The 103405-nt window shown below is 34.7% G+C and overlaps 10 protein-coding genes, 3 long non-coding RNA genes and 1 pseudogene across 20 annotated transcripts; 5 read left to right on the forward strand and 9 right to left on the reverse strand.

The window, feature by feature from the left end:
• The first annotated feature begins 21791 nt into the window (after positions 1-21791).
• Positions 21792-23952, forward strand: LOC147787510 (uncharacterized). The gene is made up of 4 exons (XR_015413511.1): positions 21792-22004; positions 22084-22165; positions 22685-22762; positions 23756-23952. It is a non-coding gene; the product is annotated as an uncharacterized LOC147787510 (long non-coding RNA).
• A 1324-nt stretch (positions 23953-25276) lies between these two features.
• LOC147787511 (uncharacterized) lies at positions 25277-26178 on the reverse strand. The gene is made up of 2 exons (XR_015413549.1): positions 26126-26178; positions 25277-25745 (listed from the first exon to the last, which is right to left on the reverse strand). It is a non-coding gene; the product is annotated as an uncharacterized LOC147787511 (long non-coding RNA).
• Positions 26179-26272: 94 nt separating this feature from the next.
• Positions 26273-28484, reverse strand: LOC147787512 (protein phosphatase 2C 56-like). Its single transcript, XM_087119022.1, has 2 exons — positions 28181-28484; positions 26273-26614 (listed from the first exon to the last, which is right to left on the reverse strand). Exons 1-2 carry the CDS (start codon positions 28391-28393, stop codon positions 26273-26275), a joined length of 555 nt encoding a protein of 184 aa, XP_086975148.1. The 5' UTR covers positions 28394-28484.
• Positions 28485-29813: 1329 nt separating this feature from the next.
• On the reverse strand, positions 29814-31377 carry LOC147787513 (transcription factor KUA1-like; annotated as a pseudogene). Its single transcript, XR_015413346.1, has 3 exons — positions 31182-31377; positions 30873-31081; positions 29814-30616 (listed from the first exon to the last, which is right to left on the reverse strand). The product of XR_015413346.1 is annotated as a transcription factor KUA1-like (transcript).
• An 8860-nt stretch (positions 31378-40237) lies between these two features.
• Positions 40238-40600, reverse strand: LOC147787514 (transcription factor KUA1-like). The gene has a single exon (XM_087119223.1). The coding sequence runs from the start codon at positions 40598-40600 to the stop codon at positions 40238-40240; it is 363 nt and encodes a 120-aa protein (XP_086975349.1).
• Positions 40601-50931: 10331 nt separating this feature from the next.
• LOC111783190 (uncharacterized) lies at positions 50932-53250 on the forward strand. The gene is made up of 4 exons (XR_015413348.1): positions 50932-51266; positions 51346-51427; positions 51985-52062; positions 53056-53250. It is a non-coding gene; the product is annotated as an uncharacterized LOC111783190 (long non-coding RNA).
• Positions 53251-54974: 1724 nt separating this feature from the next.
• Positions 54975-58027, reverse strand: LOC111778923 (putative protein phosphatase 2C 6). The gene is made up of 4 exons (XM_087119105.1): positions 57724-58027; positions 55974-56258; positions 55770-55875; positions 54975-55443 (listed from the first exon to the last, which is right to left on the reverse strand). Exons 1-4 carry the CDS (start codon positions 57934-57936, stop codon positions 55127-55129), a joined length of 921 nt encoding a protein of 306 aa, XP_086975231.1. The 5' UTR covers positions 57937-58027; the 3' UTR covers positions 54975-55126.
• Positions 58028-59277: 1250 nt separating this feature from the next.
• LOC111778920 (transcription factor MYBS3-like) lies at positions 59278-62473 on the reverse strand. Of its 2 annotated transcripts, XM_087119104.1 has the most exons (4): positions 62358-62473; positions 61849-62156; positions 60337-60558; positions 59278-60080 (listed from the first exon to the last, which is right to left on the reverse strand). In XM_087119104.1, exons 2-4 carry the CDS (start codon positions 62038-62040, stop codon positions 59550-59552), a joined length of 945 nt encoding a protein of 314 aa, XP_086975230.1. In that variant the 5' UTR covers positions 62041-62156; positions 62358-62473; the 3' UTR covers positions 59278-59549. The 2 variants fall into 2 exon arrangements, with proteins under 2 accessions (XP_086975230.1, XP_086975229.1); XM_087119103.1 differs by lacking the exon at positions 62358-62473 and having other exon boundaries at positions 60337-60545; positions 61849-62325.
• Positions 62474-66240: 3767 nt separating this feature from the next.
• Positions 66241-70174, forward strand: LOC111778532 (protein SAWADEE HOMEODOMAIN HOMOLOG 1). Of its 2 annotated transcripts, XM_023658429.2 has the most exons (9): positions 66241-66415; positions 66709-66794; positions 66881-66926; positions 67004-67232; positions 68024-68084; positions 69048-69099; positions 69277-69420; positions 69635-69754; positions 69870-70174. In XM_023658429.2, exons 1-9 carry the CDS (start codon positions 66353-66355, stop codon positions 69930-69932), a joined length of 864 nt encoding a protein of 287 aa, XP_023514197.2. In that variant the 5' UTR covers positions 66241-66352; the 3' UTR covers positions 69933-70174. The 2 variants fall into 2 exon arrangements, 1 of the variants encoding a protein (XP_023514197.2); XR_015413331.1 differs by lacking the exon at positions 69870-70174 and having other exon boundaries at positions 69277-69516; positions 69635-69755.
• Positions 70175-70501: 327 nt separating this feature from the next.
• LOC111778531 (casein kinase 1-like protein HD16) lies at positions 70502-76930 on the reverse strand. 4 transcript variants are annotated; one of them, XM_087119078.1, is made up of 17 exons: positions 76791-76930; positions 76103-76642; positions 74599-74730; positions 74435-74508; positions 74280-74349; positions 74109-74164; positions 73962-74033; positions 73725-73819; positions 73581-73644; positions 73341-73470; positions 72999-73217; positions 72041-72171; positions 71693-71867; positions 71423-71513; positions 71184-71341; positions 70853-71041; positions 70502-70770 (listed from the first exon to the last, which is right to left on the reverse strand). In XM_087119078.1, exons 2-17 carry the CDS (start codon positions 76517-76519, stop codon positions 70711-70713), a joined length of 2133 nt encoding a protein of 710 aa, XP_086975204.1. In that variant the 5' UTR covers positions 76520-76642; positions 76791-76930; the 3' UTR covers positions 70502-70710. The 4 variants fall into 4 exon arrangements, 3 of the variants coding, with proteins under 3 accessions (XP_086975204.1, XP_086975203.1, XP_023514192.2); XM_087119077.1 differs by having other exon boundaries at positions 72041-72183; XR_015413330.1 differs by lacking the exon at positions 70502-70770 and having other exon boundaries at positions 70941-71041; positions 71100-71341; positions 72041-72183.
• Positions 76931-85188: 8258 nt separating this feature from the next.
• On the reverse strand, positions 85189-86093 carry LOC111778773 (uncharacterized). Its single transcript, XM_023658748.2, has one exon. The coding sequence runs from the start codon at positions 85977-85979 to the stop codon at positions 85335-85337; it is 645 nt and encodes a 214-aa protein (XP_023514516.2). The 5' UTR covers positions 85980-86093; the 3' UTR covers positions 85189-85334.
• A 5064-nt stretch (positions 86094-91157) lies between these two features.
• Positions 91158-92142, forward strand: LOC111778812 (uncharacterized). The gene has a single exon (XM_023658787.2). It carries the CDS (start codon positions 91223-91225, stop codon positions 91802-91804), a length of 582 nt encoding a protein of 193 aa, XP_023514555.2. The 5' UTR covers positions 91158-91222; the 3' UTR covers positions 91805-92142.
• Positions 92143-92167: 25 nt separating this feature from the next.
• LOC111778809 (homeobox-leucine zipper protein ATHB-15) lies at positions 92168-98079 on the reverse strand. 2 transcript variants are annotated; one of them, XM_023658784.2, is made up of 18 exons: positions 96931-98079; positions 96644-96803; positions 96360-96463; positions 96163-96253; positions 95708-95803; positions 95511-95624; positions 95334-95417; positions 95075-95230; positions 94887-94961; positions 94682-94788; positions 94406-94598; positions 94016-94201; positions 93831-93911; positions 93616-93750; positions 93098-93420; positions 92835-92943; positions 92565-92723; positions 92168-92475 (listed from the first exon to the last, which is right to left on the reverse strand). In XM_023658784.2, exons 1-18 carry the CDS (start codon positions 97137-97139, stop codon positions 92329-92331), a joined length of 2529 nt encoding a protein of 842 aa, XP_023514552.2. In that variant the 5' UTR covers positions 97140-98079; the 3' UTR covers positions 92168-92328. The 2 variants fall into 2 exon arrangements, with proteins under 2 accessions (XP_023514552.2, XP_023514554.2); XM_023658786.2 differs by having other exon boundaries at positions 92565-92714; positions 96931-98078.
• Positions 98080-101476: 3397 nt separating this feature from the next.
• On the forward strand, positions 101477-103204 carry LOC111779255 (protein transport protein SEC13 homolog B). Its single transcript, XM_023659370.2, has 2 exons — positions 101477-101632; positions 101967-103204. Exon 2 carries the CDS (start codon positions 102114-102116, stop codon positions 103017-103019), a length of 906 nt encoding a protein of 301 aa, XP_023515138.1. The 5' UTR covers positions 101477-101632; positions 101967-102113; the 3' UTR covers positions 103020-103204.
• The last annotated feature ends 201 nt before the right edge of the window (positions 103205-103405 follow it).

Genomic DNA, 103405 nt, shown 5'->3' on the forward strand with positions numbered 1-103405 from the left:
TTTATTTCCAGCACATTGAGCTGGATAAATTACATTACCAATTCCACCAAGTGCCAACTTCTTGCGTTGCCTTTTCAGTACGCTGCAAGCCATCTTCATCACATCATCGTTGGATAAGACATCCCATACTCCATCACTTGCCAGAATCAAACACTCATCTTCCTCAATCCTCGATGTGAACGTAACCTCCGGATCAAATATAATCCACGGTTTCAAGTAATGATCACCTGATCATAAATATATTTGAAAATCGCAACAATAAAAGATAAATAGATGCAAAATTTGACAATGTAAACTTAGAAGCTTGCAAAATTAGTGGATGACTAGTTATTGTTGGAGGATGAAAGTCTCACGTCCGATTTAGGGAATGATCATGGGTTTATAAAAAAAGAATACTCTCTCCATTTGTATGAGGACTTTTGGGGAAGCCGAAAGCAAAGCCATGAGAGCTTGTGCTCAAAGTGGACAATATTATACCATTGTGGAGAGTCGTATTCGTCTAACAGTTATGAGTCGTTGGGAAAATATGAAGCTATGGGTTAGAAGAAACCTATTGCTTTGGTCATTGCCAACACTCCTTCAACCCTAGGACAACCTACAAACAGAATTTTTGCTCCTCCCTTAATAAGTCTATCATATTAACTAAAAACATTGAAGAATTTGTGCACCCAAACAGAACCCAAACAGGACAGAGAGAATTGTAATTGAACCGTGTGGTCAACTGTCAAGGGAATGGCTTGATTCCCACGACAAAGCAATGCTCTAGAGTCACCACAGTTGGCAACAATTATTTGGCAAGCTGACAGAAGAACAACCAAAGCGGTAGATCCAACTGAATATGGGGCTAGAGTCTTGTCCTTGAAGGCATCATCAACCCTCTCATAAGACCTCGTCAATGCCATTTCCCATCGCTCTTGCTGACCGTTTTCAGAAACTCCTCTGCTCCACTCTTCTTCTAATATTTCATGGAACTTCTTTGAACAATAAGTACTCACCTGATATCATCGTTAAAACATTGATAAAATAATACCATATCGTATACTCATTTAGTCATGAACCTGTGTACGCCTTATTGACTCTAAGTTCATTGTCTTCAGCAAATTAATTTCCTTCTAAAATCTAAAATTGTACCGAATCATAATGCTAGCATTATCTCAAATGTGGTTGTGAAGCAAACGAGAGGTCATTAGTGAAGCTTCCACGAAACATTTTTATAGTTCTTCCTCAACTAAATCCTCGTACATGCAAATAACCTCTTAACAACCGAAAACAAACACAAGAACATGCACACAATAAATATTTCTCTTCATTGATCAGTTTAGCGAAAACACTAAGTATATAGCCTCAGTTCAGTGTTCAAAGGTAGCACTAGACCAAGAAAATGAAATTGACCAAAACAAATAGAAATATCTCAATCCATCCACATTTCTAATTCGAAGATGAGACACTACGAACAATTAAAATGATAACAAAACCATTATACGGTGAAACTCGTAGAGCGGGCAATATTTTGAACCATGGACTCTAGCTTCCCAGTAGGTTGGATGAGATCTAGTCCAGACCAGGCCCAGGCCCATTTTAAAAACAACCAAATCTGATTTATGGGCCGAATCATCAAGGTTTGGGCCTAAGTATGAACCATTAATATTATTTTTTCCAAAATGCCCCTGGGCCGGCCTAATCATCAAGGTTTGGCAACCATTTATGGGCCGAATCATCAAGGTTTGGGCCTATGAGCCATTAATATTATTTTTTCAAAAATGCCCCTGGGCCCAATTATCAAGGTTTGGGCCTAGGTATGAGTCATTAATATTATTTTTCCAAAAATGCCCCTCGCCCCTCCTTACAAAATAAAAAATTTATTTTTAGCTTCATTTTAAATCATGTTTTAATTTTTGACATGTTATAATTTTAGTTTTAGTAATTAATCCATTTTATAAAAAATAAAATTATTTGATGAGTTAGACTTAAGGAATATAAATGAAAGAAATAATTAACTTTTTCAAAGGAACCATACTCACACTCAATCAATTATCATCCGTTCATCAATCAATTATCATCAGTTCATCAATCAATTATCATCAGTTCATCAATTAATTATCATCAGTTCATCACTACTTAATGAGTAAGGAAGAGTGTCTCAAAGCACGGGACAAAAGATCAAACACTTTGATTTTACTTCCGACACCACCACAGGTCGGGTTCGGGTAGGTTGGATATGAGAGCGGGAGTGATGGAAAAATTATAAGTAGATACTTTATTAAGAAATTTGGAGAGACCACACTCGAATCCGCACCTAAACCATCCATTTTTTATTTATTTATTGGTAGCATACCATCACTTTCTATTTACCAGAGATATCACATACAAAAAAATCTTATGGGAGATTTTAAAATAAATAAATAGTATATATATATATATATATATATATATATATATACACATACATACATACACCTGATTTTGTTCTTAATTATAGGTGGTGTTTGTGTATACTTGTAAAGTGAGCTGCATGATCGAGATTTAAATTGCTCCGTGGTCTATCTACATCAGGTTTAATCTTCAAAATTGTATGCAAATAAGTGCATTCAACTCATTAGAGATAATAAAAAAAATACCTGAGGGCCTCCATGACCATCAAACAAGCCAAAATAATGAACTAAAGGTTTCTCTTTCTCGGACCCGTCATCTTTCCATCTAGCTGGAGATAGAAACTCCGGAACAATGGCAATGGCATCCTCCATTGAAGTTCTACATCCCTTGTCCAATCCAAAACCCCACGAAATCTCACAACTACAGCGTCCGTTGCCTATTGCACTCATCAAGCTCATCGAGCTACCGTCACTCCCACGAGTATCCTTCCGGCAGCGGTAGCGACAACAACTTCTATCAATGATTCACCGGAGTCGTTGATCATAAGCGCTGAAGCGTTTCGTTGATCATAAGCGCTGAAGCGTTTCGTTGATCATAAGCGCTGAAGCGTCACAAGTTATAAAGACAAGTTAAGGTAAGAAGAATATATAACTATGGAGAAGGGGTTTTTGCTCCAATGCGTGGAAGAAGGGATGAACATACATGTCAATATGGAGGAAGGAATGAACATACATGGCAATATGGAAGAAGGGATGAACGTACATGGCAAGCTCCTCGAAGTTGCATGGCCTGGAGTTGAAAACAAAAATGGGAATCAGTCTGAAGCTGTCAATAAAATCCAATCTCATTATGACATATGGTAATCTCTTCACAGATTTAGATTTATGCACTTTACTCTGAATTCACTTTGCTATGAATAAAGAACTAATTACATGTGGCATGGCCTCAAGTCATTTGGTAAAACCTTACATGTGGCGTGGCTTCATGTCGTTTGGTAAAACTTGGCTAAATATAGGAGACAGAGAACAATTACACTTATTCTCTAAATTAGCACTTTGCTCTAAATTAAGATTCATTTACATGTTGGACTTCCGGTCATTTGTAAAACTTGGCTAAATATAGGAAGACAAATATCTGAGATGAGTTACACCTGATGAAAAGGTGATAAAAGAATTAAATATTCAAAAGAAAACAAAAATATATTATCTGAATCGTAATAGTTAATTGAAAGCATAAATTTGTCAGAGAAAAATGGAACAGGTGTACAACAAAAAAACATAAATTTGTCATAAAAAAATGGAACCCGTGTACAACAAAGGAACTTGGCTTTTGAAGGGCTTCCACCTTTATTTAAGGAGGTACGAGCAGAGACTACAAGTGTATTTGTGTGAAAATCGCTTTAGAGTATAATTTCTAAGGTTGGTCACTAAGTATATAGCCTTCGTTTGGTGTTCAAAGTAGCACTAGACTAAGAAAACGAAACCGATCAAAACAAATAAAAATACCTCAATCCATCCACATTTCTAATTCGAAGATGAGACACTACGAAGAATTAAAATGATAACAAAACCATCATACATTGAAACTCGTAGAGCGGGCAATATTTTGAACCATGGACTCTAGCTTCCCGGTAGGGGTGTACATAGTCCGGGTTGGGTTGGGTTGAGCATTTTTTTTGACCCAACCCAAACGTTCGGGTTGGTTGGATTGGTAACCCAACCCAACCCGAAACTTTTCACAACCCGACCCAACCCAACCTTCTATTTTCGGCCAACCTTCTATTTTCGGTTTGGGTTGTTAATTTTTTTTTTTAAAGTTTTATTTATCCACAATTTATAATTATTTGGATACAATCTTATATAAAATATATTAAAAATTTGCATACAAACACAAATCAATCCATAATTGCTACAAAAAAAAAAAAAAAAAAAAAAAAAAAAAAAAATTCAATAAAAAACAACGAGCGAAAATTGTAACCTAGTAACATAGTTCGAGTGAAAATTGTGACATATTAACATAGTTCAACATGTTATAATACTAAAGAATGTTGGAAATTTTTTGAAAATGGATTAAAATAGAGAAAATATAAGGATATATCATGAAATTAAATAAACAATAAAAATGATTAGTTTAAAGATATTGTATATAACAAAAAAAACATATAAAAATATTTTAGTTGAAATATGTTTATGATTTGATAAAGATAGATAGCCTAAATTATTAGAAAAAATAATATATATATATATATATATATATATATATATATATATATATAAATATAAAATAAAAAATAAATAAATTAGAATTTAGAAGGACGGTTTATCTTTAAATATTTTAATCCTTTTATATATATATATATATATATTTAGAAAAAATACATGTATTGTCTGGATTCGAACTCAAGCATGATTCTTCTTCGACCGGCCAAAATACCACTCTGGCAAACCTATTGTAAATTAGATTACTTAATATATCTAATATATTTAAATTTATATCAGGTCAACTCCCACGAACCCGAAACCGAACCGATTCAATTCGGGTTCAGAAAATTGAACCCAACCCTACCCGAAATGCTAATCCAACCCAACCCAACCCTTGTACTTCGGGTTGGGTTGGTCCGAGTTGTCGGGTTATCGGGTTGAATGTACACCCCCTACTTCCCGGTAGCTTGGATGAGATCAGACCAGGCCGAGGCCCATTTTAAAAACAACCAAATCTGATTTTATGGGCCGAATCAGGTTTGGGTCTAAATATGAGGCACTAATATTATTTTTTTTCAAAAATGCCCCTGGGCCCAATCATCAAGGTTTGGGCCTAAGTATGAGCCATTAATATTATTTTATCAAAAATGCCCCTCGTCCCCTCCTTACAAAATAAAAAATTCATTTTTGGCTCCATTTTAAATCATGTTTTAATTTTGACCTGCTATAATTTTACTTTGGTGGTTGAATGCTATAATTTTACTTTTCATAATTAATCCATTTTATAAAAAATAAAATTACTTGTAAGAGTAAAAATGAATATAAATGAAAGAAATAATTAACTTTTTCAAAGGAACTATATTTGACACTCGATCAATTATCATCAGTTCATCACTACTTAATCGGTAAGGAAGAGTGTCTCAAAGCATGGGACAAAGGATCAAACACTTTGATTTTACTTCTGACACCACCACAGGTCGGGTTCGAGTAGGTTGGATATGAGAGCGGGAGTAATGGAAAAATTATAGATAGATACCTTATTAAGAAACTTGGAGAGACCACACTCGAATCCGCACCTAAACTATCAATTTTTAGATTTTTTTTTTTCTGGGTAGCATACCATCACTTTCTATTTACCACAGATATGACGTACCAAAACTCCTATTGGGGATTTTAAAATAAATAAATAGTATGTATATATATATGTATATATATATAGATATAGATATATATATATACCTGATTTTGTTCTTAATTAAAGGTGGTGTTTGTGTATACTTGTAAAGTGAGCTGCATGACGGAGATTTAAATTGCTCCGTGGTCTATCTACATCAGGTTTAATCTTCAAAATTGTATGCAAATAAGTGCATTCAACTCATTAGAGATATAAAAAAAAATACCTGAGGGCCTCCATGACCATCAAACAAGCCAAAATAATGAAGTAAAGGTTTCTCTTTCTCGGACCCGTCATCTTTCCATCTAGCTGGAGATAGAAACTCCGGAACAATGGCAATGGCATCCTCCATTGAAGTTCTACGTCCCTTGTCCAATCCAAAACTCCACGAAATCTCACAACTAACGCGTCCATTGTCTATTGCACTCATCGAGCTACCGTCACTCCTACGAGTGTCCTTCCGGCAGCGGTAGCGACAACAACTTCTATCAATGATTCACCGAAGTCGTTGATCATAAGCGCTGAAACGTCACAAGTTATAAAGACAAGTTAAGGTAAGAAGAATATATAACTATGGAGAAGGGGTTTTTGCTCCAACGCGTGGAGGAAGGGATGAACATACATGGCAATAAGGAAGAAGGAATGAACATACATGGCAAACTCCTCCAAGTTGCATGACCTGGAGTTGAAAACAAAAATGGGAATAAGTCTGAAGCTGTTAATAAAATCCAATCTCATTATGACATATGGTAATCTCTTCACAGATTTAGATTTATGCACTTTACTCTAAATGCACTTTGCTATGAATAAAGAACTAATTACATGTGGCATGGCCTCAAGTCATTTGGTAAAACCTTACCTATGGCGTGGCTTCACGTCGTTTAGTAAAACTTGGCTAAATATAGGAGACAGAGAACAATTACACTTATTCTCTAAATTAGCACTTTGCTCTTAATTAAGATCCATTTACATGTGGTTGGACTTCAGGTCATTTGTAAAACTTGGCTAAATATAGGGAGACAAATATCTCAGATGAGTTACACTTGATGAAAAGCTGATAAAAGAAGTAAATATTCAAAAGAAAACAAAATATATTATTTAATAGTTAATTGAAAGCATAAAATTTGTTATAGAAAAATGGAACCCATGTACAACAAAGGAACTTGGCTTTTGAAGGGATTCCACCTTTATTTAAGGAGGTACGAGCACATACTACAAGTGTATTTGTGTGAAAATCACTTTAGAGTCTAATTTCTAAGGTTGGTCATGACAAACCTAGTGGCATTAGAAAGGAAAAAAGTAATAAATTTTCATGAAACGACTTACGGTCAATAATCCTCACAAGAAAGATAAATAAATAGTTCTTCATCATGCTTAAATAATCTACAAATTAGAATCAAAATCGAAATAAAAAAGGGTAGTTAGTGTAATACTGCCATAAAGAGTCTTAGCTTGAGAATTTGAACAAGAACAACAAGCACTCTCACACTCATGTATGTCTATTCTTAGCTTGAGAATTTGAACAAGAACAAGGAGCCCTACACCTATTTATTCACTGTAAACTAAGAAAATGAAAGATCAGCTCAATCACCTCTCCCTATTTATTCTTTCATTTCACTCTACTTACCTGACTCCTTCACCTAAACAAAAAGGAAATGAAATCCGGTCACACTCATGTAAGTTCCCTGTTGAAGCTCACTCCCAAAGTGTCAATTCCTTGATTAGAAGGCTATGAAGATGATCACGATAACATTAGAGAGATATGTATTAATTTAATGCCTAAAAAAGGTACAGAGATTATCCACAAAATCAATTTAGAATCTCCTTATTAATATATTTATTACAATATCTACCTGTTACTGTTACAAAGAATACATATACTATAAGAACTTTCTCTGGCCTACATTATCATTAAAACACCCACACTACCAAACTTTCTATGAAAAACAAAACTAATTACGGGTGTAATTTTTCAAGGAAATCTCACGATGCATGAAGACGCCCCCCTTCTTGTTTCAAAGAGCTTTAGTTGTGTCATTGTCGTCCTTGTTTAACTCCGAGCGGCTGACTCGAGCATTTGGATGAAATACTAACAGTCGTCTTGAGGGTTTGCTTATCAATTTTAAGGTCAGAGGTGAAGGCTCTTTATGCTCCCTTTCGTGCTCTCGTAGAGTGAGTTGAGACATGCCAACTAGTTCATCAACATTGACAGGTTCCTTTGGCACAACTGGAATTGGCTTTCGAGAGGTCATTAGTGAAGCTTCCACGAAACATTTTTATAGTTCTTCCTCAACTAAATCCTCGTACATGCAAATAACCTCTTAACAACCGAAAACAAACACAAGAACATGCACACAATAAATATTTCTCTTCATTGATCAGTTTAGCGAAAACATTAAGTATATAGCCTCAATTTAGTGTTCAAAGTAGCACTAGACCAAGAAAATGAAACTGACCAAAACAAATAGAAATATCTCAATCCATTCACATTTCTAATTCGAAGATGAGACACTACAAACAATTAAAATGATAACAAAACCATCATACGGTGAAACTCGTAGAGCGGGCAAGGTTGGATGAGATCTAGTCCAGACCAGGCCCAGGCCCATTTTAAAAACAACCAAATCTGATTTATGGGCCGAATCATTAAGGTTTGAGCCTAAATATGAGCCATTAATATTATTTTTTTTATGGGACGAATCATCAAGGTTTGGGCCTATGAGCCATTAATATTATTTTTTCAAAAATGCCCCTGGGCCCAATCATCAAGGTTTAGGCCTTAAGTACGAGTCATTAATATTATTTTTCCAAAAATGCCCCTCGCCCCTCTTCTCAAAATAAAAAATTCTTTGGCTCCATTTTAAATCATGTTTTAATTTTGGACATGCTATAATTTTAGTTTTCATAATTAATCAATTTTATAAAAAATAAAATTATTTGATGAGTTAGAGTTAAGGAATATAAATGAAAGAAATAATTAACTTTTTCAAAGGAACCATACTGACGCTCAATCAATTATATCTGTTCATCAATCAATTATCATCTGTTCATCACTACTTAATCAGCAAGGAAGAGTGTCTCAAAGCATGGGACAAAGGATCAAACAGTTTGATTTTACTTCCGACACCACCACAGGTCGGGTTCGGGTAGGTTGGATATGAGAGCGGGAGTAATGAAAAAATTATAGATAGATATCTTATTAAGAAACTTTGAGAGACCACACTCGAAACCATCCTTTTAGATTTTTTTTTCCTCGGTAGCATACCATCACTTTCTATTTACCACAGATAGCACGTACCAAAAATCCTATTGGGGATTTTAAAATAAATAAATAGTATGTATATATATATAGAACCAAAAATCCTATTGGGGATTTTAAAATAAATAAATAGTATATATATATATATATATATATATATATATATATATATATATATATATATATATATATATATATATATATATATATATATATACTTGGTTTTGTTCTTAATTAAAGGTGGTGTTTGTGTATACTTGTAAAGTGAGCTGCATGACTATCTACATCAGGTTTAATCTTCAAAATTGTATGCAAATAAGTGCATTTAACTCATTAGAGATATCAAAAAAAAAAAAAAAAAAAAAAATACCTGAGGGTCTCCATGACCATCAAACAAGCCAAAATAATGAATTAAAGGTTTCTCTTTCTAGGACCCGTCATCTTTCCATCTAGCTGGAGATAGAAACTTCGGAACAATGGCAATGGCATCCTCCATTGAAGTTCTACGTCCCTTGTCCAATCCAAAACCCCACGAAATCTCATAACTACCGCGTCCGTTGTCTATTGCACTCTTCAAGCTCATCGAGCTACCGTCACTCCCCAGCGGTAGCGACAACAACTTCTATCAATGATTCACCGGAGTCGTTGGTCATTAGCGCTGAAGCGATACAAGTTATAAAGATAAGTTAAGGTAAGAAAGAATATATAACTAAGGAGTGTTAAGGTAAGAAAGAATATATAACTAAGGAGTTTTTGCTCCAACCCGTGGAAGAAGGGATGAACATACATGGCAATATGGAAGAAGGAATGAACATACATGGCATAATCTCTTCACAGATTTAGATTTATGCACTTTACTCTAAATGCACTTTGCTATGAATAAAGAACTAATTACATGTGGCATGGCCTCAAGTCATTTGGTAAAACCTTACCTATGGCATGGCTTCATGTCGTTTGGTAAAACTTGGCTAAATATAAGAGACAGAGAACAATTACACTTATTCTCTAAATTAGCACTTTGCTCTGAATTAAGATCCATTTACATGTAGTTGGACTTCAGGTCATTTGTAAAACTTGGCTAAATATAGGAGACAAATATCTGAGATCAGTTACACATGATGAAAACTGATAAAAGAATTAAATATTCAAAAGAAAACAAAAATATATTATTAATAGTTAATTGAAAGCATAAATTTGTTAGAGAAAAATGGAACAGGGGTACAACAAAAAAACATAAATTTGTCATAAAAAAATGGAACCCGTGTACAACAAAGGAACTTGGCTTTTGAAGGGCTTCCACCTTTATTTAAGGAGGTACGAGCATAGACTACAAGTGTATTTGTGTGAAAATCACTTTAGAGTCTAATTTCTAAGGTTGGTCACTAAGTATATAGCCTTCGTTTGGTGTTCAAAATAGCACTAGACTAAGAAAACGAAACCGATCAAAACAAATAAAAATACCTCAATCCATCCAGATTTCTAATTCGAAGATGAGACACTACGAAGAATTAAAATGATAACAAAATCATCATACATCGAAACTCGTAGAGCGGGCAATATTTTGAACCATGGACTCTAGCTTCCCGGTAGGGGTGTACATAGTCTGGGTTGGGTTGGGTTGGGTTGAGCGATTTTTTTGACCCAACCCAAAAGTTCGAGTTGGTTGGATTGGTAACCCAACCCAACCCGAAACTTTTCACAACCCGACTCAACCCAACCTTCTATTTTTGGGTTGGGTTCGGGTTGGGTTGTTAATTTTTTTTTTTAAGTTTTATTTATCCACAATTTATAATTATTTCCATACAATCTTATATAAAATATATTAAAAATTTACAAACAAACACAAATCAATCCATAATTACTCAAAAAAAAAATTCAATAAAAAACAACGAGCGAAAATTGTAACCTATTAACATAGTTCGAGTGAAAATTGTGACATATTAACATAGTTCAACATGTTATAATATTAAAGAATACCGGATATTTTTTGAAAATGAATTAAAATAGAGAAAATATAATTATATATCATGAAATTAAATAAACAATAAAAATGATTAGTTTAAAGATTGTGTATATAAAAAAAAACATATAAAAATATTTTAGTTGAAATATGTTTATGATTTGATAAAGATAGATAGCCTTAAACTATTAGAAAAAATAATATATATATAAATATAAAATAGAAAATAAATACATTAGAATGACGGTTTATCTTTAAATATATTTAAACTAGAATTTAGAAATATAATAATGTTTGCAACAAATAGAAAATAAATATATTATAAAAAACTTTGTGAACATTCAACTAGTATAAAATTATTGGTAAAGAAATTTAGAATTACTTGTCTATAGAACATAATTTATGAACATTAAACTAGCGATGTATAAAATTCTTTAAATATATTTAAACTAAAAATTAGAATTACTTATCTATTTTAATCCTCATATATATAACTAGCGATGTATAGAATTCTTTAAATATATTTAAACTAAAATTAATCTATTTTAATCCTCTTATATATATATATAAAAGAAAAAAATACATGTATTTGTCCGGTATTTTAATCCTCTTATATATATATATAAAAGAAAAAGATGTATAGAATTCTTTAAATATATTTAAACTAAAATTAATCTATTTTAATCCTCTTATATATATATATATAAAAGAAAAAAATACATGTATTTGTCCGGTATTTTAATCCTCTTATATATATATATAAAAGAAAAAAATACATGTATTTGTCCGGTATTTTAATCCTCTTATATATATATATAAAAGAAAAAAATACATGTATTTATCCGGATACGAACTCAAGCATGATTCTTCTTCGACCGGCCAAAATACCACTCTGGCAAACTTATTGTAAATTGGATATCTTAATATATCTAATGTATTTAAATTTATATTGGGTTAACCCGAGGGTTTTACCCACGAACCCGAAACCGAACCGATTCAATTCGGGTTCAGAAAAATGAACCCAACCCTACCCGAAATGCTAATCCAACCCAACCCAACCCTTGTACTTCGGGTTGGGTTGGTCCGGATTGTCGGGTTGAATGTACACCCCTACTTCCCGGTAGGTTGGATGAGATCAGACCAGGCCGAGGCCCATTTTAAAAACAACCAAATCTGATTTTATGGGCCGAATCAGGTTTGGGTCTAAATATGACCACTAATATTATTTTTTTTTCAAAAATGCCCCTGGCCCAATCAAGGTTTGGGCCTAAGTATGAGCCATTAATATAATTTTTCCAAAAATGCCCCTCGTCCCCTCTTCACAAAATAAAAAATTCATTTTTGGCTCCATTATAAATCATGTTTTAATTTTGACATGCTATAATTTTATTTGGTGGTTGAATGTTATAATTTTACTTTTCATAATTAATCCATTTTATAAAAAATAAAATTACTTGTTAGAGTTAAAATGAATATAAATGAAATAAATAATTAACTTTTTCAAAGTAACCATATTGACACTCAATCAATTATGATCAGTTCATCACTACTTAATCGGTAAGGAAGAATGTCTCAAAGCATGGGACAAAGGATCAAACACTTTGATTTTACTTCTGACACCACCACAGGTCGGGTTCGGGTAGGTTGGATATGAGAGCGGGAGTAATGGAAAAATTATAGATAGATACCTTATTAAGAAACTTGGAGAGACCACACTCGAATCCGCACCTACTATCAATTTTTAGTTTTTTTTTTTTTTTTCTGGGTAGCATACCATCACTTTCTATTTACCACAGATATCACGTACCTTTAAAATAAATAAATAGTGTATATATATATATATATATATACCTGGTTTTGTTCTTAATTAAAGGTGTTGTTTGTGTTTGTGTATACTTGTAAAGTGAGCTGCATGACGGAGATTTAAATTGCTCCGTGATCTATCTACATCAGGTTTAATCTTCAAAATTGTATGCAAAAAAGTGCATGCAACTCATTAGAGAAAAATAAAAAAATAAAAAAATAAAACCTGAGGGCCTCCATGACCATCAAACAAGCCAAAATAATGAACTAAATGTTTCTCTTTCTTGGACCCGTCATCTTTCCATCTAGCTGGAGATAGAAACTCCGGAACAATGGCAATGGCATCCTCCATTGAAGTTCTACGTCCCTTGTCCAATCCAAAACCCCACGAAATCTCACAACTACCGCGTCCATTGTCTATTGCACTCATCGAGCTCATCGAGCTACCGTCACTCCCACGAGTGTCCTTCCAGCAGCGGTAGCGACAACAACTTCTATCAATGATTCACCGAAGTCGTTGATCATAAGCGCTGAAACGTCACAAGTTATAAAGACAAGTTAAGGTAAGAAGAATATATAACTATGGAGAAAGGGTTTTTGCTCCAACGCGTGGAGGAAGGGATGAACATACATGGCAATATGGAAGAAGGGATGAACATACATGGCAATATGGAAGAAGGAATGAACATACATGGCAAACTCCTCCAACTTGCATGACCTCGAGTTGAAAACAAAAATGGGAATAAGTCTGAAGCTGTTAATAAAATCCAATCTCATTATGACATATGGTAATCTCTTCACAGATTTAGATTTATGCACTTTACTCTAAATGCACTTTGCTATGAATAAAAAACTAATTACATGTGGCATGGCCTCAAGTCATTTGGTAAAACCTTACGTATGGCGTGGCTTCATGTTGTTTCGTAAAACTTGGCTAAATATAGGAGACTTAGAACAATTACACTTATTCTCTAAATTAGCACTTTGCTCTTAATTAAGATCCATTTACATGTGGTTGGACTTCAGGTCATTTGTAAAACTTGGCTAAATATAGGGAGACAAATATATGAGATCACTTACACCTGATGAAAAGCTGATAAAAGAAGTAAATATTCAAAAGAAAACAAAAATATATTATTTGAATAGTAATGGTTAATTGAAAGCATAAATTTGTCATAGAAAAATGGAACCCGTGTACAACAAAGGAACTTCGCTTTTGAACGGCCTCCACCTTTATTTAAGGAGGCAAGAGCACAGACTACAAGTGTACTTGTGTGAAAATGACTTTAGAGTCTAATTTCTAAGGTTGGTTATGACAAACCTAGTGGCATTAGAAAGGAAAAAAGTAATAAATTTTCATGAAACGACTTACGGTCAATAATCCTCACAAGAAAGATAAATAAATAGTTCTTCATCATGCTTAAATAACCTACAAATTAGAATCGAAATCGAAATAAAAAAGGGTAGTTAGTGTAATACTGCCATTAAGAGTCTTAGCTTGAGAATTTGAACAAGAACAAGAAGCACCTTTACACTCACGTATGTCTATTGTTAGCTTGAGAATTTGAACAAGAACAAGAAGCACTCTTACACTCATGTTGAACAAGAACAAGAAGCACTCTCACACTCATGTATGTCTATTCTTAGCTTGAGAATTTGAACAAGAACAAGAAGAACAAGAACAAGAAGAACAAGAAGCACTCTCGCACTCATGTAAGTTCCCCGTTGAAGCTCACTCCCAAAGTGTCAATTCCTTGATTAGAAAGCTATGGAGATGACCAGGATAACACTAGAGAGATATGTATTAATTTAATGCCTACAAAAGGTACAGAGATTATCCACAAAATCAAGTTAGGATCTCCTTATTAATATATTTATTACAATATCTAATCTACCTGTTACAGTTACAAGAATACATATACTATAAGAACTTTCTGTGGCCTACATTATCATTAAAACACCCACACTACCAAACTTTCTATGAAAAACAAAACTAATTACGGGTGTAATTTTTCAAGGAAATCTCACGATGCATGAAGACGCCTCCTTTCTTGTTTCAAAGAGCTTTGTTTGTGTCATTGTCGTCCTTGTTTAACTCCGAACGGCTGACTCGAGCATTTGGATGAAATGCTGACAGTCGTCTTGAGGGTTTGCTTATCAATTTTAAGGTCAGAGGTGAAGGCTCTTTATGCTCCCTTTCATGCTCTCGTAGAGTGAGTTGAGACATGCCAACTAGTTCATCAACGTTGACAGGTTCCTTTGGCACAACTAGAATTGGCTTTAGTACCTGATGACACATTTCTACACCCTTTTCTTCTTCCATTGGTATTGTACTTGGTGCCCAAATAGAAAAAGGAACAGGCACGTAAGCCGAGATGTATCCCAGTATCATAGGCGGGAAACCAGCAACTTCCATCTTGGGTGCATCAAGTTCTTTACCATTTTCTTCGACTGCAGTTTCCATGATATGGAACTCTGAGTTAAGTGAGAGATTTAGTGAAGGTTGTGAACCAGTGTTCTCTGTTTCTTTTGCCTGATAACTATGTAAAACTTCATCTTCTGGCGCACGGCAGATCAGTTTCCTGAAAGACATGAAATAAAAGAACAAAATCCTTATTAAGTATAAATGGTGTCATGCTAACAGATAGGCGCGCTGAGACCCAATAGCAGATGCATTATGAATTACTGGCACGAGGGTCACTGACCCAAAGAGTTCGTCGATTTTTCAATAAAGAGAATAAATTTATCCCTGAGATTCGGCCTTGGAAATCTGATGTAAGATTTGAAAACCATTTGAGCCAAATGATTATCATAGAGATTAGTGAAATTCTAACTTGTTCCTTTTTTTTTTTCTTTATTGTCATGCTAGGAATGCTTGGAGAGCTCTCAAGGGACTGGTTAAATTGCAAGCTATGGTTAGAGAATTTATCGTGAGAAAACGAGTTGCTGCAACTTTTCATAGTATGCAGTTCTTTTTTAAAGCTCAAACTATCGTTAGGACTAAAAGAGTTTGTAGGTTGTGGTTAGAGGGTTTCTCGTGAGAAAACGAGCTGTTGTAGCTTTTTGCAGTATGCAGAGCCATTTTAGAGCTCAAACTGCCGCTAGGACACAAAGAGCTCATCAATCTTTTGATAAAGATAATAAGTTTATTTCGAGATTCGGCCCTGGAAGTCTTTTGTAAGATTCGACATCGAAAACCAAAACCGCTTGATTTATTCAATTTTTGCCAAATGATTATCAAATAGATGAGTGAAACTCTATCTTGGTTCCTTTCTTTGTTTGCTTACTTGTTTCTTTATTGGCTGCTGCAACTTTTCACAATATGCAAACCCTTTTTAGAGCTCCAATTGACATTAGGATTTAAAGAGTTTGTATGTTGTAGTCAGAGGATTTGACGTGAGACAGGATTTAAAGAGTTTGTATGTTGTAGTCAGAGGATTTGACGTGAGACAACTAGCTACTACAACTTTTCACAGTATACACGCTCTTTTTAGAGCTCAAAATGCTATTAGGATGCAACAATCTTCCCACAAGCAAATCATTGAAGAAGCTAGAAAACTTCGCGTAACCATGGATTCGTTCGAATTTCATAATTTATTGCAATCATGGTTAACTTTTAAAATTTGCAATCATAGTTCTCTTTTTTTTTACTAGCTCGTTTGGCCAGAGTTACAAAATTCTTAATCACCGAATAAAAAAAATTATAAATAAGTTCATGAAATGTACAATATTTTAAAAATATTAGAAATAATAAATAAAACTCAATACTATAAATTATTTTGGTAAATAAGATCTCCTCCAAGGACACAAGTTATAAAGATAAGTTGTAAGAAAGAAGATATAACTGTGGAGAATGGGTTTTCGCGGCGTGGAAGAAGGATGAACAGACATGGCAATCTCCTCGATGTTGCATGGCCTGAAGTTGGAAACAAGAATTGAAATCTGAAGCTGTTTGGAGCTGTCAAAAAATCCAATCTCATTACGACATATGGTCCCCAATTTATGCACTTTGCTCTAGATCAAGATTAGTTACATGTGTAGTGGTTTAAGTTATTTGGTAAAAGGTTGCTAAATATTGGAAAACAGATATTTAGTAATGGTAGCACCCGATGAAAAGCTTAAAAAACTGTAAATATTCACTAGAAAACAAAAAACATATAAAAATAAATAAATAAATAAAAATAATTTATCCTTCTCTCCATTGTAAAACATTTTGGTAGGTAAAAAAAAAATATATTTTTTTTTTTTGAGAGAGAAAAAGAAAAATACTTTCACTATATACGGTAGATTTATGTGAGAATTGATACGAGGAGAAATTTGGAGTTTATTGTATATTAAATCTTTCTATCCTAATTTTATTTATTTTTAAATTTATTTGGGAGAGGAAAAGAAAAATGCCTTGATAAAGAGAGATTTGGAGTGAGTTTATTGTATATATTAAATCTTTCTATCCTAATTTGATTTATTTTTAAGATTTATTTGGAAGAGAAAAAAGGAAAATATTTTACTCTATTTATGTGATGGTTTATGTGATTGAGAGATTTGGAGTTTATTGTATATATTAAATTTTTTTTTGTTCTAATTTCATTTATTTTTATATTTATTTTAGGGAGAAAAAAAGAAAATGCTGCAGATTTATATGAGATTTCGAGTTTGTTGTACATATTAAATTTTTATGTCTAATTTCATTTATTTTTAGATTTATTTGGGAGAGAAAAAGGAAAATGTTTTCACAGATATTAAATATTTCTGTCATAATTCTATTTATTTTTAGATTTATTTGGAAGAGAAAAAGAAAACCTAGAAATATTTCGTGTGTTGTATATATTAAATTTTTTCTCCCATTTATTTTTAGATTTATTTGGGAGAAAAAAGGAAAATGTTTAGATTTATGTGAGCATATATTTCGAATTTGTTGTATATATTAAATTTTTCCGTCCTAATTTCATTTATTTGGGAGAGAAAAAAAAATATTTTTCCTACGCAGATTTATGTGAAGAAAGATTTCGAGTTTGTTGTATATATTACATCTTTCTGTCCTAATTTCATTTATTTTTAGATTTGAGAGAGAAAAAGGAAAATGTTTTCACGGCATACTCCAGATTTATGTGAACATATATTTCGAGTTTGTTGTATATATTAAATTTTTCAGTCCTACTCTCATTTATGTATATATTAAGTCTTCCTATCTAATCTCGATCACAACAGATTATGTCTTATATTTTTTTTTTTTTAAATTGTTCCAATTATTTAGTGTGATTTAGAAAATCTAACGGTCTTAACTAAGTTCAAAGAATCAATAATATTAAGAATTGATCTAGAATTAATCTGAGAATAGAATTAAAAAAAAAAAACAGAGATTTAATATATCAATAATATTTAAAAAAATACATAAATTATTCTTCCAACAAAATTAATAAAAAAAAATTACGCAACGACCATATTTGACAATTATAAGCCGAGTAAATACAAGAAAAAAAAATATAATTAAAAATTATAGGAAAAAAAATAGATATAGAAAAAGAAAAAAATTAAGATAAGTTAAAATAAATGGAGAAACAAAGAAAAAATAAAGAATTAGTAAAGAAGTTAATGATAAAACAAAATAAATACAAGAGGAAATAGTGTAAACCTAACTACAACAATTTTTTTATATAAAGGTAACTTCTATCAAACAGTAACATTTTTAATAAAAAAATAGAATTATATATATATTTTTTTTAATTATAAAATATTCTAAGACTTTTCTCGTACAAAACTTTAATATTAGCATGAAATCTAATCCATGGACTATTGTAAATTAAAATAATAATTGAACTTTAATTTATTGACAACAACTTAAGCTAATCAGTTAAATGATTTTAGTATCGACATTGTTATATTTGATGTTAACACGTGTCTTGTGGTTCTGCACGTGTTATAAATTTGATGTGTGTATTTATGAATCGATATGACTATGATATGTTATATATGTATTATGATATGTGAATGATATGATAACTCTTACGTTATGATGCGTTGAATGATATGTGTGAGAGATAGGATACGAAAAGGATGCGATAAACGTAATATAACAATATGACAAATATGTGACTGACATAGCGATATGATTAGGTTATGTATAGAAAAGGATATGATTATGATAGATTGATAGAACGATATGATTAGGTTATGAATAGAACAATTGTTATGATTTTATATGTAAGAAACAATAATATAATCGAAATAAATTCGTAGGACTTAACTCATTTGAATTTGACCTAAATGATTGTTGATCGAGTCAATATTGACATCTATCTCTACCAAAGGACGGAGGTGAGGTTTTGATACCAAAAAGTAGCCGAGGGCCTCCATGAGTATCAAACAAGCCAAAATAATGAACCAAAGGTTCCTCTTCCACCGACCCGTCATCTTTCCATCCAGTTGGAGATAGAAACTCTAGAACAATGGTGATGGCATCCTCCATTGCAGTTCTATATCCCTTATCCAATCTAAAACCTCCACGAAATCTTAAAACTACCACGTCCATTGTCCATTGCACTCATCAAGCCACCGTCACTCCCACGAGTGTCCTTTTGGCAACGGCAGGGACAGTAGCTTCTGTTAATGATTGACCGGAGCCGTTGATCATAAGCACTGAAACGACACAAGTTATAAAGATAAGTTAAGGTAAAAATAAGATATAACTCTGGAGAAGAGGTTTTTGCTACAACGCGTGGAGGAAGGAATGAACATACATCGCAATCTCCTTGATGTTGCATGGCCTGGAGTTAGAAACAAGAATCGGAATCTATTCAAGACTGTCAAAAAATCCAATCTCATTACGACATATGGTCAGCCGATTTATGCACTTTGCTGTGAATCAAGATCTAGTTGCATGTTACGTGGTTTCAGGTCATTCGGTAAAACCTAGCTAAATATTGTAAGACATTTGGGAACAATCAAATATTCAGAATAAAACAAAAACATATAAAAATAAATAAATAAATAATAACAATAATAATAAATTAATAAAAAATAACTCATCCCTCTCCCCACCAATTTCTCACAACTCATCCCCAAATATCTATAATCAACCCCATGCTCCAATGTAGCAGTGATCCCCTATTCTACTAGAGTGAAAAAAAAATAGAACATCAAAAGTCAGAGATACATAACATTTCAGATGTCGTTCAGAGAGAAAAAGGAAAATGACTCCAAATTTATGTGAGGGACATCTAGTGAGTTTGTTGTATATATTAAATCTTAATTTCATTTTTAATAGCAAAAAATTTCAATGAGTTGTGGTATATATTATCTTAATTTCATTTTTAAGAGACCACCAAATTATATTTTAGATTTTTCTTAAATTGTTTCAATTATTTAGTTTGAGTTAGAAATTAAATATTAATTATTAGTCAAAAATTCATTAAAAATCGACCCATAATTAATCCCCCAATATAATTAAAAGGAATACAAAGATAAAGAAAGACCAAAAATTTAGAAAAAAAAATTTAAAAATAATAGTTGTCAATAATATATGTAATCAATTTAAAGATGGAAGATTTAGTAAATATAATTAAAAACTAAATAGGAAGAGAAAAGTAAATAAATTAAAATTTAGTTAATAAAATTAAAAATTAAAATTAATACATAAACTAAAAATAATAATAAATAAATAGAGATCATAAAAAAAAAAATAAAAAAAAAAAAAATAAAAAATAAATAAATAGGGAAACAAAATTAAACAATAAGAGGAAAAAATAAGGGAAATACTAGAGAGTATAGAATAAAGTGACTTACAATAAACTTTCTTTATTTAAAAGATTTGGTGTATATTCTAAATTAGAGAAATAATTTTACAGAAATTTGAATAGATTAAGTGTATCATTAGAAATTTGAATAGATTAAGTGTATCATTCTAAATCAGAGTCTTCTTCTACTAAATTTTTTTACTGTTTTTCCTCAACTAAATCCTCCTAAATGCAAATGACCTCTTAACAACAGTAAATAAACAAAAAAATGATAAATATTTCTCTTCTTCAATCGGTTCAGCAAAAACACTAAGCATATAGCCTCCGTTCAATGTTCAGAGTAGTAATAGTCAAAGAATACGGAACCGATCAAAACAAAGAGAAATACATCAATCCATCCGCATTTTCAATTTGAAGATGAGATCCTACGAAGATTTTGAGTATTAAAATTATAACAAAACCATCATACGATGAGCGAATAGGAGCTGAAACTCGAACGTAGAACTTGAAAAACAAGTGTTTTTCTACGTCTTCTTCTACAACACCTTTTTAAAGTTCTTCCTCACAAAATCCTCCTACATGTAAACGATCTCTTAACAACACGAAACAAACACAAGAACTCGAAAACACTAAGCATATAGCCTTCGTTAATGTTCAAAATAGCCCTAGGTAAAGAAAAAGAAACCAACCAAAACAAAGAGAAATACATCAATTCATTTGCATTTTCAATTCGAAGATGAGATCCTACGAAGATTTTGAAGATTAAAATGATAACAAAATCATCATACAGTGAGCAAAAGGAGCTGAAATCGAAGTAGAACTCAGAAAACAAGTGCTTTTCTTCTTTTTCTTTTACGAAACCTTTTTATAGTTATTCCTCAACTAAATCCTTCTACATGCAAACGACCTCTTAACTAACAAAAATAAATACTAGAACTCGAACATGGTAAATATTTCTCCTCATTGGTCGGTTTAGCCAAAACACTAATAATATAGCTTCCGTTTAATGTTCAGAGGGCATCAGACACAGTAAACGAAACTGATCAAAACAAACAGAAATGTCTCAATCCATCAACATTTCCAATTTGAAGATGAGATCCTACAAAGATTTTGAGAATGAAAATGATAACTAAACCATAATGCATTGAGCGAATATGAGCTGAAACTCGAACGTAGATGTAATACCCGAAGAAAGAAGAAAAAGAAAAAAAAATATAGGAAAAGTTGAGAGGGGCAATCCAACCACCTAAGGGGTCCAAACCAAACCCCATCCATAATCCTACAAAAGAGAGATAGTGAGAGAAAGGGGTAGAGAGAACCTAGAGAGAGGAGAAAGGATGAACCGCGGGAAGACTCACCGAAAACTACCGTTGGAGTCTATTCCGGTGAAGATCATGATGCAAGGAGGTGAAGATCATGCAGAGAGACTTCCTTGGAAGAGAAAAGAGAATGTAGGTGGCCGGAGTCCCATTTTTCATCAAGAAGTCGGAAAACCCGCAAGGTAAGGATCTTGAACGTTTTCTCAGATCTACGGTTTTCCTTTGTGAATCAAGATCTGAAATCTTGATATATTCATCTAGGAACAACTCTACGCATGATCTGTGAAGAAGTTTGGCCGAGACCTCAACCCGAAGGCGGAGATCCGAGAGTCGTCCGAGAACGGTGAGCGAAATTACGACCTTCTTAACTCGTCCGGTAGTTAAGCGAAAATTACGAGAAAAAATACGAGGACGTAGCCCGTAACACGATCTAAAATTTTGACGAAGGAATCATGTCGATCCGATCTACGGATCGAAAGATACGAAAATCGGAAAAGAGGGTTGTGTTTCGGTTTTCAGAGGGCAGAGAAGAAAGAAGAAGAAAAAAAAAAAAAGAGTGCTGGCGAGTGGTGGACGGCGGCGGCGAGTGGCGGACGGCGGCGACAGGCGCCGGACACGCGTCGACCATCGGCTGGAGCAACGCAGCTCCAGCGAGGCGTCGACACGTGTCGCCCGCAAGCCGGGCCGAACCGCGACGCGAGCCGAGCCGACCGGACCGGCCGACCCGCGACTACGCGAAATTACGCCCTCCCAGCGTGCTGCTGGCGCGTTAGCGCGCGTGGAATGGCCAATTTGGCCCGGTTGCTTTCTGTTTGCCCGATTTTTGTCCCGGTCAGTTCTAATACTGTTCTTACGTGAATAGGGACCTAATTTAAAGAAATCAGTACTTTTGGACACCTCACGGGCAAAGAAACGCTAGCAAAAAGGGCACGTCAACCAGGTAAGTCACCACCCGGTATTTAGGAAGAAATACTTGTAGGGTTCGCTTGGATTGTATGTATGCGTGTTAGTAATTTTGCCTTAAATTAGCTCTCCATGAATGAGATTAATTAGATGGATTGTTATGATGTGTTGGGTGAATTATCTGAGTGTTGCTTGTATGCCTTAAGCTTCCGTTGTACGTATGCATGCGTTTAATTTATGTTAGAATTGTGTATGCCGGGTTTCGGGTGCTTGATGGACGAATTCGCCCCATTGAGCGCGAACTTCGTGCTCTGGGTGCTTGATGGAGGTCATCGCCCCGTTGAGCTGGTATGCCTAGTTTGCATGAATTACATACTATGATGTTAGAAGAAGATTGCATGCACCCTCTGTTAATTGCTAGGGCCCATTTCTATTATAAGATTAGGGAATTTCTGTTAGGAGCGATATGCCGCTCTAGAAAGACTTAATTTTTCCCTAGAAACTTAGCGGTTTACCACGGCAAGAAAGTACCTAGGAGGGTTCATAGATTGCTAGCGTGAGAACGGTATCTATAGCTTCGTGGGAGGACCAAGGGTCCCTGATCAGTCCTTACTTCTCTTAGCCATTTCGCATGGGAAATGTGTCCCCACGTCGTACAGCCCATTAGCTGCATGGGAATGGGTTGGGTCGCGCCCCCCATAGGAGGACTATATGGGCGTAGGGGTATTCAGCACACCCCTAGGCTAGATACCATGTAGTCCTAGATAGCCATGTAGAGGTAGCGCCTCATAGAGAGATACCGACCATATCAGCTTGGCATAAGGAACCTCTAGGTGACTAATGAAAGGACGATGAACCGGTGAAACCCAAGGGGCAAGCCCCAAGAGACTAAGGTTAGAACCTGATGTTCTAGAACCGAATTAGGAAACCATGGTAGTTCTGTTAAATTAAGATGCGAAGAGAGCCTACAAGTAGGTGGCTTACTGAGAATAGTTTTTATACTCATCCCATTCTCCTTTATTTTTCTCAGGTGTTCACTGGCTGCTGGTCGAGGTAGAGGAGCGTTTGAGAGCTGTACAGTCACAGAGGGGGTCGTTCCGGAGCGTCAGTCCCTTTACGGTCTTTTAGAGTCTTTTGTATTTCATTTTATATTTGCAATTTCTTTGGTAATAATTAACAAACAAAATTTCTCTCTTTTGTTTTAATACAAAGTACTTTTATCTTTTACTTTGGTTTTCTTTTCTTTTATTTTCCTTTTGATTGTTTTCGATTTCGTATTTTTAGTCACGATTCAGATTTTCGAAGCCTCGAAAATCGGGTCGTGACAGTAGAACTCTAAAAACAAGTGTTTTTCTTCTTCTACGAAACTTTTTTCCAATTTTTCCTCAACTAAATCCTCCTACAAACGAAAACAAAAATAAGAACTCGCACACCATAATTATTTCTCCACATGGGTCAGTTTAGCGAAAACACTAAGCATATAGCCTCCGTTCAATGTTCATTAGACAAGAAAACAAAACTGATCAAAACAAAGAGAAATACCTCAATCCATCCGCATTTCCAATTCGAAGATGAGATCCTATGAAGATTTTGAGAATGAAAATGATAACAAATCCATCATACAGTGAGCTCCTAGGAGCTGAAATCGAATTTAGAACTCGAAAAACAAATTTTGTTCTTCTTCTACGAAACCTTTTTATAGTTCTTCCTCAAATAAATCTTCTTACATGCAAACGACCTCTTAACAAAATCGGAAACAAACACAAGAACTCGCACACGATAAATATTTCCCCTCTTCGATAGGTTTAGCGAAAACACTAAACATATAGCCTTCGTTTAGTGTTTAGTGTTTAACATAGCACTAAAGAAAACGAAACCTATCAAAACAATGAGAAATACCTCAATCCATCACCTATTTCTATCTCCAAGATCAGATTCTATAATGGTTTTAAGAATTACAATGATAACAAAATCATCATACAAAACTTGGAAAATAAGTAGTTTTCTTCTTCTACGAAACGGTTTTACACTTCTTCCTCAACTAAATCCTCCTACATGCAAACGACCTCTAAACAACCAGAAACAAACACGAGTACTCGCACACGATAAATATTTCTCCACATCAGTCGATTTAGCAAAAACACTAAGCATGTAACCTCCGTTCAGTGTTCATAGTAACACTAGGCAAAGAAAACGAAACCGATCAAAACAAAGAGAAATGCCTCAATCCATGTGCATTTCCAAAAAGGATTTGTTGCTCAATGGACCTTGTCAAAGAGCAGATATTACGAAAAAGAGAATACCTTTGTACCTTTCAAAATCCAAATTTAAGCGTACTACAACCAATTTTGTTCTTTTCCTTGGAAATATGATATTATTGAATGCATCATTTTGTCCACTATGGATTGTTTTTACGAGTACTCGTAGCAACCTAAAAAAAAGAGAATCTAAAACTATGCATTCATCGAGCATCCAATAACAAGACGCTATGATGTTGCATCATATGCATATGTATATCGGTTCGCTACATTTTGAATAGCACGCATAGTCATTTAATAAAGAAACACACACCAAACCTTTATAACAAAGTAGAATACAAAAGGTAAAGAGTTGCGGTGGTTTATACAATGATTAAGTCTAGGTTTAGTTTCTATACAGATCACCATGCTTCTACCAAGCCAACGGTGATATTGTTTTCATCGCTCAGTTTAAAGATCCCTCATTTGGTGCTTTTAAGTCAACTACAATAACTGAGATGTTGTCGTCACTCAAATTACTAGCTTCCTTGCGTATTTTATTTGCAGCACATTGTGCTGGATAAATTACATTACCAGTTCCACCAAGCGCCAACTTCTTGCGTTGCCTTTTCAGTACGCTGCAAGCCATCTTCATCACATCATCGTTGGATAAGACATCCCATACTCCATCACTTGCCAGAATCAAACACTCATCTTCCTCAGTCCTCGATGTGAACGTAACCTCCGGATCAAATATAATCCACGGTTTCAAGTAATGATCACCTGATCAGAAATATATTTGAAAATCGCAACAATAAAATATAAATAGATGCAAAATTTGACAATGTAAACTTAGAAGCTTGCAAATTAGTGGATGACTAGTTATTGTTGGAGGATGAAAGTCCCACGTCCGCTAATTTCGGGAATGATCATGGGTTTATAAACAAAGAATACTCTCTCCATTTGTATGAGGACTTTTGGGGAAGCCGAAAGCAAAGCCATGAGAGCTTATGCTCAAAGTGGACAATATTATACCATTGTGGAGAGTCGTATTCGTCTAACAGTTATGAGTCGTTGGGAAAATATGAAGCTATGGGTTAGAAGAAACTCGTCTAACAGTTATGAGTCGTTGGGAAAATATGAAGCTATGGGTTAGAAGAAACCTATTGCTCTGGTCATTGCCAGCACTCCTTCAACCCTTGGACAACCTACAAACAAAATTTTTGCTCCTCCCTTAATAAGTCTATCATATTCATCTGGTCTGCTAATCTGCATCAGAAAAGGGGAAATTCTTTGAATCATAATATTAACTAAAAACATGGAAAAATTTGTGCACCCAAACAGGACAGAGAGAATTGTAATTGAACCTTGTGGTCAACTGTCAAGGGAATGGCTTGATTCCCACGACAAAGCAATGCTCTAGAGTCACCACAGTTGGCAACAATTATTTGGCAAGCTGACAGAAGAACAACCAAAGCGGTAGATCCAACTGAATATGGGGCCAGAGTCTTGTCCTTGAAGGCATCATCAACCCTCTCATAAGACCTCGTCAATGCCATTTCCCATCGCTCTTGCTGACCGTTTTCAAAAACCCCTCTGTTCCACTCTTCTGCTAATAGTTCATGGAACTTCTTTGAACAATAAGTACTCACCTGAAATCATCGTTAAACGTTGATACAAGAATACTATAATCTATATTTTGATGGTAACAAAGCAGAAATGGTCACAATAAAACAACTTGATTTGGCATGCCTCCTTGTCATTAGCGAAACTAATGAACGGACCTCCATCTTGAAGCATCTTATTTCATGGTCAACAAAATATAAGTCCCTCGAGTACTCATTATAGTCATGAGCTTGTGTCAATCGCTTGTTATTAAATGCACTCTAAGTTCATTGCCTTCAGCAAATTAATTTCCTTCTAGCTAGCATTATCTCAAATGTGGTTGCGAAGTAAACGAGAGGTCGTTAGTGAAGCTTCCACGAAACCTTTTTACCGTTCTTATTCAACTAAATTCTCGTACATGCAAATGACCTCTTAACAACCGGAAACAAACACAAGAACATGCACACGATAAATATTTCTCTTCATTGATCAGTTTAGCGAAAACACTAAGTATATAGCCTCAATCCAGTGTTCAAAGTAGCACTAGACCAAGAAAATGAAACTGACCAAAACAAATAAAAATATCTCAATCCATCCACCTTTCTAATTCGAAGATGAGACACTACGAACAATTAAAATGATAACAAAACCATCATACAGTAAAACTCATAGAGCGGGCAATATTTTGAACCATGGACTCTAGCTTCCCAATAGGTTGGATGAGATCTAGTCCAGACCAGGCCCAGGCCCATTTTAAAAACAACCAAATCTGATTTATGGGCCGAATCATCAAGGTTTGGGCCTAAGTATGAGCCATTAATATTATTTTTTCAAAAATGCCCTGGGCCCAATCATTATGGGCCTAAGTCATTAATATTATGTTTCCAAAAATGCCCCTCGTCCCTCAAAATAAAAAATTCATTTTTGGGCTCCATTTTGAATGATGTTTTAATTTTTGACATGTTTCTTTTTCAAAGCATACTGACACACAATCAATTATCATCCATTCATCACTACTTAATTAGTAAGGAAGAGTGTCTCAAAGCATGGGACAAACGATCAAAACACTTTGATTTTACTTCCGACACCACCACAGGCCGGATTCGGGTAGGTTGGATATGAAAGTGGGAGTAATGGAAAAATTATAGATAGATACCTTAAGACACCACAGGCCGGATTCGGGTAGGTTGGATATGAAAGTGGGAGTAATGGAAAAATTATAGATAGATACTTAAGAAACGTGGAGAGACCATACTTGAATCCGCACCTAAACCATCAATTTTTAGATTTTTTTTTTTTCCTGGGTAGCATACATCACTTTTTATTTATCACAGATATCACATACAAAACAATCTTATTGGGGATTTTAAAATAAATAAATAGTATAAATAGTATATATATATATATATATATATATATATATATATATATATACTGGTTTTGTTCTTAATTATAGGTGGTGTTTGTGTATACTTGTAAAGTGAGCTGCGGAGATTTAAATTGCTCCGTGGTCTATCTACATGAGGTTTAATCTTTAAAATTGTATGCAAATAAGTGCATTCAACTCATTAGAGATATATAAAAAATAAAAAATAAAAATAAAAAAAAAATACCTGAGGGCCTCCATGACCATCAAACAAGCCAAAATAATGAACTAAAGGTTTCTCTTTCACGGACCCGTCATCTTTCCATCTAGCTCGAGATAGAAACTCCGGAACAATGGCAATGGCATCCTCCATTGAAGTTCTACGTCCCTTGTCCAATCCAAAACCCCACGAAATCTCACAACTACCGCATCCATTGTCTATTGCACTCATCAAGCTCATCGAGCTACCGTCACTCCCACGAGTGTCCTTCCGGCAGCGGTAGCGACAACAACTTCTATCAACGATTCACCGGAGTCGTTGATCATAAACGCTGAAGCTATACAAGTTATAAAGATAAGTTAAGGTAAGAAGGAATATATAACTATGGAGAAGGGGTTTGGTAAGAAGGAATATATAACTATGGAGAAGGGGTTTTGCTCCAATGCGTGGAAGAAGAGATAACATACATGGCAATATGGAAGAAGGAATGAATATACATGGCAATATGGAAGAAGGGATGAACATACCTGGCAAGCTACTCCAAGTTGCATGCCTGGAGTTGAAAACAAGAATGGGAATCACTCTGAAGCTGTCAATAAAATCCAATCTCATTATGACATATGGTAATCTCTTCACAGATTTAGATTTATGCACTTTACTCTGAATGCACTTTGCTATGAATAAAGAACTAATTACATGTGGCATGGCCTCAAGTCATTTGGTAAAACCTTACATGTGGCCTGGCTTCATGTCGTTTGGTAAAACTTGGCTAAATATGGTAGGAGACTGAGAACAATTACACTTATTCTCTAAATTAGCACTTTGCTCTGAATTAAGATCCATTTACATGTGGTTGGACTTCAGGTCATTTGTAAAACTTGGCTAAATATAGGGAGACAAATATCTGAGATCAGTTACACCTGATGAAAAGCTGATAAAAGGAGTAAATATTCAAAAGAAAACAAAAATATATTATTTGAATGGTAATGGTTAATTGAAAGCATAAATTTGTCATAGAAAAATGGAACAGGTGTACAACAAAAAAAACATAAATTTGTCATAGAAAAATGGAAGCCGTGGACAACAAAGGAACTTGGCTTTTGAACGGCTTCCACCTTTATTTAAGGAGGCACGAGCACAGACTACAAGTGTACTTGTGTGAAAATCGCTTTAGAGTCTAATTTCTAAGGTTGGTCATGACAAACCTAGTGGCATTAGAAAGGAAAAAAGTAATAAATTTTCATGAAACGACTTGTAATTAATCCTCACAAGAAAGATAAATAAATAGTTCTTCATCATGCTTTGAATCGAAATCGAAATCAAAAAGGGTAGTTAGTGTAATACTGCCATAAAGAAAAGAGTCTTAGCTTGAGAATTTGAACAAGAACAAGAAGCACCTTCACACTCACTTATGTCTATTGTTAGCTTGAGAATTTGAACAAGAACAAGAAGCACTCTCACACTTATGTATGTCTATTCTTAGTATGTCTATTGTTATCTTGAGAATTTGAACCAGAACAAGAAGCACTCTCACACTTATGTATGTCTATTCTTAATTTAAGAATTTGAACAAGAACAAGAAGCACTCTCAAACTCAGGTAAGTTCCTCGTTGAAGCTCACTCCCAAAGTATCAATTCCTTGATTAGAAGGCTATGGAGATGATCACAATAACACTAGAGAGATATGTATTAATTTAATGCCTAAAAAAGGTACAGAGATTATCCACAAAGTCAAGTTAGGATCTCCTTATTAATATATTTATTACAATATCTAATCTACTTACAAAGAATACATATACTTTAAGAACTTTCTCTGGCCTACATTATCATTAAAACATTCACACTACCAAACTTCTATGAAAAACAAAACTAATTACGGGTGTAATTTTTCAAGGAAATCTCACGATGCATGAAGACGCCTCCCTTCTTGTTTCAAAGAGCTTTGTTTGTGTCATTGTCGTCCTTGTTTAACTCCGAACGGCTGACTCGAGCATTTGGATGAAATGCTGACAGTCGTCTTGAGGGTTCGCTTATCAATTTTAAGGTCAGAGGTGAAGGCTCTTTATTCTCCCTTTCGTGCTCTCATAGAGTGAGTTGAGACATGCCAACTAGTTCATCAACGTTGACAGGTTCCTTTGGCACAACTGGAATTGGCTTTAGTACCTCATGATGACACATTTCTACACCCTTTTCTTCTTCCATTGGGACTGTACTTGGTGCCCACATAGAAAAAGGAACAGGCACGTAAGCCGAGATGTATCCCGGTATCATAGGCGGGAAACCAGCAACTTCCATCTTGAGTGCATCAAGTTCTTTACCATTTTCTTCTACTGTAGTTTCCATGATATGGAACTCTGAGTTAAGTGAGAGATTTAGTGAAGGTTGTGAACCAGTGTTCTCTGTTTCTTTTGCCTGATAACCATGTAAAACTTCATCTTCTGGCGCACGCACCAGATCAGTTTCCTGAAAGACATGAAATAAAAGAACAAAATCCTTATCAAGTATAAATGGTGTCATGCTAACAGATAGGCGCGCAGAGACCCAATAGCAGATGCATTATGAATTACTGTTAGGCACGAGGGTCACTGATCTTTCGATTACAGTACAAGACGTGATCACAGAAACATGACAAGAAATTTCAACAGAAATTAAAATGCAAAGTCAACAGGTCTGCCAGGCACCAAATGTAAACTAGAAAATATAAGAGTTCAAAACAAACCGTCTCTGGAACCATGTCGAAAAGGCTTGACCTACGCTTTCTTCTTGTTGCGTTACTCAGCCGAATGAAATACTTCTGGGCATGGCTCGCCACCTGAGTTGGAGTCCTTGTAATAACAAAATTCCGAGAAATCCCACGCCAGTCTCCTTTCCCCAGTTTCTGAAGACCAAATAAGAATAATCGATGCTCCTCCTCTGTCCATGGAACACCTGAAAACGAATTCTAAGGTATCAAACATCAGTAGTATAATACCTGATCCAATTATTAGAACTTCAATCCATTAAGAGAATATGCAAACTGTTTGATCACTTTTGTCAAATTCCATTGGCCAACTTGAGAGATAAACCTCAATCTCTTTCGATCAAAAAATTGTAGACTCGACATGAAAACACATCGACTTTCTGGCCTTTGGGGAGTTCTACAAATGCTGATTCTTCAAAAAGAAAGTTGAAACAGAGACTTTTACCTACCAAAACTATAATAGACTACACCAATCAAACAAGAAGAATAAAACAAAGAGAATCTAAAACTATACATTCATCGAGCATCCAATAACAAGACGCTATGATATTGCATCATATGCATATGTATATCGGTTCGCTACATGTTGAATAGCACGCATATTCATTTAATAAAGAAACACACACCAGACCTTTATAACAAAGTAGAGTACAAAAGGTAAAGAGTTGCAGTGATTTATACAATGATTAAGTCCAAGTCTAGTTTCTATACATCACCATGCTTCTACCAAGCCAACGGTGATATTGTTTTCATTGCTCAGTTTAGAGATCCCTCATTTGGTGCTTTTAAGTCAACTACAATAACTGAGATGTTGTCGCCACTCAAATTACTAGCTTCCTTACGTATTTTATTTGCAGCACATTGAGCTAGATAAATTACATTACCAGTTCCACCAAGCGCCAACTTCTTGCGTTGCCTTTTCAGTACGCTGCAAGCCATCTTCATCACGTCATCGTTGGATAAGACATCCCATACTCCACTTGCCAGAATCAAACACTCATCTTCCTCAGTCCTCGATGTGAACGTAACCTCCGGATCAAATATAATCCACGGTTTCAAGTAATGATCACCTGATCAGAAATATATTTGAAAATCGCAACAATAAAAGATAAATAGATGCAAAATTTGACAATGTAAACTTAGAAGCTTGCAAAATTAGTGGATGACTAGTTATTGTTGGAGGATAAAAGTCTCACTTCCCCTAATTTAGGGAATGATCATGAGTTTATAAACAAAGAATACTCTCTCCATTTGTACTCCATTTGTACGAGGACTTTTGGGGAAGCCCAAAGCAAAGGCATGAGAGCTTATGCTTAAAGTGGACAATATTATACCATTGTGGAGAGTCGTATTCGTCTAACAGTTATGAATCGTTGGGAAAATATGAAGCTATGGGTTAGAAGAAACCTATTGCTCTGGTCATTGCCAGCACTCCTTCGACCATAGGACAGCCTACAAACAGAATTTTTGCTCCTCCCTTAATAAGTCTATCATATTCATGGGGCCTGCTAATCTGCATCAGAAAATGGGAAATTCTTTGAATCATAATATTAACTAAAAACATGGAAGAATTTGTGCACCCAAACCGGACAGAGAGAATTGTAATTGAACCTTGTGGTCAACTGTCAAGGGAATGACTTGATTCCCACGACACAGCAATGCTCTAGAGTCACCACAGTTGGCAACAATTATTTGGCAAGCTGATAGAAGAACAACCAAAGCAGTAGATCCAACTGAATATGGGGCCAGAGTCTTGTCCTTGAAGGCATCATCAACCCTCTCATAAGACCTCGTCAATGCCATTTCCCATCGCTCTTGCTGACCGTTTTCAAAAACTCCTCTGTTCCACTCTTCTGCTAATAGTTCATGGAACTTCTTTGAACAATAAGTACTCACCTGATATCATCGTTAAAACATTGATAAAATAATACCATATCGTATACTCATTTAGTCATGAACCTGTGTCAATCGCTTGTTATCAAACGCCTTATTGACTCTAAGTTCATTGTCTTCAGCAAATTAATTTCCTTCTAAAATCTAAAATTGTACCGAATCATAATGCTAGCATTATCTCAAATGTGGTTGTGAAGCAAACGAGAGGTCATTAGTGAAGCTTCCACGAAACATTTTTATAGTTCTTCCTCAACTAAATCCTCGTACATGCAAATAACCTCTTAACAACCGAAAACAAACACAAGAACATGCACACAATAAATATTTCTCTTCATTGATCAGTTTAGCGAAAACACTAAGTATATAGCCTCAGTTCGGTGTTCAAAGTAGCATTAGACCAAGAAAATGAAATTGACCAAAACAAATAGAAATATCTCAATCCATCCACATTTCTAATTCGAAGATGAGACACTACGAACAATTAAAATGATAACAAAACCATCATACTGTGAAACTAGTAGAGCGGGCAATATTTTGAACCATGGACTCTAGCTTCCCAGTAGATCTAGTCCAGACCAGGCCCAGGCCCATTTTAAAAATAACCAAATCTGATTTATGGGCCGAATCATCAAGATTTGGGCCTAAGTATGAACCATTAATATTATTTTTTCCAAAATGCCCCTGGGCCGGCCTAATCATCAAGGTTTGGCAACCAAATCTGATTTATGGGCCGAATCATCAAGGTTTGGGCCTATGAGCCATTAATATTATTTTTTCAAAAATGCCCCTGGGCCCAATCATCTTTTTCCAAAAATGCCCCTCGCCCCCTCCTTTCAAAATAAAAAATTCATTTTTAGCTCCATTTTAAATCATGTTTTAATTTTTGACATGCTATAATATAATTTTAGTTTTCGTAATTAATCCATTTTATAAAAAATAAAATTATTTGATGAGTTAGAGTTAAGGAATATAAATGAAAGAAATAATTAACTTTTTCAAAGGAACCATACTGACACTCAATCAATTATCATCTGTTCATCAATCAATTATCATCAGTTCATCAATCAATTATCATCAGTTCATCAATCAATTATCATCAGTTCATCACTACTTAATCAGTAAGGAAGAGTGTCTCAAAGCACGGGAAAAAAGATCAAACACTTTGATTTTACTTCCGACACCACCACAGGTCGGGTTCGGGTAGGTTAGATATGAGAGCGGGAGTGATGGAAAAATTATAAGTAGATACTTTATTAAGAAATTTGGAGAGACCACACTCGAATCCACACCTAAACCATCCCTTTTTTATTTATTTATTTATTTATGGGTAGCATACCATCACTTTCTATTTACCACACATATCACATACAAAAAAATCTTATGGGAGATTTTAAAATAAATAAATAGTATATATATATATATATATATACACATACATACATACACCTGGTTTTGTTCTTAATTATAGGTGGTGTTTGTGTCTACTTGTAAAGTGAGCTGCATGATCGAGATTTAAATCTACATCAGGTTTAATCTTCAAAATTGTATGCAAATAAGTGCATTCAACTCATTAGAGATATAAAAAAAAAACCTGAGGGCCTCCATGACCATCAAACAAGCCAAAATAATGAACTAAAGGTTTCTCTTTCTCGGACCCGTCATCTTTCCATCTAGCTGGAGATAGAAACTCCAGAACAATGGCAATGGCATTGTCCAATCCAAAACCCACGAAATCTCACAACTACCGCGTCCGTTGTCTATTGCACTCATCAAGCTCATCAAGCTACCTTCACTCCCACGAGTATCCTTCCGGCAGCGGTAGCGACAACAACTTCTATCAATGATTCACCTGAGTCGTTGATCATAAGCGCTGAAGCGTTTCGTTGATCATAAGCGCTGAAGCGTTTCGTTGATCATAAGCGCTGAAGCGTTTCGTTGATCATAAGCGCTGAAGCGTTTCGTTGATCATAAGCGCTGAAGTGTTTCGTTGATCATAAGCGCTGAAGCGTTTCGTTGATCATAAGCGCTGAAGCGTTTCGTTGATCATAAGCGCTGAAGCGTTTCGTTGATCATAAGCGCTGAAGCGTCACAAGTTATAAAGACAAGTTAAGGTAAGAAGAATATATAACTATGGAGAAGGGGTTTTTGCTCCAACGCGTGGAAGAAGGGATGAACATACATGGCAATATGGAAGAAGGAATGAACATACATGGCAATATGGAAGAAGGGATGAACATACATGGCAATATGGAAGAAGGGATGAACATACCTGGCAAGCTCCTCCAAGTTGCATGCCGGGAGTTGAAAACAAGAATGGGAATCAGTCTGAAGCTGTCAATAAAATCCAATTTCATTATGAGATATGGTAATCTCTTCACAGATTTGGATTTATGCACTTTACTCAATTCACTTTGCTACGAATAGAGAACTAATTACATGTGGCATGGCCTCAAGTCATTTGGTAAAACCTTACATGTGGCGTGGCTTCATGTCGTTTGGTAAAACTTGGCTAAATATAGGAGACAGAGAACAATTACACTTATTCTCTAAATTAGCACTTTGCTCTAAATTAAGATCCATTGACATGTTGTTGGACTTCCGGTCAGTTGTAAAACTTGGCTAAATATAGGGAGACAAATATCTGAGATGAGTTACACCTGATGAAAAGCTGATAAAAGAATTAAATATTCAAAAGAAAACAAAAATATATTATCTCAATCGTAATAGTTAATTGAAAGCATAAATTTGTTAGAGAAAAATGGAACAGGTGTACAACAAAAAAAACATAAATTTGTCATAAAAAAATGGAACCCGTGTACAACAAAGGAACTTGGCTTTTGAAGGGCTTCCACCTTTATTTAAGGAGGTACGAGCAGAGACTACAAGTGTATTTGTGTGAAAATCGCTTTAGAGTATAATTTCTAAGGTTGGTCACTAAGTATATAGCCTTCGTTTGGTGTTCAAAGTAGCACTAGACTAAGAAAACGAAACCGATCAAAACAAATAAAAATACCTCAATCCATCCACATTTCTAATTCGAAGATGAGACACTACGAAGAATTAAAATGATAACAAAACCATCATACATTGAAACTCGTAGAGCGGGCAATATTTTGAACCATGGACTCTAGCTTCCCGGTAGGGGTGTACATAGTCCGGGTTGGGTTGGGTTGAGCGATTTTTTTGACCCAACCCAAAAGTTCGGGTTGGTTGGATTGGTAACCCAACCCAACCCGAAACTTTTCACAACCCGACCCAACCCAACCTTCTATTTTCGAGTTGGGTTGTTAATTTTTTTTTTCAATATTTATCCACAATTTATAATTATTCGGATACAATCTTATATAAAATATATTAAAAACTTACAAACAAACACAAATCAATCCATAATTGCTATAAAAAAAAAAAAAAAAAAAAAAAAATCAATAAAAAACAACGAGCGAAAATTGTAACCTATTAACATAGTTCGAGTGAAAATTGTGACATATTAACATAGTTCGAGTGAAAATTGTGACATATTAACATAGTTCTTAACATAGTTCAACATGTTATAATACTAAAGAATGCCGGACATTTTTTGAAAATGGATTAAAATAGAGAAAATATAAGGATATATCATGAAATTAAATAAACAATAAAAATGATTAGTTTAAAGATATTATATAACAAAAAAAAACATACAAAAAAACATATAAAAATATTTTATAAAAATGATTAGTTTAAAGATATTATATAACAAAAAAAAACATACAAAAAAAACATATAAAAATATTTTATAAAAATGATTAGTTTAAAGATATTATATAACAAAAAAAACATACAAAAAAACATATAAAAATATTTTAGTTGAAATATGTTTATGATTTGATAGAGATAGATAGCCTAAATTATTAGAAAAATAATATATATATAAAATAGAAAATAAATAAAAAAAACATACAAAAACATACAAAAAAAAAAAAAACATATAAAAATATTTTATAAAAATGATTAGTTTAAAGATATTATATAAAGAATTTAGAATGACGGTTGGTTGGTAAGGTATTTTAAAAAATATATATAATATAAAAGAAAAAAATACATGTATTGTCCGGATTCGAACTCAAGCATGATTCTTCTTCGATCGGCCAAAATACCACTCTGGCAAACCTATTGTAAATTAAATTACTTAATATATCCAATCTATTTAAATTTATATCGGGTCAACCCCCACATTTAGATTACTTAATATATCCAATCTATTTAAATTTATATCGGGTCAACCCCCACGAACCCGAAACCGAACCGATTCAATTCGGGTTCAGAAAAATGAACCCAACCCTACCCAAAATGCTAATCCAACCCAACCCAACCCTTGTACTTCGGGTTGGGTTGGTCCGGGTTGTCGGGTTGAATGTACACCCCTACTTCCCGGTAGGTTGGATGAGATCAGACCAGGCCGAGGCCCATTTTAAAAACAACCAAATCTGATTTTATGGGCCGAATCAGGTTTGGGCCTAAATATGAGACACTAATATTATTTTTTTTCAAAAATGCCCCTGGGCCCAATCATCAAGGTTTGGGCTAAGTATGAGCCATTAATATTATTTTTCCAAAAATGCCCCTCGTCTCCCCTCCTTACAAAATAAAAAATTCATTTTTGGCTCCATTTTAAATCATGTTTTAATTTTGACCTGCTATAATTTTACTTTGGTGGTTGAATGTTATAATTTTACTTTTCATAATTAATCCATTTTATAAAAAATAAAATTACTTGTAAGAGTAAAAATGAATATAAATGAAAGAAATAATTAACTTTTTCAAAGGAACTATATTGACACTCGATCAATTATCATCAGTTCATCATTACTTAATCGGTAACGAAGAGTGTCTCAAAGCATGGGACAAAGGATCAAACACTTTGATTTTACTTCTGACACCACCAGAGGTCGGGTTCGGGTAGGTTGGATATGAGAGTGTCTCAAAGCATGGGACAAAGGATCAAACACTTTGGTTTTACTTCTGACACCACCACAGGTCGGGTTCGGGTAGGTTGGATATGAGAGTGTCTCAAAGCATGGGACAAAGGATCAAACACTTTGATTTTACTTCTGACACCACCACAGGTCGGGTTCGGGTAGGTTGGATATGAGAGTGTCTCAAAGCATGGGACAAAGGATCAAACACTTTGGTTTTACTTCTGACACCACCACAGGTCGGGTTCGGGTAGGTTGGATATGAGAGTGTCTCAAAGCATGGGACAAAGGATCAAACACTTTGATTTTACTTCTGACACCACCACAGGTCGGGTTCGGGTAGGTTGGATATGAGAGCGGGAGTAATGGAAAAATTATAGATAGATACCTTATTATAGATAGAATCCGCACCTAAACTATCAATTTTTAGATTTTTTTTTCTGGGTAGCATACCATCACTTTCTATTTACCACAGATATGACGTACCAAAAATCCTATTGGGGATTTTAAAATAAATAAATAGTATGTATATATATATATATATATATATATATATATATATATATATATATTTGTTCTTAATTAAAGGTGGTGTTTGTGTATACTTGTAAAGTGAGCTGCACGACGGAGATTTAAATTGCTCCGTGGTCTATCTACATCATGTTTTATCTTCAAAATTGTATGCAAATAAGTGCATTCAACTAATTAGAGATACCAAAAAGAATACCTGAGGGCCTCCATGACCATCAAACAAGCCAAAATAATGAACTAAAGGTTTCTCTTTCTCGGACCCGTCATCTTTCCATCTAGCTGGAGATAGAAACTTCGGAACAATGGCAATGACATCCTCCATTGAAGTTCTACGTCCCTTGTCCAATCCAAAACTCCACGAAATCTCACAACTACTGCGTCCATTGTCTATTGCACTCATCGAGCTCATCGAGCTACCGTCACTCCTACGAGTGTCCTTCCGGCAGCGGTAGCGACAACAACTTCTATCAATGATTCACCGGAGTCGTTGATCATAAGCGCTGAAGCGTCACAAGTTATAAAGACAAGTTAAGGTAAGAAGAATATAACTATGGAGAAGGGGTTTTTGCTCCAACGCGTGGAAGAAGGGATGAACATACATAGCAATATGGAAGAAGGAATGAACATACATGGCAATATGGAAGAAGGGATGAACATACCTGGCAAGCTCCTCCAAGTTGCATGCCTGGAGAAGAATGGGAATCAGTCTGAAGCTGTCAATCAAATCCAATCTCATTATGACATATGGTAATCTCTTCACAGATTTAGATTTATGCACTTTACTCTGAATGCACTTTGCTATGAATAAAGAACTAATTACATGTGGCATGGCCTCAAGTCATTTGGTAAAACCTTACATGTGGCGTGGCTTCATGTCGTTTGGTAAAACTTGGCTAAATATAGGAGACAGAGAACAGTTACACTTATTCTCTAAATTAGCACTTTGCTGTGAATTAAGATTCATTTACATGTGGTTGGACTTCAGGTCATTTGTAAAACTTGGCTAAATATAGGGAGACAAATATCTAAGATCAGTTACACCTGATGAAAAGCTGATAAAAGAAGTAAATATTCAAAAGAAAACAAAATATATTATCTAATAGTTAATTGAAAGCATAAATTTGTTATAGAAAAATGGAACCCATGTACAACAAAGGAACTTGGCTTTTAAAGGGATTCCACCTTTATTTAAGGAGGTACGAGCACATACTACAAGTGTATTTGTGTGAAAATCACTTTAGAGTCTAATTTCTAAGGTTGGTCATGACAAACCTAGTGGCATTAGAAAGGAAAAAAGTAATAAATTTTCATGAAACGACTTACCGTCAATAATCCTCACAAGAAAGATAAATAAATAGTTCTTCCTCATGCTTAAATAATCTACAAATTAGAATCGAAATAAAAAAGGGTAGTTAGTGTAATACTGCCATAAAGAGTCTTAGCTTGAGAATTTGAACAAGAACAAGAAGCACTCTCACACTCATGTATGTCTATTCTTAGCTTGAGAATTTGAACAAGAACAAGAAGCCCTTCACCTATTTATTCACTCTAAACTAAGAAAATGAAAGATCAGCTCAATCACCTCTCCCTATTTATTCTTTCATTTCTCTAAGTACCTGACTCCTTCACCTAAACAAAAAGGAAATGAAATCCGGTCACACTCATGTAAGTTCCCTGTTGAAGCTCACTCCCAAAGTGTCAATTCCTTGATTAGAAGGCTATGAACATGATCACGATAAAGAGATATGTATTAATTTAATGCCTAAAAAAGGTACATATTAATATATTTATTACAATATCTACCTGTTACTGTTACAAAGAATACATATACTATAAGAACTTTCTCTGGCCTACATTATCATTAAAACACCCACACTACCAAACTTTCTATGAAAAACAAAACTAATTACGGGTGTAATTTTTCAAGGAAATCTCACGATGCATGAAGACGCCTCCCTTCTTGTTTCAAAGAGCTTTAGTTGTGTCATTGTCGTCTTTGTTTAACTCCGAGCGGCTGACTTGAGCATTTGGATGAAATACTAACAGTCGTCTTGAGGGTTTGCTTATCAATTTTAAGGTCAGAGGTGAAGGCTCTTTATGCTCCCTTTCGTGCTCTCGTAGAGTGAGTTGAGACATGCCAACTAGTTCATCAACATTGACAGGTTCCTTTGGCACAACTGGAATTGGCTTTAGTACCTCATGATGACACATTTCTACACCCTTTTCTTCTTCCATTGGGACTGTACTTGGTGCCCAAATAGAAAAAGGAACAGGCACGTAAGCCGAGATGTATCCCGGTATCATTGGCGGGAAACCAGCAACTTCCATCTTGGGTGCATCAAGTTCTTTACCATTTTCTTCAACCGGTTAAGTGAGAGATTTAGTGAAGGTTGTAAACCAGTGTTCTCTGTTTCTTTTGCCTGATAACCATGTAAAACTTCATCTTCTGGCGCACGCAGCAGATCAGTTTCCTGAAAGACAGGAAATAAAAGACCAAAATCCTTATCAAGTATAAATGGTACCATGCTAACAGATAGGCGCGCTGAGACCCAATAGCAGATGCATTATGAATTACTGGCACGAGGGTCACTCACCCAAAGAGTTCGTCGATTTTTCGATATCCTGAGATTCGGCCTTGGAAATCTGATGTAAGATTCGATATCAAAAACCAAAACGACTTTATTTGAAAACCATTTGAGCCAAATGATTATCAAAGAGATTAGTGAAATTCTAACTTGTTCCTTTTTTTTGTTTCTTTATTGTCATGCTAGGAATGCTTGGAGAGCTCTCAAGGGACCGGTTAAATTGCAAGCTGTGGTTAGAGAATTTATCGTGAGAAAACGAGCTGCTGCAACTTTTCATAGTATGCAGTTCTTTTTTAAAGCTCAAACTATCGTTAGGACTCAAAGAGTTTGTAGGTTCTGGTTAGAGGGTTTCTCATGAGAAAACGAGCTGTTGTAGCTTTTCGCAGTATGCAGAGCCATTTTAGAGCTCAAACTGCCGCTAGGACACAAAGAGCTCATCAATCTTTTGATAAAGATAATAGGTTTATTTCGAGATTCGGCCCTGGAAGTATTCTTTAAGATTTGACATCGAAAACCAAAACCGCTTGATTTATTCAATTTTTGCCGAATGATTATCAAATAGATGAGTGAAACTCTATCTTGGTTCCTTTCTTTGTTTGCGTACTTTTTCTTTATTGGCTGCTGCAACTTTTCACAATATGCAAACCCTTTTTTGAGCTCAAATTGACATTAGGATTTAAAGAGTTTGTATGTTGTAGTCAGAGGATTTGATCGTGAAACAACTAGCTACTACAACTTTTCACAGTATACAGGCATTTTTTAGAGCTCAAAATGCTATTAGGATGCAACAATCTTCCCACAAGCAAATCATTGAAGAAGCTAGAAAACTTCGTGTAACCATGGATTCGTTCGAGTTTCATAATTTATTGCAATCATCGTTAACTTTTAAAATTTGCAATCATAGTTCTCTTTTTTCTTACTAGCTCGTTTGGAAAGAGTTACAAAATTCTTAATCACGGAATAAAAAAAAATTATAAATAAGTTCATGAAATGTACAGTATTTTAAAAATATTAGAAATAATAAATAAAACTCAATACTATAAATTATTTTGGTAAATAAGATCTCCTCCAACCACACAAGTTATAAAGATAAGTTGTAAGAAAGAAGATATAATTGTGGAGAATGGGTTTTCGCTGCTTGGAAGAAGGATGAACAGACATGGCAATCTCCTCGATGTTGCATGGCCTGAAGTTGGAAACAAAAATTGAAATCTGAAGCTGTTCGGAGCTGTTAAAATATCCAATCTCATCATGACATATGTCCCCAATTTATGCACTTTGCTCTAGATTAAGATTAGTTACATGTGTAGTGGTTTAAGTTATTTGGTAAAAGGTGGCTAAATATTGGAAAATAGAGTAACCATCACACCTGATGAAAATCTATAAAAAAATGTAAATATTCACTAGAAAACAAAAACATATAAAAATAAATAAATAAATAAAAATAACTTATCCTCTCTCTTCATTTTAAAACATAAAAATGGTAGGTAACAAAAAAAAAAAAATTATTTGAGAGAGAAAAAGAAAAATACTTTCACTAGATACGACATATTTATATGAGATAGATACGACATATTTATATGAGAATTGATTCTGAGTTTATTGTATATTAAATCTTTTTATCCTAATTTCATTTATTTTTAAATTTATTTGGGAGAGAAAAAGAAAAATGCTTTCGGTAAAGAGGGATTTCATTTGGAGTGAGTTTATTGTATATATTAAATCTTTCTATCCTAATTTCATTTATTTTTAAGATTTATTTGGAAGAGAAAAAAGGAAAATACTTTTACCTTATTTGTGTGATGATTGAGGTGATTGAGAGATTTGGAGTTTATATATATTAAATCTTTTTGTTCTAATTTCATTTATTTTTATATTTATTTTAGGGAGGAAAAAAGAAAATGTTGTAGATATATAAGAGAGATTTCGAGTTTGTTGTATATATTAAATTTTTCTGTCTAATTTCATTTATTTTTAGATTTATTTGGGAGAGAAAAAGGAAAATGTTTTACCTCCACATTGCAGATTTATGTGAGCATATATTTGAGTTTATTGTATATATTAAATTTTATCGTCCTAATTTCATTTATTTTTAGATTTATTTGGGAGATAAAAAAAAATGTTTTTTCTAGGGAGGAAAGATAAGATTTCTGTTGTACATATTAAATCTTTCTGTCCTAATTCCATTTATTTGTAGATTTATTTGGGAGAGAGAAAGTAAACTAGAAAGATTTAGTGTTTATATATTAAATTTTTCTGTACTAATTCCATTTATTTTTAGATTTATTTCGGAGAGAAAAAAGAAAATGTTTTCACTGCATACGGTAGATTTATGTGAGCATATATTTCCAGTTTGTTGTATATATTAAAATTTTCCGTCCTAATTTCATTTATTTTTAGATTTATTTGGGAGAGAAAAAAAATGTTTTTCCAGATTTATGTGAAGAAAGATTTCGAGATTGTTGTATATATTACATTTTTCTGTCCTAATTTCATTTATTTTTAGATTTGAGAGAGAAAAAGGAAAATGTTTTCACGGCATACTACAAATTTATGTGAGCATATATTTCGAGTTTGTTGTATATATTAAAATTTTCAGTCCTAATTTCATTTATGTATATATATTAAGTCTTCCTATCTAATCTCATGAAGGGATCACAATTAAAAATTGTTCTAATTATTGAATGTGATTTAAAAATTCTAATGGTTTTAACTGAGTTTAAAGAATAATAGTATTAAGAATTAATCTAGAATTAATCTGATAATAGAATTAAAAAAAAGACAGAGAATTAACGTCAATAATATTAAAAAAAGTACATAAATTATTCTACCAACAAAATTAATTAAAAAAAAATAGAAGATTGAAAGCAACAATATTTGACCATATTTGACCATTATAAGTCGAGTAAATACAAGAAAAATAAAATATATAATTAAAAATTATAAGGAAAAAAATAGATATAGAAAAGGAAAAAAATTAAGATAAATTATAAATGGAAAAACAAACACAAAATAAAAAATTGGGGAACGAAGTAAATGATAAAACAAAATAAATAATAGGAAGTAGTGTAAACCTAATTACACAATTTTTTTTTATATAAAGATCCCATGAAACAGTAGCATTTTTAATAAAAATAAAATTCTATATATATCTATATCTATATATATTAATGTAATATATACATGAGTATTAGTTAATTATAAAATATTCTAAAACTTTATCTACAAAACTTTAATATTAGCATGAAATCTAATTTATGACTATCGTAAATTAGAATAATAATTGAACTTTAATTTATTGACAATAGCTTAAGCTAATAAGTTAGATGACTTTAGTATCGCATTGTTATATTTGATGTTGACACGTGTCTTGTGGTGGTTCTGCACGTGTTATAAATTTGATGTGTGTGAATTGTTTATAAATCGATATGACTATGATATGTTATGTATGTATTATGATATGTGAATGATATGATACCTCTTACGTTATGTTGTGTTCAATGATATGTGTGAGATAAGATACGAGAAGGATGCAATAAATGTAATATAACGATATGAAAAATATATGACTGACATAGCTATATAATTAGGTTATGTATAGAAAAGAATATGACTGTGATAGATTGATAGAACGATATGATTAGATTATGGATAGAACAATTGTTATGATTTTATAGGTAAGAAACAATAATATATGATCGAGTCAATATTGACATCTATCACTACCAAAAGGAGAGAGGTAAGGTTTTGATACCAAAAAGTAGCTGAGGGACTCCATGACTATCAAACAAGCCAAAATAATGAACCAAAGGTTCCTCTTCCACCGACCCGTCATCTTTCTATCCAATTGGAGATAGAAACTCTAGAACAATGGTGATGGCATCCTCAATTGCAGTTCTATGTCCCTTATCCAATCTAAAACCCCAACGAAATCTTAAAACTACCACGTCCATTGTCCATTGCACTCATCAAGCCACCGTCACTCCCACGAGTGTCCTTTTGGCAGCGGCAGGGACAGTAGCTTCTGTCAATGATTGACCGGAGCCGTTGATCATAAGCACTGAAACGACACAAGTTATAAAGATAAGTTAAGGTAGAAAGAAGATATAACTGTGGAGAATGGGGTTTTTGCTACAAGGCGTGGAGGAAGGAATGAACATACACAGCAATCTCCTTGATGTTGCATGGTCCCATTACGACATATGGTCAGCCGATTTATGCACTTTGATGTGAATGAAGATCTAATTACATGTTGCTTGGTTTCAGGTCATTTGGTAAAACCCAGCTAAATATGGGAAGATAGATATCTAGGAACACTCAAATATTCAAAATAAAACAAAAAGTATATAAAAATAGATAAATAATAACAATAATAATAAATTAATAAAAAAAAATAACTCATTCCTCCATCCACCCATTTCTCACAATTCGTCCCCAAATATCTATCATCAACCCCATGCTCCAATGCATTAGCTATTATGCTAGAAAGAGAGAAAAAAATAGAACATCAAAATTGCAGATACATAACTTTTCAGATGTAGTTGGGAGGGAAAAAGGAAAATGGCTCCACAGGTCCAATAAATTTGTTGTATATATTAAATTTATCTTAATTTCATTTTTAAGAGATCACCCAATTATATCTTAGATTTTCTTTAAATTGTTTTAGTTTGGAATAGAAATTACATACTGTTAATGGAGATCAGTAAATTAGTAAAAAAAAAAATTCATTAAAATTAGACCCATAATTAATCAACCAATATAATTATAAAAAATAATAATAATAATAATAAATATATATATATATATATATATATATATATATATATATATATATATATATATATATATATATATATATATATATAAAGATAAAAAGACTGAAAATTTGAGAGCAACACCCGGTAAATAAAAAAATTAAAAAAAGATTTAGTGTATATAATTAAAAATTAAAACTAAATACAAAACAAAAGTGAGATGAAAAGAAAAAAGAATTAAGATTTAGGTAATAGAATTATAAACTAAAATTAATACATAAACCAACAAAAATAAATATTTACACTCATATATAAACAAAATAATAATAATAATAAAGATTTAGCTAACAAAGCCAGGTATAACATGTATTCCATTGTAGATTTGAGGAATAATTTTGTAGAAATTTGAATTTGAAACTGATGTCATGGACTCACCTAAGTTGACTTGGATTTCAAGGGACAAAATCAAGCTTTAATTTAGTGACAACAGCTTAACTAATCATGTCAGTTAAATGAATACGTATTCAATGTTCATGATATGTATACAGCAACGACCTTAAATTAAGTAAAAAAATTTGGGTCGTTGCAAAATACCTCAATCCGTCAGCATTTTTTATTCGAAGATGAGATCCTATGAAGATTTTGAGGATTAAAATGATAACAAAACTATCATATAGTGAGTGCATAGAAGCTAAAACTTGAAAAACAAGTGTTTTTCTTCTTCTACGAAATTTTTTTTACCGTTCTTCCTTAATTAAATCCTCCTAAATACAAACGACCTCTTAACAACCATAAATAAACAAAAGAACTTGCACACGATAAACATTTCTCCTCTTCGTTCGGTTTAGCAAAAACACTAAGCATATAGTCTCTGTTCAGAGTAGCAATAGTCAAAGAAAACGAAATCGATCAAAACAAAGAAAAATACATCAATCCATCCGCATTTTCCATTTGAAGATGAGATCCTACGAAGATTTTAAGTATTAAAATTATAATAAAATCATCATACAATGAGTGAATAGGAGCTGAAACTCGAACGTAGAACTCGAAAAACAAGTGCTTTTCTTCGTCTTCTTCATCTTCTTCTTCTACAAAAGCTTTTTAAAGTTCTTCCTAAAAAAATCCTCGTACATAAAAATGACCTCTTAACAACCGGAAACAAACACAAGAACTCAAACACTTTAAATATTTCTCCTCATCAATTAGCGAAAACACTAAGTATATAGCCTTAGTTAATGTTCAAAATAGCCCTACGTAAAGAAAAAGAAACCAACCAAAACAAAGAGAAATACATCAATCCAAAGCATTTCCAATTCAAAGATGAGATCCTACAAAGATTTTGAAGATTAAAATGATAACAAAACCATCATACAGTGAGCAAAACGAGCTGAAATCGAACGTAGAACTCGGAAAACAAATGTTTTTCTTCTTCTTTTACGAAACCTTTTTACGGTTATTCCTCAACTAAATCTTCCTACATGCAAACGACCTCTTAACAAATAAAAATAAATACTAAAACTCGAACACGACAAATAATTCTCCTCATTGGTCGGTTTAGCCAAAACACTAAGCATATAGCTTCCGTTCAATGTTCAGAGGGCACTAGGCAAAAAAAAAAATGAAACTGATCAAAACAAACAGAACTGTCTCAATCCATCCACATTTCCAATTTGAAGATGAGATCCTACAAAGATTTTGAGAATGAAAATGATAACTAAACCATCATACAGTGAGAATATGAGCTGAAACTCGAACCTAGGACTAAAAGAGTTTGTAGGTTGTGGTTAGAGGGTTTCTCGTGAGAAAACGAGCTGTTGTAGCTTTTTGCAGTATGCAGAGCCATTTTAGAGCTCAAACTGCCGCTAGGACACAAAGAGCTCATCAATCTTTTGATAAAGATAATAAGTTTATTTCGAGATTCGGCCCTGGAAGTCTTTTGTAAGATTCGACATCGAAAACCAAAACCGCTTGATTTATTCAATTTTTGCCAAATGATTATCAAATAGATGAGTGAAACTCTATCTTGGTTCCTTTTTTTGTTTGCTTACTTGTTTCTTTATTGGCTGCTGCAACTTTTCACAATATGCAAACCCTTTTTAGAGATTAAATTGACATTAGGATTTAAAGAGTTTGTATGTTGTAGTCAGAGGATTTGACGTGAGACAACTAGCTACTACAACTTTTCACAGTATATAGGCTTTTTTTAGAGCTCAAAATGCTATTAGGATGCAACAATCTTCCCACAAGCAAATCATTGAAGAAGCTAGAAAACTTCGCGTAACCATGGATTCGTTCGAATTTCATAATTTATTGCAATCATGGTTAACTTTTAAAATTTGCAATCATAGTTCTCTTTTTTTTTATTAGCTCGTTTGGCAAGAGTTACAAAATTCTTAATCACCGAATAAAAAAAATTATAAATAAGTTCATGAAATATACAATATTTTAAAAATATTAGAAATAATAAATAAAACTCAATACTATAAATTATTTTGGTAAATAAGATCTCCTCCAACGACAAGTTATAAAGATAAGTTGTAAGAAACAAGATATAACTGTGGAGAATGGGTTTTCGCTGCTTGGAAGAAGGATGAACAGACATGGCAATCTCCTCGATGTTGCATGGCCTGAAGTTGGAAACAAGAATTGAAATCTGAAGCTGTTTGAAGCTGTCAAAATATCCAATCTGAAGCTATAAAAAAGAAGATATAACTCTGGAGAAGAGGTTTTTGCTACAACGCGTGGAGGAAGGAATGAACATACATCGCAATCTCCTTGATGTTGCATGGCCTGGAGTTAGAAACAAGAATCGGAATCTATTCAAGACTGTCAAAAAATCCAATCTCATTACGACATATGGTCAGCCGATTTATGCACTTTGCTGTGAATCAAGATCTAGTTGCATGTTACGTGGTTTCAGGTCATTCGGTAAAACCTAGCTAAATACTGTAAGACATTTGGGAACAATCAAATATTTGGAATAAAACAAAAACATATAAAAATAAATAAATAAATAATAACAATAATAATAAATTAATAAAAAATAATTCATCCCTCTCCCCACCAATTTCTCACAACTCATCCCCAAATATCTATAATCAACCACATGCTCCAATGTAGCAGTGATCCGCTATTCTTCTAGAGTGAAAAAAAAAATAAAACATCAAAAGTCAGAGATACATAACATTTCAGATGTCGTTCAGAGAGAAAAAGGAAAATGACTCCAAATTTATGTGAGGGACACCTAGTGAGTTTGTTGTATATATTAAATCTTAATTTTATTTTTAATAGCAAAAAATTTCAGTGAGTTTTTATTTCTTAATTTCATTTTTATATATTAAATCTTAATTTCAATGAGTTGTGGTATATATTATCTTAATTTCATTTTTTTAAGAGATCACCAAATTATATTTTAGATTTTTCTTAAATTGTTTCAATTATTTAATTTGAGTTAGAAATTAAATATTGTTCGGTAAATTATTAGTCAAAAATTCATTAAAAATCGACCCATAATTAATCACCCAATACAATTAAAAGGAATACAAAGATAAGAAAGACCAAAAATTTAGAAAAAAAATTTAGAAATAATAGTTATCAATAATATATGTAATCAATTAAAAGATAGAAGATTTAGTAAATATAATTAAAAACTAAATAGGAAGAGAAAAGTAAATAAATTAAAATTTAGTTAATAAAATTAAAAATTAAAATTAATACATAAACCAAAAATAATAATAAATAAATAGAGATCATAAAAAAAAAAAAATTAAAAAAAAATAGGGAAACAAAATTAAACAATAAAAGAAGAAAAAATCAGGGAAATACTAGAGATTATAGAATTTCTTTATTTAAAACATTTGGTGTATATTCTAAATTAAAGAAATAATTTTAAAGAAATTTGAATAGATTAAGTGTATCATTAGAAATTTGAATAGATTAAGTGTATCTTTCTAAATCAGAGAAATAATTTTATAGAAATTTGAAATTGAAATTGATGTCTACTCACATAGGTTGACTTAGATTTTAAAAGACAGAATTAAACTTTAATTTAGTGACAACAGTAACTAAGTTGAATGAATATGTATTCAATGTTCATGATATGTATAATACGGCCATCCTAAATTAAGTAAAAAAATTTGGGTCGTTACAGGATACCTCAATCCTTTTACATTTTTAATTCGAAGATGAAATCTTAAGAAGATTTTGAGAATTAAAATGATTAAAAAAAACAAAAAAAAAAAAAAAAAAAAAAAAACTATCCTATAGTGAGCAAATAGGAGCTAAAACTCGAATGTAAAACTCTTAAAATAAGTGCTTTTCTTCTTCTTCTACTAAATTTTTTTACTGTTCTTCCTCAACTAAATCCTCCTAAACGCAAATGACCTCTTAACAACAGGAAATAAACAAAAAAATGATAAATATTTCTCTTATTCAATCGGTTCAGCAAAAACACTAAGCATATAGCCTCCGTTCAATGTTCAGAGTAGTAATAGTCAAAGAATACGGAACCGATCAAAACAAAGAGAAATACATCAATCCATCCGCATTTTCAATTTGAAGATGAGATCCTACGAAGATTTTGAGTATTAAAATTATAACAAAATCATCATACGATGAGCGAATAGGAGCTGAAACTCGAACGTACAACTTGAAAAACAAGTGTTTTTCTACGTATTCTTCTACAACACCTTTTTAAAGTTCTTCCTCACAAAATCCTCCTACATGTAAACGATCTCTTAACAACACGAAACAAACACAAGAACTCGAAAACACTAAGCATATAGCCTTCGTTAATGTTCAAAATAGCCCTAGGTAAAGAAAAAGAAACCAACCAAAACAAAGAGAAATACATCAATTCATTTGCATTTTCAATTCGAAGATGAGATCAAGATTTTGAAGTTTAAAATGATAACAAAATCATCATACAGTGAGCAAAAGGAGCTGAAATCGAAGTAGAACTCAGAAAACAAGTGCTTTTCTTCTTTTTCTTTTACGAAACCTTTTTATAGTTATTCCTCAACTAAATCCTTCTACATGCAAACGACCTCTTAACTAACAAAAATAAATACTAGAACTCGAACATGGTAAATATTTCTCCTCATTGGTCGGTTTAGCCAAAACACTAATAATATAGCTTCCGTTTAATGTTCAGAGGGCATCAGACACAGTAAACGAAACTGATCAAAACAAACAGAAATGTCTCAATCCATCAACATTTCCAATTTGAAGATGAGATCCTACAAAGATTTTGAGAATGAAAATGATAACTAAACCATAATGCATTGAGCGAATATGAGCTGAAACTCGAAAGTAGATGTAATACCCGAAGAAAGAAGAAAAAGAAAAAAAAATATAGGAAAAGTTGAGAGGGGCAAATAGGTAAATTTGCCCCTCCAACCACCTAAGGGGTCCAAACAAAACCCCATCCATAATCTTGAAAAAGAGAGATAGTGAGAGAAAGGGGTAGAGAGAACCTAGAGAGAGGAGAAAGGATGAACCGCCGGAAGACTCACCGAAAACTACCGTCGGAGTCTATTCCGGTGAAGATCATGATGCAAGGAGGTGAAGATCATGCAGAGAGACTTTCTTGGAAGGGAAAAGAGAATGTAGGTGGCCGGAGTCCCATTTTTCATCAAGAAGTCGGAAACCCGCAAGGTAAGGATCTTGAACGTTTTCTCAGATCTACGATTTTCCTTTGTGAATCAAGATCTGAAATCTTGATATATTCATCTAGGAACAACTCTACGCATGATCTGTGAAGAAGTTTGGCCGAGACCTCAACCCGAAGGCGGAGATCCGAGAGTCGTCCGAGAACGGTGAGCGAAATTACGACCTTCTTAACTCGTCCGGTAGTTAAGCGAAAATTACGAGAAAAAAATACGAGAACGTAGCCCGTAACACGATCTAAAATTTTGACGAAGGAATCATGTCGATCCGATCTACGGATCGAAAGATATGAAAATCGGAAAAGAGGGTTGTGTTTCGGTTTTCAAAGGACAGAGAAGAAAGAAGAAGAAAAAAAAAAGAGTCGGCCGGCGAGCGGCGGACGGCGGCGGCGAGCGGCGACAGGCGCCGGACACGCGTCGACCATCGGCTGGAGCAACGCAGCTCCAGCGAGGTGTCGACACGTGTCGCCCGCAAGCCGGGCTGAACTGCGACGCGAGCCAAGCCGACCGGACCAGCCGACCCGCGACTACGCGGAGGCGGGCGCTCGTGCAGCCTGCGACTGGCGCCTTCCCGCGCGCGTGGCCACGCCCTCCCAGCGTGCTGCTGGCGCGTTAGCGCACGTGGAACGGCCAATTTGGCCCGGTTGCTTTCTGTTTGCCCGATTTTTGTCCCGGTCCCACTTCTAATACTGTTCTTACGTGAATAGGGACCTAATTTAAAGAAATCAGTACTTTTGAACACCTCACGGGCAAAGAAACGCTAGCAAAAAGGGCACGTCAACCAGGTAAGTCACCACCCGGTATTTAGGAAGAAATACTTGTAGGGTTCGCTTGGATTGTATGTATGCATGTTAGTAATTTTGCCTTAAATTAGCTCTCCATGAATGAGATTAATTAGATGGATTGTTATGATGTGTTGGGTGAATTATCTGAGTGTTGCTTGTATGCCTTAAGCTTCCGTTGTACGTATGCATGCGTTTAATTTATGTTAGAATTGTGTATGCCGGGTTTCGGGTGCTTGATGGACGAATTCGCCCCATTGAGCGCGAACTTCGTGCTCTGGGTGCTTGATGGAGGTCATCGCCCCGTTGAGCCGGTATGCCTAGTTTGCATGAATTACATACTATGATGTTAGAAGAAGATTGCATGCACCCTCTGTTAATTGCTAGGGCCCATTTCTATGATAAGATTACGGAATTTCTGTTAGGAGCGATATGCCGCTCTAGACAAACTTAATTTTTCCCTAGAAACTTAGCGGTTTACCACGGCAAGAAAGTACCTAGGAGGATTCATAGATTGCTAGCGTGAGAACGGTATCTATAGCTTCGTGGGAGGACCAAGGGTCCCTGATCAGTCCTTACTGCTCTTAGCCATTTCGCATGGGAAATGTGTCCCCACGTCGTACAGCCCATTAGCTGCATGGGAATGGGTTGGGTCGCGCCCCCCATAGGAGGACTATATGGGCGTAGGGGTATTCAGCACACCCCTAGGCTAGATATCATGTAGTCCTAGATAGCCATGTAAAGGTAGCGCCTCATAGAGAGATACCGACCATATCAGCTTGGCATAAGGAACCTCTAGGTGACTAATGAAAGGACGATGAACCAGTGAAACCCAAGGGGCAAGCCCCAAGAGACTAAGGTTAGAACCTGATGTTCTAGAATCGAATTAGGAAACCATGGTAGTTCTGTTAAATTAAGATGCGAAGAGAGCCTACAAGTAGGTGGCTTACTGAGTATAGTTTTTATACTCATCCCGTTCTCCTTTATTTTTCTCAGGTGTTCACTGGCTGCTGGTCGAGGTAGAGGAGCGTTTGAGAGCTGTACAGTCACAGAGGGAGTCGTTCCGGAACGTCAGTCCCTTTTCGGTCTTTTAGAGTCTTTTGTATTTCATTTTATATTTGCAATTTATTTTGTAATAATTAACAAACAAAATTTCTCTCTTTTGTTTTAATACAAAGTATTTCTATCTTTTACTTTGGTTTTCTTTTCTTTTATTTTCCTTTTGTTTGTTTTCGATTTCGTCTTTTTAGTCACGATTCAGATTTTCGAAGCCTCGAAAATCGGGTCGTGACAGTAGAACTCTAAAAACAAGTGTTTTTCTTCTTCTACGAAACTTTTTTTCAATTTTTCCTCAACTAAATCCTCCTACAACCGAAAACTAAAATATAGCCTCCGTTCAATGTTCATTAGACAAGAAAACAAAACTGATCATAACAAAGAGAAATACCTCAATCCATCCGCATTTCCAATTCGAAGATGAGATCCTATGAAGATTTTGAGAATGAAAATGATAACAAATCCATCATACAGTGAGCTCCTAGGAGCTGAAATCGAATTTAGAACTCGAAAAACAAATTTTGTTCTTCTTCTACGAAACCTTTTTATAGTTCTTCCTCAAATAAATCTTCTTACATGCAAACGACCTCTTAACAAAATCGGAAACAAACACAAGAACTCGCACACGATAAATATTTCTCCTCTTCGATAGGTTTAGCGAAAACACTAAACATATAGCCTTCGTTTAGTGTTTAGTGTTCAACATAGCACTAAAGAAAACGAAACCTATCAAAACAATGAGAAATACCTCAATCCATCACCTATTTCTATCTCGAAGATGATATTCTATAATGGTTTTAAGAATTACAATGATAACAAAATCATCATACAATGAGCAAATAGGAGATGAAATGGAACGTAGAACTCGAAAAACAAGTGATTTTCTTCCTCTTCTACAACGAAAACTTTTTACCGTTCTTTCTCAACCAAATCCTCCTATATGCAAACAAACTCTTAACAATCGTAAATAAACACAAGCACTTGCACATGATAAATATTTCTTCCCATCGATCAGTTTAGCGAAAACACTAAGCATATAGCTTCCGTTCAGTGTTCAGAGTAGCACTAGGCAACGATCAGTTTAGGGAAAACAATAAGCATATAGCTTCCATTTAGTGTTCAGAGTAGTACTAGGCAAAAAAAATTAAACCGATCAAAACAAGGAGAAAAACTTCAATCCATCCACATTTCCAATTCGAAGATGAGATCGTACGAAGATTTTGAGGATTAAAATGATAATAAAGTCATCATATAGTGAGCAAATAGGAGTTAAAACTCAAACGTAAAACTTGGAAAATAAGTAGTTTTCTTTTCTTCTTCTACGAAACGGTTTTACACTTCTTCCTCAACTAAATCCTCCTACATGCAAACGACCTCTAAACAACCAGAAACAAACACGAGTACTCGCACACGATAAATATTTCTTCACATCAGTCCATTTAGCAAAAACACTAAGCATGTAACCTCCGTTCAGTGTTCATAGTAACACTAGGCAAAGAAAACGAAACCGACCAAAACAAAGAGAAATGCCTCAATCCATGTGCATTTCCAAAAAGGATTTGTTGCTCAATGGACCTTGTCAAAGAGCAGATATTACGAAAAAGAGAATACCTTTGTACCTTTACAAATCCAAACTTAAGCGTACTACAACCAATTTTGTTCTTTTCCTTGGAAATATGATATTATTGAATGCATCATTTTGTCCACTATGGATTGTTTTTACGAGTACTCGTAGCAACCTAAAAAAAAGAGAATCTAAAACTATGCATTCATCGAGCATCCAATAACAAGACGCTATGATGTTGCATCATATGCATATGTATATCGGTTCGCTACATGTTGAATAGCACGCATATTCATTTAATAAAGAAACACACACCAAACCTTTATAACAAAGTAGAATACAAAAGGTAAAGAGTTGCGGTGGTTTATACAATGATTAAGTCTAGGTTTAGTTTCTATACAGATCACCATGCTTCTACCAAGCCAACGGTGATATTGTTTTCATCGCTCAGTTTAAAGATCCCTCATTTGGTGCTTTTAAGTCAACTACAATAACTGAGATGTTGTCGTCACTCAAATTACTAGCTTCCTTGCGTATTTTATTTGCAGCACATTGTGCTGGATAAATTACATTACCAGTTCCACCAAGCGCCAACTTCTTGCGTTGCCTTTTCAGTACGCTGCAAGCCATCTTCATCACATCATCGTTGGATAAGACATCCCATACTCCATCACTTGCCAGAATCAAACACTCATCTTCCTCAGTCCTCGATGTGAATGTAACCTCCGGATCAAATATAATCCACGGTTTCAAGTAATGATCACCTGATCAGAAATATATTTGAAAATCGCAACAATAAAAGATAAATAGATGCAAAATTTGACAATGTAAACTTAGAAGCTTGCAAAATTAGTGGATGACTAGTTATTGTTGGAGGATGAAAGTCCCACGTCCGCTAATTTCGGGAATGATCATGGGTTTATAAACAAAGAATACTCTCTCCATTTGTATGAGGACTTTTGGGGAAGCCGAAAGACAAGCCATGAGAGCTTATGCTCAAAGTGGACAATATTATACCATTGTGGAGAGTCGTATTCGTCTAACAGTTATGAGTCGTTGGAAAAACATGAAGCTATGGGTTAGAAGAAACCTATTGCTCTGGTCATTGCCAGCACTCCTTCGACCCTAGGACAGTCTACAAACAGAATTTTTGCTCCTCCCTTAATAAGTCTATCATATTCATCTGGCCTGCTAATCTGCATCAGAAAAGGGAAAATTCTTTGAATCATAATATTAACTAAAAACATGGAAGAATTTGTGCACCCAAACAGGACAGAGAGAATTGTAATTGAACCTTGTGGTCAACTGTCAAGGGAATGGCTTGATTCCCACGACAAAGCAATGCTCTAGAGTCACCACAGTTGGCAACAATTATTTGGCAAGCTGACAGAAGAACAACCAAAGCAGTAGATCCAACTGAATATGGGGCCAGAGTCTTGTCCTTGAAGGCATCATCAACCCTCTCATAAGACCTCGTCAATGCCATTTCCCATCGCTCTTGCTGACCGTTTTCAAAAACCCCTCTGTTCCACTCTTCTGCTAATAGTTCATGGAACTTCTTTGAACAATAAGTACTCACCTGAAATCATCGTTAAACGTTGATACAAGAATACTATAATCTATATTTTGATGGTAACAAAGCAGAAATGGTCACAATAAAACAACTTGATTTGGCATGCCTCCTTGTCATTAGCGAAACTAATGAACGGACCTCCATCTTGAAGCATCTTATTTCATGGTCAACAAAATATAAGTCCCTCGTGTACTCATTATAGTCATGAGCTTGTGTCAATCGCTTGTTATTAAATGCACTCTAAGTTCATTGCCTTCAGCAAATTAATTTCCTTCTAGCTAGCATTATCTCAAATGTGGTTGCGAAGTAAACGAGAGGTCGTTAGTGAAGCTTCCACGAAACCTTTTTACCGTTCTTATTCAACTAAATTCTCGTACATGCAAATGACCTCTTAACAACCGGAAACAAACACAAGAACATGCACACGATAAATATTTCTCTTCATTGATCAGTTTAGCAAAAACACTAAGTATATAGCCTCAATTTAGTGTTCAAAGTAGCACTAGACCAAGAAAATGAAACTGACCAAAACAAATAGAAATATCTCAATCCATCCACCTTTCTAATGATGAGACACTACGAACAATTAAAATGATAACAAAACCATCATACAGTAAAACTCACAGAGCGGGCAATATGTATTTTGAACGATGGACTCTAGCTTCCCAATAGGTTGGATGAGATCTCGTCCAGACCAGGCCCAGGCCCATTTTAAAAACAACCAAATCTGATTTATGGGCCGAATCATCAAGGTTTGGGCCTAAGTATGAGCCATTAATATTATTTTTTCCAAAATGTCCCTGGGCCGAATCATGTTGGCAACCAAATCTGATTTATGGGCCGAATCATCAAGATTTGGGCTATGAGCCATTAATATTATTTTTTCAAAAATGCCCCTAGGCCCAATCATCAATGGGCCCAAGGATGAGTCATTAATATTATTTTTCCAAAAATGCCCCTCGTCTCCCGAAATAAAAAATTCATTTTTGGTTCCATTTTAAATCATTTTAATTTTTGACATGTTTAGTTTTCATAATTAATCCATTTTATAAAAAATAAAATTATTTAATAAGTTAGAGTTAAGGGAGTTAAGGGATATAAATGAAAGAAATAATTAACTTTTTCAAAGGAACCATACTGACACTCAATCAATTATCATCCATTCATCACTACTTGAATCCCACCTAAACCATCAATTTTTAGATTTTTTTTTTTCCTCGGTAGCATACCATCATTTTTTATTTATCACAGATATCATTTTTTTCCTGGTTTTGTTCTTAATTATAGGGGGTGTTTGTGTATACTTGTAAGGTGAGCTACATGACGGAGATTTAAATTGCTCGTGGTCTATCTACATGAGGTTTAATCTTCAAAATTGTATGCAAATAAGTGCATTCAACTTATTAGAGATATATATAAAAAAAAAAATTTTAAAAAAAAATAAAATAAAATAAAATAAAATAAAAAATACCTGAGGGCCTCCATGACCATCAAACAAGCCAAAATAATGAACTAAAGGTTTCTCTTTCACGGACCCGTCATCTTTCCATCTAGCTCGAGATAGAAACTCCGGAACAATGGCAATGGCATCCTCCATTGAAGTTCTACGTCCCTTGTCCAATCCAAAACCCCACGAAATCTCACAACTACCGCGTCCATTGTCTATTGCACTCATCAAGCTCATCGAGCTACCGTCACTCCCACGAGTGTCCTTCCGGCAGCGGTAGCGACAACAACTTCTATCAACGATTCACCGGAGTCGTTGATCATAAACGCTGAAGCGATACAAGTTATAAAGATAAGTTAAGGTAAGAAGGAATATATAACTATGGAGAAGGAGTTTTGCTCCAACGCGTGGAAGAAGAGATGAACATACATGGCAATATGGAAGAAGGAATGAATATACATGGCAATATGGAAGAAGGGATGAACATACCTGGCAAGCTCCTCCAAGTTGCATGCCTGGAGTTGAAAACAAGAATGGGAATCAGTCTGAAGCTGTCAATAAAATCCAATCTCATTATGACATATGGTAATCTCTTCACAGATTTAGATTTATGCACTTTACTCTAAATGCACTTTGCTATGAATAAAGAACTAATTACATGTGGCATGACCTCAAGTCATTTGGTAAAACCTTACATGTGGCGTGACTTCATGTCGTTTGGTAAAACTTGGCTAAATATAGGAGACAGAGAACAATTACACTTATTCTCTAAATTAGCAGTTTGCTCTGAATTAAGATCCATTTACATGTGGTTGGACTTCAGGTCATTTGTAAAACTTGGCTAAATATAGGGAGACAAATATCTGAGATCAGTTACACCCGATGAAAAGCTGATAAAAGAAGTAAATATTCAAAAGAAAACAAAAATATATTATTTGAATCGTAATGGTTAATTGAAAGCATAAATTTGTCATAGAAAAATGGAACAGGTGTACAACAAAAAAACATAAATTTGTCATAGAAAAATGGAACCCGTGGACAACAAAGGAACTTGGCTTTTGAACGGCTTCCACCTTTATTTAAGGAGGCACGAGCACAGACTACAAGTGTACTTGTGTGAAAATCGCTTTAGAGTCTAATTTCTAAGGTTGGTCATGACAAACCTAGTGGCATTAGAAAGGAAAAAAGTAATAAATTTTCATGAAACGACTTGTCAATAATCCTCACAAGAAAGATAAATAAATAGTTCTTCATCATGCTTTGAATTTAAATCCAAATCAAAAAGGGTAGTTAGTGTAATCCAAATCAAAAAGGGTAGTTAGTGTAATACTGCCATAAAGAGTCTTGAGAATTTGAACAAGAACAAGAAGCACTCTCTCACTTATGTATGTCTATTCTTAGTATGTCTATTGTTATCTTGAGAATTTGAACCAGAACAAGAAGCACTCTCACACTTATGTATGTCTATTCTTAATTTAAGAATTTGAACAAGAACAAGAAGCACTCTCAAACTCAGGTAAGTTCCTCGTTGAAGCTCACTCCCAAAGTATCAATTCCTTGATTAGAAGGCTATGGAGATGATCACAATAACACTAGAGAGATATGTATTAATTTAATGCCTAAAAAAGGTACAGAGATTATCCACAAAGTCAAGTTAGGATCTCCTTATTAATATATTTATTACAATATCTAATCTACTTACAAAGAATACATATACTTTAAGAACTTTCTCTGGCCTACATTATCATTAAAACATCCACACTACCAAACTTCTATGAAAAACAAAACTAATTACGGGTGTAATTTTTCAAGGAAATCTCACGATGCATGAAGACGCCTCCCTTCTTGTTTCAAAGAGCTTTGTTTGTGTCATTGTCGTCCTTGTTTAACTCCGAACGGCTGACTCGAGCATTTGGATGAAATGCTGACAGTCGTCTTGAGGGTTCGCTTATCAATTTTAAGGTCAGAGGTGAAGGCTCTTTATGCTCCCTTTCGTGCTCTCGTAGAGTGAGTTGAGACATGCCAACTAGTTCATCAACGTTGACAGGTTCCTTTGGCACAACTGGAATTGGCTTTAGTACCTCATGATGACACATTTCTACACCCTTTTCTTCTTCCATTGGGACTGTACTTGGTGCCCAAATAGAAAAAGGAACAGGCACGTAAGCCGAGATGTATCCCGGTATCATAGGCGGGAAACCAGCAACTTCCATCTTGAGTGCATCAAGTTCTTTACCATTTTCTTCAACTGTAGTTTCCATGATATGGAACTCTGAGTTAAGTGAGAGATTTAGTGAAGGTTGTGAACCAGTGTTCTCTGTTTCTTTTGCCTGATAACCATGTAAAACTTCATCTTCTGGCGCACGCACCAGATCAATTTCCTGAAAGACATGAAATAAAAGAACAAAATCCTTATCAAGTATAAATGGTGACATGCTAACAGATAGGCGCGCAGAGACCCAATAGCAGATGCATTATGAATTACTGTTAGGCACGAGGGTCACTGATCTTTCGATTACAGTACAAGACGTGATCACAGAAACATGACAAGAAATTTCAACAGAAATTAAAATGCAAAGTCAACAGGTCTGCCAGGCACCAAATGTAAACTAGAAAATATAAGAGTTCAAAACAAACCGTCTCTGGAACCATGTCGAAAAGGCTTGACCTACGCTTTCTTCTTGTTGCGTTACTCAGCCGAATGAAATACTTCTGGGCATGGCTCGCCACCTGAGTTGGAGTCCTTGTAATAACAAAATTCCGAGAAATCCCACGCCAGTCTCCTTTCCCCAGCTTCTGAAGACCAAATAAGAATAATCGATGCTCCTCCTCTGTCCATGGAACACCTGAAAACGAATTCTAAGGTATCAAACATCAGTAGTATAATACCTGATCCAATTATTAGAACTTCAATCCATTAAGAGAATATGCAAACTGTTTGATCACTTTTGTCAAATTCCATTGGCCAACTTGAGAGATAAACCTCAATCTCTTTCAATCAAAAAATTGTAGACTCGACATGAAAACAACTTTCTGGCCTTTGGGGAGTTCTACAAATGCTGATTCTTCAAAAAGAAAGTTGAAACAGAGACTTTTACCTACCAAAACTATAATAGACTACACCAATCAAACAAGAAGAATAATAACTTTCAAATCAATTGATAATTTACCATCTAATGTCAACTTTAGGCTCTTACAGCTAAGCTAATCAAACAATGTTAATGACATACAAACTCTTCAACCATCCAGCCATGTTCGCATACTAGATAGTAATTGCATGGCCCAGTCTCCACCCACTTCTTTCCTTACAAAGGTCTACAAGTTTCTGATTCACATATCCTGCTAAAATATTGCAAGCAGTTACGAAACTTATACATGTATCATGCAATGCAATATTTACCACATAATGTAACCTAAAGAAGTATCCGTCCCCTCAGACCTCCTCCTAGACCTGTCGACTTAAAATGAAATTATTATCAAATGTCAAGCCATTGAAGGCATTATTATTCCCCACTTCAACTTTCCACAGCTATCATTACAGTAACCATTGAGAGGAAAGACACCAAACCCATATGGAAAAGCCAGTAGGTCATTACCTCTCAACACATAATTAGGAAGAACTGATTCATAATTTTCTAGACATGATTAAGGGAAGTATTTGAAAATATCTACTTCATCCACACTATCCACCAAGAAACTTGAGATCAGAGACCTCATTCTTAACAGTTCAACCACGGAAGTTACAGAAAGCAGCATAAGCCATCGGAATGGGAGTATCAATGATAATACAACACTAAATTCAGGAGTAGAAATTCGCAAAAAAACCAGGAAAAAAAAAAAAGAAGGACGGAACAGATCAAAAGAAGAAGAAAGAAATAGTCAAAGAAAAATTCCGAAATGATACTAATAAAACTGATGGAGACAAGAAAAGCACCCGAAGGTGAAGCTGTGATGACAGACACAAAATCCTTCACAAACATACAGCAACAAACGATTCCGAAATATATCAACTAAAATCTAAACACGGAGATCACGAAATTAAACTGTCTTATTCAAATCGCACGGGAAATCAGGCACAAATTCCTCTCGGAAACAAATATTTCAAGACGAAGCTATAATGTTACAATTCTGAAACTGTTTATCCGTTACCTTTCTTCCTTTCAGCCCCTCGATTAGCAGAGCAGGATGCATGGGAAGGATCGTCGGAAAGAAAGCCATCGGTATCATGAACAGCGTCGGAGTTAGGGGAGTCAGGATTCGGCGAGGCGGCGGCGGAAGAAGAACTATGGTAATGTGCAGAGAGGTTACCCATGCTAGCGCTTTTCTTGATGAAAGACCCATCGGTGAGCCTAACCCCAAAGAGCTTCACACCACCGCCACAGCCGCCACTGGAAAGGGTACCACTGCCGACTCTACCGCCGCGGGAGGGGCAGGTGCGGGAGTTGTGGCCATTGTTGCTGCAGTGAGAGCAACGCCGAGTCATTGCGACCGGTGACCCGGCGAGTCAAGCCCCCGAGTTAGTGAAGAGAGCACAAATGAGAGAAGATGGTGGAATTGAAGATCGCGAGAAATGAAGAAGAATTGAAAGAGAGAGAGAGAGAGAGAGAGAGAGAGAGAGAGGATTTTTGTGGTAGTGTTTGGGGAAAAATCAAACTTACTCTGTTCGTTCAATCGGGAGAGATTGGCGAAACGCGGGTGTTCGTTGGTAAACACTTTTCCAATGTGACCATTTTACCCTTGTTTAGGATAACCTACTCTTTTACTCCTAGTGTCCCTCTCCCCCATCTTCTTTATCTTTTAAAAAAATTATTTTTTTATCTTATAATACTAATTAAATACCTATTTTGTTACATTTTAGCCTATTTTTTATTTTTTATTTTTTATTTTTTTTATTTATAAAACTCCAACCATCCTCAATAGGTCGTGGGTTGTTGGATTTGTCTGCTCATAGGTTAACTAAAATGGTTCGATTCATTTTTTAAACAAAATAGATAGAAATGGGAAGAGTAAATAAAAATTATAGTGTCAGCAACGACATGTGACAACAATAATGATGACGACGGGCAACGACCATTAACGTAAAGTAAAATTAGTTCGATCCAGTGATTATTGGTTATTAAGTACGTCTTAGCTTACGTATGACAAGATGTCATTTGGTGTACAAAATATGTTATGTTCTAACTCACCATAGGTAAGGCTAGAAGCCATTTCGACCTGTGTAGTCCATAATTCAGATGCTCGAGACAAGTACAAAGCTAAATAAAGTCACGCTAAGTATTCTTTGATGTAGGTAGAAATGTAGATCACAATTAAGCATGTAAGAATCTAACGCAACGTAGTCAAAATTACAATGGTTTCAGTTATATAATTATTAATTCAAATAAATGAATTAACATAAATAAATTTATTGTTATTCAAAGTTATTGAGAATAATTGTTATCCTATAAAATATTGTAGTGTGGATAATTTAAACTTTTTAATCACCTTTTTATCTTTTTTTTTTTTTATTGGTTCAACAAAGCTGTAAAGAGTGTAAGATTGGAGGGTAAAATGGAGAAAGATAATTTATTTTTTTTAACAGTACTTTTTCGATTTTCTTTTTTCAATATTGGTCTTGGTCGTGGTCAATGTTGTTAGCATAATAAAACAAGTCATAATATAGTAAAATGATTACACTAAGGATGAAATTATTAATTATTATTTTATTTTAAATATTAATAAAAATATTAACCATCTCAATAGACAAAATGCACGATTAACTTAAATTATATTCTAATTAAGATTAAAGACAAACTCAAGTACATTATCCCATGGTTACTTGAATTACATTCCTAATTTTGCTTTAAAATATCATAAACTCCCTTGTCCTATACTCTTTTCTCTCTCTATAATTGTCGGATTTATAAGATTTTTTAGTATTTTAAACACATCAAATTTAAAAATATGTCGACGGCTAGAACTCCAATAAAATTTGTTTAAAACTTATCTTATCTTATAATTTAATAATAATAATAATAATGTTTTGACTTGTATATTAATGTTATACTAGATATATATTCACTTTATGAAAAATAATATAATTATCTTTCCAATAATCAACCTATTCTATATTCATTTTTAGAAATAAAGTATTTTTTTTTTCTCATAAAAATATAACTCTACGTACGTTAAAAGTTTATTTAAATAAGGTTTGAAGTAGAAATATTCATTTGACTGGTAAAGTAGAAGTCTCACCCTTTCCTGCTTCAAACCAAATGAAAAATTAATGTTTAAATGATAATAATAGAGGGAGTAGGAGATTTCCCTACATTAGCTAAACTCGGTCAAATGAAGTAAAAAAAATATATTATTTAAACGGGTAATGAGAAAGGGAGTAGGGAGATGTCTTTCCGTTAGCTAAATTGAGTCAAACGAAGTGAAAAACTATAACGACTCAAACCCACCGCTAACAGATATTGTCCTCTTTGGATTTTTCCGTTCAGACTTACCCTTAAGGTTTTTAAAACGCGTTTGTTAGAGAGAGGTTTCCACACCCTTATAAAAAGGGTGTTTCGTTATCCTCCCCAACCGATGTGGAATCTCACAATCCACCCCTCTTCAGACCCCAACGTTCTCACTAGCACTTGTTCTTTTCTCCAATCGATGTGGAACACTCACCAAATCCACCTCTCTTCAGGGTCCAACGTCCATACTAGTATTATTCCGTTCGAAAAACAACCTCCTCACTTACACATTGTCCGGTGTCTAGCTCTGATACCATTTGTAATGGTTCAAGCGCACTGTTAGCAGACGCGTTTTAAAGATTTGAGGAGAACTTCAAAAGGAAAAGTTCAAAGATGACAATATCTACTAGTGGTGTGCTCGAACCATTACAAAAATTCTCATTCGAGAATACAAAGAATAAGAGAGTAAAGAACTTGAAAATTGAAATATATATATTAGTAACTCGAAGTTGATATTATCTAAAAGAAAAACTTAGGATAAGGAAAAATACGTGGAAATATCTGTAAGGAATATTATCGTGCGGGCCACGGGGAGAATAAAGTAAATTGATTAGTACGGACACGTGAAAAGCGGGGCATGAACTTACGAGTTTAATTTGGTTTGCCACGTGTCAAACGCATGGTTCTGGTTCTTGAAGTTATTTCGACGACTTCCTTTTTGCCGTATGATCCCGTGTGTTTTCCATTTTTATATTTTCCACAAACAAAGGGCAAAAAATAAAAAAAAAATAAAAAAATAATCTGGTGTTGGAACTTCCACGAAGCTAGGGTAGACATGCAGGATGCTACTAGTCAACCACGTGACCCTGGTTCCTTCTTTATTCCGGGAAACATTACGTAATATTTAAAGGATATTGGAATTCCATATTAGAGATATTCATGTAGCACCTCTAAGCTTAGGACAAATGGTCAAATTTAATTGAATCTTATAAATAAAGCATACACGAACCTCTATAAATTTAATGTTTTAATTAAAAAGATTAAAAGGGTAGAAACTAAATTTATAATTAATAAAAAGATAAGATAAATTAAAAGATTGTTTTAAAATGGTAAGATAAGGAGGAACGGAGAAAAATCAAAGGTAGGCGGAATATATTAATTAAATTAAAAAATGCAAATTGGAGAGTGGAAAAAGAGAGGGAAAGCGACAGTTATGACGCAACTTCCAAGGAATGAACGATGGAGGAAGGTCTACCCGCGTGTCTGCCCGCGCGTCTGCCCGCGCTTCTACTTCAGATTGTCCACTTAAATTGACCCCAACCATTAGAAATTTCCCTTTTTGTCCCCTGAATTAACTTGAATGGATTAGTATTATTGGAAGGGTATTTGAGTCTAATTATGAAGTAGGCCTTTGGGCTTGGCCCATCTTGTTGGGTAGTTCGTTTTTCTCCCATTTAAACCTTTTTCAACCTAACCTAAAGCTAATTACTTTTTACTTTATAGCTCAACTGTAACTAAATTTATGATCAAATACAAATCCATTTATGTGAGATCTCGTATTGGTTGAAGAGTAGAACGAAATATTATTTATAAAAGTGTGAGACTTCTTTAGCAGACACGTTTTAAGACCCTGAGGGGAAGCTCGAAAGGAAAAGTCTTAAGAAGATAATGTCTACTAGTGATAGACATGAAATGTTACAAATGGTATCAAAGCCAAACATTTACTAGTAGGCCTCCAATGAGGTGAATGGTGAGATCTCACATTATTTTGAATTATTTGGAGGGAATAACAAATCATGTAAACATCTTCTATACTCATGCATTTTAAAATCATGAGGGGAAGTTTAGAATGAAAATTTGGAAAAAAAAATATATATATATAATAACCTAAGTCCCACCAAAATTTCCAAGTTAGATACGTCATGAAATATGATCTAAAATATTGGGGGAGTGAAGACATTATTTCTAGAATATTGATTTTTTTTTTTTTAATAGTAAATGGACTTGAATACAAAACTGTAATTTTATTTTATTTAAAAACTAAATTGAAATTGAAGTTAAAGCACGGAGGTTCTTTTTTTTTTTTTTTTTTTTTTTTTTTTTGCCCTCAGCGGAGGAGGGAAGTCCAAGTTCAAGAAGCACAGTTCTCAGTTCGAACTTCTAATCGCTTCGGCTCTTTCCGCTCTGCATGATCTCTCCTGCTTTTGCCGATGGAGTTCAGAAATTCGTCAAGCGATTTAGATGATTCTGTATTCGAATTCACACTTGCTGAGGTAAGTTCTTATTATGTTAAGCTCGAATTCATGTCTTTCAATCAATGCTTCCGAGTTTAGCTTCACTGTTCGACTTATGCGCAGAAATTCCTTTCAGCATTTTCTGATTTGAGATTACCGGTTTCGATTTTGTATTCTTACTATGTTAAGCTCGAATTCATTTCTTTCAATCAATGCTTCCGAGTTTAGCTTCACTGTTCGAGTTATGCGCAGAAATTCGGCTCAGCATTTTCTGATTTGAGATTACCGATTTCGATTTTGCATTCTATTTCGTTGTGTCGTTAATTTTTCAGATTGTGGAGATGGACAGTATCTTAAGGGAATCTGGAGATCAAACACTTGGTCAACAGTTTTTCCAAGACGTCGCTCTTCATTTCAGGTAATAGAGCTGTGATTGCTTCTTCGAACCAGTATTTGTTCCATCGATCGTCGTGTCTTTCTTTTCATCCTGCTTCTTTCTTGCAGTTGCTCCCCATGGCGAGCTGAAAAATCTCCCGTCACTGCGGAACAGGTCTTTGATTTTTCTCTTATCCACTTTCTACTTTGTTCGTTGTTTTATTGATTTTTGGTAGTTCTTATGTGCCCTAGGTGCAAAGCTGGTTTGAGAATCGGAAAAAGGAATCGCGAAGTAGTAGTACTAGTAGTAGCAAAAAAGCTCGCCCTCCACCTCCACCTCCTCCTCCACCTCCACCTCCACCTCCACTGTCTTCTCCGCCTCCGACCCCGCCGCCGAAACTTTTGCTTTATCATTCGGATAGTGCTTTTTTAACTGACATACCTGCATCTGAACCACCTGATAGTTTTCCTGAATTCAAAGGTAATTTCCGCACCTCTGCCTTCCCGAATTTAGAAATGCTATCTGAAATTCTGATCTATAATGTCAATGTAGCAAGCAATTGCTGCGGTTATTGATGTATGCGTTGTTTTCTATCTTCTGTCTCTACAATGGTTTTCGTTACTTTTCTTGCACGACAGTAGACTGGGAAAGGGAAGGTCTGCACAGTAATTGATAACTCATTCGTGCACAGAATTATTCTAGTTGCTGCATGCACAATGATTGGTAATTTCTTTGTGCTTAGACTATCAAGCCTTTTATCAAGAGATTTTAAGAGGAAAAATCCGTAGGTTATGAAACTTAAAACTCACAAATCATCGTTCCGACTGCATGTTAGTCTACGCTTAGCAGACAAGCGGGGATCGCTGTAATTTTGGTTAGTGCTACTTGCATTACCGAGAATTTCTAGTATTTCTGCATTCTGCTGCTTATAGTATTGATGTAGAACAACAAACTTGGGATTTCTCGTCGACAAAGCCAACTCTGACAGTTTCAACTTTCATTTTGCCGTGTTGATGCCACAATCCTGTGATCGACCCTTTCTTAAATGATGGTATCGAGGTTGAATCTGAAAGTCCAAGTTCAAATCATAGCATGCACTTTGATCTGAAAACTGCAGTTTTTCCTTTGCATAATTTGAGCTTTGGCCAACTATAATTTGCAGTTCTGTAGTAATTTTCCCTTATATATGACTGTTGGTAAACTTGAAATCTGTCCAGTTCCATTTTGAACTATTAACTTTTTGTAACATCTTCACATGAAAATTTATGCAGGCAAGGCAACTGATCTTTCAGAATTGGCATTTGAAGCCTTTTCGTCAAGAGACAATGCATGGTGAGAAAAATTTAGAGCGGAATACAAAACTGTTACATGTGCATTATCTATGACGGAATCATATGCTCATATTCATACAAGCACGTTTTCATGGATTATAAGCTGTAATTAACACCTTGAATCCATTGGAATACATTAGGTAGATGATAACGCTTTCTAATCAGATGTAGTGTCTTGGGTTTGCTACCATAATCCTAGCATTATACAAGTGCCTTGAGTTTATTTTCATTTCACACTTGGGAAAAATAGTGGAAGACAAATCTCTAAACAAATGATGCTAACTTCCCAGCATCTATTACTTGCAGTCATTCAGCACTTTTCACACTCTTGAACTTGATAATGATGTGCCGAATATTGCCATTCATTTCAGATCCTGTAAGAACGCATTGCAAAAGTCAGTATGTAGATTACTGAGCCCCATGGAATTAGAACAACGTTCTTAGTAGTTGAAAGTTGACCGTACTGGTATTTACATGCCAACTTCAATACAAGTGTTAATAATAATATTTTAACTAGCATTATCTACAGATAGAGCTTTTATACTCGAATCTTTATCTTAATGCTAACGTAAACATATTTCATGGTCACTGTTAGGGGTTATATTGTCCATACCATAAAATCTCTAGCACTATTTCCTGCTTCTACTATCTCACAATGTTTATGTTCAGTTATCTTGCAATATGTTCAGTCAGTATCATTGTTGACATGTATTTACTATTGTTGATATATGGTATATAGCATGATTATGGGCTAATATGTCATTATCTTGTGGGAATATTTAATTAAAGACATGTCTATTCAAGTTCCAACTTAATGGTTTGCAGTAAACCCATTGATGCTTGAAGAAGCACTTTACTCTGCTTTTACCAAGCACTCTTACTGGCTAAAACAGTTTTGTTTAAGGCTCCATGATCTTTGCTGTGGAATTGAAGAGTCTTACTAATGTTTCTTTTGATCCCTTAGGTATGACGTTGCCTCATTCCTTACTTACAGAGTTAATTACCATGGAGAACTGGTAAGATTTTCCCACATGAATCATATACTTCTCTGGACAGTCGATGTAGACTGCAAAATTACACAGAATACTTGATAATTTTCCACTTTCAGTGCTTTATTGTCGTAAACCCTAGAAAAAAGTTAGCAGATCTTTTAACTTTGAAGCTAAAAGCCCTCAGGATCTGAAACTTCACAGGATGCTAGAGTTCGATATACTGGCTTCGGAAAGGATGAGGATGAGTGGGTGAACGTGGCAAGAGGAGTGCGTGAACGGTCCATACCTTTAGAATCTTCAGAATGTCACAGAGTAAAAGTTGGAGATCTTGTGTTATGTTACCGGGTAATTTCAATGTTCTAGTTTGCTCCTTCCAAAACTGTGTTTTTATTGAGGGGATGCGCAAATGTTCAACCTCCAAAATAGTCTTATTAGTTATCGGTAATGTTTCATACTAAACTATAATGTTTATAATAGAAAGTGGGAAAGCAGTCCTAAGTGCTGATAAATGTTCTCGTATCATGTTATCTTACCCTCAGATTGTATGCCTTATTTACAGGAAGGACAAGATCATGCTCTCTACTTCGATGCATATGTTGTGGAAATCCAGAGGAGACTGCATGATACTGGAGGTTGCCGATGCATATTCGTTGTACGCTACGAACATGATCACTACGAGGTATGTACTACGACAAGAACTGTCACAGTAACTATGCGAGCAACCCAATTTTAGACCTTTCTCTAACTTGCATGAAACTAATACTCCAAATTCTAATGATGCCTTCTTTGCTTAGGAAAAAGTGCATTTGGGGAGGCTGTGCTGCAGGCCATCAGCGTACAACTCAGACCAACTTTAATGTTAATGAAATGCTCGAGTCTACTTTCCTCGGAAAAAAGTACATTTAAAAGATTTTGTTTGAAAAAGTAATTTGCATATGCGTCAGCTCGCAAGTGACCTGTCCATGCTTCCCGTGAGGAATTGAGAACACTCCCTCATTTGGTAATATTATTAGGTTAAATTGCAAGTTTAATCATGGATTATATAATTTCTCTATTTATTTGGTCTTAAGCATCTAATAGATTTTAACTTTTATGTTTATAGTTCCGCTCCACAACATTCAATGTTTTTTAGGAAATGATTGATGTACTTGACACAAATTTTAATTTTATGTTTAATTGAATCAGATTCATGAATTTGGTGTAGCAGACGGAAACCTCAAAAGCTAAGTATATTTTAACTTGATTATTATGTAACCTGCACTTGAAGGGATATGTTGTCATTTGAGAAAATGGTGATCCAACAATGGGCAGCTTAAATTGAAGAGAACAAGAGTGGGCCCAACAAGGATCAAATTTTCAAAGAGGTACTTTATTTCTTACTTGTCTCTCCAGTGAGCACATAAATAATGGGATAACAGGAGAAAGATTATGCTAATAGGCTTAAATTATCATTAACAATGGGGCAAATTTTCCTATAAATGGCATAGTTCACCAACAACCTAACAGATAGTATCTACTTAATTACATTTTAATTCGAACTAGGTTATCAAGAGTTATTCTATGCTTGGATACCCCCACAATGCCAAGGTCTCTCTACGTGTGCATTCTTTTTTTTTTTTTTCCTTTGTTAGAAGCTCACGAAACTGTTCTTCCATAACATACAGATGCAATATAAAGGTTCTTTGCCCATTTCTCCTGCAGTAGAGATGAAAGATTTAGATATTTTAACAACAATGGGCACACAGTGTCATTGAAACGTGGATTAAAAGTTCAATACCTTGACATGGGTGCTTGGAAATGCAGATGTCCGGAGAGTCTCTTGTGTTTCGTCTGCAGGTTTTCGCCTTGGCACGCTAAGAACAAGGGCTGCCTGGTCACTGGTTGCTGCAGTTGCTGTGATTCGATACCCACAGTCCCATCGACGATGAATACCTTCGCTAGGGTACAAGAAATCCAATTCTACCACCTAAAATAAAACTTAAGAATCGTCAGTTCTGTGATGGCCAGAAATCCAATTCTACCACCTAAAATAAAACTTAAGAATCGTCAGTTCTGTGATGGCCAGGGTTAGATGATACTATTTTTCACGACGCTATATAAAAGATGACCTGATCTGAGAATCCTGCACCACGGGACATAACAACGCCCCACCTACTTCCCGAGGTGGCCATGGCTGTTACGTAGAATCCCTCTTTCCACTTTTTATTAATCCATTTGAAAGGAAACGAATCACTGACTTTGTACGACTGTTGTAAGTACTGGGTGCCTGGAATCGGTAAATTGAGATTCAGCAACATAAATAAAATTAAAAAAATGGTATCATTCTTATAATTAATTCAAAACTGACCCTTAGACATTACAACCAATGAGCTCCCATTAATGACTCCAGCTACTGCTGTGATGTAATAGTTCTTCTCCCATTGCTCCATTATCCATTCCTTCAAACACAACAACCAAGTAATCAATAATTAACTTTTTTTTTTTTTTTTTTTTTTTTGTTACATTCCAATTACGGGGGCATTGATTTTGGACTAATAAAGGTCAGAGAGAGTAAAAGATAAAAACGAGTTGATGCTGGTCAGAAATTATTACTGCCATCTGGGAAAAAGAAATTTACCTTGTGAAGAAAATAAGGAGAAAGCTCATAGACTTGTGATGAAAACCCAGTGCCAGCATCCATGATTAAGGCCCATAAATTTTGACATGAGGCCACACTACTTATAAACAAGCCATCTTCATTCCCTTTCTCGATATGCTGACAAAGCCTTGCATCAGCTACATTGTAGTGATACCTAAGTATCAAAATAATACATCATTTCAAACAGTTTGATACATCGACTGTTATACGAGCTAAGCATCGATATGGATCAGCAACCACACAATATTTTAACATTTCAAAATAATGTAGCAACCCGGAAGGAAACGGGAGGTTTGATGCACAATCTATCAGTTCCTGCATGAATACCTTTGCTTCATAGGCCGTCGAGCATTGTAGACACTGATCCATTGTGTTGCAGGCATGCCCATACGAACCTTCTTCTTTGGTTGTTCGTCGTCTTCTTCCTCCAAAGTCAATCTGCCTCGCTTATGCCCCACCTGACAAATGAGCTTCAGAAGATGGAGATTCAGTAAGATAGATCCTTCCACACCCTAAATGTATCTAGATAATCATGGTTCATGAACTATGAAGCACAGGCAAAAATAAAATATTGGGAAGTATTGGTGTCAGACACGTCAAACATGGATACGTTCGGACAAGCATTGGACATGTGTCCAGCACATGAAATAAAAAGCACTTTTTAGTTAATTTCATCATTTTTGGACACGCTAGGACACATTCGAGATACATTTTGAACACTCCTGAGGAAGAAAGAATGACTTGCTATAAAAAATGGTCCAACCCATCGTATTAAAACCCTAAATGATAAAGAAAGAACCTAAACGAAGGATAAGGAGATGAAGCACTAACTTAGAAAGATTGAAGGTCCTTATCATCACACCCAAACCTGTGTGTTTAATAGACCATAGTACCAAAATCACCATATATTGGATTTTTTTTTCCCTTAATATCTTGTTAATTACTTTTAATTGAGGACAGTAAATCAGTTTAATTGAAGACAGTTTTTCTCCCACCACCACAGCAATATCACAATATGTAAGCAAAATAATAATAATAATAATAATAAATACATAATTGAGGTTAGATATTGCACGATATGTCTAACTGTGCATGCACACATATGTAGTATGTATATTAAATAAAAATAAAAAAAAGCAAATGTCCTCAACGTTATGTCTAACCATGCATGCACACATATATGCACTATGTCTATGTCGTGTCATATCCGTATCACATATCTATATCTGTGCTTAAGTCATGGAAGTTGGAGAAATCGTGAAATTTATGTGCCTTCTAACCATACCTTTTGAGCGCCATCTGTATTTATCGGCCTGATTTCAGGATTTGGACCAATGATTCCATCAAAAAGTGAAATATATTTTGCATAATTAGGTTCTTCATCAAACTTCAAGTTCACCACATATTCAACAAACTGTTTGAAGGGCTGCGGACAGAAGCAACATAAAGTCTCCGGAGAAGTAGCCATCTTCTTTTTGCAAACAAGGAATCCTTTGTTCTCTCCCTGTAACCATCATCATGATTAAGTCTTGTTTTATTTTATTTTTTTTAAAGAGAGAAACATCATTGTAAAGAAAATTATATGCAGGAGATAAGAAACTACTCATCAACTTGATAAAGGGTCAACCTGATATCCTTGCCATGGCAGCCGGCCACGAAGAAGGAAAATTAGTGTATATGCAAGAGATTCTAGGTCATCTCTGCGGCTACCAGTCCTACCCAAATGAGCATGTACACTAGCATAGCGCACTGTTCCTCTGTCAAAGCAGAACACAAATGAACCAAGACCATCAATACAAACAGTGATTGAATACGAAAACTTCAGGATTGAAAAGAAACGTAGAATAAAAACAGAATAAAGGTGTACCTGAATACATCAGGTCTCTGATCATACTCAACATGCTGGCCAGAGCTATCACGCCATCTAGTTGCTGGCAACAATAAGAAAAAGTATAGTGAAACATGCTACAAAATAAATACTAAATGAAAAAAGATGCAAGACATAACATACCTAATCCAAGATCAACCAAAAACAACTTTTTCTCATCCGGGGACCCTGAAGGACCAAGCAGAAAATTTTCAGGTTTGACATCGCCATGAATGTACCTAACAGATGAAATGATTGTAAATTAGGACTTCTTTAAATAGAAACCAGATTTGATAAGTGAGATAAGGTGCCATTTTTACAAGCTCACTCAGACAATAAAACAAATAAAATATCTAAATGGCTCCCCAACGGAACCCTTACCCGCGAGAATGCACCTTTTCCAAAATGGATATTGCTTCAATTGCAATGCATGCAACCATTTCAACAGACATGCTGAAACAAGAAAAAGAATTTAAGTAATAAAACAAGGTTCAAATGTACATTCAGAAAAGTTTCTTTCTAACTCACGTATGGGCATTATTATTCCAGACATCCCATAAGCTTGGCCCCAGCATATCCATAACCTAAAAGATTAAAAGCATCTAATGTAAGTGACGTGAAAGACAAGGAAAGAATGGTTTTCAAAACAATGAAGATGTGCCCAAAATGAAAACCAGAGAGAAACAGATGAGAACATACCATAATATAGTAGTCGCCTTGTCTCCCCTTGAAATGCACCCGAGGTACACCATGACTACCACCAAGAGTACTGTAGAGATTGCAATAGTATAAGATTCACCAAAAGAAAATAGAGAATTGGATGAAGAGACTGGAGAGATGTGATGGCCACTCACTTGTAAACTTGCCACTCATAAGGTGGTCCATAATTACATCCCTTGCTACTTCTATGCTCAAATTTCAAAGCCACCTGACATCAGAAATTTTGTTCAATGTAATATTTGGGGAGAGAGATAGGAGGGGGAACTTATGTGTGAATCGAAATTATTCTGATGTTTACCTCCACAGCACCAGGGCCAGTTCTCTCATTCGTATTAACAGTGGTGACTCTCCGTCCAACATAAACCTGTCCAAATCCACCCTTACCCAGCTTTCTATCTATCCTATAGAGCGGGGAACCACCCACCTGAATCTGCATGATTTTTAAGGGAAGAGAATTATAATGGAGTAGTAATGAACGACTACTCATAAAAAAAAAACGTTTTCTAAAAAAACAGAGATCGTGAAATTTGACATCGGCCAACTATTGCTACACCATTCAACCAAAAGAATTTACTAAAAACTATATATTTAAAATTACAAAGCTAATAAACCATAGCATATCCTACAAGAAGCTAGAAAACTGCCTTGCAGAGTAAAAAATAACATAAGAATGTAACAGGACATGCAAAATTTAAACATTTTTATTATTTCTCAAGTCCACAAAATAGTAATGTTCAAACAACGAAGATGTAGATGAAAAATGTACATTATTGTTCAAAACAATACATAGGCACCACGATTGCTAATGACTAAAGGGAAAGTTGTGTGGTATATCCACTTCAAGAAAACTCAAGAGGGCTAAAGAAATAATGCAGCTACCAAACGACCACATTCATCATTATCAGTAACTAAGGACATGATCATGAGATGAGCAAACAGAACGGGATTGGCATACCGTACATCTATCAAAATGTATCAATAAAATACTTGTCTGCAAACTTTATCCAACTACCGTTTATTCTTAATATTCCTTTCTAATAAATACAAGGTATCTGATACCAAACTCAAGTGGTGATTTTAGGTGAAACTAAGATGAATTAGGCCAAATCTATTGTCAAGGGAAGTGAAATTTCATGAAGGAAATTTCCCTAAAAGTTCATTTTATTAATGTTCAAAAAGCTTCAATACAATACAACCTAGATGTGGTTATTCACAACCTTGCTAAAGAAATGAATAACAAGCTACACTACAAAATCAAAATAAGAAAAGCACCTAGACTAATCAAGCTACACTGTATTGTTGCTTCCTGCATAAATTATCTTAATAATCCAGCACCAAATGAAATGATGGTGACCTCAACTTCCGTAATTCTTAAAGGCTATTTAGGATTCAGAAAAACCTAATGGTAGGAATAACGCAATTGCATTAAGAAGCTGCCAGAACTCCACTCTGGGGGCTCTAAAACAACGTGTATAAATTCTGTGATTCCATTAATAACCATTCAAGGGACCGACACATAAACTGGTTCTGATCAAATAGAGAGACGACTATTTCCACCAAGCATTGTCTAGAAATATCTTCACCAGAGAATCTATTATCACAAGACTTCATAAAACAAACTCTCAATTCGACAAGAATATGACTCCCAAATTGAGCGAAATTTACAACGTTACCCATTTGAATATTTATTCCAGTACATAGTCCTACACCCATCATACTACGAGATATGCAAATCGATGCATGCAGCAAAAGATGTAATAGTCCGTATTTTTATCGACTGTTGCAGCTGTGTAAGAACTAACCTTTTCGGGAAGCGGTGCTGTGCTTCCCTCCTCTTCAACAGCGTGAGCTTTATCATTGCTTCCTGCTCCACTGTCGTGATCATCCATTTTCTTATCCCCTATTTCTTCCTTCTTGGCTCCACCAGCAGCGCCTCCTACCTCTCCAACTCCAAACTCAAAACCTCCCTTCGGCACTCGATGCTCTTCCGGATTCGCTACAGCAGCAGCTACCGTATCATTGACCGGTGGCGGCTGCTGATTGCTTCCTTCTTGCAACCGCTTCTCGTTGATATTAGGCAACACTTCTACCGCCGCCGCTGCCTTCCTCCTTCTCCTTGTCCTCGTCGCAATGGCCTCCCCTTCCGGCTCGATCGGACACAACACGTCTTTCTGCTGCTTTGCCCGTCCCCTGCGCACTCCGCTACGCAGTAGCGGCATCGTTCATCGTTCAAGAATCATCCTCCCCTCAAAACCCCAAATAGATACCAAAATTCCGCTCATAAATCAACAAGAACGCCAAATCCCTAGTTTACTCCTCCAACCACACCTCACCGAACTCAACTGCGATCAATTAAAAACAGACAAATTTGCAACCCTAGAACGCCGATTTGAAAGGAACAGAAAAAGAGCCGTAGAGAGAGAAATACAATAAAAAAAATAAAAAAATAAAAAAAAAAATCAGAGGAATGTGCTAATTCAACTGACCGACCAGAACAGGGAGAAATATCAAACGAAACGCCAAGCCGTTAATCGCCGCTGAGAAATTTCGTTATCAAGGTGATTTCAGCGCGGGAAGAGAGGGGAGAGAGAGAGAGAGAGAGAGAGAGAGAGAAATGCCGACGGTGACACTGAGGGAAGAGGGTTCGAGTGTCTGCGAAGTGGTGGAAGCCGTACAACATGTCAGTTTATTATTGAATCGGGTCTGGCCCAATCCGAAGCGCGGCCCAATATATCATTTTGGGCCAAAGTACAAATTTCATCATGATCCGGCCCATCTCAAATTTTTGAAAGTCAATCCAGTTACCTTGCCGGATGGGCCGAGTTATTTTGCGTACGTAACCGGAGTTAGACCCTATAATTATATAATTTATAACATTAATTCAAATTATTTTTTGTTATAATGGTATTTGCTAAAACGGAATAATAATGATGATAATTATAGTAAATACATTAAAATTAAAATTTTATGTCTGAAATAGCTTATTTGGTAAAAGTCCAACTCTATCGCGTCTGGTAGAAGGAGGTTTCTACACTCTGATAAAAAAAATGTTTCGTTGCTCTCTCAAACCAATGTGGAATCTTGCAGTCCACCCCATTCGAAGTCCAGCGTTTTCGCTCCAATCAATGTGGGATCTAACAGTCCACCCTCTTTGAAGCCAATCGTCCTTGCTAGCACACTACCTAGTGTCCACCTGTAACCCGAATTTGCTAAACCTAAAATAAACCACATTTTAAATAATAATAAAATACTAATCCCTTAATTAATCAATACAAAATAATTTTTAAAACATAATATTTTGATTAGTAAAATAGGAGAAAATATTATTTTAAAAAATGTTACCACACATGATATATGATGGTATATGATAATATCTATACACAAAAATGTCGGTGTAAATTGAAATTACATTAAAGAAACAAATAAATAGTGTTTTATTTATTTATTTAAAATAACATTTGTGTTGTGGCCGTACTTTAGTAGCAACAAGACTGATTGCTTGGTCTGGGGCCGACATGTCGCTCATAAATAAAATAAATAAATTGCGTACGTTTTTAATACGAGTATTTTATTCCTTGATTTTTACGCACGCCAAATTTAATAATTAAATTAAAAAAATATGATAATTACATTAAAAAATCATTTAAAGTGGCCAAAAAAAAAAAAACAAAGCTGAGGCTTTTAAATAAAAAGAAAAAGAAAAAGAAAATAAAATTCTTGGTTATTTTTCTTCCAAGGAAAAGAGAAAAGGTGAAATGACAGGCAGCTGGACGTTTCTTGTTCAAATTGTGCTTGTAAATCTTTATTTTATTTTTTATTTTTATTATTATTTAAAAAAAAAAATCAAAGGGGAAGAAAATAATAAAATATCCTTCGTTTTTTTGTAAATTATAATTATGGTAATATTGCTAAATGGTCCCTAATTCTTTAAAAATTTCAACTTTATTTTTTATGTATTAAAAATCCTTGATTAAATTATTTTTTATTAACAAATTTGGCGCTGTCATTTAAACACGTCAATATCTAAATATATTAATAAAAGTTAATTTAATATATATTAATTTCCCATCTACAAAACATTTTTGGGGTGACTTTTAATATATTAAGGGTTAACTTTAAGAATTTACTAAAATATGAAGGACTATTTTGTAAAGTAATTTTTAGATTAAAAAACTAATATTTCTACCATTAATTATGATTTTCTAGAATTAATTTCTAAAATGGGCTTTTAATGTGTTTCTAGAAAGAAAAATAATAATAATTAATAATAATAAAAAGGAATGGAAAGTATGGTTTTTGAATTCTTGAAAGAAACAGCAAAGTAGGTTTGACATTTTAGATTACCAAAGTCCATTATGCTTTAGCCAACTTGTCAAACCCTTTTGTATTTGTTTAGTTCGCATACGAAGAAAAGGAGATTCGAAGTCTAAATCAAAATCACCTACTCGGGGTGAAACTTAAATAATAAGGTTCATAATTATATACCGTTAAATGTATGAGAGAATGTCACGACTCATTTCAACATGATCCCCACAAACCAACACGAGCCATTTCAACATGTTTTATCCTTACTCATATGTATCTTATGAAAATTTTCACGAGGTCACCCAACATAAAATGTTTCAAACAAAATATATTTAATTTTGGAATTTCTATAATTGAGTCACCCGAAAATAAAGGTATACATTTGTTAGCCTATGTAGTAACTTTCAATTCTTTTAAGCCTTTTTGGTCATCTCATCCTTAAAATTGCTCTTATTTAAACGTGGTCTCGATTCATTCATGTACTTCTTTTTTATTCGGGTGTGACAAAGAATTAAAAAATTAATAGAAAACAAATGAGTTTTGAATCTTCAGAGTAATTAATTAGTTAAAACATGTTGTTTTTATTTTAAATTTTGTCAAATATTTATATGCTTAATTTTTAAAATCTAAAAACAAAAAACTATTTGGTCATCAAACATTTGTGGTGGTCTTGTCAATAACTTTTCTAACACAAAAGTCACTCTAAAAAACCAACGGGTATCTACGATTAGGAGTATGCCAGTAGAATTTCAGGTTAGTTGTATTAGTAATCGAAACAACCCCTATTTTTCGATTGAATTGGTTGAGGGGTTGTTTTTTTTTATATATATATAATTATTTTTAAAATCCTATTAACCTTATATTAATAACTAAAATCTCATAAAAGTCAAACATAAAACATTTACGAGCAACAACCCATCACTATCATTGATTATAAGCATTAATCATTATTAAAGTAAAGTAGTGTTGAGTTGGGTTGAATTGGATTGTAACCTTATTTTTAGGTGTCCCACAACAACAATGTCAACCTCAAAACTGAATCAATTTGTCAGCTATCAAAAAAAATTAAACCCAACTTAAAAAAAAATCTAACCTAACTCAATTCTTATCATTTGAATTGGTCGAGTTATGGAGGTATATGAACACCTTTATGTTCGATTACGTAACGAGAATTAAAATTAGGGGTTATTAGGGGTGGGGAAGTGTTGTTTTGAAAGTAAGGTTTGAATTAGGTAAAGAATGAAAACAAAGCTTTATGAGTTAGTGGGTAGATGGGGAAAAGTAGAAAGGGAAGGTGGTTGCATTAATGAAAAATTAGAGGCTTTACAAAAAGGAAGAAACACTTGGCTTTAAAATTTTGGCAGTTTTCCATTTGAGGTGAGCCAGAGGAAGTCGCAATGCCAAGCTCATGGTTTTCCTCCGACTGCCGCAACGTTGGGGCCGCGCACCTTGTTTTCTTTACCTTACCTTTTTACGCTATTGGAACCAACCCTCGCGCCATTAGCTCACTTACTTAACCATAGAGGAGAGGGAAAAATAACGTTAAATTAATCAAAATATCCCTAATTAGAGCCATTAATACGTTATTTTAATAATACCTTTAAATTTTTTTAAAATTTTAAAAGAAAATCAAGATATTGTTACCGTTACTCTCAACAAATACTCGTTAATTTTTAAAAGGTAGAGGTAAACTAATTTCTACCCATAAACTTTATTTTATGCTAAATTAATAAAAGATACTGGTGAGCTGTGCATTTTATCTCATTTTAAATGAAAATTATTAATATCTTATTTCGGAAATACGTTTGAAAGTGTTTAAAAAATATCTTTGAACTTTCGAAGATTTAAAAAAAATTGTATTCAAATTTCGAAAGTTTTATTAATATTCTTCTAACTTATTTTAAAAAAATTAAAACACTTTTAATTTTTTTAAAAAAAATTTAAATATTACCTTAACATTAGTATATGGACAAAACTATTAGTACCACTGTGGCGTGGGATCGTGAGAGTAACATTAATACTCTTAAGCTTTTAGAAAAAAGTTTAAAAAGTTTTTAACACAACTACTCATAAAATTAAAGAAGGAGATTATCCAAGTTAGACAGACAATTTCTGCCGTGAATTACGGGAATCGAGTTATGTATTGGAATTTTTTTCATTTTTTAATATTTTTTTTAAAAATATATTCATTTTTTAAAAATTAATAAATAATTTTTTATTTTTCAATATAATTTATCATAAAATGTAAATGATCACAATAAATTCAATAATTAGTTTATAAAAACAAAAAGAAAATCAATAAACAACTTAATATTTCACCACTTATTTATCATTTAAACAGAGATTCTCTACCTCATTTGAGATGGATCCCCCACGAAACATGATACTTCGAATTAAATAGAATCTCTAACATATATCGAATAACTAATGCTATTCATTCTTTTACACACAAATTTTTTTTTTTTTTTTCAATCTAATACTTTTCCAAAAAGAATTTAATCGTTCCTGTACAAAAATGACAAACGAAATGAATAGAACATTGATAAAACATGAAATTATATCATGTGCCAAAATATTAAAGTAGCTTTTAATTTCTTTTATGATACCATAATTTCAATAATTCTAAAGTTTGATTTAATTTATGCATATTTGAACTAATTTACGTGACGTGACCATAGACTATATGTTAAAAAGAATATTCAAAGTTGAAAGTGGTGTTTTGTCAACCAATTTTAATTTCTCAAATAAAGTTAGAAAATCATTAGGGCATTGCATAAATGAAGGGTTGGATTTTAATCAATCGGTTCAAACTCGTGGGGTTGTTTTGGGACGCACCTTTTATTTATTTATTTATTTATTATTATTATTATTATTTATTGGATTTAGGTTTAGACTCCCCAAAAATGCATGCTTTCAATTCCTTCGGAGGCAAGTCTCCCGGCTCTCCAGACGCCATCTATTCATTTATTATTATTATTATATTATTACTTTTAATATTATTTAAATAATATTAATTGTATATATATATAGATATATATATATCTCCATACTTTAGGAACTTCGAGGAACCTGCCATGGCGACTGCTTTTCTCATTTGGTTTATTTTTGGATTAAATTATGTACTTTTTATTATTAAATTGTTGTGCCTATTTTATGTGTTTAATTATTAATTTATTTATAATAAATTATGGAGGCAAAAAAGTCTCTATTAATTTAAATTTTGTAATAAATGAATTAATTTTGTAGGATGGTTTCTTAAAATTTTAATTTTATATCTAATATATTATTTTATATTTGGTAAATTATTGAGTTTCTATTGAATTAAAATAAAATTACTTTAATATATAATAAATAAATTTAAAAAAATTCAAACAAGCTAGATATGGAGTATAAACTGATTGTAATAGTGACTGAATAATTCGATAGTATTCCTCACTTATAAACCCATAATCATTTCCTAAATTAGTCGATGTGGGACTTTCATCATCCAACACCTCCCCTCGAACAAAGTGCGCCTCCTCTTAATCGAGCCTTGGCTCCTTTGTAGTCTTAGTCATTTTTTACTGCCTTCGAGGAGGCTTTGCTCATTTTCTTTTGGAATTCTTTGTTCGATATTTGAGGATTTACCAATCTATTGACACGACTAAGTTTAAGGCATGGTTCTGATACCATGTTAGACGAACACGACTCTCCACAATGGTATGATATTGTCCACTTTGAGTATAAGCTCTCATGACTTTGCTTTGATTCACAATCCAACTCAAGTTTTTATTTCTGGTTGGATCGTCGTATATCTGATTTATCTTTTATTAATATTAACTAAAATCTTATAAATTTTAAAATTTAAATATTAGAAATAAAATTAAATTGAAATTTACCAAATCTAAATTAAAATAGTGAAATTACGGATTGCATTAAACTAATCCACAATTATTTTTATTTAAAATTAATAATAATATGAGAGTTTGAGAGTGATTATTGTCATAGTAGTTGAGACGATTAATCAAATCTCTTAATTGAAAAAAAAAAAAAAGATTAACCAAATCCCACACGAAATGCCAATTAGTCGGGTGACCTCCCCACATGCCTACCCTTAGTAATTATGGCCAAGAAAAACTATATATTATAAAATCAAATTAAATCATATAATAAATTGCGGCTGCCACACATAGCGTTACATGTAAAAAAAAAAAAACAATCAAATACTTAGTTAAAAATGCGACACGTGTCCATGCTTCTATGCTTTTACCTAAAATGGCTTTTGGCATTACAACAGTGTTTTCTTTAGCTTTCTAAAAAATGAGCTGATTCAAAAATCAAAACGACATCAAAATCTCCCGTTTATCGAGACACGATAAGAAAGGAATTTTACATCATATTGACGTTATCATGTCACACCATATTTAATTTAATATACAATATTTATTTTTCAGTTTAAATAAATTTAGTGTTTCAATTTTATTTAGTCTGGGTCTTTAAATTTTCGATATGTTTTAATTTTTTTTTTTAATTTTGTTATTTTTAGTTTATACAATAGATTTATCTTCTCTATTATTATTTTTCTCTACATAAATAATTAAATAATGCAATATATGTATTTAAAATACAAGAAATTTGACGTTTAATTTGAAACAATCGTATGTTGAGTGAACTCCTTTAAAGTTTTCTAAAAAATATGTAAGTGAGGTCAAAGTATACTAATCTGTGTTGGTCTAATAGTTTGCGGTCTTAGAAGTGACGAGTAGGTAACGCAATCGTGTCACAGTGGATGCGAGAGAATATCGAGACAATCAGATATTGTCATTCGTCAATGTCACTGTCCAAGAATAATTAAACTTTAGTTTTAAAAATATAAAATATAAAAATTAACAAATATAGCAGGCACCAAAGTTTGTACTAAAAACACAACAATTCTACATTAAAACAAAAAAAGGAAATATTTGATTAATAATTATAGCAATAATTTAATGAATTTGGTTGAATGAAAAGTGAAAAAGAAAAGAAAAAAAAGTGGAATTGGAAGATATTTATGGAGGGGGGATGCATCAGATACCCAGCCGGTTACTTTATCACGCTCCAACGTTGAACAGTACACAATAATGGTACGATATTCATAGTCCCTCTATCAAATTTTCTCTTTTTATGCAACTTTTTTATTAACAATAATTCAATCCCTTGGAACCATTTATTCACTCAAACTAACATTAATTTACTCAAAATTTTTATAAAAGTAATCTTTTAATCATTCTAAAAGCATTAAATACAACCCCTAATCAAATAAAACATCGTGGGTCTAATCAAACCCTAAACAACACCACAGGTGTTTTTGAGTGAGTGAAACAGTTCAAACCTACCGCTTGCACATATTATCCGCTTTGACCCGTTACATATCACAGTCAATTTTTAAAACACATCTACGAAAGAGAGGTTTTCACACCCTTATGGACTATGTTGCCCAAACAATGTCCAAAATGAGATCGTTTCAAATGATATATGAAATGTCGGAGGACATAAGAGCAACGATTGAGATAGTAAGAACTGAAATGGCGAATTTGAGTATCAAGCTAAACTGCACACGAGGGCACTAGAAAACCAAACTTAAGTTTTTGAATTGTCTAATACGTAATTAAAGGGACGTAAAACTTAGAAACATAAAGGCCACAACAAATCCCATTAGAATACAAATGAAATCTCTTGGCATGTCATGGCTTTACATAAACAAGAGAGTGAAAACAAAAGCAAAAAGGAAAAAAAGGGAGCAAAAAAAAGATAGAATATTTAAAAAAAAAAAAAATTAGAGGGGGCCAGCTAAGTAATAAGGCTTATATTGGATCAAAGCTTTAAGATGGTGGGATCCTTCCACTGTTCGCTTCTTAGTGGGAGCTGTGGTGTTAAGGCTGTAAAAGTCACTTTTCCCCCCTCCCAAACGCCTTAATTTTTTTTTTTTTAATCATTTTCCACGTCGGATTCCCCATACATTTATACCAATTAATTCCCTTTTTTTTTATTTATTTTATGCAACTTGGACCAATTTATTATTATTTTTTAATTTCCAAAAAAAGATTTTGGGTCAGATCTGAAGATAGTAAACATGAAATTCCACCGTTAAAATCTCAAATTAACACAAAATATTTAATTTGTAATTTAATATATTAAAAAGATATTGCGTCATAAAATAAAGAAAAGACGTCATATTTAAATCTACGCCTAAGAACACAACAGTACATATAAAAAATTGAAATAAATATAATTATATAATTAACGTACATTGGGTTATCCATTTTGCTAGATATTTTGTACTTCTAATTTTATTTTTTATAATTGTTTTTGGGAAAAAATAAATTTTAAAGGAAGAGGCTATTTCAAATTTTAAAAATTAAAAAAATAATCATATGTTTATTGTTTTGTTCATGTTCAATAATTAAAATATAAAAAAGATAAGGAATTTGTACTTAAAATTGTACTTAAGTCGTTGGATTTTCTCATCATAATTAGGAGATACTTTGAATTTACATGAATGTGGAATCCAATCGAATAATTATAATATGACAAATAATTAATAATTTAATATTTCAATTTTTTTTTTTTTTTTCATAAACAAAATACGCTCAGAACTTTATTTTTCCATTTTTCTTATAATTCAAGACAACAACAATGCCACGTAGCTAAAAGGATTATATATATATATATATATATATATAATTATCAGCTTCAGACCGGCGCCGGAGTTCAGTTCTCGTCGGCGGTTTTTTGGAGCCTGAGCTCCTTGTAAAACCTGCTGATGAATTCATCGGCCGCTTTGTCAACTAACGGATCGGCGTTAGCGTCTTGTAGAGGAAACGGCGAGTCGGTTATCCTAAGCTGACGGACTCTCCTCGGAGTCCGGCCAAATCCGGGGAGAGCAGGGGAGGCTGGGATTGGTGGTGTCGAGGACGCGCCGGTGTGGTTATTCAGAATCTCGACAACGGCATTAACGGCATTAACTGCAGCTGCGTCATCGTCGAGTGTGTCAGGCGCGTGAGCACACGCGAAGAAGGGATTGTGGTTTTGGTTACGACGGCGCTTGCCGACGTGGAAGGCAGGGAAGGCGGGGCTATTGCTGCAGCTGAATTCGTACTCGTCGGCGCCGATAGGGAAGGGGAGTTGACCAGCGGAGGTAGGAGGAGAGGAGGAGGAAGGGGAGGCGGCGGCGGCGTGGTAGTGGTGGTGGAACATGAGGTTGCTGATGGCTTTGCCGGCGAGTTTGCCGCGCTTGGTCATGAGATTGAGGTCGAGCATGAGCTTGCTCTTGGAGATGCCTTTACGGAGAAGGAAATAAGCGACACGAACCAAATTCCAGACCTTTTTGGCCATTATGGGGAGGTTATTTTCCATTTTTGGGTCTGTAATTTTGAAGGGTTTTGGTGGATTTCTTGAGTTTTCGAGGGTTTTTTCGGGAGAGAGAAGAAATGGGAGCTGTTTTTTTCCAACACACGAAGAAGGGAAGCGGAAACAGGGTATTTAAAGGGGTAGCGGAGGGTGTATGGGTTAAGAAAGCTTTGTGTTGGGTGTACGGTATAGTATTATTATTATTTTATTCATTAATTATTGGACTTTCAGCTAACCATTTTATAATATGCTATACCCTCTTATTTTTATCTTATTACTTTATCTAAATTAATATTAATTTTTATGGACCAATATAAATGTATATACTCCAATTATAAGTTAATATTTAATAATAATAAATTAATTAATAAAAATACTCTAAAATAGTTGATATTTTATTTTAAAAATTCTAAACTTTAAAAAGTTTTATTTCTAGCTTAAATGCATCTCTGCACAATTTAACTTAGAGGGTCTAAGATGGTTTTCGTCGAATGGGCTGGCCTTTTAGAGAACAGTAGAATGTTGGGTTAGCTCTAGCTCTGCCTTGTTGTGATAGAGGAGAGAGGAATTGATTGGGTTAGCTCTCTCGTGTTGTGATAGAGGTGAGAGGAATTGATGAAGAAATATTTTAGTTGGTTGAGGGCTGACGATCCTCCACTCAAAACAGAGGAAAACAAAAAATGATGTATCTGGAAATGAAAAGGATGTCCATGAAGAGACTTTCGTGCGTGCACCTAGACAAAAAAGGTGAGCCCCGGTGAAAATGCTGCAAGGATGATTAGAGGTGAAGCAGCACTCTGTATTGTTGTCGTTTGGAAACATAAGAAAAACACCCTTAATTTTGATATTTCGAGGGTATTTTTGGAACAGAATACTCAATATAATTTTGAAGATTCAAACGTTTATTTTTAAGCAATTTGAAATTTGAAGAATAACTTTTAAACAAAATATTAAAAGTTTTTAAGGATGTTTTTATTAATTTAATTTAAAAAATAGAGAGTGTTTTTTTAAGTAATAAAGACCAAGTAAATATAACCATTTGACACGTCGTAAGTAATTTGTATAATTGTTGTATTTTTGTTGCAAATGTAACTTCTGACACGTTGCAACGTTAATTATAATTTTGAATAGTTTTTTAAAATAAAAATAAACACGTGTCTTTTAGCCAGGCTGGACGGTGTGATTAGAAAGATAGAGCATGTGATCAAATCTCGATGGAGCCGCTAGTTTCAGTAATATCTGGAGGAAGAAAAAAGGAGGCGGTTCAGCTTTTATAAAAGTTATGGGCCGTGATGGGATGTATAAAGCCCAATAAAAATTTAATTTTGATCCGTGACTAGCATTCAAGCCCAATAGTAAGTTTAATGGGCTTTCAATATGGGCCTTCAACGTGAATCATGACATCATTTAATTGGGCCGTGGGCTGGGCACTTCTTTGGACCAAACTACATAAAAAAAATCGTTGTTTTGGAATCTCTTCCCACTTGTCACAATAGCACTTTCATGGCAGCGGACTTGCGATTGTGCAGTACTCGTTCCCACTAACAAGTGAGTTAAGCCTATTTGTTCTTGCTTGGCCGTAAGTGAGTTAAGCTTATTCGTTCTTGCGCCGCTTACGACCAAGCGACGTATGCTTGAGCCTCTGGCCCTGATTCAAGAAGAAAGTTTTAGAAAACGGGGGCAGAGAGATTTCGAGAGAGAGTTTTGAAAGCAAGATTTGAGAAATTGAAATGGGTGTTACATGGGAATGTAAGCAAAAAGCAACAACAAGCGCTCCATTTTCTTTCATATGCGGATTTGCTATAAAATAAATAAATAGATAATAATTTTATGCAAGAACTTGATTCTACAGTGGTATAATATTGTCCCGTTTGAGTTTAACCTCCTTACTTATAAACTCATGATATTCTTCTTAATTAGTCAATCTGGAACTTCTTTCCCAACGATCCTCAATATTGTTAACACTCCTACCGCCGACTTGGATTCAAAACGAGAAATCCTCGACCGAAGGAGAAAAAATAACACCCAAAAGGCAAATCGAAATTCGACACACTCTTATTTCATACTTTTCCATGATCTTCTCCTTAATTAACTATGTTGGTCGATTTTGTCGATTCCTTCTACTCGATTCTCAAGAAACTCGTACCTAAACTCGAAATTGGACACCCTTAGTTTGCACTTTTCTAAAAGAATGAACAAGGATATGATCCCCATGCACTCTCGTACATGTATAATGTTAAGAATGAGATAGAAAATATAATTGGAAAGGTGTGTATTATCATTGATATTGATATCCTTTAAATAGGATACAAACAGTACGAGGAAAATATAAAATAATTAAATACTGAGAATAAAATAAAATATACTCTAAATCAAATCATAAATGAAAGAATATTAAGATATAATATCTAAGATATATTCCATAAATAATATATCTCAACACTCCCACTCAAGTTGGAGAGTGTATGTTAATCACGTCCAACTTGTCTTTAACTTGTCTTTACGGTAGGTCAATAACACCCGAGTTGTCTTTCACTCTTGTCTTCTCAGTAATGAAAATATCCGTAAAAAAATAGACCGCCTTTGATTGGTTTGCATTTTTAGACTTTCAAGAAATTATTGAATTTTCAAGAAAGATGCAAGACTCAGAAATAGGCCGCAATGATTGACTCGAGCATTGGTAACTTGTCCCATTTAATTTGATTTGGAACAAGTGAATATCCTCCCTAATCACTTCTTTGTCCATGCATAAATGCTTTAGAAATAGACCACAATGATTGACTCGAGGATTGATAACTTGTCCATTTAATTTGATTTGGAACAAGTGAATATCCTCCCCGATCACTTCTTGGTCCATGCATAAATGCTTTAGTGGATAATAACACCAAGATCGGTGCTTTGGATCACTTGAGAGGCTATGAAAGAAAATACGAACATCTTGAATATGTCACCTTTGAGCTTGGTGAGAAATTTGAAGATGATTATAACGTATTATTGATATTAGATGATTGACGACGGTAAAGGCTTCACTGATTGGTTGGGGTTTGGCTTTAGGTTTAATACTCCCCTTGGACTCTGAGTCCAAGGGGTATTAGGAATACCACGATCGGTGTTCTGATATTAGAAATATCAAGATCGGTGCTCTGATACCATGTTAAGAATGAGATAGAAAATATAATTGGAAAGGTGTGTATTATCATTGATATTGATATCTTTTAAATAGGATACAAAAAGTACAAATAAGGAAAATATAAAATAATTAAATACTGAGAATAAAATAAAATATACTATAAGATTTAAATCATAAATGGAAGAATATTAAGATATAGTATCTAAGATATATTCCATAAATAATATATCTCAAACATATAAGTTCAATATCTCTTTTAAGTTAGTGGGTAGCAAAAGCATAGAAAGGCAAGCCAAAAATATCAAACTCCAAGGCCAATCACTACCAAATGCAAGACCCACTTGGTTAAAAGGCTATACAGTCCTGGTAGGCCTCGTTCGGCTCAAACCCACTTGAAAAAAAGCCACCTTTTTTTGTTCATCTTCTCTCATTTAATGCGTAGACAGTTCCTTTTGGTAATCATTTAATAACAGCTTCGTTTGGCTTTTCGTGATACCTGAGAACTGAAGTTGAAACCCTTTGAAGATATTTTGCAGTGTGTGTGTGTGTGTGTGTTGGTGTGTGCTTGTTTTTGTATGGTCATTAATAATGGTGATGGGAAACTGGAAAAGATGAAGCTTTTCAGATATGGCGTCTCTGTGTGGCTCCTGACTGCTGGCTCGTGACCTCTAAACCTCCTTCCTCCTTTTTCCCCTTTGAAACTGACAATATTTCTGAGTAATAAACGTTTTTTAATTTATAAATTTGTGAAAAATAGGTTAATAATTGTTGTTAGCCTCATAAAAATAAAATTAAATAACGAATCTATACTATCATTAAAGTGACATATGTGTTAGATGATGAAAGTCTCACGTCGGCTAATTTAGAGAATGATCATGGGTTTATAATCAAGAAATACTATCTCCATTGGAACGAGACCTTTTGGGAAGCCGAAAGCAAAACCATGAGAACTTATGCTCAAAGTGGACAATATCATACCATTGTGGAGAATCGTGTTCATCTAACATGGTATCAGAGCCATGTCGTAAATTTAGTCGAACCTCGATTAAGGGGAGGTGTTAGATGATGATGAGAGCTTATGCTCAAACAGGACAATATCATACCATTGTGGATTGTATGGAACGGAGTTTGACATTCATGTGCAACCACTATCTACTAAATATGCTTTCATTATCGAGTGTTTGAAAATTTTGTAATTTTTATATCCATATAGTTGATTTTGTAAACTTTAACGTTTTTATTACTGAATGCACGAGATTGTCCTTTTAATCAAATTATAACATAACTTTTAGATAATATCAGTATTAATTGAGTAAATTAAAATAGACATGACCGATTTATTAATATTTTTAGAAAAATTATAAGATAAGATAAACAAAAATTTGAAAGTCAAAATTGGTGTATAATAAATTACATAGATATGGATTAAATTTAATTAATTTTTTAAAAAATGTGTAAAATAAGTAGCAACTTTGCATTAATTCATCAACTAATTCCAAAAAGCAAAACATCATAGTGAAAACATGACATAAAGAGATGAGGCTTGTGACAGTTAAGTAGAAAGAAAAGGTAAACTTTTAGTGAAAATCAATAATATGCATTTTTTTTTTCTATTTACATGCAAATATATTATAATAAAATAAACGATTCTTCGTTGACATAATATATCGAAAGATTGTTCGAGAGCAATTAATTCGATATTGTATTGTACAATGGAACAGTAAGAAAGTTCTCGATTACAAAATGTAGAAATGATAAAAGACAATATCTTCAACAGTATGAACGGTTCTGAAAATAGACAATATCATAATAAACCGAAAAGACGAGAGCGTTCATCGCAGCCATATAAATTTATTTTAAAACAACAAAAAGGCAAGCAACCAGGCATCAATCTCTGGAAGATTTGTGCATGTTCATGACTCTTCACGTTAACTTTGATAAGTGTCATGTGAGTCTCCTTTCATCCACAGAAACTTCTTTCCTCCATACTCCCAACTATTATAAATAACACCAAAATCTCTCACTTAACTTCTACAACCATTACATTATCCTCGTTTCACCCAGAAACTGAATTCAAGTTCTTGAAAGACCAAGCATTTCTTGTTCTTCTTCAACAAAAATGGCACCACATGGAGAGGCAATGTCAAGGAGCAACAACTTCTCCAAACCACCAAGGCTTTCATCCAATGCCCTCCAAAGAACAATCTCCGACATATCAATGGAATTGAAGGAGTTAACGATAACATCAGATACCACACAAGGAACGCTTCCACCGATATCAGAGATCGAGGATGCACGGTGTGAGTGTTGTGGAATGTGCGAGGAGTACACTCAAGAGTACATTGATCAAATGCGAGACAAGTTTCTTGGGAAGTGGATTTGCGGGCTCTGTGCCGAGGCTGTGGAAGGGGAGGTCGAGAAGCATGGAGGGAGCAAAGAGGCAGCATTGAACGCGCACATGAGTGCCTGTGCAAGGTTTAACAAACTGGGGAGGGCTTATCCAGTTTTGTTTCAGGCTGAGGCAATGAGAGAGATGTTGAAGAAGAGTAGAATGGATGGGAGAGGAGGCTTTAGGGCCAAGTCTTTGAGTCCTAGAGACAAAGCTACAGCTCCAAAGAAAGGTGGGATTGCTAGGAGTTCAAGCTGTATTCCAGCCATCACTAGATCAGAGGATATTAGCAATCTCAAACTGCAAAACTAATCCATATTTTGCCTGAGATTAGCCACTTTAGCTGCACTTTTGACTTCCATTAATGTCATTTGAGTCTTCTTCAACACCTAGTTTAATCGACTCGTTCGAAAGGTCATTTTTTTCTAGGTGGGTATCTAATATTTTTGCTGCCCTTTCATGGGTTTTTTTTCTCTTCTGTAAAAAGGTACCTAAAATTCGGTGTTTGTATTATCATGTGCTAATCCTTAACAAGTTGGTAAGCTTGTAGTTCAGTGTCAATGATGACGGGCTGCTTTACAAGCAAAGTAGTGGTATGAACAGCATGTATGGATATGAAGCTTTGTTCAAATAAATGATTTTGTTTGTTTGCTGTTGTCAAATGGGGCACTGAAATTAACTAAGAAAACTAAGAACATTAGATACAATGATGAACAAAGAGTGAGTACTGAAGGGGCAGGCCAACTCTTAGGATCCAAAGTTTGCATAACCAAAAGAACTAACAAAAGAGATCTAACAGTAAATAAGTCTTGAACTTCATCTAGGCAATCTTAGTATCAGACAAAAGACCAGTTCACAAACATAAAACAGATGCAGTGTGCATTTTCTTCTTCATTTAGTACCTTCCAAGCCACAGCTCTTTCGTATGAGACAGGTCGGCCCATGCTCGATAGGCATATGCCTCCTTGAAGACAGGCAAATCCCTAGGAAAACAAGAGAAAGTATCATTAGTGATTTCGAGATGGTCGTTTTTTTGTTTTTTTGTGGAAAGGTTGGGGAAATGGGTAAAGACCTGTTGCATTATCTGTGGAAATTCGGAGCAGAGCGTCTTTTTTCCATGGTCGTCGAATATTTTTTCCAATGTTATGTCTTGTAGTGCAACTAAGGTTGTCTCGAGCATGTCGAGGCCTGCCTGATTTGCAAAAGTGAACACTGGCAATGCCTGCATAGGCTACAAAGGTTTTTGAATTAAGTGCTGCAGATACATGAGTATAAGGTAGATGAAGCTTTTGCTCAATGTACAAATTTTTTTCGACGAGATGATTTGATACGATATACACACCTTTAACGAGCAGCACATGATCGCGTCCGAGTGATGCCACAATGTTTTCAGGACAAGCTCACCTCCTCCTTCGTTTCCAGATTTTAATAGCTCCACCCCCAAGTAGCACCTGAAAGCAAAATTTGATAGGGCGAGCAATAGAGACATTTTCTTAAACTTGATCATTATAGACAAAGAATGTCATTCCCCAATAGCAACATGAAAAAGAGTATCTTCTCAGCTAGACCTGGAATTGGAGAAACATGTTTGAAGAGAAATTATACCTGTAACTGTTGCAGATCCAACGAGCAAGCGTCTGTGCTTCAGGAGTACCGAGGGGAGATCTTAGTCCGCCATGAGAGCTTAAATGAGAAGGAGAAAGAGCTAATGCAACCCTCTGGACTGATGATATAATACTACGAACATATTGTCGAGCCATGGATGCCACATGTTCTTGCATATGGCTCTCAAATGCAAATTCAAAGGCGATCGTCATTACAGACCTCGTACAGCCAGAATTTACAGCGTCGTTTGGTGCTCTATTTCCAGCAGGCCCAATTTCAAGAGCAGAAGCAAGGTCGAGTGTTCGATTTGGGCTGGATGTTTCCTGAAACATTTGCTCAACAATATCAAAATAATAATAACAATAGAAGGAGAGAGCTCAAATCCTATATTTCACAAAGCCCCACCCTTTGATTAGCTAAGAAACAGCACTTAACTAGAGGAAAAAAAAGCAAAGTAATCACAAAGAACCCATACAATAGAGAAGGAATAAGTTTATATTTGATTTAATTAGATTAACCTTTCCAGAATCAAGTGGTATGATCCGAAACCCGGAGGGTAAAAGCGGTGCGTCATCAGCAAAAGAAGCATCAATTGGAGCAAATATTAGCTCAGCACATGTGCCAATGGCGTTTTCATCCATTCCACTGCAGAGCTATCAGAAAAGAAATAACAATAATAAGGACCTAGAGCCACCATACAATGAGATGAGAAACCTACATAAGTAGTACTTACTTGTAGAAGAAACATTTCTCTAGGGATCATTGCATCTTCAGGTGTATGGCCAACGCCTTCCAGTTTAATCACTTCTAGAAGCTGAAGTCAGAAAAACACGATTTGGTTTCGTAACGGCGAGAAAGAGACCAAGCCATGGCCTTAAGAAATATAATTCATTGCAATATTTTCATAATGTAACTCACTTCTTCGTGCTCAATCGTGTGAGCTAGCGGAAGTATTACTTGATTTGCAAAACTTCCAACTCTGGACCCTGGTAAGCTCCACGGGCCGACTTTAACAGCAGCAGCAGAATATGCATCAATGTTGTTATCTGCCCATTCTGATCTGTGCTCCCGCAGGAACCTCAGTAGAATTGCAGGAGGCACATTCTGTAGTGGCAAAATTGAAGGAAATGCATTGAATTAAAGAATAGTATGTTAATATACATCTGAAGAATTCTTTATAAGAAAGAATGAAATTATAAGCAATGAACTTCTGCCTGTATGTGAAGATAAGGAGTATATCCATTCAAAGATACTACAAAGAAACACTTCCTGTCATTTCATTAATCAAAGAGAAAAACAAAACTTTACCTGCAACAGCATGGATGCTCTAGCACATAAAACTGCATTACTGATGGAAGAAAATCCATTCGCAAATGAAATGTTCAATCCCATTAGCTTGTCCGGAGATGAATTTACGAGAATAGTTACATCATCCATGCCATCATTTCCCATCACAGACCACCCTTCGTCGTTAAACCCATTAAGTGCCTCGTTAAAACCCCTACAAAATATTCCAAGCATTAAAATAATCAACAAAGCTACATTATTAAAGCCAATATAGAGAATCAATTGTTATGTGCTAACCGGGTTAGCCTTTGACCAAGTGCACGTAAGGCTGCAGGGCGTCTACCCCAGCCTGTTACATTCGACTGTGAAACTTCATGAGCTATCTGCCTCAACTGGCGTAGAGCCTGAATCAAAATGTTTGATTCAAATAATCTTACAAATTCATGAACTCATCAATGAATTCTTCCCAACTTAAGAAATTAATGGCCATAAGTAATCTTACCGCCATAGTCATCTTTTGAGCAAGAACAGTGGATGATTCATACAATGGACGCAATACTTCTGGAACACTCCATGGCTAAATAATGAATCAAGTATACTCAAATTAGCCTTTTTCATTGAATTTAATAGAATGTTTAGGAGAAAAGAGATGATTGATTGAGGAAAAGAGATAAAAAGTGTATATGCTACCTCCAGATCCATATGATCAACAATGTGAATGATAGAACCACCTCCTTCACATGGTCTTATCAGATATCCACTCGGCAACATCTCTGCTCTAACAAAATGCTGCACTGGAGGCATGGTTGGACCATTCTGGGTGTTCTTAAGTGATCTCTCACAGATCTATATACATAAAATCACCAAAGATTTCAGACAACCAGCCCAAATGCATAAATGTAGTTGAAACTTCCAAAAGGTGTATCGTAACAATCCAAAAATGGCATACCACAAGGCTACCATCTTCCAAAACAGAAGTGTAGCGTAACAACCAGAAGTCCCTAGCAGGCGCCAACGTTGTAGGCGCATAGAGCTACAAAACCAGGGAGAAATAAGGTGTCAATGTCACCAAGATGCTTGAGAGTCAAAGAAGAGGCATGGAAGTCATTAAGAAACAAACATTAACCTGCATATAAAGCAGCTCAATGGTTCCACCATTAGCTGTTGGCAGCACATTTAGAACATCCACAGCTCGGCAATCGCGAAACCAAGATGGCTGATCCTTGAGGATTTCAGCAACCTGAAAGTTTTATAAGTCATTTTTACAGTCTCACTAGCCTAAACTTGAATGTTGACTTAAAATTTAATAGTCATGGCACTTACTCTAGTAGGTTCTAGACCCACCAAGCCACAGGCACGTGCAGCCACACCAGGGCAACCATGAGAAATAGCAACGATTCCAATGGAATCCGGACCAGGCTATACAAGGAAGATACAAGAAAAGGGCTTAAAAAGGTGATCTTTATCATATTCAAAGAGAACAATTTAGCCCATTCTAATTTAGAAAGTAACTTACTTAAGAAGAAAACCGTGATATACCTCAAATAAGTAAAAGAAAAACGAAAATTGAAGAAAATAATAATAACAATAATAAAAACAAACAAAAGAAAACAAAAGTAATTATAAAAGGGACTGACATTTGGGAATATGATATTGGAGAAAACTGAATGAATTCACAGTAAATTTAAACTATTTACTGACCATAGATTCAGCATAACGAAATCAATTGTCAGAGTAGAACAATTTAACATTTAATGAAAAGAAGGGCAAAGCGACACCTTCATTCCAGGCATTTGGACCCACTCCACGGCAGTTCCAGTGGCCTTTGAAAGAAACTCTGTTAAAGTCTCTTCTGCAATGGACAAAAGTCTGAAAAGATATGAAAAATAAATTAATCCATCTGCAAACGCGGACAGCAATGTGGTCACAGATTACGATATTAGAAAAGGACCCAACAACCAAAATGCCCACTAACCCTGCAGGGCTAGCATCCCTTGGAGGAGGATGCTGAGATGTCAAATTGTGTTGACCGCTAGTTACCACCGGTTCACAATTTGTGTCTTTAGCTCCAAGCGTCGTCTGCAAAAATACCATCACAAATCAATTCTACTCGACAAGAATCGTTTATTTCCCCCTTTTTCCATTAATTTAACATCGAAAAAGGCATTTCATTTTTTGAAAAATCATCAATTTCAAGGAAACCCCATGAATCAGAAATGGAGAAAAGGTAATATTATAATAGCTCACTGCAAAACTCACACTCTGAGTATGCTGGCGGAAATAGCCATTTTCATACACCAGCTGTGAAACCTGCTTCTGCAGCCTATCATTCTCCTCCATTAGAAGCTTATTCATGGCCGTAAGCTTCCTATTCACAGCTTGAAGCCGAGACGATTCTTTCCTCTGTTTTTCACGACATCTGAAGAAACAATTTAAGGCAATTAAAACTCTAACTAAAGGGTTCACATCTTTTTCAAAATCTACTTCTGCCATAATCAAGTGGGTCATTATTGTAAGTACAAACGGATGAATTAAGCAAAGCGTACCTTCTATTTTGAAACCAAACTTTGATTTGCTTAGGCTCGATATTAGAAAGAATGGGGCACTCTCTGATAAGCTGCTGACGACGAATGGAACTGGGTTTTGGACATTCATGATAGAGCCGCTCAAGGGCTTCAACCTGCTCCGGTGTGTACCGAACGTATTTGCCGTTGTCGATACCATGTTTGTTACCATCCTTGCAGGACATAGCCATTATTAAATTTCTACCTCAAAATTCTCACGGAGCCGATGAAGTAGCACAACCCTCTTTGCTAAATTGGGCAAAACTTTGAGCAATCCTTACACACCCCAAAAGAAGAAACAAACACTCGCAGCTTATCAATCTACATCCCCTTCCTACAAAATTCTAGTATAATAGTAATGGCTATTCCACTAGCAACAGCGTTAAAGATAAAACGATAAACGATAGCAATATCCGGAACCGTTACGCACTTGTCTTTGTTGAGTGAAAGTGAGACAAGCGCTAAACACAAGGATAAGCTAATCTTTCGAGATCAGAGCTTCAAACCAAGCTTGAGCTTCAGAAAATCAACAACGATCTGAACTTCCAGGACATAGAAACCACAAAATAAAAAACCCTAATAAACACGAAAAAAAGAAACTAATTCAAACCCATAAATTCCATTAGCTAGTTCTTCAATACCCACCAAAGATTCAGCATCCTTGTCGCTCAAAAATCCACCAAACACTCTCAGAAGCTTCAAACCCCAAGATTATCAATCCAATGCTCAAAACGATCTCCCACTCAAGCCTCCGAAATCGCCGTATCGCCGATCCTCATGGTGCTGGTCGACGAGAACAACACCCAATCTCCAAAACATCTTGTGGGGATTCAGAACCAACAAACAGAACTCAATACTACGAACGCCATAGAACATGAAAAAGGGAAAGAGAAAAAAAAAAAAAAAAAAAGTGAAAGGCTAGCAACAGGAACCAATCTGAGGTCTCAATGGAACCTGATTCTACACCAATACGGTTCAATGAAAGAACAGCAGTGGAAACCAAGGGATAGAGAGAGAGAGTACGTTTTTGGAGGGATAGTGTGAAATGTGAATAATTTTCACCTCTAAGCTTCCATTGGTTCGTCACTTTCGGCTCTGCTCGAAACGAGTTGAGTTTTTCCCTCCACTGTGCAGTGCGAAAATGGCGCATGTTTTTTTTGTTTTTTTTGTTTTTTTTTTAAATATAAAAAATTCGATTCTCTAAAGACCAAAAATGCCCATCATGCTGTTTCTAACCAACTCTTCCTGCCTTATTCCTGTTACCACTCAAATTGTCTATATTACCCCTGCACTTTGGTAATAAAGTTAAAATTTACCACCAATTAATTTCTCGTTATTTTTTTTTAAAATAATTTGATAAAATTTTAAATAACGCCTGATAAATTGACCTTATCTTAGCCAAAAATAATTTAGAAGGCAATAATTTTTTTAATTTAAATTTGGCAAGTATATTATAGATATTATTTAAAAATCCATGTCTATTTTTCAGAATGGGATATAATGATTGGAATAAAAGGGCTTTTTGGTCACACAGAACAAATGTGAAAGCGGTGACAGATATTAAAAGCAACTCAGCCGAAAACAAAAGGCTAAAAGTGGGAGTGGCAGAAACGTAAATTAGTGGCAAAACGAGGGGCATTCAAATCATGGGAGGCGCTAAAAAGGATGCTTGAAAAATACAAAAGGCGAAACGGGGGGAGAGCTCAGAGGACACCATGATGAGGTTTCTTGCATGCGTCTCGGGTTTTAAATTTTATTTATTTATTTATTTATTGTTATTATTATTATTATTATTTCGTATAAAATAAAATTTACTGAGTTTATTTTATTTTTATTTATGGATAATTTTAATGAAATTACTTTTTTATTTTTAATTTTGGGGGGTATTATGGGAATTAAACTTATATAAGATGGTAATGGCGTATCAACATAACATAGCCCGCATACATGACATGACTTGATATGACATGCGACATAATAATAATGATATGAGAAAATACCATTTCTATCCTTTGTCTTTTTTTTTTCTTTAACCCATCTTTCTTTTTCATTTTTTCATTTCTTTTTATTTTATTTAGTTACATATTTTTCTCCTTTAATTGTTGTTACTTGCCATTTGGCGCGTTTTTTTCCAATACAAACAAAAAAAATTAGCGCCCAAATTTTATGCTTTTTTTTTTATATGAATATTTAAAATCTATAATTGAATATAAAAATGATTAATGATTATGAAACCTATCCTCCTTTAAAATATATGAAATAATAGAAATTTATTTAAAAAATAAATGTGGATAAAGTTGAATATCATTTATAAGGTTTCTTAGTTACTATTCGGAAAAAAATAGCAGAATTAAAATTTAATATATATAATTAAAATTAAAGAATGGGAAATAAAACAACCCTCTGATAGAGAAGGTAGATGTTTGTCACGCTGACAATTAAGTTCAATGATAAGACAACCCTAATCCTCAGTACAAACATCCAACGTTTTGTTGAAGCAAAAATCCTTGAATCAGAGTCATTAACACCTCTTTATACAAAATTCAGAACAACCAAGAGATAAGGCTGGACTTAGATTACCTCAGTCGAAGATCTAGAAACAAGATTTGGAAATCTTGTTCTAAATTGAGTTACTCCACAATCGAACTTGATTAAGGCTTGATTGAATGGCTCGATTGAATGTGTTCTAAATTGAGTTACTCCACACAATCGAACTTGATTAAGGCTTGATTGAATGTATTCTAAATTGAGTTACTGATTAAGGCTTGATTGAATGTGTTCTAAATTGAGTTACTCCACAATTGAACTTGATTAAGGCTTGATTGAACGTGTTCTAAATTGAGTTATTCCACACAATCGAACTTGATTAAGACTTGATTGAATGGCTCGATTTAATGTGTTCTAAATTGAGTTACTCTACAATCGAACTTGATTAAGGCTTGATTGAATGTGTTCTAAATTGAGTTATTCCACACAATCGAACTTGATTAAGACTTGATTGAATGGCTCGATTGAATGTGTTCTAAATTGAGTTACTCCACAATCAAACTTGATTAAGGCTTGATTGAATGTGTTCTAAATTGAGTTACTTCACAATCAAACTTGATTAAGGCTTGATTGAATGACTCGGATGCAATTTTACCATAACAATTGCTTGAAACTTAGAAATGACAAATATGATACTCGAATTTGTAAGGAAACATCTCTATGAATTACATTCATCCCCAACCATTCGGATGCAATTCTACTCCAAGTATTGCTTGAAACTTAAAAATGATAAATATGATGCTTAGATTTATAAAGAAGCATCCCAATTTGACATATGAATTACATTCATCCACAATCTGATTTTTACATGTATTTGTCTCCCATAAGGGACGATTGTGGCTGGATTTTATCCCAAACAAAGCCAAATTGACCCTTTGACCTTACCATTTATACCATTAAAAATAAAACTTTTTAACAAATGTTTACGTGCTCTAGTTAACCTTGTTATTAATATTTTTTTTCATTTATTTATAACTTTGAAGCGTTAAAAAATGTTAAAGGATAATATTTAACTTTAAAAAACAGGAGAAGTTTTTAGAAAGAAATAAATTTCGATAATATTTTGATATAAATTTAATCCAAAATAAAACCATGGAAATGGCATGTAGAAGGCACGTGAGACGTGAGTTGGGAAAGAGAGTGGGGCCAGCCAGGGTGTGGTAGTAGTGGACAGGCATGGCCTGACAAGATATTGCTGGGGTCCACTCTCCCGGGGGGATGACTTCAAGAATGTGTTTTTGTGGGCCCTCTTTCCCTCTTTCCTCAGCCGGATGGTGACGTGGCTTGAATCATGTTGGTGTTGCTAGTGGAGGTTTCTGGTGGAGTGGACGCCATTTTCCACCGCCGGAGTTGACGCCTTTTTTCCCAAACGTTGACGCCGTCATGACCGGAGCCTTTTTCTTTTTTAATTTATTTTTTATTTATATATATATATATATATATATATAAAGAACATAGGATGCCAGTTTTATCTTGCACTTATATCCTATAATAAATTTTAATTTAAAAAATTAACGATCCAAATATTTTATATACATTTAATGTAAATAAAACATGTATTTAAATTCATGAAATTAATTTTTTTTTGAAAATATGAAACTTATTGTAAATACAGAGACTGGCTGACGGCTGATGATGGGACAAAAATCAGTCTAGTACAGTGGAATCCTAAAGATACCAATAATAATAATAATAATAAAAAGAGTAATATTTAAAGCTAATTTTAAATTTCGAAATTAATTATGTTTATATTTTTGGGAAGGCTGACTCAGAGAGATGATGTGAGAACATAAATGTGAGGCTATTCAGAACATCTGTCCACAATTTCCCCAATATATATATATATTATATATATTTTAAGAAAATTCAAATATATGGGCCCAGGCCCAATATGCTCATTGGGAGTGATCGCGTCCATCAAAGGCCCAAATGAAACCACCAAAGGCCCAATTACACAGACTCCTGGCGGGGCGGGTTTCGGGCAAACAATAACTGCCCGTCCTCATTTCGCTTTGATTATTGTTCTTCTTCTCAAACACGTTCCCATTCTTCGTGTTTTATTTTCCCTTTCCCCATTAATCACAGGCGAAGAGAACGATCCCTTCTCCTTGAAAGCTGCATCGACTTCGCGTACGAGGTTTGCTCTTTTTCTCTTTTGCCCACTCGGGAGCTTTAAATTTTGTGTTCTAGGGTTTTGGGTCTTGTCTTACGATCCATGAATTTATTTCCGCTCTTTTCGTAATCGATTTGAGATTTGTTTCTTTTCCGGGTTTTCTTTTGTTACTGTGTTGTTGATTTCTTAGGATTTGGTTGACTCGATCGATCTGTTTCCAATGATGACACTCTGAAACTCAGAATTAAGATCTATCAATTTTGTTAGACTCGATTATCATTCGCAATTTAGTTACTCGAGGGTCGATTAGGAATTGTCTCATATTGTTTCGAATTTCTGTTATGTTTTTGTTTTCCAGTTTATTTCCCCTTTGGAATCTGATAGATTGAAGACAGTGTAATAAGAATTGTATTTGGTCCGAGGGCTAGTCAGAAGTTGGTTAGGTATTCGAATTGATCCCGGTTGCTAGCTTAGCTGAAGAGTTAGACGTGTTGGTAGTAGAGAAATGCCTGCTCAGAAGATTGAAAGTGGTCACCAGGATACCATCCATGATGTTGCGATGGATTATTATGGCAAGCGCCTTGCAACAGCTTCATCTGACCAGACCATTAAGATAATTGGAGTCAGCAATTCGGCTTCTCAGCATCTAGCCACGCTTACTGGTCATCAAGGACCAGTTTGGCAGGCTGCTTGGGCACACCCGAAATTCGGTTCTTTGCTGGCTTCATGTTCTTATGATGGGCGTGTGATTATATGGAAGGAGGGAAATCAGAATGAGTGGACTCAAGCTCATGTTTTTTATGAGCATAAATCGTCGGTTAACTCGATTGCTTGGGCTCCGCATGAAGTGGGTCTATGTTTGGCATGTGGTTCCTCTGATGGAAATATCTCAGTATTCACTGCAAGGCCGGATGGTGGTTGGGATACATCAAGGATTGACCAAGCTCACCCTCTTGGTGTTACATCGGTCTCATGGGCCCCTTCATCCGCGCCGGGCGCTCTCGTTGGTTCTGGTTTTGTTGATCCTGTTCAAAAGCTTTGCTCTGGTGGTTGTGATAATACTGTTAAGGTTTGGAAACCATACAATGGGATTTGGAAGATGGACTGTTTCCCTGCACTTCAAATGCACACTGATTGGGTTAGGGACGTTGCATGGGCGCCTAACCTCGGGCTACCAAAATCTACTATTGCAAGTGCTTCTCAGGATGGAAAAGTCATCATATGGACCGTAGCCAGGGAGGGGGATCAATGGGAAGGAAAGGTATTGAATAATTTCCAAACTCCTGTCTGGAGGGTTTCATGGTCTTTGACTGGAAACATCTTGGCGGTGGCTGATGGGAACAACGCCGTGACTTTGTGGAAGGAAGCTGTCGATGGGGACTGGCAACAGGTGACAACCGTAGAGCCATAGATCAAGTTCTTTAATTTTTGCCGCACATCTGGTTACAGACTTTATAATCAGCTTAGTACATGAGATATATCTTGTTTCTTTCGGAATATATATATCATTGGTTTGTTCTTACTGTTTTAAATCTTGTAGCCACTTATCCACTTTGAACATTTTAACACTTATGCATCTAGTTCGCTTGAAAGGAACTCTTGAAAGCTGTCTACCGCCCTCCCTTCATTTGCCCTTACTATCGGTTGGCTGTGTTGTCGTAGGTAGGTTCAATAGAAAATAGGCAGAACCGACCACAATAGGTATCCATCCATTTATTGCTCTTTCTATTTATTACTCTTCCCCTATCATGGTAATCTATTTGATTATAAATAGAGAATTTTCACACTAATGGGGAG

Source organism: Cucurbita pepo, chromosome 17 (genome assembly GCF_057944985.1).
Source record: "Cucurbita pepo subsp. pepo isolate OVF chromosome 17, ASM5794498v1, whole genome shotgun sequence".
Lineage (NCBI taxonomy): Eukaryota > Viridiplantae > Streptophyta > Magnoliopsida > Cucurbitales > Cucurbitaceae > Cucurbita > Cucurbita pepo.

What these genes read in the sequence shown, in the direction of transcription:
- LOC147787512 (XM_087119022.1), bottom strand. Translation starts at nt 28,393, where the DNA reads ATGAGCTTGATGAGTGCAATAGACAATGGATGCGGTAGTTGTGAGATT. An exon ending in ATGGTCATGGAGGCCCTCAG is followed by an intron (nt 26,615 to 28,180) that starts GTATTTTTTTTT and finishes CGATGATTTCAG; the next exon opens with GTGAGTACTTATTGTTCAAA.
- LOC111778773 (XM_023658748.2), bottom strand. Translation starts at nt 85,979, where the DNA reads ATGGAAAATAACCTCCCCATAATGGCCAAAAAGGTCTGGAATTTGGTT.
- LOC147787514 (XM_087119223.1), bottom strand. Translation starts at nt 40,600, where the DNA reads ATGGAAGTTGCTGGTTTCCCGCCAATGATACCGGGATACATCTCGGCT.
- LOC111778809 (XM_023658784.2), bottom strand. Translation starts at nt 97,139, where the DNA reads ATGGCTATGTCCTGCAAGGATGGTAACAAACATGGTATCGACAACGGC. An exon ending in TGGAAGATGGTAGCCTTGTG is followed by an intron (nt 95,231 to 95,333) that starts GTATGCCATTTT and finishes TTATGTATATAG; the next exon opens with ATCTGTGAGAGATCACTTAA. An exon ending in GAGAAATGTTTCTTCTACAA is followed by an intron (nt 93,751 to 93,830) that starts GTAAGTACTACT and finishes CTTTTCTGATAG; the next exon opens with CTCTGCAGTGGAATGGATGA.
- LOC111778812 (XM_023658787.2), top strand. Translation starts at nt 91,223, where the DNA reads ATGGCACCACATGGAGAGGCAATGTCAAGGAGCAACAACTTCTCCAAA.
- LOC111778923 (XM_087119105.1), bottom strand. Translation starts at nt 57,936, where the DNA reads ATGAGCTTGATGAGTGCAATAGACAATGGACGCGGTAGTTGTGAGATT. An exon ending in ATGGTCATGGAGGCCCTCAG is followed by an intron (nt 56,259 to 57,723) that starts GTATTTTTTATT and finishes CGATGATTTCAG; the next exon opens with GTGAGTACTTATTGTTCAAA. An exon ending in CCTTGACAGTTGACCACAAG is followed by an intron (nt 55,876 to 55,973) that starts GTTCAATTACAA and finishes TTTCTGATGCAG; the next exon opens with ATTAGCAGGCCAGATGAATA.
- LOC111778920 (XM_087119103.1), bottom strand. Translation starts at nt 62,182, where the DNA reads ATGACTCGGCGTTGCTCTCACTGCAGCAACAATGGCCACAACTCCCGC. An exon ending in AGGGGCTGAAAGGAAGAAAG is followed by an intron (nt 60,546 to 61,848) that starts GTAACGGATAAA and finishes ATTCGTTTTCAG; the next exon opens with GTGTTCCATGGACAGAGGAG. An exon ending in TCGACATGGTTCCAGAGACG is followed by an intron (nt 60,081 to 60,336) that starts GTTTGTTTTGAA and finishes CATGTCTTTCAG; the next exon opens with GAAATTGATCTGGTGCGTGC.
- LOC111778531 (XM_087119077.1), bottom strand. Translation starts at nt 76,519, where the DNA reads ATGCCGCTACTGCGTAGCGGAGTGCGCAGGGGACGGGCAAAGCAGCAG. An exon ending in CGACGGCCTATGAAGCAAAG is followed by an intron (nt 71,868 to 72,040) that starts GTATTCATGCAG and finishes TTTGATACTTAG; the next exon opens with GTATCACTACAATGTAGCTG. An exon ending in CTCCTTATTTTCTTCACAAG is followed by an intron (nt 71,514 to 71,692) that starts GTAAATTTCTTT and finishes TTGTGTTTGAAG; the next exon opens with GAATGGATAATGGAGCAATG.
- LOC111778532 (XM_023658429.2), top strand. Translation starts at nt 66,353, where the DNA reads ATGGAGTTCAGAAATTCGTCAAGCGATTTAGATGATTCTGTATTCGAA. An exon ending in GACGTCGCTCTTCATTTCAG is followed by an intron (nt 66,795 to 66,880) that starts GTAATAGAGCTG and finishes TCTTTCTTGCAG; the next exon opens with TTGCTCCCCATGGCGAGCTG. An exon ending in TAGTTTTCCTGAATTCAAAG is followed by an intron (nt 67,233 to 68,023) that starts GTAATTTCCGCA and finishes AAATTTATGCAG; the next exon opens with GCAAGGCAACTGATCTTTCA.
- LOC111779255 (XM_023659370.2), top strand. Translation starts at nt 102,114, where the DNA reads ATGCCTGCTCAGAAGATTGAAAGTGGTCACCAGGATACCATCCATGAT.